A 139004-nucleotide genomic window follows, 5' to 3' on the forward strand; every position below is an offset into this window, starting at 1 on the left:
GTGAGGGTGGTGAGAGCCTGGCCCAGGTTGCCCAGAGAAGCTGTGGCTGCCCCATCCCTGGAGGGGTTCAAGGCCAGGTTGGAGGGGGCTTGGAGCAACCTGGTGTGGTGGGAGGTGTCCCTGCCCAGGGCAGGGGGTGGCACTGGGGGGGCTTTAATGTCCCTTCCAACCCAAACCATTCTGTGATTCTGTGATTCTATGATTCTATGACTCGGCTCATCTCCTGTCACAAGCCCATCAGTATGGAATGGGGCAGTGCCTTCTCTAGGCACAAGGGATTTATTTATAAAGAGTTGGCTGAAAACCTGCTTGCATCTCCAGCCTAAGTGCAAGACAGCTCTTCTCTTGAGATGCAGGGAATATTCCTTGTTTCCTGCCGCTGATGGGGCTCTCCCTCCTGGCAGTGATGCCCTGTGAAGAAGGGTTGAGTACCTGAACATCACCCACCGCAATGGATCCACGTTGGGGAGACAGCCTTAAACAGCCACAGCACCTACCCAGAAAGCGCAGAGCTCCAGTGCTGGCTGCAGAGGCAGGAAGAAAACTCAGCTTTTGATATATTACAGCTTATAAAATCTTGTGGTGCCTTCCCAACACACAACCCTGGCCCCAGGGAAGCCCCTCGCAGCGGGACACCCCCCGAGCAGGCTGGCCTTGGGGCTGGGGGTGCACAGCCAGGCATCGCTGCACTGGGGGGGTCCTCTCCTGCTGGGAGAGCACCCCATCCCCTGCCAGGCACCCCCAGGGTGGGAATTACTGGGCAGGGTCCAGCGACATCCCTGGTCCGAGGGATGGTGATTCATGGCGATGCGGGGAGGAGGTGTCAGGAACGTATTTCATGGCAAGGAAAGAGCAGAGGTTTCTAGCAAACATAATACACATTGCCAAAGTTTGCAAAGGTGGTGTGTGGTTTTTTTTTTTAAGGGAATGGAACAGCTGCTCAGGTCCCACGGCAAGGAAATATCTGTGGGAGGAGAGCAAACCTCTGCACAGACGGCGTGTGTCCTCAGAAACAGCCCTGGGTGGCCTCAGATGGCTCTGTCTCCGTGTCGGGCTCCACGCGAGCCCGTGTACCGGCCACCATCGGACACATCTGTCTTTGCCACAGGGCACCAAGAAGCCAGCGGGTTTCCCCGGGATCCCGTGCCGCTGCCAGAGCAGCACCCAAACCCCTGCCCTGGGTGTAAACCACCAACGCGGGTGCCTGGACGGAGCATTTCCAGTCCAGCCCAGTCCCACCAGTGCTCAGGGGGCACTTCAGCCCCGGTCCAGCACAGCACTCAGCTCTTGTGTGACTCCAAACAGGTCAGGGAGCAAAGCTGCCCTCTGCCCGGGAGGACGAGGAGGAATAAAAAGGGAAATAATTAACAAAACAAAACAAAAAAAAGCCCTAGAGGGAAAAAAATACTCACTGACGTCTTCGATGCTCTCAGAGCAGACGAGTACAGGGAGCCGCTGCCTTCTGCTCGCCCTGGGACCAGCAGAACACATTTATTGTTCTTCCTCTGCTGTTAACAGCAAAAAAAGCCTCGCAGGGGGTGGCCCTGGGCAGAGGGAGTGGTGGCCACATGGGCCATAATGGCAACCGGTGGAGCTCGAAGCGGCGTGGTGCACGTCCAGTGAAAACCTCTGCTACGGAAAGGCAAAGGAAGGCAGCAATACAGTCCCTAATGTTACCCAAAGCGTCGGGTTTACTGGTTCCCATGGAGGAAAGGTGGCTCCCTGCCCTCCCCAGCTCTCCCAGACCTCCCCAGCACATGAAGCTCGCTGCTCCTTTGATCCTTTCTTTCTCCAGTGTGGAATTCCAGAGTATAAAAATGTTAATATGCTTCCTGGGAAACTATCAAAATAATATCCAGCGTTCATGCTCGGGTGCTGCCTCTCAGTCACAAGGATCTGCTCTTCTTACTCACCGTCCTCGAGAAACTGCACCCAAAAGGCATAGTAGGAAAAAGAAAAAAATGAGGTTTCTGCTTTGCATTTCACATTTTAATTGGGCTACTGTGGTATCATAAGTCCAATACCATCCAAGAAATGAAAACGGTCTCGTTTTTGCCTCGTCCCACACAGCAGGGTGAAGGACAGATCCCGCAGGAGATCACCGGGGTGTTCCCACTCCTAATCTCTCTGTATTTTAACTTGCTAATTTAACTGTAATTGATTTTGCACCTTTCACCTCCTTTCAGAACGATTTGTGCATGAACTGTCAGGTTTCCTGAACGGGGAACCTCTGGATAATAAAATGCTGTGAAACAGGACTTCCAGTGGGAACAGACACGGGCCCTTTGGCAGCCGGGGCGCTGGGCAACCTCCTCGGGAACGTGGCAACTGCTCCCACCCCCGGCCTTTTGTAAATGTCTGGTTTATTTTTCCTCATTTGTTTGCCTTTCGTTGAGCTCAGATAGTAAAAAAAATATGGTTTGATGTCACTCCTACCTTGGTCTGCGTGACTTTTTTTACCCAAGCGGTTATCGCAGTCCCTCGCCTTTCCCAAATGTTTACAGAAAGTTGCGCCTGCCAAGGAAACAGTTCACAGAACTTTATTTGAATTTAAAAATATTCTGCTTTGAAACCAATTTTAATGCATTTCTGGCTTATCCTGTTTCCCTGTATTCAAAAAAATCAGCAACCCCATGCTGATGCCACGGGGGCCGCATCCCGCTGTCTCTCTGCAGCAGGAGCGGGGCCGTGGGCAGCGCTTCCTTTATTTTCTCTAATGGAAAACCTCCTTTTAGAAACCACCGAGGCCGAGCAAATAAATGGGGGTTATTTTTGGAGAATAAAAAGATTCTGCTCTCCCCGCGCTCCTGCGGCTCGGCGGCACGGCCACCACCGTGGCTAAAGGCAGAGCTCTCTGCCCTTGGCAGGCAGCTGGTGGCTCTGCCAGGGCACGGGGGTTCCCTGGTGGGGAAGGTGACAGATGCCACCCACCAGGTAAGACAATACCCATGTCCTTAATGGACGAGGTGCAAAATGCTGCCTGTTTAATGGGCCCTGCAGCCCGGGGTCATGGTTTCGACTGGGGTGGAGTTGAATTTCTCGCCGGCAGCTGGTGCAGGGCTGTGTTTCGGGGCTGGGATGGGACCACTGATGACAGGGTGGCTCGGGTGGTTGCTGGGCACTCAGAGCCCTCACACCTGCTCCTCACACCGGCAGCGATGGGCTGGGGGGCACGAAGGGCTGGGAGGGGACACAGCTGGAACCCCAATTACCCAAAGGGGTATCCCGTGCCATAGAATGTCATGCTCAGTATATAAAGCTGGGGGAAGAAGAAGAAGGGGGGGGGACGACATTGGGAGAGATGGTGTTTGTCTTCCCAAGTCACCTTTGCGTGATGGAGCCCGGCTTCCCTGGGGATGCTGAACCCCCACCCGCCAGGGGAGCAGGGAATGAATTCCCTCTTTTGCTTTGCTTGCATGTGCAGCTTTTGCTTTACTTATTAAACTGGCTTTATCTCAACCCATGAGTTTTTTTCTCACTTTTACCCTTCCGATTCTCTCCCCATCCCACCAGGGGGGACGGAGCGAGGGGCTGCACGATCCTGGTTGCTGGCTGGGGTTAAACCCCGACACCGTGGCTCTCTGGGCGTTACCTCCCCAGTGCTTTGTCACCACTGTTTCAGGCCCCTGTATCGGGATGGCATCGTTCCCTCCGAGTGGAAGCACAAGTGATGGGAAAGGAGGTGCTGAGCCGGGCGGGCGAGTGCCCGGCGCTGGGGCTGTGCCCCCGGCAGCGTCTCCTCGGCGGATCCTGGTGGAGACGGCTCCGCTGGCCGTATGCCACGCTCCTGGAGCACGGGAAGGCGTCGAGGGGAAGGGAGGCAACTCCAGGAAACGCACATAAAAATAAAAATAGCAATAGAAAAATTTGGGAAGGAGCAGTTGCGGGGGAAGCCCTGGCCGGCCAGGCTCTGCCCAACCACGAGGACTCTTCTGAAATGAGCAACCCGAACGGATACGCTCCTTTGTGTTTATTTATTCCTTAGCAGGAATAAACGATAGCAGGTTTATTTTCATTAGCAGTTTGCATTCTTTTTCCTCCATCCACTCCAGGCTTTGGAGCATTCCACCAGGCGGGGAGAGGGATGAGCGGGGAAAGTGGCTCCAGGGAGGGCGGGAGGCGAGGGAGAAGCGGGAGGCGAGGGAGAAGCGGGCGGACGGAGCCCTGCGTGAGCACAAATGTTCTCCCAGGGAAAGAAATCAATTAAAACAGGTTGTGGGGGGTGTGTGTGTGTGGTGTCTCATTTAAACTTTTTCAGGCTGTGCTTCCCGCTGCCCCGTCCCCTCCGCACCCCCCAGATGCAACCCCGCGCCGGCACCTGGGAATGGAAGGTGAAACCAGGCACTGGAAATCAGAGCGACAGAGAAACCCGAGGGCAGAAATCACCCCAAAACCCAGGAAGAATTCGCACCGTCCCAGCGTGTTGTGGTTCTCCTTGGCGCCACGACGGGCTTCGGCACGCGCGTACCACATCTGTTTGCTCACGTATCAATCTACACAAAGGGAACGGGCTCTGCCACCATCCCCTTTACGGGAAGTATTTTCCAACTCTCACACACGCTCCTTGTCTCACCAATGGACTCAGAGTTTCTCTGAAAAAAAAAACAACCCCCGCAGACTGTACTTTTGCATCTTTTTTTTTTTTTTTTTCTGCATGCGAATGAACAACTCTGAGAACATCGAGGCACTAATTTAAAATCGAAGGCCCCCAAAACACCAGCTTAATATTTCAAGCTCCAAAAATGCCGGTCTGTGCGGCTTCGTGTTTCGGCTGCAATGCCACAGGAACCGCTCCAGCGGCGTGTTCCCAGCGCCTCTAATTGGGGGGAAACAGCAAAGTTTGGACAAGTCAAAGATTAGTTCTCAAAAAAAAAAAAAAAAAGTTACAACTTAAGACGCCGTTTCAAAAAATGACCCTTTTCTTCCAAACAATTTGAGCTTTGACGAACTGTTATTTTGCAACGAAAGTAAGATTAGTGGAGACTAATCCCGCCTGGATCGTACCGTGCTAAGGATTAGGGAAAAGGGGTTGTGGCGGAGGGAGCCAGGCGAGTCTCTGGATTTTTATTAATAAAAATGAGCAGTGACCCCTTTATAAAGCATTTTATACCTTCGCATAAAAACACCCACCTGCGGCACCGGGCATCTTCCCGCACCGCGTTACACCGTTAATGTTTGCTTCATTCATCCATATTCCCACCTGGAAAGCCCTGGTTTTCGTTACTCTCATTTTGAGAGGGAAAGCTCGTCATTTTACATTAGTTGGCTTTTTTTTTTTCCTTCAACAATATTATTTGCCATTTCCTTCCCAGTCATTTTTCTCCATAATTAATGTTTAATGATTCTCCGGGTATACATTTTGCCAGAAAGCCAAAAGCAAATAACTGTTCTGCGGCTTATCCCACCGTTCTAAGCGCAGCGCCGATAACACGGAGCTAAAAAAGGTAACGAGGAAGAAAACATTCAATATTTCTATAAAGAGACACTTCATTAAGGTAATTAAGGCAATCATTTAAAGCAGTTATGGGGATTATGAACACACAAAAGAAATTACGCAATAGGGTTCTCGCAAGCCAGGCAGACTTTCCACCATTTTACGATGCCTTTAAGAATAACTTTTGGCACTTTAATAAGCTTTTGAAAATAAAGAACTCATTTCTTGGCAAAGGATGGAGCCTTCCCCACACCTGGGAAGAGGGGATTCGGGGCCTTGGAGATTTTCTTCTATTTAATATGCAACAAGGACGGCAAATAACTGAAATAACACATTAAATTGTGCTGGTTGAAAAAATGTATTTACCCCAAAGTGCCCACTGATGATGTCATGTAGATCCACGGGGGGGGAGCACTGTGGCCACCGTCCCACCATTTATTAATTAAGATGTGAAAAATGAAGCAGCCACGACCGACTCCGCCGAAGAGGCATGACACATTTTTTCAAAATCCCTTAATTAATTAAAATGCCTGAAGGGTTTTTCTACATGCTCAGAGGCTACTTTAACCCCCACGTGGCGGTTCCGGGGACAAAAACCTCCCCGGCCCCACGGGGAGTCACTTGTGCCAGCGCGGGAGGTCCCAGGGGAGGGATCAGAGACATCCGGAGCACAAAAGCGCAACAATTTGACATTTTTAGCAGCGTCTCTCCCGCATCCGTTAAATCTTGTGGATCACACAAAATATTCCTGTTTCCAAAGCAATTTGCGCCCTGAACCCCCGGGGTGAGGGGACGAGGGAGCCGGCCTGGCTCAGGGCGAGGTGGGACCCGCGCCTTGGGGAGCCTTTTTTCTACACAAAGTGACATTTAGTGCCTTAACGCATCTTTTAGGGCTTTGTGACAAACTAGACTCCACAGGTGCTTTAAAGTGACTTTATTTAAATTATAACCACATAATCACAACACAGTTGTACGTTATTTTTGTGCTTCTTCCCCAGGGAATCCTTTTCTGCCCTCTTTCATACACATTTCTTGTGTAACTACGTTAAACCTCTGAAAACGTACCATGAAGAACACAGACCTGCAGGAGCAGAGCCTTCAGGACACAGCATTTGCATAAATGCGCCCACTTGAGATGTAACTTTGCATCAGTCTCAAATGTTTAATATTCCTTCCCTTATTACTGACTTATGTAGACACAAAGTCAAATATGTTTTATTCTGTCCAAAGTCATCGTCCTCAGTCTGCAAAGCACATCTGAGTGTCCTTCCAGAGCAGACCACGAGATTAGTTTGATCTAAGAGTCCTGAAAAACCCTGATATAACGCTCAGAAATATAAAAGCTCAATATTAAGAGAAAAAAACAACCCAAACCAACCAACCAAACAAAAAAACCAAACAAAAAAAACAAACCAGAACCCAACAGCCCTAAAAACGTAAGTTTAATGCTCGGCTGAAGGGGACGCGTAAGCAGGATGCTCGCATGACTGAGCGGCGGACACAGGCCTGGATTCAGCTCCCTGTGCCCTCAGGGCAGCCATTTTACCTCAGCGCGGCCGAGCCGGTCCCAGCCCGCCTCCGTCCTCCCCTCGGCCCTCCCGCCTGCCTGGGGAGCGGGCAGAGCCCAGTTTCCCCACGCCACAACGTGATGGGGCCTTGACTGCGGCCACAGCCCTCCCGCCCAGGGCGGAGACCGATTCTCTCCCCCCAACCCCTTCCGCCGCCATCCCGCCTCCCCATAGCGGCTACACACGGCCCGACCGCGGTGCATTGTGGGACACGCCCCGCGCCTTGGCGCCAACCGCCGCCGCGGTGCACTGTGGGATACACCCGCCCCTGCCCCGGCCGGGCCTTCTTGGCGCGGGCGCCGCACCGGACGTGACGCCGTACGGCCCGCCGCCATACCAACCGCGGCTGGGGGTTGCGTTCTTCTCCCGCGGCGGTTCAGCGGCGGCTTTGCGAGGGAGAACAGGCCTCACCGCGCCCCCGCGCTCAGCAGCGGAGCCGCCAGCACGGGCTCGGCTTTTTCGGTGGGGCTGCAACGGGGCGAGAAGGGAGGAACTACTTTTCTCCGGTGCGGCGCATGCGCAGGGTGGAGGAGTGGGGGCGCGGCGGAAGACGTGGGCTCTGCCTTGGTTCCCTGCCAGCGCGGGCGGTGCTGCGTCCCGGGGTGAAATCGCTGCGCGCAGTAGGACCGCGAGGGGAGCCGCCGTCGCCATTTTGAAGCGGTTGTTGGGGGAGGCGGCGTGTGCGCTCCCCTCTGCCCGGCTCGGCCCCGCGCCCTCTCTCCCGCCCGCTCTCTGCGCTCCGGCCCTCCACCGCCGCAGCCATTGCTGACCTTGCCATGTCCGGAGGGGGCGTGATCCGCGGCCCAGCCGGCAACAACGACTGCCGCATCTACGTGGGGAACCTGCCCCCCGACATCCGCACCAAGGACATCGAGGACGTCTTCTACAAGTACGGGGCCATCCGCGACATCGACCTCAAGAACCGCCGCGGGGGCCCGCCTTTCGCCTTCGTCGAGTTTGAGGACCCCAGGTGAGACCCCCTCTCCCCCACTCCTTTGGGGTGCCCGTGTTCGGCCCCCAGCCCCGGGCCTGCGGCGGGGGCAGCCGCCCGGGGGCTGCCTCTCCCCGCCCTACGCTATCGGGCCGCGCTAACGGCCCCCCCCCGCTGCCGCTGGGTTCCCGGGGGGGGGGGGGGGGGGGATGTGGGGGAAGCGGGGCGGGGTGGGGCCGGCGGGAAGCGGGAACAAAGGCGGGGAGAGGGGGGGCGGTGCGTGGGCAGGGCGGCCGCCCTCACCGCCCCGTCCCGTCTCGCAGGGACGCGGAGGACGCCGTCTACGGGCGGGACGGCTACGACTACGATGGGTATCGCCTCCGCGTGGAGTTCCCTCGGAGCGGCCGGGGCACCGGCAGAGGAGGTGGCGGCGGCGGAGGAGGCGGAGCCCCCCGGGGCAGGTACGGCCCCCCGTCCCGGCGCTCGGAGTACAGAGTGATCGTCTCGGGTGAGTCATTTCTCTCTCTCTATCGGTCCAAACGCTCCTCCGGGGTCTTCCAGGCAACCTTCCCGGCCAGGGGGGATGCGGCTCCGGGTCGCTTCTTAAAAAGCGTCGCCTCGCGTAGCCTGGGTGGAATGCTGTCCGTAGGATGCAAACAGCTCCTCCGGGCACCCCATCTGCTTGCTAAATAGTCCCTTTTGTTTGCTGCGAGCTGATGGTGTAACTACGGAAGATGAGAATATAATCCAAGTTTAACGTCTTGCTTTTCATATAGGGCTGCCTCCAAGTGGAAGTTGGCAGGATTTAAAGGATCACATGCGTGAAGCAGGTGATGTATGTTATGCTGATGTTTTCCGAGATGGCACTGGTGTCGTGGAGTTTGTACGGAAGGAAGATATGACCTACGCTGTGCGAAAACTGGATAACACTAAATTTAGATCTCATGAGGTAGGTTTCATACTTACTTTCTTTGGCCAGAAATGGATACAAGGGGCTTAACAGTAGGATTTGAAGGTAAGGAACTGTGGTGTTTGTTGTTTATATACAAAGCAGCTAAATAAGCCTGTGGTCACTTTGTCAGGAGATAGACTTTAAAGCTTTGATGTCTATTTCCATGCTGTAGTAAACAATATCTTCAGTCTGTCAGCATGCCTAGAAAGATGGCCCTAAAGCCTAGACTTTTCAATCGAAAGTTCTGTCTATTCAATAGGGAGAAACTGCCTACATCCGTGTTAAAGTTGATGGCCCAAGAAGCCCAAGCTATGGAAGATCTCGGTCACGCAGCCGTAGTCGTAGCAGAAGCCGTAGTCGAAGCAACAGCAGAAGCCGCAGTTATTCCCCAAGAAGAAGCAGAGGATCTCCACGCTACTCTCCCCGCCACAGCAGATCCCGATCTCGTACATAAACGATCACTAGCTCTGATCTTTTTGTAGAACCCCATGTTGTACACAGTTTTCCTTTACTTAGTACAGTCTTTCATTATTTTTTTTTTTTAATTCAAACTGTTTTATTCGAATTGGCTAAAGTGTTGAATTGCATTCTTGTGTAAAATCCCTAGTGAGTATTTGCTCCTTAACATCAACATTCCCCTCATGTCTTTGGTAAATTGTATTTTAATTGATGTCAGTCAGGATTGTTTCGATTTAGTTCTAGTTAAAAAATACCAACATTCTTCGAACTGTGGTATTGCTGTGTAAATGTCTCAGTGTTCAGCTATGGTTTATACGAGCTGGGGATGTTGGGATGTTTGTGGCTAACTTGTCTCTTCTGGGGGATCTTATATTTTATCTTGCCTTTTCATGTGTCTTTCTGTAGACATATCTGAAGAGATGGATTAAGAATGCTTTGGATTAAAGGATTGTGGAGCACATGTCAATCATTTTAGGATTGTCAAAAGGAGGATTGAGGAGGATCAGATCAATAATGGAGGCAATGGTATGACTCCAAGTGCTATTGTCACAGATGAACTTGGCAGTATTGACCTTATACTGAGAGACAGGCTAATTGAGTACGTGCACCTACGTGTCACTTCAGGCATGTTCTAGTTATTACCGCAGACTACAATTGCTCTTTTCTTTAAAACTTTTTTTTTGGGGGGGCAATTGTGGCTAAGTACTTGCTTTTGTAATTAATCTTACTCCATTCTAGTTTTGTTTTGTTTTTTTTTTTTTTTAAAGGAATAAACTGGGACGGGGGTGGGAGTATTGATTTCCTTTGTCATGCAGCATTTGGTTACAAGTGTTAATGTTAATGTAGTATTCGTACACTTGTAGTAGATCAAGGGTATCTTTAAATCAGAGTATAATATCAATACTGCTAAAATCTGCATGTCCTCTGTGTGACTGATACAGCGTTGCTATTTCATTTTTATAAGTATCAGAATGAAAGGAAAAAAATAGAAAACCTAGTTGGGAATAATTTTCTTAAATCTCAGCCCTGCCCCCTCAGACTAATTCACTGCTATGTTTGAAAAACTCTGGGTAGTTAATTTTGTTGCCTTCCAGCTGGGAGTGCTAGCTCTAGATCAGGCCTGCAGTAGGTGGAGAGCTTTAGCGTTAAGCTTTTCCAGTTTCATAAACATTTTTTGCAACCACAAAACCTGTAGCACCACCACCGTACGAGCAATGAGTATGTTGGCATTTTCCGTTGACATATTGTAAATATTACGATGTTTCCTCCGAATAGTAATTAACATTTCTTTTAAAAAAAAAAAAATTAATCTGAGCATCACCATTCAAAAGTTTGTTTTGGGGAATTGATAGTTATTAATGTACATCTGTATTAATTGATGGCAAACATAACTCATCATTCCCCAGAATCCTATTTTTTCATTACAGTATCTAACTTTTTGCCTCCTCTTTTTTGGTTTTGCTGGTTATAAAGGTTTGGATTGGAGAGGGCTCACTGGATCCCAATCCTTGGAGCTGGATCATTGGATTCAAATCATAATGTGGATAGGATAGGGAGGCTGAATTACAAGGATTCATGGAGCGGGATCAAATTACCAGGAACATAGGAGTGGATTCCTGCCCCAACCAAACCGCATTCGTGTGGATTTTTTTTTTTTTATTCAACTCAATTGGCTATTCCAAAGATACTTTTTTTTTTTTTTTCCTATTTTTGACGATTGGAGCCCTTAAGATGCACGATGGAGTTTTGCATTTTTTTGGTAAAAGGAGCAAAGCGAGGACCTGGAGAGGTACGCTGGAGCAATCTCCTTGGAAGGATTCAGCACGAGTAGATGGTAAACGTTAAAGGGGAAAAAAAGGGGGGTTTGTTTAAAAAAAAAAAAAATTTAAAAAAGTAAATAAGTCATTTCTCTAAATTTAAAGACAAAAATTGGAGTTAAAGATTAAGTAGGTTTTCAATTGGCTATTGCCTTTTTTTTTCTTTGACAAATAAAATTTTTAAAAAAACACGCATGGTTGTCATCATTTGTTGCTCGGGGTCGGAGTCTGCGCTCGCCCCCGTGGCGTTGCTAAATCGCGAGGTTTTCAGACAAAAAGGCTTTTGTGTTGAACAGAGACCGTAGTGTTTCACAGGAAGCGTTGATGGTCGAGCTTCTCCTAAATAAAGGATCAGTTCTCTGGGAAACGGGTGGAATTTATTAGACGAGTAGGCAAAAAGGGGGAAAAGAAAGAATTCTCCCTGCGTAGAGAGGATGGTTTAATACTGATGTGGAGAGAGATCACAGAGGGGAAAATGGGAGATTAATGGGGCTTCATGCTCCCCCGTGTTCCTCTTGGAAATAAGTAAGGGTAGAACCGGTGTGTACAGACCTTCCTGGTGTCGGATGGGAGGCGAGTAATGATGCGGGTTATTAATTAGCAGGTTATTAGTGGGGGATTGGTGAGTGATCACCGAGGTGTAGGTGCAGGGTGATGGCAGCCCGGCACCTGCCCTCGGGGAGCTCTCGTGGTCTAATAGGGAGTGTGTGACTGTTCCTTGGGGTTGTCTGATGAAATTGACGTTGATTGTGTTTGAATATGTTTTAATTGCGATTAAAGGTGTTTCTTTGCGGGGTGTAATTGCCCCTTCCTGGGCCCGGCCCGGGGAGCGCGTGCGGGTTAACGTTTAAATGGGGCAGTGGTGTAACTGGTGGATGGCTGGGGGCTGCTCCCTGGCAGGGAAGCACCGCGTCCCCTGCGGAGCGGGGCAGGGGGGGCTCATTTGTGGGGAGGTGGGAGTGGCGTTTGGGGCAGGATTAGCAGATTTGGGGGTTGAATGTGTCACCCTGTGAAGGGTGCTGCGTGCGGTGACGGAGAGGGTGATTTGTGCCAGAGTGCCGTTTCCCTGCAGAATTGCCAAAGATGCGTGTATGAGATTGTACTTTTTTTTCTTTTCCCCCAAAATTACAAAATTCTGGTAGCAAAGCGCTGTGTTTGGGGGAGGTAGAAGCTGTTGTGGTCGGAACAGACTCTGGTGCTGGAGTGTCCGTGGGCCGATGCCAGAGGGGAAGAGAAGGAGAAGGTCTGAAGGAAGAGTTGGGGGTGACTCTTGTGGTGAAGTTTGTGAGCCAGGGTGTGCGTGGTGGCACGTAGGGTGTGATGCTGAGGAAAAGCAAAAGTTTGACCCCCAAAAAGAAAAACAAACCCAAACCCTTCTGGGGCGTGGATGGGTTCTGCCGCCTGCGCTGGAGAAAGGTGAAACGAGAGCGGTTTAAAGCGAAGGTTACGATTGCGCTCAGGGAGGCAGAATGAATTTCCAAAAAGGCAGAATTTCCAAAAGGAAATCTGAAGAGTTTGGTTTCCCTGGAGTGGTGTTTGGAGAGGATGGATTGAGGATGGATTGAGGATGGATTTCTGGCTGTGTAAGGGCTGGGGAGAAAGAAAACTTCACGGGGGAGGATGAGCGGAGGAGACCAGGACTGGTAGACGAAGGGGTGACAGACCACCCTCTGGAGTCGGAGAGTCTGGGTTCTGACCCGGGGAGCCCAGGCAGGGCCAGTGGTTCTGAACAGGTTCATAAGGAGCTAATTAAAGTGCTGGAGCGCTAATTTGAGGGGTGGTTGAGCCTGATGAGTTCAAGATGGGGGAGCACCCGTGGTGTCGGAGGTGTGGGAGGGCTTGGTGCTGGCAGAGGGAGAGGATGGTGCTTCGGCTGCGGCGGGTGCAGCCGAGCCCTGCGAGTGGGAATTGTTTGTTTGGGGGATTGTCTCAGGGTGGTTCCAGGCTGTAGTAAACATCACCCCCCCGAAAAGCCGGGGGGAGCGCGCGAGGGCACTGAGCTCCGCCGGCCATTCTCTGCCCTGGGATTTGTGGACCTTGTCACCTCCCTGCAAAGCTCCTTTAATGACCTGGTGGGACTCGTACCTCCGGAGCGGAAACGCCACCTTCTCCTTTCACCTGGAAAACGGAAAGGAATGGAGCCGTCCTGAAGTTCTTTCTCTCGTTTTGGCTTCCCACACCCAGGGGCTACCACGGCGGGTGCTCTGCTGGTCCCGGTTCCTGCCTCCTGCATCTGCCGCAGCACCGCGTGCGCTGCCACCGGTCCCTTCCCTTTGTCCCCCCGTCTGTACCCCGTGACGCTTTCAGTGCTGGTGTCTGTAACGCGCTTTGAGATGCTGTAATAAAATTTCACGGTGCGAAGTCTTTGGTACTTTTCATGCCTCTAGATCTTTTTTTTTTTTTTTTTTTTTCCACTGTAAAATCTCTTTTCGTGTCCTGGTGCTGCCGCGGCCAGGTGTGCGGCTGAGGGAGCGGGGAAACCCACTCCGCTGGGTCAGCCCGGGCTTTCCCAAAGCGTCTTGGTTTTTCTTTAATTTCTGGTTCTCACCCGCAGCAGCCCCCGGGGGTCACTGTCTGCGGGGGGGGGGGGGGGGGGTATCGTCTTCTCTGAGCGACTTAACGGGCTTTACAAATAGAGGAGTTCAATTAATACCTGGGAAACGGGCTACAAAGGGGTTTCGGTAGCGCTGGGAGAAGTGAGGTGGAGGAGCCTGTGCCTTCTGACTGAATCGCAGTTTTTAATTGCACCGCGTCTCTAGGAGTTCGTTAAGTTTGTTACTGCGGTGCGTGGGGGTGAGCTGAGCCGGGGGAGCCCTGCGCCCCCTCTTCTGCCCCCCCCCCTCCTGCCCCCTTCGGCTTCTGGGGCTGCGGGTGAGAACAAACCCGAGTCAGCGCCGGCTTAACTCGCCCCCCGGGGAAACGCCGGCTTCCAGGCACGGACCTGGCCCGGCTCCGGCTTTGGGTAAAACTTGCTTCCATTTATTTTCATGTCTTGGATAAATCCGTGGGAAGAGGTTCTGCTGGAAGCAGCAAAACTGTTAGGGAGCTGCTCTGCCGGCGCTCGCTCCGGGAATGCGTTTTCTAGGATTTAAACAGGTCAAAACCAAAGTGTCTCTTTTTATGAACAACTTTGTTCAAAAGTTTATGAACTTTTTGGTTTTTTTCCCCAAACTCATTCAGGAGCCCATTGGCTCCAAAGAAAATAGAAAGGGCTAGTGATTGGAAGATGGGAATGCCCGAAAGCTCTTCGTTAAGGAGGAGGGGGCTCCTGGACTGAACCCCCTCCTAAACTGTGTTTCCCATCGCACAGACAGAGGTTTCCCGGGAATGGCACAGGTGTGGTGTTACCTCCCGGCACCTCCACCATTCCCGCACGGGGAAATCTGCCTTTTCAGGGCATCCCACCTTTCCCACAGCGTGGCTTTGTGGGAGCACTGAGGGCGATTGTGTGTCCCCCCCTGTCCTGCCCGGGGGCACGGAGCTCCACACTGCCCTCATTGTGCCTCAGCCACTCACCCTGCCCGTAGCCCAGCACTTCATAAACCCAACATTAGCGCTGAAACAGAAATGGCTAGAAAACCTGTGGTTTCTCCTCAAAACCGCAGTTTGAGGTTTTTTTTGTTGTTGTTGTTTGTTTGGGTTTTGCTTTTTTTTTTTTTTTTAACAGAAACTTCTGCTTTAGAAGAGCAGACTCATTCATTGATCTGTCCCCGATAGTCGTGGCTCGAGATTTCTTACTCCTGACAAACAGCCGTTAGTTTTTAGCTGTAGAGCAAAATCGCAGTGATTTCTAGATGGGCTAAAAATAGCTGCAGCTTTGGCGAGAGCCCACTACACCCAGTGCAAGATAATCCTCGCTGCACCTGCACGGGGAAGAGCAGTTTATCTTGAGTTGCAGTTGAAGCCATTTCGAGTAGCTGGATTTAAAGAAAAAAAAAAAAAAAACCCAACAGAACAGATTCCAGGAAGTTCCCCGTGTAACAAATATTCCCTAAAATCCCTTTCCCAGGCGAGTGAGTCAGACTGCGGAGCCTGACCTACCCACCTGCACTGCACTGCCTGATCCTTCCCACCGGATGGGCATGGAGCCCGGCGGGTCCCTGGGGTGGGCACGGAGCCCAGCAGAGCTGCGGGATGGGCATGGAGCCCGGTGGGTCCACGGAGCCCAGGCAGTGTTGCGGGACAGTCACAGAGCCTGGCAGGTCCATGGGATGGGCATGGAGCCCAGCAGAGCTGTGGGATGGGCATGGAGCCCAGCAGGTCCATGGGATGGGCACGGAGCCCAGCAGGTCCATGGGATGGGCATGGAGCCCAGCAGGTCCCTAGGACGGACAAGGAGCCCGGCAGGTCCGCAGGATGGGCATGGAGCCTGGCAAGTCCATGGGACGGGCACGGAGCCTGGCAGAGCTGCAGGATGGGCATGGAGCCTGGTAGAGCTGCGGGATGGGCACGGAGCCCACCAGGTCCATGGGATGGGCACGGAGCCCAGCAGATCCATGGGACGGGCATGGAGCCCAGCAGATCTGTGGGATGGGCGCAGAGCCCGGCAGGTCCTCAGGACAGGCCTGGAGCCCGGCAGGTCCCTAGGATGGACAAGGAGCCCGGCAGGTCCATGGGACGGGCACGGAGCCTGGCAGAGCTGCAGGATGGGCATGGAGCCCGACAGGTCCCTGGGACGGGCACGGGTCCGGGCTCAGCCGGCTGCTCATGCCCCCCAAGTGGAGGGCTGTGTGTATGCCCGACAGTTGTGGGGCTATTAACATAATTTTATGCACTAATTTGTGTAATCATTGAAGAGTTGAGAAGGGCATTGTTCACATGAGTAATTACCTCTGTGTTCTAATAGCTCTAATTCATCCCTTAAGTGAGTTTCATATTTCTGTGAGTCAGCTAACGATCCACGCTTCGGGGATACATATATTTTTTTTTTTTTTTTTGGAAAAATACCTGTTTCTTGCATGACGTGATGGATCCTGACGAGCTCGGGCCAGGCAGATGTCTACCTGGGAAGATCTGCCAGCCTGGAGCCAGCGCTGCCGTGGGCAGAGCGTTCCACTGGCCGGGCTGCCGAGAGGCTGCCGAGAGCAGCTGCCTCCATCTCCCCAGCGGAAATTTAAACCTGAAAAACTTGGCGGTTTGCTGAACTCTGGGTATTTTCCTTCTGACAAAGGGCAGGTCTGTATTTTTCTAGTGATTTTTTTTTTTTTTTTGGATGCTGTTTTAAACTTTGGGGGGGGGGGGGGAACTTCCTCCGTGCTCAGCTCCGGCTTGGATTTGGCTCTGCCTCCTGTGGCCGTGGTGCTGGTCCTTCCCCTCACACCTCCGTGTTTTTAAAGCGCGCCCTGGAAAGCTGCAGGATACAGGCAGGAGGGAAGGGGAAGGGAGCATTGCAGGGTGATGGAATCATAGAACGGTTTGGGTTGGAAGGGACCTGCAAGACCATCCAGTTCCACCCATGGACACCTCCCACCAGACCAGGCTGCTCCAAGCCCCCTCCAACCTGGCCTTGAACCCCTCCAGGGATGGGGCAGCCACAGCTTCTCTGGGCAACCTGGGCCAGGCTCTCACCACCCTCACAGCAAAGAAGTTCTTCCCCAGATCTCACCTCAATCTCCCCTCTTTCAGTTTAAAACCATTCCCCCTCCTCCTATGGCTCCCCTCCCTGATCCAGAGTCCCCCCCCAGCTTTCCTGGAGCCCCTTTAGGGACTGGAAGGGGCTCTAAGGTCTCCCCGGAGCCTTCTCTTCTCCAGGCTGAACCCCCCAACTCTCTCAGCCCCCCCTCCCAGCAGAGGGGCTCCAGCCCTCCCAGCATCTCCGTGGCCTCCTCTGGCCCCGCTCCAACAGCTCCGTGTCCTTCCTGTGCTGAGGACTCCGAAGTTGGACACGGTCCTCAAGTGGGTTCTCGCCAGAGAGGATCAGAGGGATAACGATGTGGGATCTTTTCCCGGCGGCACCAAAATCCCTTCCGAGACGGAGATGCCTGGCTCAGCAACGGGTCGGTGGGTATGGCCAAAGATTTTGTTCATCCCTTGGGAATAAGGTGTAGAGTTGGTTCCTCAGCCGGCGGGAGCCTCGGGCAGAGCATCCCCTGCTCCGGTGGGGCGGTGAGAAAGCGGGCGGCCGCCCGCTTTCTCACCGCCCCACCGGAGCAGGGGATGCTCTGCCCGAGGCTCCCGCTGGCCCTGGATGCTCATTCCCATGGGATGCAGACGAATGCACAAACATTGATTTTTTTGGGGGGGAGACAATCCATAGCTGCCAAACGAGATTAAATAACAGGTCCCAGAAAACAAACAAACAAACAAAAAAAACCCAAAACCAAACCACCACCACCACCAAAAAATATGTAATTAATAAAGAAAATGGGGCACTGTCTTGGCAAAGGCACAAGTTGGGTCCTGGGGGGTGTTGGGGGGAGGACCCCCCCAGCCGTTTCGCCGGGGTATTAATCCCCTGCCATCGCCATTCCCTTCCCCCGAAAGGATTTCCGAGCTCTTCGCCGCTCTTAATCGCAGCAGCCCTGCAGGGGAAGGTAATGCAGCATTATCCGTGTTTTCCAGCTGTGGTTGGAGAGGGAGGGAGGGAGGGAAGGAGGGAGGCAGCCGGTTTGCCCGAGCTTTGCCGTGTGTCAGTGAAAGATCAGGGATTAGCGCTAGGATTTCCTCGCCGGCTCGGCTGCTCTAATTCAGTGGCCATGGGGTTTGGGGTTTTTTTTTCTCTCTCTTTCTCCCTCTTCCCCCCCAGCCTTTTTTTTTTTAAATGCACTGACCTTATGTGCCTGCTGCCGTACATCCCGTGCCCAGGAGGAGCCGGGGCAGATGGTGGGAAGGGGAGCGAGGCAGAAGCGGATGTTTCCCTGCAGTCCTCGGCCCCGCAGGAATTATTACTAAAAATGGTCACTGGTGATTAAGCGGAGGAGCGCCGCCGCTAAGTAATCGGTACCCGCTTCTGTCTCGGGAAGTTTTCGAATCAAACCGTGGATGCTTTTCTGGCGAGCAAGCGGCTGCTGGGAGGCAAAGTGCGGAGGGGGGCGCGGGGAGGAGGGCGCAGGCGGTGTCAGCGAGCAGGTCCCTGAGACAGAATCTCACAGAATCTTCATGGTTGGAAGGGATCTTTGAGATCATCGAGTCCAACCACACACCAAAAAAAAAAAACCAACCCAAAAAACCAAAACCCAAACCAAAAAAAAATCCCCACAGACAGACACAACCCAACAATCTCGGGCGCTAGAGCATGCCCTGAAGCCCCATGTCTGCACGTTTCCTAAATCCCTCCAGGGATGGCGACTCCACCACCTCCCTGGGCAGGCTGTGCCAGTGCCTGACCACCCTCTCAGTAAAGTCATTCTTCCTAAAAACATCCCCGTGCGAAACACAAACCCTGTGTACCCGCGTCTCTTCGCATCAATCCTATATAAATCACATATATATCTGCGTAGAAGCAAGAATTTGATGTCAAGAGTGGGCAATCCGCACTGTGTGGCATCCTCCACCCCTCCCCGAGCCGGCTCCCCTGGGCTCTGTGTGTGTGTGTGTGTGTGTGTGTGTGTCCCCTCCCCGTCTACAGCAGCCGAGAGGGGCAGCCCCGCTTTTGGGGCACGGGCGGTCATTTTGCAGGTGCCTGGGGAGGGTGGCAAAGCCGCCCGTCCCCAGGGCCAGCGTGGCGAGCGGCAGGGGGGAGGGCAGCTTTTCCGCTTCTGCCGGCGCGGCAGATGTCAGCGGCTGCTTTGCGGGGAGGAAAAAAAAAAACCAAAAAAAACCCCAAAAAAAACCAAACAAACAAAAAAAAAAAAAAAAAAAAAAAGAAAGAAAAAAAGTTATGACGGAGATCACCAAAATAATAACAAAAAGGACAGCGGGTGCTGGTGGCGCGGGGCAGCTCAAGGTGCCAGGCGGAGATTAGCCCCGGCACAGCTGAGGACAAGGAGGTGGGAAGAGATAACGCCACTTTCCCGGCGCGCTGCCGGCCGGCGGCAGGGCTAAACATAGCCGGGCTCCTCCTCGGCCCTGCTGGCTCGCTGGCCGCCGGCCCGCAGGCCGCGCCGACTGGAAGCACCGAGCATCTCCCGTGTGGCCGTGGCGTGCGGCGGGGCTGGGGGGGATGCGGGGGAGCCGTGGAGGGAGGGAGCCAGCCCCCCCCCCCCCCCCCCCGGGCTGCGTGCGGGGAAAGCGGGGCTCGGGCTGCGGGAAAGTGGGAATCCACCTGCTGCAGGGAGAGGGGATGGTGCCGGATCCATGGGATCCCCTCGGAATCATTACGAACCCCTCCTGGACCAGCAATCGGACAGGGACCTAACACGGAGACATGGGATGGTGCTGGATCCATGAGGACAGTGCCGGATCCATGGGGATGGTGGCAGATCCATGGGGACAGTGCCGGATCCGTGGGGACGGTGCTGGATCCATGGGGACAGCGGCAGATCCATGGGGACAGTGCCAGATCCACGGGGTCGGCGCTGGATCCATAGGGACAGTGGCAGATCCACAGGGACGGCAAAAATTAGGGAGGGTGATGAAATCCCAGGGAAGGCAGGGAGGGTTTCCCACAGCCGGTGCGACAGCGTGGCTGAGGGGGGGACAGTGGGTGCACCAGTGGGGAGAGAAGAGTTCGGGAGAGCTGCAGGGAATGCTGGAAAGCATGGAGCAGATGTAATGATCCCACTTTTCCCACCTGGTGGGGGGCACAGGCATCGCCCGGCTCTCGTGGAGCCCCGGTGGGAGCCGACACCGGCTCCGTAAGGACCGGGATGTCTCCCCGCTGCCAGGACAGCGTGTGGCCCTTGTGGCCCCACGGCCCCACCGCCGTGGGCATCGCGCTGGCTTTCCCCAGTGTCCCTCCCCGCCTCCTTTCACGCCGCCGCCGCAGCGATGCGCGGCGCCAAGTTTGGTGCCGAAAAGATGAAAACAAGAGCGGGGCAGCGTTCGGGGATCCCCGCTGAGCCCTGCTAACGAGGCTCCTTCCCTTTGAGCAGCTCCTTGCTGCTTCCCCATTGATTGTCACGGTGCCTTTCTGCGGTGATTCAGCCGAGCCGGCTGGTAATTTCCTGCATCCTATTTTCCTCTTTTGAAAAGTGGAGCGATCTTTCAGATGCACTAATTACGGGAAGGCGACGGCGCTCTCGGCAGCGGCAGCGCGGCCGCCAAGCCCCGGGGCAGGCGTGCGTGGTGGCCCTGGCGTGGTGCGGGCAGGGGACGGCTGCCACCGCTGCCCGAGGGCATGGGGCGAAGGGTGGGATGGATGGTGGCGGGTGGGATGGATGGCAGGATGGTCGCCCTTTCCCTCTTCCTAAGAGACATATTTTTCCCCTTCCACCCGGGTGTTGGTGCAGGTGAGGGAGACACGTGGCCGGTGGGCGCTGGGCAGAGGGACACGGTGATGGCGAGATGCTCTTCGGGGGACACCAAATCCCCCGCTCGGCTCCAACCTGTGCTTCATTTTACTGCCTCTTTTTAGCTTTTGGGGGGGAAGTCGAGGCTGCAAAGAGAGAGACCAGAGAAGGCATGAAGTCGGGGAGCAGCTGAAGGGAAGCTGCCCACGGGGAGCTCATTCTCCGTAACGCGGCTGCAGCTTATTTACACACTCGAGGGCTCTTCAGCCCCACGGAGCTGTGAAATTCAAAGCACGCCGCGTCGCTCGGGGAGCAGAGCACAAACAGAGAGGGGCTCCTCCAAAGCTGAAATATTTGACAACGTTTTCTATTCTTAGTGATGCAGGCACATGCTCGCCCAACGAAACCGGAGCACGGCGTGTCAGCGGGCAGGCAGGGGCTGGGGGGGAAAGCGCCGCGGCTCTGAAGGTCCTGGGTGAAGGTCCCACGTCCCAGCTCATCCCTGCTGTGACCGTGGGAGATGTGCAGGCAGCAGAAAAACAAATTATGGTTTTATTGCCCGCGTCCCGCTGCAGGTCCTAACGCACAGGGGAGTTCTGCGAGTGTAACGGGATAAAATGGGTAGTTTTGATGGTCCTGCTGGGATTCCCGGGTTCGCGGAGGGGAGCTGCATCCCCATGGCCTCCCCGAGAGTGCACAAACAGGCACTTTATTAACTGTTTGGTGGCTGAGGGCGGTGGAGGACACAGCTCCCCTCTGTAGGAGTCACATCTCAAGGTGGGTTTGACAAATTAACCCTGGCTATCGCTTTTTCCGGAGGCGAACGTCGCCGGGAGCCACGTGCTGGGTGGCAGCAGGACACGCGAGTGGCCGAGGGCTGCGCGGGCGTTTCAGTAGCACCGGCATCGGGCAGAGCACGGCTGCGGCACCGAGGGGCAGCCCCGGTGCTGCCCTGGCCCCCCCAGGAGTATCCCCACAACCATCCTGGGCACGGGCGCTGGAGGTGGGGGACACCCCAGCAGCATTCCCGACATTCCCAACAACGTGGGAAATGCTGAGGAAGAAAGGAGGGAGGATTTTTGTAGGAAAAGGCAGGGAAGAGCCGCCTCGGGAGGGCGGTAAATGGGCCACAGGGATCCCACTGCCCTAGAAATCCCCTTCGCAGGCTCGCCGCGGGTACCGGCGTGGCAGCAGGGTGGCTGCTGATGCTATCGCTGTCCCAGCTCGATGACTAAGGGAGCTGGAAGGTATAAATTAAATAACACAGCACTTCGAGCCACCTGTTCTGTGGGTTTGTCCAAAGCAGCGCTGCTTTAATTAAGATGGAGAGTTTACAAATCTCACCTTTGTTTATTTTGCTTTGGGGCATATATAATGTAAATAGGTGTTTTCAAACACTGTGGCTTTTTATATTTCCAGGTATAATTCTGGGTAAAGGAAAGTTCGTCAGGTTTGGCATGGACTTGCCCTTTATAAAGCAGCTCCTGCGAGTTCTTTCTCCCCTCGGGGATTCTCTGCGGCGCCTCGGCTCCCTTTTTCCTCTTGGCGATGGAGAGGGGCCGGAGGGCTCAGCCCCACGCCAGCGAGAGGAAAGTGGGCTCCAGCTCTGCGTCCCTCTCCTCCGACTCACTAAGAAGGCTTTGGGTCTCCCCCTCGGGTTCGTTCCCGTGTCCCCTCTTAGTTCTTCGGTTGTAAAAAGGAGAAGAACGTGGAGTTCAGCCTCCTACGTGCTCATCAGGATTTCTTCGATGACTCAGTGATACGCTTGGGTAGTTTTCTTAGCCTTTAATTGAAGTGAGTGTGAGCCCTTCACAAAGAGAGCTCTCCCAAGTCTTCATTAATAAGCGTTAACAAAAATAACCGACCGACCGGCAGAAAAATAACCGGGAGAGGCAGCAGCATCCCCCTCTCTGCAAAGGAGGGTTTCCTCTCCCGGCTCTCCTGCAGCCCCTGCTCTGCCGGTGGCACTGCCGGTGGCACTGCCGAGGACGGGACCAAGGGCAGGAGAAGGAAACACACAGGGTGGAGGGGGGCGACGGGAAGAGTATCACGGGCCGGCGCGATGCCGGCCGGGCTGAGAGCGTGTGCCACACGTGTACCATCGAACCCTTTCGACTCCTTTTTTTGGTCTGTTTTTCTTAATTCACAGCTGTTGCAGAGCAAGGGTGATATTTTGCAGGTTTCCAGCACTCCCCGCCGGATGCATCAGCACAGAGGGCAACCGCGGTGCAGGTGTGGATGCCCAAAAATGAACGGGCTCCAAATTCCCCGGTGCCCCCAAGCGGGTCGGAGCCCTCCGAGCCCCCCCGGGCACACACCCACAAATCTCCCCTGGAGTCACAAGGCCAAGAAACAGGTTTTGATTTGTTTGGTTGGTTTTTTTTTTTTTTTCAGTGCAAGCAGATTTTGACATAACCACTTGACTCCGGTGCTGGGGTTTCAAGGAAAAAAGCCAGCAGATCGTCCGGGAGGCACGAAACAACTGCAACCGCGACTCCCAATAGAATAAAACTACTGTTTTGCAACGCTCTTAGAAAGTGAAGAAACGTGCGGGGCAGGAGCCAGGTGACTCGTCCAAGATTGCACAAAGTCATGGCCAAGGCGGTGGGCTGGGACCCCCGGGGAACCCTCTGCCGATGGCCGCTCGGTCCCCGCCGTCTCCTCTCCCTGCCGTTACGCAGAGCCGGGGCTTCGGGACCAGCCTTTGCGTTATCTGTAACGGGAGATGAAAAAGACCAGCCGGCTCTCCCGTAAGGGAGGAAGTAGAGTGGGAAGCTTCGTCGACGTGAGCCGTATTTAGCCCGGCTTACCGGGGTCGAACTGCGCGGAAGCCAGCGGTGACACGGCCGTGTTTCTTCACGTGCCCGACCTGCCGGCTGCCGTCGGTGAAGCGGGCGCCGCGGCGGCTGAGTTCTTGGACGCGCAGCACGGCTCAGCGTGGATCTGGGCCCGGGCAGAGGATTGATGGGAGCCGAGGGGAAAAAAAATATATATATAATGAAATAAAGTCTTGTAAGCCTGTTCCCATCTCCCGCAGTCCTGGGGAGACGGCCCCTGCCTGGGAGCAGAGGTCTGATTTGAAAACATCCATCCTCCCGCAGTTCCACCGGCCACACCGGTGTTTTTCCTGTATTTGGCAAAGAAATGCCATTCGCCCCACAGATGCCACCTGAGGTGGCGGTGCAGGCGCCACCCCTGTCCCCCCCGGAGCAGTGGGGTGACACGGGACGCCCTCCCCTCGTTGGGAGCCCAGGGCCCCCGTCTTGCCGCCTGTGAGGGATGTGCTTGATGTGTGTAAACACGTAATTAACGGTAAGCATAGACTTAATTGCTTGTGGCTTCGATTTGCATTCAGGTGCTGTGCTGAAGATGCCTTAGATACAAGCAAACCGGGTCAAGTTTGCAACTCCCGAGGTGTGTAGGACGCAGCGCCGGGGCGGGGGGGCCGGGGAAGCCCCCGCCACGGCCAGAGGCCGGGCAAGCGGCGGCCGCACCGCCCGGCTGGGAGCAGGTCCCTGCCCGCCGGGGGGGCCGGCGCTTTGCGCCCCGAGAGCCGCGGCCCGGCCGGGTGCGAGGCGCGGGTCAGCCCGCCGGAGGCGGCCGGGGCAGCCCGGGCGGGCACAGGTCGATCCCCGGGTGGGCCGAGGTCGGCGCGGCGCCGGGTGACCCCCGGGTCGGCTCCGCTTCCCCGCCCGGCCCCCCCCCCCCGGCGGGTCCCAGCGCTGCCTCCGCCCGCCCGCACCCGCGGGCGAAGCCGCCCCCCGCCGCCCCCGCGGCTCCCTCCCTGCGCGGCGGGCGGGGGCGGCGGGCGGGCGGGGAGGGGAGAAGGGAAGGGCGGGCGCCGCGGGCCGGGCCGGGCCGCGGTGAGGCGGCGACGGCGGCGGCCCTGGCCACCTCGCCCCGCTCCTCCATCTTCTCTCGCCACAGCTCGCCTCGGCTTCCCTCAGCCCGGGACCGGCCCATTGCCAGCCCCGCGGGGGGGGCGGCCGGCCCGCCGTGCCGCCCCGGCCCCCCCGCCCGTCCCGCCGCCCCGCCGCGCCGCCCCGGCTCCGCCGTCCGCCCCGAGGCGAAGGGAGCGGCGGGGGCGGCGCCGCGGCGGCCCGGGCCCGCGCCGCCCCGCCGGGCCGCCGCGCCGCCGCCTCCCCCCTCTGGGCCGCAGTGGTGCAGCCCGGAGGTTAGCGGAAGCGGCCGCTCGGCGCTGCCATGTTGAGCCGCCGCCGCCGCCGCCGCTTTGTTGTCGGCTCCATGTAGCTGGGGCCCGGGGGAGGGAGAGGGGGACCGCGCCGCCGGAGCCGCCACCACCGCCCGCCGAGGGCCGGGACGCCCCCGCCATGGAGGCCAACTGGACCGCGTTCCTCTTTCAGGTGAGGCCCCGCGGCGGCCGGCGCTGCCCGCGCTCCCCCCCCTCCCCTCAGCGGCCGCGGGCGGGCGGCCGCCCGCCGGGCTCCCCGCTAGGCCGGGGCTGTCAGTCAGCGCCGCCGCCCGGCCTCCCGCCCGCCTCCCCCGGCCCGGCCCGCGGCGGCGGCGGGGCCCGGCCCGGCCCGGCCCGCCCGGGGCAGCGGCTGCCCGGCCCCGCTGCTCCCTGCGCTCCCTCCTGCACTTTCTCCCCGCCCGCCTTGCCCGCCGCCGCCCCGCAGTGTTTTTCCTTTTATTTATTTATTATTATTTAAAAAAAAAAAAAAGGGGGCAGTGTTTATATGTTTATATTTTATTTATTTTTCTTATTTTTTATTTTTTCTCTTTCCACCAAAAAAGCTTTTTTTAATTAATTTATTTATTTATTTTTGCTTGTTTTTCTCTCCGCCCGCCAAGAAGAAAAAAAAACAAAACAAAACAAAAAAACCCCAACCCTGCCGTTCCACCGGGCTCTAACAAAACCCCGATGGAACAAACACCGTGTCTGGGAGAATAAATTAATCCCTCTTTAAACAGCCTGACTCAGGGGCCGGGTGACGAGGGAGCTTGTTTTCTTTTAAAATAGGACGCGAGCGGGCCGGATTTCTGTAAAAACTGGCGAAATGCTAACGGTAACAGGGAGGAATAGGGACGGTAGAGCGTGCAACCCCTCCCTTTGCCAACTGAGTCACAATTTTCCCCCCTTCTGTCTGCGAAAGACTGACTTAAAACCACCGCTGTTTATGTAATTCCGAAGAAAATCCAGTGTACCCAAAAAAAAAAAAAATTTAAAAAAAAATAATTCCTCCCCTGGCTTTTGTGAGCCGAGCCCTTTCACGCCGGGTTGTTTTCTGATGCCTCCTGCTCTTTTTGAGCTTGAAAACATAAAATACGGAATTGCAGCAGCAGCAAAAAAAGAAAAAAAAAAAAAAAAAAGCCCCACACATCACCTTTCTCAAGGTAAAATAATCCTCTCTGCACGTTCCCGGCGGCCGTCACTCGCTTACTCACTGTCCTCCTCGGAATTAAACCCAAACCCAACCCGTGACACGAGTTCAAAAACCTGAGTTGAATGAATAAAATCCACCAGGAGCGAGCCCCGTTCCTTTAGAGAGGAAAAATTATTCCTTTGCGAGTCCCGAGGGATGAGTCAGTCCCTCGCCCGGGTGCTTTTGCCTCCCAAAACACGCCGGGAATGTTCCGGGGTGCCGGTACTGGGAGCCGGGCGCTGGGTTTTTCCGCCTTTTGGTGATGGAGGCGGGTGATGCCATGGAGTTTGGCTGAGGTCTTGTGAATTATTTCTCACTCTAGTGGGCAGTTGTGATTGGCACATAGGAAACTTCACGCTAAGAAGTTAATCTCCTTAGTTTAGGGCCATCTCCCTCCGAGTTGGGGCTGGTTTATCGCTTTCCTGCCTCGCAGATGGGAGTTTTGGAGGGGAAATTATTTGTAGGCTGGCACTATGGTATTGCAGCAACCTCCCTAACAAAACGCCAAGTAATACTTTCAAGTACGTGTCCAGCTTCTTGCTGCTCGCCTCTATTTTTTTGAAGAGTACTGTATTTTGAAATAGCGATGTCACGCTTTGATTTAGGAGTAGGCTTCGCTGCTTTTAATTAAGGAGTCAGCAGTTCACTTTCCTAACGTACTCAGCTATGTGCCACTTGGAAGCATCTTCATAAAGCTGTGACGTGGAAATTTTCCTCTGATTTTTTTTTTCTTCCACCCCGCCCCCCCCCCCCCCCCCCCCAAAATAATAAAACTCTTAAGACCTCATAATAAATGCTGAATATTGTTTCTTGAGTCATTTTGTTAAAACCGAGGATTTAGGGTGCGAGCATCCTAACGCACCCAGCGGAAAGTGCTGTTAAGATACTCCTGGATGTGACTTTTAAGTTTTTCTTCTTCCCATTCTCCCCAACAGCGTGTCAGTCAAGATCCAACCGAATAGTTAACACTAGGAATAAAAAGTGGATTTAAAAGCCCCTCCCGGCCCCCCTCCTAATATTTAATTTTCAGTTAAATCACAAATGCAAGCGACTGAATATACACACTCCTCCTTCGGGGGGGAGGGGGGGAGTTTTGCCAAGCGCGTGTTTTTCAGCTGTGACAGGATTTCTAAGGGACGGCTCAATCCGCGGTGTGTAAAGTTGTCATTTTTAGCAAAACGTTTTTAGAGGAGGTTGCAATGTCTTAATTTTAGTCTCCCGAGCAATGGGATCCGGGACTGTCAATTGCTCTTGCCAAATAAAGTTGTTTGATTGTGTTTAGGTGGCGTTTGGATGAATTGTGTCTTTTTAAAGCAACGCTTGTGAGACTGAATAAGCGGTTCTTGTTTGGATATTATTAGTCCCTGAAATGCATATTTTGAAAACCACTTTTAGTATCTGCTGGGAAAGTGAAAGTTGTATCTGTTAATGTGAGGAGGAATCATCCATCAAATGGAGTGTTCAAGATATGACTCATGCTAATTTGTTGCTCTCACATTAAGGCTGGAGCGCAAAAATATTTTAGCCTCTGGCATTGGAAGTTCACAATGCCGCATCCTACCACTCCGGGTCACCAATTACAGGTTGGGTTTTTTTTTGTTTACTGCCCCCCAGAAGAGGAAAAAAAAAAAATAAGTGCTAGAAGAAGGGTATTTTGCAGGAGAGCCTGTCCCGGATGACGAAAATATCGCAAAAATGTTGACTTGACGTTAATGCTGGGTCAAGTAAAACCCTGCTCTGTGCCGGAATGAAATGACTGGCGAGAGGCGTGCAGCAGGTGCTGCCTCCCCTTCTCCCACAGCCAGTTCAAAAAAAATAAAAAAAAAAATACTGCCTGATCCTTTTTTTTTTTTTTTTTTTTTAAAAAGGCTTTGATGCCGGCAGCCCTCGGAAAGTGAGGAATAGCGCTTGTTGCAGAGGGTGGTTAGAGAGATGGCGCTGCTCATAACACCGGCTCACTGGGAACCCAGATAAGCGGAATTATATAAGCAGCGGCTTCGTAGCCTGTAGCCTTATGAATATACATTGTTTTATGTCCACCGTCCCTTAACGGTTGCGTAGGAATAAGTGCATCGTTACCTCGAAGTGCTGATGATTCTTTTAAGTCTTAAAAATATCCATAAACTGCGTAAGTTTGAACCTGGTCCAAAGGATTTGGGCTCTCTATTATCCGATCTGCTAGCTCTGCCTTTGAAACTGTATCTCTGGAGCTATCCTTAGGTGCTCTTAAGTGTCTTCTCATGCAGTTTAACAACATTGTTTTCTGCTTATTTAAAGTTGGCTGTAAAACATTTTGGAATTTTTTTAATTAAAATTGTATTTAAGCACACAACTTGCTTAATATTGTACTTTCCGCGTGTATTGTACCTACTGCATTCTTCTTATGCGATGTAGATGTCTCCATCGCTTCTTAAAAACATGGGAAATAAATGGTTGAAAATCTGTGGTTGTCACCGAAGTCAGGCAGAAGTTTTAAGGGAGAAGCCGGAGGTGGTGCCGTGCCCTGATTTAGCAGTGTGGCCTCTGGGAGAGTTCTGCCTTTGCCTTTTTGGCCACCGTTTCTGCAGTCCGGCCCCTTGGGCTGTTTGAGGTGGCTGCTGTGGCCGGTGCGGGGTGGGGATCTTCATTTACCTGTTGCATCCTGAGCTCCGGCACGGATGGGACGTAAAATGCAGATAAAACTGGACGGGCTGGTCTGGCTCCTAATGATTCCCACAAGTTTTGTCTCCTGTTATCACCCCGAATCCAGGCTTTCTCTCGTAAAGCGTTTTCCTGTCAGAGAGGCTTGGAGTGTTAGGGAGCACGTATTCATAGCCACGTGGGTTGGTGTTTGTAGCCACCGGTGGCTTTTATCCAAAGATCACCAGTGTCGCGCTCCTGAAAAATGAGTGGCTGAAGCGATACAGGGCTTGTGCGGTGGCAGGAGGTGAGTGGAGCCGGTCTGTGGCCGAGGGACAGTCACACCTAGGTGGCTGTACTTTTGCTGCCAGGCAAAGTGTCCGGAGCTCAGATGCAACTAAGAAGAAGTCCCAAAGTGAGCTTCTAGAAATAGTGACTTCTCCAGAGGATGAGATGAGGCAGATTGATGTAGGAAGAGTGCGTTGCGTGAAGTTGTCCATCCTCCACCAACATAAAATGAGACGAGTTGGGGGTTGCAGGCTGAGCAGAGTGTCTTATTCGGCTCTTGCAGCCTGGAGTTGTGTTATGTAGCGAAGGAGAGCGCAGGGAAGCAGTCCTGGAAGGCCACGGTGCCGATCTAACGGGAACACAAGATTCCCCAAACTCGGCTTCAGCCCTGGGACGCTGCGTTATTAACGAGAGTGATTTAAAACTGGCCTGATGAGACCGAGGCACATCTTGAATACAGATGCGCTTAAACTGGCTTAAGGTGCTGGAGTGATTTATTTTAATGCTCCATTAGGCTGAATTGCTCTGTGTGGTTTCTAAACCACTTCAAAATTGTATCTGCTAGGGGTTTGTCCCAGTCCGACTGGAGGAGTTTTAATAACAGTGTTTTCTGCCTTAGAATAAACAACGCCTAACGCAAGCGGGACGTAGAGCAGCGCGTAGCAGCTCAGCTGAGCGGAGCTTGGCATGTTCTGGGGGGAGTTCCCTTCTCTTTTAACTTTTCCCACCGATTCTGGGTGGTATGGGCTGTTTTGAACCCCCCTCCCCAACTGTGTTCTCCAGCATCTCTAGGTGTCTACCGGTGCTTATCGATTGGCTTCTCTTCCTACCTCAGAGCAGCTGCTGACGAAGAGAAAAAGAACATGCCGCTATTCTTATTAGTTTCCAGACGCAGAGAGCGCAGTGGTCAGTGTATAAATGCGGCGGGAACCTGCTAAATATAGAAATGTGGCTTTAGCCGGCTCTCGATTCAGGTTGCTTTGGTTTCAGTGCTAACACGCTGGTATGAACGCGTTGTTTAAATAAGAAGCCTTATCGCATCCTGGCTCTCTCTGGCTGCAGTTTGATTCTCAACCTGCACTAAGCTGGGCTTAAAGGTGGGGCGTTATTTTGCAACTCCCATTGGTACATTCATACGCTCCAAAGATAGTCCCAAGGTGGCATCTGATACGATCATTAGCAAAACAAGTTATCTGTTATGTAAAGATCAAACGCCGTGTTAGTAAAAGATCTGACAAGCACCTAGTTGTTTTCCATAAAGAAATGTTGCCCTCCGGAAACTTAATAATTATTTGCTTGTTCTGATGCGTGCCTTCCTACACTTCCCACAGCCTCTGCGCAGCGCGAGCGGTTTATCCTGTCCAAAAAACCAAATCATGTAACACTTTCCAGCCGTTGCTTCAATGGCTTTCGGTCTAAGAATGTGCTTTCCTGTCGTTTGTAAATGTTCTCACCGTGTCCGAGCGAGCAGCCCGTCGATAGAATTTAAGTGTGACTGTTTGGTTTTAGGCACACGAAGCCTCCCATCACCAACAGCAGGCAGCACAGAACAGTTTGTTGCCTCTCCTGAGCTCTGCTGTTGAGCCACCCGATCAGAAGCCGATTCTGCCCTTACCAATAACGCAGAAACCTCAGCCTGCACCAGAAACATTAAAGGATGCTATTGTTGGGATTAAAAAGGAAAAACCTAAAACCTCCTTTGTGTGCACTTACTGCAGCAAAGCTTTCAGGGACAGCTACCATTTGAGGCGTCACGAGTCCTGCCACACAGGGATAAAGTTAGTGTCACGGCCAAAGAAAACTCCCACCACAATGGTGCCCCTTATCTCGACCATCGCTGGTGACAACAGCCGAAGTTCATTGGTTTCGACTATCGCGGGCATCCTGTCCACAGTCACTACGTCTTCCTCTGCCACCAACCCCAGCAGTACTGCCGGCGCCACGGCCATGCCAGTGACTCAGACGGTGAAGAAGCCCAGCAAGCCCGTTAAGAAGAACCACGCTTGTGAGATGTGCGGAAAGGCCTTCAGGGACGTCTACCACCTCAACCGGCACAAGCTGTCCCACTCAGATGAAAAACCCTTTGAATGTCCAATTTGCAATCAGCGCTTCAAGAGAAAGGATCGCATGACCTACCATGTGAGGTCCCACGAAGGTGGCATCACGAAACCGTACACCTGTGGTGTTTGTGGAAAAGGCTTCTCGAGGTACCATGTAGAAAATCCCAGGCGAGCTCAAGTGTTGGCTTTTCATAACCAAGAAGGGTTAAGCTATCATAGCCAGGGGCTAGGAGAACCTGACATCTTAGAAGATTGGTGAGGGGATAAAGAGCATTGTTTACCTCTAGGGCGTGGGTCTCGATCCGAGCCACATTGGCGGTGGCCAAAAGCGGTCGCGCTTTTAGCACAATGTTTTGAAATGATGTCGCGACCTCATCCGGGTCCCGTAGGACACGCGTCTGTGTCACTGGTGGTGACCGCGGAGCCCCTTTGCAAAGGTCGATGACCGAACGGGGCACGGCAGGGAAGCGTCTCCGTGTCTCGGAGCAGGGTTGGGGGTACAGACGGAGCATTGCGGGGGAGCTCGCAGTGCTGCTGCCTGTGTTTGTCTCTCTGCTTGCAACAGAGAAAAACTCACCCTTTAGAGCTGTTAATGTCACCTTTACACACTGTACGGCCAAACGTACCGTGTTCAGGTGTGTAAGAAGAACATGGAGAAGTTTTAAAGCGCAGGTTGGGGCTCAGCGTAACTGTGTGTTACTGGAGCTGAAACCACTGCGTGGGGAAGGGGGGTGTCTCTATTCTTGCCGCGCAGGGGGAGGTGGGGTCGTCAGGGCAGTGTTCAGCACCGCCGGCCAAGGTGTCCTTGCTATGGATTTGTAAAAGAATGTGTTTTCTTGTCTGTTCCTCTCTTTTTTCGCAGGCCTGATCATTTAAGCTGTCACGTTAAACATGTTCACTCAACAGAGAGACCCTTCAAATGCCAAGTAAGGGCTAAAATGATTTATTGAGAATAATATGTTGTTGTATCATTAGAATCTCAGGTGAATAATCATTCTAGAAATGTGTTTGCTCCTGGACTTTTCTCTGAAAAGCACGTTTAGGAATAAAGTCACATCCTCCTTACATACCTACAGCACTGTAGTTGTGATGTAAGCGTAGAGGCAGTTTCAAAGGAGGCTGTGGTTACTTCTTTAGGAAGCTTAGAGGCTTTTTGCTTTCTTGGAGAATAACATAGATGCGCTGTTTTATGATATGCTTAACTTAGTAGCAGGATTGTAACAGCGTCCTCAGCTCAATGCTGATTACTGGAGTAACGTGTGCAGTGTGTTTTTCAGCATATTTAAATTAAGTTCAATGTGTTTCTCAGTATATCCATTTAAAATGGATTGGAATAGTTCATTCTGGATCCGTTACTTTGCTGGAAGCTGAAAGCAAATTGTCAAAAGTTGATGACTGAGTATAAGAGAAATAACTCGACTGCCCCCAGACAATCAACTATTTCACTTGGAATATCCATGCCTGTTCCAACCTGTGTTTTAATGACTCATCATATTAAATAAAAGTCTTGTGTAAAAAGAAGAGCGTTAGCGAAAGGGTTTGTTTCCTTGTTCCGATTTGGACGGGAACAGAAGTAATTGAGCAATTTAAGATATCAAGTTCCTATTTGTACAGTAGCATTGTATCAGAGAACAACTTTGCCTGTTCTGGGGTTTTTTTATAAGCCCTCTCTTGCTTTGGTAGGTAAGGCAACCCGCTATTATAAGAAAGTTAAAGAAGTCTCAGAAGCCAGTTTCATTTTCAGTCTCTGTTTAGCAGTCTGATTTTGGATTTTGTATAAATAGAGGTAAAACTTGTCAATATGCTTAGGATGCTGTTTGCATCTGTAAGGTAAAATCGGCTTAGAGTGGGCGTGGAATTTGTACTGTACCAACGCTGTCTGCACTTCAAGTGTAACTGTTGTTCTTCATGTAGACGTGCACTGCTGCCTTTGCCACCAAAGACAGACTGCGGACACACATGGTGCGCCATGAAGGAAAGGTATCGTGTAATATCTGTGGTAAACTTCTGAGTGCAGCATATATCACCAGCCACTTAAAGACACACGGGCAGAGCCAAAGTATCAACTGTAATACCTGTAAACAAGGCATCAATAAAAGTAGGTGAACGTTTTAAAAACATTTCTAATAACAATGTGTTTGCAAAGGGAATTGCCTTTGATTACGTTAGAATGCAGAAACGTACCCATCAGGCTGGGTATTCCCACCTATTAAAAACAGATATTTGATAAGAGGATCTTCTTCAGCTCAAGAATTGGCGTTATGTGGAATGGGTTTGCTGCTAGACTGTGCTCTTATCCCTCAGGAATGCCCTGCAGTTTGTGAGAATTAGTTCCCAAGTCTTCTCAGCTTCTAAGTACAGTGCTACTTCCTGAACGGTACAGGCCTAAAAGTCCAACAGATAATTCTGGAGATTTTAGGATATTTAAGAGCTGCTGAGGTCTGCCAAGTTTCAGGTTTGAAGCCTCATCTAAAGCTCATCAAAATTAGGAGAAAGATTTCTCTGAGCTTTGCCCCTGGGACTCAGGGATTCCTCCCTCTGGCAGGAACTGACAAGAAAAGCATTTAAATCCGGATCTGATACGTTTTGGGCATTAATGGCATTTAATTGGTGTTGTGCAGGAGTTCAGATGAGATGTTTGTAATAGTTCCTTCTAGACTTTAACTCTGTGAAAGTGCTGAAGCCTGAACCTGGGAGTGCCTAGTAGGCAAATGAAGACCTGACTTTCAGATTTTCCCTGTTAAAATACCTATAAGTTAAGTTAACCCTCATGGTTAGTGATAGAAGATGGGTTTTCAGAGGAATGTCTTTAGAAACTTTGTCCTTAAAGCCTTTTAAACAGTATTAATTCACAACATCTTCACAGTTCTTGTTACTTCTGGCTAATTAGAAGGTACTGGGCATGTCTAAAATGCCCGATTGTTGAGCTTAATACGAATTTTGGATGTGAAGTAGTTTTCAAGGTCTAGGGTTACAGCTCTGCCTCCCCAGGCCAGTTGGGTGGTGCTGAGCCGGTTCACGTGGGGCATTTACGGCACTTGTTAGAGGTGGAAGTGATGAGCTGTAACGTGGCCAGAGTAGTAACATGCTGTTCTGGGATGTAAAGGTAAACTGAACATTTTCAGTCATACTTGCAGTAGAAAGTAAAAGCAAGTAAAAAGTAAACAGGCTTTTTTTTTTTTTTTTTTAAAATGGAGTTGAGTTTTAGAAAAAGTGAAATTCTAGAGACCCTCTGTAGTCTTAGATTTCATTCTTCCTAAAACACAAACAAAATAATCAGAAACTAAGTTCATTTTTGGCAGTGAAAGCAGATGTTCCTGACTTATATTTTTGGTCTTTAGATCTTGGAAAAGTAGTTTTATAAAGCGCAGAATTAATTACGTGGTTTTAAACACCTCTGTGACTTTTGCTCTTGGAATCCTGTGCGATTCCACACACTATGGAAGACGCCTTTGTCATCTCAGCAGAAAAACAGTAACTTTTCAAGGTGAATTTGTGTTCTTACTTAATTGGCATAGCATGCATGAGTGAAGAGACCAGCAATCAGAAGCAGCAGCAGCAGCAGCAACAGCAGCAGCAGCAGCAACAACAGCAACAGCAGCAGCAGCAGCAACAGCAGCAGCAACAACAACAGCAGCAGCAGCAACAGCAGCAGCAGCAACACGTTACAAGTTGGCCTGGAAAGCAGGTAGAGACCCTGAGATTATGGGAAGAGGCCGTCAAAGCAAGGAAGAAAGGTAAAGCAAACCACTACTTACGGTCCTGGTTTTATAAGATACTGGAGTTGACAGTTACACAGGGGGTTTAAGATGTCAGGAAAGGATGAGAGTTGCATTCTCGATGTTAGAAGTCGTAGCTAAAAAGTAGCAGGAGGGTAACACGACCGAAATTAGGCTGTTGTAAATGAACTCCTCGTTACTTACTTCCCTTTGGTCTCCGTGCTTGAGTGTGTACGTAGCAGTCATCAATTATAAAGGGATGTTTGTGTCTGCTCCAAGGCAAGAGTGTGCTTTTTGACTTGCATGTGGTTTTTAGCTGTGTTTATGCATATTTACCGGTTGTTAACTTGTGTGCATATATATATCTATGTATATATACACACACACCACCCTCTGTTGCATCATTATCAGTTGGCATGTGGGTGCTTTCTGTGTCCCTTTCACCTTTTCTCTTCCAGTTTACTCCATTTGCCTTATCGTCATGTAACTGGCTTTGCGTAGTTTTCTGGAGCTCTTAGAACTTACTTTTCTATCTCTGGTGTGGTTTTTTTCATTACAAAATTAACTAAGAAGTGGTTGTGTTTTCCATTATTGCTAACGCAGAGCTTACCTATCCCTGTGCTGCTGTAGTTGAAGTAGAATGGCTTCCTGCTCTTGGTCCATGTGTCATTTTCTAAGGAATAGATTGCTTCGATTTAGCATCGCTAGGAGTTATAGTAGTTGAAAGTCTCCCGTTACCGCTAGCTTTTTCTTTTACAACAGTCTGATTTCTAATGCCTGTCGTGTGACTCTCCTGGATTACATGTTTTAGAAGAAATTCTCAGTGACCACTTACTGTTTTTCACCGGCTGCTTTTAGTAATAAATGATTTTGACTCACCTTTTTTTTTTTTTTTTCCCCTTTTCTCCTAAACTTCCTTTCAGTTTCTTCACTCTTTTTTTCTTTTCTAGGTCTTGTTTGGGTATTAGCCTGCTAGCTCCTTTCGCCTTGATTGTTATTCCAATTGAATTGAATTCTCTGATCAGTCAGCATAGAAACAGCTTATTCATGTTAAAATGTAGTGATAAGAGAAACATTGAATATCATCAGGCCACTGAATCGATAAAGCAAACGGGTGTCAGATTTAGAAAATCTCTGAGATTCGCTCCTCCCAGTGTCTTGTTCCCTCTTCCCTCCCTTTGTTATTGAAATCATTGAATATGCTATAACAGAAACGGTGGGTTTGGACAGAACGGTGGGTCAGGGAGGTGGGTGGGTGTTGTCAAATTGATGATATTAGCTTAATTTAATTGGGGCAGGGGTGTGGGGTGGGCTGTGTCTTTGCTTATTGCTGTACTGGAAGGTGAAGCTAGACCAGTCAGTGCCATGCCTCCGGGCTGCTCTTCCACGCTGGTTCTCCTCTGCTAGTGCCACCCCTTGTGTTGCCTTTACAACACCAGATGGAATTTTTTTAGTCTAAGACTATTTGTTTTCACAATTTATTTTTTTTTTTTTTACTCTTTCCCTTCCTTTCCACCCCTCCTAGATATGGACTTTGAAGAACCAACAGTAACCCTTGAATGGGGCTAATGTTGCTTTCAAAGTTAACTCTGTCTTGGTACATTTGTATTGCCCCAGTGGCAAGAGTGGACTCTTTGCTCCTGGCTTACCTCCTGAAACGTGGGTGTAGACTGAGCTTGGTGTCCTACCCTACAAATGTGGAATAAGACATGACTTAGAAGTGCCGTAATGTTGATGGAGAATTTTTTTTATTTTTTTTTTCGTATCGGTTTCTCCAGGAATTTTCCCTTCCCTTTACCCGCCTGTGTTTTCGGAGCCCTCTGGTGCGGGCAGCCGGCAGGTGGTGCTGATGGATGCCCAGCCAACCTCCCGCTCCCCCCAGGCACTGCATTCCTGCTTACTGCTAAACACAGTAAAAATAACCCCAAACCAACCCAAAACCCCGCAAAACAACTTGGTGTGGAGCTGTAGCTTACGTGAAAGCTGAGGAGATGATGGGGATCGATAGATGGGTAGCCTTGAAAATTGCTAAGTAGAAGTATGGTGATCAGTGGAAAGATTTACTAGCAATAATTAAGACTGAAATAAGCAGGTAAATATTGAAACGAGCTTTGCTTATCAGTCCCTAATAATGACTTTTTAAAACCTTCACAGAATGTCAGTTCACCTTTGAGAAGGCTATAGAGTACGTACCATTCGGTATGTACACTCTCTCCTCTATTTATAATGTTCCTCTTGGGAGGATTTTTTTGATTGTACGATACTGTTTTTATGAACATGGAAACCCTCTTTGTAAGACAACCTCGCTTGACTTCTCAGGAAAAAAAAAATATTGAATTGAAATGAACTGCATGAGAGTTTGTATTTCTTATAGGCTATAGAATGTTAACAGTTTTAACTTACTAATAATTCCTAAAGAAAAATATTCCAGAATTTGTACCTGTTCTTGTTTGGTTTTTGTTTCTGGTTGGTTTTTTTTTTATTATTTTTTATTTTAAATCTTGTCCATGGTTTTTTATGTGTTAAAAACTTTTTGTCTTTTTATGTCTCATTTTTAGAAGCTGCTAACTTGTGCCAAACCTCCACTGCTGCTACTACGCCTGTGACTCTTACTACTCCATTCAATATAACGTCCTCTGTGGCTTCTGGGACTATCACAAACCCAGTCACAGTGGCAGCTGCAATGAGCATGAGAAGTCCAGTAAATGTATCAAGTGCAGTTAATATATCCAGTCCGATGAACTTAGGGCATCCTGTAACTATAACAAGTCCATTATCCATGACATCTCCATTAACGCTCACCACACCAGTCAATTTACCCACCCCAGTAACCGCTCCAGTGAATATAGCGCATCCAGTCACTATAACATCTCCCATGAACCTCCCCACCCCGATGACGTTGGCTGGTCCCTTAAATATAGCCATGAGACCGGTAGAGAGCATGCCTTTCCTGCCCCAGGCCTTGCCCACGTCTCCTCCCTGGTAAAGAATTTCTAAACAGTATTAAAAAGGATTAAAATGGAATCCTTACCAGCAGTTCTTTTCTGGGTTTTGTTTGGTTGGGCTTTTTTTTTTTTTTCCTGTTGGTTTTTTTTTTTGTTTTGTTTTTGGTTTTTTTTTTGTTAATAATAAATTCAGACTAAGACACTGGGGCAACATGCACCATCAGAGACCGTAGTAGCATCTTCCCCTGTTGATTTGGCTCATATGGTTCAAACTTGAGTTTCACTGGAGCACTTCATTTAAAGTAAGTTTTACCTTGTAGCTGACTGATGCTGAATTAGAGCAGATACTTATTTGCCAGAGTTTTTTAAAGAAAAAAAAAAAGTTATTAAAAAACAGTTTTATGTTTTATCCCCCAAATTATAACTTAGAAAATTATTTTAATCTAAACACTAGCAAAGACCCCTCTGTATCTTTAACAGGGTGGATGGCTAATTTTAACAGTCATTAAGTCCACTGTTTCTGAGCTAGTGTAGAATCTTTGTCTGTGTTGATGTTTTTTTTTTGTTTTTTTTTTTTTTTATGAGTAAATGCATTACAATGTTGTCATTTAAAAAAAAAAATGCATTTTGGAGAAAATATGCATTTTACCTTTGGGAATATGATAATTTCAGGCAGCATTCCCTATGGGAAAGGTGATACCAGCTCTGATATGCAAAGCATATGATAAATTATCATTCTAACTTCAACATATAATAGGGATTGTGACCTGATATTTGGAGATGTAAATATTACCCAACATATTACCCTAAGGGAATATAGCATTGTAGTCAACATTTTTTTTTAAAAAAAACTGTTATTGTTTGGTGAGAAACAGCCATGGCTGACAGAAGAGGAGTCGAGATGTCTGTAAACATGGTCTCTGAGCAGTCAGACCCCTATGGGACTCTTACCTAGGAGCAAAAGGAGTGCTTTGAAACTTAAGAAATAATTGCTTTAAGCTGGAAGATTCTGGAGGCACCGGGTATGATTTTTATGCCCTCTGCCTCCCAGTCAGAGCCTGCTGGTGTTACAGCAGGGGACAGACGTGTTAGTTGTTCACTAGAAGTTTTGTCTTATATTAAATTGTATACAGTTTTTATTCTAACCACTAACTAGGTAGGATGCCCCTCCAGGACAAGCAGAGCGCGTCTTTTAATTTCTCCCCTATTTCTTAATCAAGTGTTGTGCAAATCTGTTCAACTTTGTAAATATTTGCAAACATCATCATTTTTACGTTATTCTTCTATTGTGTTAACACATTTCTATCAGTTTGTGGGAGTTCTGGGGTGATGGTTCCAACTGCCCAGTCCAGAACTTCTCCACAAATGGTCACACATGTTTAAGCTACATGTGCTTTTTATTTCTTAACCTGTTTATCTGTACATAAAGTAGAAAGCAAAAATCTAGGGAAACAGATATACTTTTTAGACTATCATGTCACATATTCACCTTTTTAAAACTTTGTTTAAAAAAAAAAAAACCACCCTAAACCCAAGACTCTACATTAAAAAGAAAAAAAAATAATAATAAAATAAAATAAAATTGCAGTCGAGGTGTTTTTATCTTAATGAAGTTGACAGCTATGGAGATTAGCGTGTGCGCATTTTCACAGAGTGCTAGCAGGACCGACTAGGCAAAAAGGACCGCTTCCGTTCCCACCCGGCCGTGCCAGCGCGAGCAGCGGCTGCCAGGGCTGCTGGCCCAGGTGACAGGTATCTGTATCATTACATGAAACTGTTCTAGGGGCTTGGACTACATAGTAAAACAAACAAACAAAAAAACAAACAAAAAAAAAATAAAATAAAAATAGAGCTTAGTGTAAAATAATTTTATAAATGATCTTTTGTACTTTAGGACATCAAATTGTACAACTTTTGTATATATAAAAGCTTAGGAACTTTCTGTTTAGCAGAAAGGAAACACATTCCTACACTTTTAATGTATATGTTTGTTATAATGTCCATGTAAACATATGCCCTATGTTTGTGCCTTTTAATTAGTTTGTCTCAATAAACAAAAATGTAGAGAAGAATATGTAGCTATGACTTTGTTACCACTGTTCTTACTCCAGCTGTGTCGAGGTCTTCGTTTTTGCACTGTGTGGAGCGTTGGGTGCAGGGAGCTGCATGGTGGGGGCCGAGCCCCAAAGGAGGCATGTGAGGCCAGTGCCCCCCAGCAAGCCCCCCTCTCCCCCCAGCCCAGAGCCAGCCCCGCATGTGGGACGTGTAGTTTCCAAGCCATCTCTTGTCACCTGTGTCTCTGTCACCCGTGGCGATGCCACCCGTGTCACATCGTAGGTTTAACCCGCTGGATCTGGTGAGTTACAGAGATTACCCTTAGGTGGAGCTTAAAAAAAATCAACCCAAAAGCATTAAAAGCCGCTATGAAAATGTGTACTAGAAGTGGTTATCTATGAATTACTTACAATAAACAGGTGTGAGACTTAATTGTATGTTGTCAATTACTGCAGTATTGACAGCGGGTCCCTCTGTCCGGTTAGCCTGCCCTGCGGATGTTATTTTTCTCCCGGCAGAGTAGCCGTAGAATAAACACATTAAACACCGGCGAGGAAATCTTTCAACGTGACAGAGGCTTCCCAAACCACTAACCATGGTGCTCTTAGCACGGGATTAGGAAAAGGGCTGTTTCCTTTTTTATTTCATGTTGGTTCTGCTCGATTGTACCTGGTTTATGTCCACAAAAGCTACATTAGCTAATTGTCAACCTGTTTCATTTGTACTTGGGTAAACATTTGCTTTGTACTGTGTATAAATGGTTCCGAGGTGTGCTCCTCCGCTGTCTCGATACAGACATTAATTTCGCTTTGTAATGCCATCATATGAAATACATTAAGCTGGTTTTTGGTTTGGTTTATTTTTATTTTTACGAACGAAAAGCTACCTGGTGGAGTAGTTTATCCCACGCGCGGTGCCTTGTTCCTCGGCGGTACAGGGGGGCAAAGCTCGGCAGCGAGGAGGGATTCGCCCGGCGACTCGTGTCCCCGCGGCACGGGCAAGTTAAGACTCTAAGAAAAGGGTGGACGCGAAGAACAGATGCTCCTGTTCCACCCAGTTAGTTTCTATGCAGCTGATGCGCTTAGCCCAGTTTATTTGGTGGAAACTTTTAAGCTGGATCCAGTCCAACATCCAGGGAAGGCTGTTGCTGCCCTCGGTTTGAGGGGGTTTTACATCCAGCCCATTCAGGGCTCCAACTGCAAGTAGTTCAAGAGGGGGTTTATTTTCTTTTTTTTACTCCTTGAGTTTCCATAAAGCATTCAGCATTAGGTTTGTGGCTAAACACTGACTGAAAGTTGTTAAAAGTTGAATTTTTGCCTTGGAAAAGATTTGTACTGGGGGAAAGTCAGGACAGATCAATGGCAGGAAAACTCACCCGGGTCCCGGCGCCGCGGGGAAGCGAGTCCTTCGGCAGAGCCACCCACGCTGCCAGGAAACCAGAGACGCTTCACCTTGGCCAGTTTTAGTTTTTTCCTTTATTTGGAACACCCTGCCACTTCCAGAGGGTGTCTGGGGCGAGGAGAAATTTGGGATTGACCTATATCTTACCATTGGAAAGTTACACCTGAGTGTTACAAATTGGGGAGATTTCTCTTCAGTCAAAATCAGGGATGAGAGAGAAAATCACACGTTATTCTCAGCGTACGGGTTAAATTCTGTTTGCCGTTGTTCACAAATAAAATATCCCCCCTTTTACGATAACTTTTTCTTTAGAGTAGGAAAAGAAAAAAAGTATTGAATGTGTTCGCATTCGTCCACAAGAGGTTTAAAGAAAACCACCCGAACCCCAGTAAGCTGTTTGAGCTGCAGCAATCCCGGGTTACGTAAAGGGGCCGGGGCTGCCGAGGGATTAGTGGGTGGCTTTGCTGGTGGCCATAAGCCCGCCGAGTTCTGCTCACTCTGCCCTCGCTTTTATTTTAGAAACAGTCGCTCGGAGCCGTATTTTCGCAAACTGCCTGGGGTTAATTTTCGAGGCCGTCAGGGTTAGATTCCCACCAAAGAAAGAAGGAAGGAAGGAAAAAATTGGATTTAAAGAAGGCTCGGGCTTTTAAAAGCATCCAGTGCTCTGATTTATTTTTTTATTTTAGGGAGCCGAGTTGTTGAGAAGTTTCTCACTGCTGGGTCCTTCTAAAAACTCCTGCCTCGCTCTATTGGTGGCTCAGTTTATCCATCTCAAAAATAGATTTAACAGTATTTTCAAAAGGCAGCTATTAAAAGCACTTCAAGTTTTTAAATGCCTTTGAGGTCTGCTTCAGTGCTTAAGTGGACCTTTTTAACAGTGCTTTTAGGATAAACAGTGTAAAAATAAATCTCTTCCTCTCCTAATTGTCGGGCAGAATAAAACTTAAAACTTGATCCCCTTCTACCTATTTATTTAATTCAGTGTGTTTATGCTTCTTGCTTGTCTTCGGATCGTTTGCTCGCAGCTTCCAGAGCGGCAACTGAAGGATGACAGAGGAACTACGTGCTGATTTTTATGTCAAAAATAGCTTTCACCTTTAAACGCGCAAGGCTCCATGACTGTTTTCTAATTAGAAAAAGAATGCCCAGGCTCCTCTGGCGAATCCATTCTACAGCTGTGTTCAGATCCGACTCTCGGCCCCTGGTTAAAATTTAGTACTGAGGTCCTGACCTAGAAACAACCCTTTTTTGGTATTGGTTTGGAAAAAGTATTTGAGTGCTAAGAGAAAGCCAGCCGGGCTGCTCCCTCCCCGCGGGCTGGCCAGAGCCTTCACCTCACAGCCCAAGTAACGACCGCTGGGAAAGCCAGGTTTAGGATTTTTTAAAAATAATAATAAGAATTTTTTGGTTCTTTAGGTTTCTGGGCTAATTTGAGGCATTTTTCTAAAGCCCTGGGGTTTTTTTTGGTTTGGTTTTTTTTTTTTTTTCTCTAAGGAAGCATAAACAGTTTGTGAAAATGAGGCATTTGTAAAACATTTCAACGTGGGCACCTGCAATTACTGCTGGTGTCAGGGCACGGACCCCTGCTTTCCCGGCAAAGCCTTCCCAATAGCTACCTCCCAAATCAACCCATTTAGTAAAAAAATAACCAACCAAGGGGCATTTTCAGAATGTACAGCACCTTTCATGTTTCAGAGAAGGCAGAAATACTCCATTCACCTCTTCCCTCAGTCGTACTCACCAGCTGTCAAGGCAAAAGCATTCTGTGTTCTGTGTTTTCTGTGCACGGTTTGTTTTGCAGGGAATTATCAATTTAGCTGGAACTGGCTGAATTAAATTCACTATTTTGAATTCTTCATAGTTGTGTATTTCTATTCCCATTTCTTTTTGCTTCCTAGCCTCGTTAGCAGCTTAGACCCATATCAAAGGACAGTAAAGATATTTGATAAAATCACCCGTTTTCCCCCGAAACAAGCCTGGATTAGGAAAAGCGACTGCAGTCAGCAAAGCTCACGGCGTCACGTCACAGAAGAGACGCTGATCCGCGTTTAACTTTGGGAAAACAAATGTTGTGGCACTTGTACGCACTGAAAGCTGAAGGTTTGCCTCGAATGTTTTCACTCTCACTGACGCCTGTGTTCCTTGTCAAAGCCTTACGGATTGTCACCCAGGCTAAGGATCGTTTACCTGCCAGACACGGAGGAAACCGTTGAGTTGGGGGAAAAACACCTCTGCGCCCAGGGCCGTCCTGCGAGAGCTCTGGACCACCCCAAACGCGTGCTCGGGGTGCGGCACCCACCGACGTGCTCCCCAGGCAAGGCAGGGTGCGGGTGTTCCTCCCGCAGCGTGTCCGGAGAGCTACGAGGGATGCGGGGGCCCTTACGCCGCTGCCGATCGCGGTCTCGCTCCGGTCTCTGCAAAACGGGAAGTGTTTGCCATGTGTAAATTGGCCCCTGTAATTTGTACGAGGAGATCACTTCCCGTCCTGAGCTGTTTTGTGGTATGGCTGCAAGCTGTCAGCCGCCGGAGCGCTGGATACCGGAGACGGCTGCTTTCTATCTGTGGTCAAAGTGATGCTTTGTTATAATCCGTCTCTCATGTTCAGCCCTTGGGGCAGGAGCGGTGCATCCTCTTCCTCACCCCGCGTCTCCGCGGGGTCCGAAATCCAGGAGCCGGGGATGCTCGGGAGCTGCGGAGGAGACAGAACGCCAGCCGTGGGACGCTCTCCTCGGGAGGCTGCTCCAAACCCGGCACCGGGGCTGCCCGGGGCCAGAGGTGCCCGGTCCCGCAGCCGGGGAAGCCTGGGAGCAGGGTGGGGGGACCCTGAGCCCCCCCAGACCCCCCTCAGGGGCTGTCTGGCCCCAGACCCGGGGTGACGATGGCTCAGCCCTCCATGGGGACAGAGGGGACCGGGCGGTGCCGACCCCCCGAGGCCTCCGGCCGGGCCGCCACGCTGCCCCCAGGGGGAAACCCCCCGGCCCGGGGTTGGGGGGGGGGGGGGGACGGACAGGTCGGGATGCGGGGGCGGAGGGGTGTCACCCGGACCCCAAGAGACCCCCGGTCCCCGCTGCATTTCGGCCCGGCCACCGCTAGGCCCCGCTCCCAGCGCCCCCCCCCCAACCCCCCCCCCCCCACCCCCGGGCGGCCCCGGCCCCGGCCCCGGCCGCGCCGCCCCCAGCTGCCGGGCACGGCGGCCGCCCCCGCCCCCGCCCGCCCGCCACGTACGTCTCCCGTCCCGGCTGCTTTCCATGGTTCCCGGCGTGACTGGTGCTTCCCGCCGCCGCCCCCGCAGCGCGGCGCCGACCGCCGGTAAGGGGGAGGCGGGACGGGGCTCTTTGTGCGTCGGGCCGGGCCGGGCCGGGCTGGGCCGGGGCGGGCGGGCGGGCGGCGCCTCCCGGCCTGCGCGGGCCGAGGCCCGGAGCCTGGCGGGCCCCGCCGGGGAGCGGGAGGGCGGCCGGGCCGGGGCTGAGCGGTGCGGTGGGGCCGGCGGTCGTCCCCCAGCCCCGAGCCCCGGGCCGGGCGGGGGGTGCCGGCGGTTCGGCCTCCGCTGGGGCCCGGGCCCGGTGGCCGGTGCGGGGCCGCGCCTGTTGCGGCCGCCCGGCCGACCCCTCCGGAGCCGGGCGGTCAGGGCCGCAGCCCAGCGGCCTGGCCCCGCCGCTTCTCCCGGCTCCTCGCCTCGGCCGGGCGTGGAGCCCCGCTCCTCCGGGCACCGGGAGGGTCCCGCGGGGGCCGCCCCGCCTGGGGACAGCCCGTACGGGGGGTGTGGGTGCGGCTGAGGCCACGGCGCGGGTGGGGGCGCGGGGTGGAGTGTCCCCCATGTCCCCGCACCGGGAGCAGGACGGCAGAGCTCTGCCGTGGGGCAGGACCGAGCCGCATCCCTCTCTGCCCCCGGAGCATCGCCGATCCCCGAGCGGAACCCCTCCGGAGCGCGGGGTGCACGGGCAGGGATTGGGGCTCGGTGACATCCCGCCACAGGACGCCATCGCCTTCCTCCGCGCCCCACTGGGGCAGCGACGCCCTTCACGTCCCTGCCATCGCCGCCGGGGTGGGTCACAGCTCGGCGTGGGAACCCCGGCGTGCCAAGGCGATGGCGGTCACCTCCTGGGCTCCGGGTGGTTTGTGGACCCCCCCGGTCACATCTCCCCGTACGGATGGAGGGCACCGTCCCACCAGGCTGCTCCTCGCCCAGGCTTCCCGGCCAGTGCTGAGATTGCCACCCATGGCTTGTGGGCAAACGGAGAAGGGTCTGACAGTTGCCTCGCCTATGGAAGTCACCATTCAAAACAGCGCTCTCGTGCACCGTCTGTCTCGTCAGGCGGGTTGGAAAGGCTCCTTTTTATTATTTTTTTTAAAAAGCAGCGGAGTCGCACCTCCTCCTCACACCTCCTCCTGCTGCTGCCACCGACAACAAACGTGGGGGACGGCGCGGTGACGAGGATATCCGTGCGGGAGAGCCGCCGTCCTGGGCTGACCCCTGAGGCTGCGACTGGGGCTCTGCTGGTGGGGCTACCCTGCAGCCGGGGAAGCCGTGGCTCTCCTCTCCTCCTCCTCTTCCTCATTCATCTCTAACGACACAGGCTGAAGCAGCATCTGCTCTGCTATGAAGCTTTTTGTGGTTTTCATGAAGGTTTTCCCGTGGAAGCACCTGGCTGGAGCCCGGCCCCGGGACAGCGAGACCCCAGGGGAGCCGTGCGCCTCTGGGAGGGGACATCGGCTGGTGCTGGTGGTGGGACTAGAGAAAAGCTTTCAGCTTGTGACAGAGGACACTCAGCCCATCGTCAACTCGCTGTGCCTTTCTCATCACTCCCTGTCATTGTGCACCCTGCTCCTGTGTCCTTCCCTGCCGTGATGTCCAGCCACCCCGGCAGTGCCCGTCTCCACCCCGGTGAGGATGTGCCTGATGCCGGCAGAGCCCCACACGCTGATCCCCGGGTGCCCGCAGCCCTTTCCCGGTGCTTCTCTGATTGCCAAAAGCATCTCCTTCAAAGACAGGTTGAAGGCACCCATCCTCTTCCCAGCAGCAAAGTGCCCAGGAAAGTTTTGAATTGAAAGTTTAGAATCATGGGATACCAGGTTGGAAGTGACCTCGAGGATCATCTGGTCCAACCTTTCATGGTAAAAGAATGGTGGCCCAGCACTCCATCTGGCTGAATCTTAAAAGCGCCCAATCTTGGGGAAAACTTTTTCAGCATTTTATTAAAAAAGACCTTTAAGATTTAAAAAAAGCCTAACAAAACAGCATCTGACCCGTGCATGGACACCCAGCCTTTTCCCCCACCCGGATCCGCGGTGTGGCTGAGCGGGCTTTGCCGTCGTGGTGGCATGGGTGCTGTGGTCCCCTCCGCCCCGAGCTGATAAGAGCTCGTGGGGAGCCAGCGGGGCTCCCCAGGGCGATAGCGAGCGCTTGGTACTTATCTGCCTGCACCAACCGCCCCCCCTGCGGGGGTGAAGATAACTGGGGGAGCTGCGGACGGTGGCGTTCGGAGGGGAATGCCGGGAGAGGAGCCGGAGGGTCATTCGCATCCAGTGTCCGTGCCGTGAGGGTAAAATCCTGGGGTGGGACCCGTGGGGAGGGGGCTGCTGCCGTAGCCCTCTGGGTGCGCTCGCTGGCCGGCAGTGTAGGATGCTCATGGTGAGAGCTGGGAAGCTTTTGAGTGGTGTGAGTTAATGATGATGATGATGATGATGATAATTGCCCACTATAAAATAAGAAAAATGCCCGTAATAGTAACACGGGGCCCTTGGAAACGTGTGAGGTGGTGATGGGTCCCCCTCTTGTGGCGTGGCCGGGGTGTCAGCGTCTCTGTCACTGTGGCCAGGGTGCAGAGGGATGTTGGCCGGAGCTTTTCCCCTGCTCGGTGGCACTGGGCTTGCAGCAATGGTTCAGGGACCAGGTTTTCCCAGTTTAGGCTGGTCTCCTCGTTCCCTGGGGTGAGCACAGGAGCTGGATGAGCACAGTGGTGTGTGAGGTGAGCCGGGGCAGGGACCCTCGCTGGGAAGACAGTCCCTAAGTGGACCAGGAAATTGGAAGGGGAAAGAAACCCACCCCAGCCGGGTGAAAAGCTACCTGAAAATAACGGGAAGTGAGAAGAGAGGGAACATCTGGGTCCGGCTCTTGCAGCACTTCCGTGGCTGCCACCTCTGGCCGATGGTGGTTGAGACTCGCGTCCCCACCGCTGCTCCGGCACTGCCGAAACCACCGGTGTCCCACAAGTGTCAGCTGCCCACCAGCCTCTTCCCCTGCCTGGGGGGCTCACCGTGTCTGCCCTGGTGCTGGGGGCGGCAGGCTGCGGTGCCCCCGTCCCCGGTGCCCCCGTCCCGCCCTGCCGGCCGCCTTTGATGCGGGTGAGTGGCAGGTCCATTGTGGCCCCTTTGTGCCTCCCTCGGTTCTCGGGGTCCGCACAAAACCTGCCATGGAAACCAAACCCAGCCGCTGCCCCAGGAAACCCGCAGGCGCAATTAGGAAATGCAGATATAAATGCAAATTTCCTGTGCCGCCTTCCAGGGCCTGGAAAGTTGTCCCCGGGCCACCAATGTCCCCGAGCCACTGGTGTCCCCAGTTGCAGGGATGGGGAAGGCATCGGGGCAGGGTTGGGCAGGCAGCAAGAACTGGGGTGAGCCACTTTTGGGGTGTCTCGGGCTCTTCTCTGGCCACCCCGTGCTCGATGGCGGGAGGAAGGGGGCATCTCAGCCCGCCCTGAGCGGTGACTCATAGGTGACAATATGACATTGATATTTTTTTTTTCCATCCTCTCGGTTGCCCAGCGACAAACAAACAAACAAGTGTCTTAAAACCCAAACTAAGAGCCGCGCAGGAACTGTCCCCTCCCGCCACGGGTGTGCGAGGCCGGGCTCCGGCGGGTCCCCGTCGCTGGCGGTTCTGCCTGTATCTTCTGGGGTTTGTTTTGGGGAAATAAATGTCTTTCTCGCATCCTGCAGCCACGGTGGCTGAGCCCGGCCGAGGGAAGGCAGGTTGCCCGCTTGTCGGTCAGTGCCCGCCTCGCCAAAGCTCACCAAGAGGAGATGGAAAAGGAGATAAAATCCACCCACAAGTAACTCCAGGAAGCACAAACGCTTCAGGTCTTCATTTCTGGGTGGTATTTATGAGCAGTGGATGCTCAGGCCCTTCCTCAGGTCCCCGGAGGAGCGTGTGTGGGTGGAGTGGGGATAACGGGGGTGAAGAGGATGGAGCGGAGGTTGAGGAAGGATGCTGATCTGAGCAATTCCCCTCCCTGGGAGGAAGCAATAATGGCTTTTTTTCCCATCTGCTGGAGGAGCCGTAGCGAGGAGCCAGGGAGATGAGGTTGGCACGTGGAGGGCATCGTCCACAGCAGTAATCCCTGTGGGGAAGGGCAGATCCTTTATGTGCCGATCTGAGCTCAGTCCAGGGCTATACTGCTTAAAACCAAGCATTTATTGATGGCTTTTATTTTTCCCAGCTGCAGCCCCTACATCCTTTCCTATCGGTGGCTGAAGTGGTGTGGGATGTGCGTCCCCCATTAGTGGTGCTTTTCCCCCGGCTCTGGTCTGCTTTATTGCTGGGAAATGAGCTCTGACTCCTGGAAGTGGTATTTCTTCCTCCTGCCTGACAGCTTGTCGATCCCTGCCCTCCCTGGCTTCCCCGGGGACGGCGCAGGCAGCCGGGCACGCAGGCACGCTGGCGATGGAGCCCTGCCGCTGCGCTTGGCAAGGAAAACCGAGCTTCAGTGGAGGGGGGTGTGTGGAAATAGGCAGATCGTCTCTGGAAAATGGAGCGTGGCACACTGCTAGGTGGGTTGCAGGGACATTGAGGCTCAAAGCTGATTTTAATATTTGGCTTGGTCACGGAGTCAATTATAGCCAGGCTGGGACGGTGGATGGAGATGTCCATCAGAGCCCTGGCCGATGGAGATGTGTCGCGTGGGAGCACATGCCAGGGCCGTAAGGGGGACAGGGGACAACCTTTGGGGAGGATTCATGGACTCCTGGAGCCTAAACCATTGCTTATAAAATCCTTGTGGCTTTGAACCTCCCTGGCTGGCAATTGCCACGGTCAGGCCGGTGCAAAGCAACCGGGACGGGATGGCGGTGGGGTTGTATGTGAATTAATTACACAAAATTAATGAAAGATAAGTGAGATGAGATTTTGAAGAAGAAGGTGACCCAGTTTGGTGGCCGGGCACGGCAAGGGGGTGAAGGGGGCATCAGGAAGAGCCACTGCTGGGGGGCTCTGGCTTTCCCTCGCTGCCAAGAAATGGGGCTGAGCTGGCACGGAGCAGACGCTGCTGCTGAGCTTGAGCGGAGACCGAGAGCTTATCTGAGCGTTGGCCGGGCTTCAAATCCAGGTTAGCATCCCGTGTAATTTCCATATAGAGCCGTGATGTGCTGCGACGGAGCAGAAGGAATGGAGTAAACTCGATATTTCAGCTTTTGAGGGCTTTTCTCTCCCCCGTGAGCTCTGTTGTGCCAGGGATGGAGGAGCCTGTTCTCAACACTGGAAATGCTTCTGCAGGAGGGGCCTGACGTATTGGCATTAATTAAATATCTGTCCCTGGCGAGGTATAGCGTTTCAAGCAGGTTCTCCTCTGCTGAGCAATGTCACCCGGCGCGAGGGAGGACAAAAGAGTGGTGCAATTACAGTGTGACGCCATGTCCCGGGACAACACGGGCATGGCAGTGCCCGAATTGTTGGCTGGGTGCTTTCGCGGGGTGGCTTGCATCAGCCATATGGCTTAGTGACTCATAAAAAAAAAAAAAAAAAAAAAAAAAAGAGCTGCTCCATTTGCAACTTAATTAGTCCCTTTCTTTCCCCCAGTCTTGGCTCGCAGCGATCCCGACTGTGGGATCGCCGTGGGCTGAGCGGGGCTGCCGGTGCCGGGCTCGTGCTGGATGCCGAGGGATGGGTGACCGTGCCGGGTGGCTGGCGTGGGCATCGGGCAGGGCCTTTTCACTGACCTTATGCCATCCATCCCTGCCGTGCCAACTAGCAAGGGGCTGGGGAGGAGGGAGAAGCGAGGGGTCCTGTTTGGGAGGGCAGACGGGTGTTTTCTGCACCCAAAATACCTGCAGGATGTCCCCGGGGCTCCCTTGTCATCTCCCTGGGGACACCTGAAGCTGCAGACGTGGGGATGGAGGTGCAGGACCTTCCCGGCGGGTTTTACCGCACACGTGGCGTGGAAACCTTGGGACTTTCCTCCTCCTCGGCTGTGGTTCGGTGCCAGGGGAAAGGGTTGCCAGCAGCCCAACTGATCACCTTTAAATCTTTTTACTGGCCCCTAATGGCCAGGGGCCTGTCCTGGTAAATAATTCACCGTGTCCTCACTGAGAGTTTTACTCGACTAATTTTGTTTCCATAGAAACTTGTGGGATCTTGCTGCTCCGCGGAGCCTCGGGCAAATCAATATGGGTTGTTTTTTCTTTCTTTTTTTCCTTTGCACATTAAGCAATGGCCCTTAAACCCCGACGGCAGGAGAGCAGCAGCTGGACATGCTGGTGGCCGGGTGGCACCTTGGTGCTGCCATCACCTACGTTGTCCCTGGTTGTCCCTGCTGGGATGCCCAGCTTCGTGGGATACCCTGGGCTGGATCCTGCAGAGATGCTCTGCACCAGCACAGTCTAATCCCAGTCCATTCCCAGTATGTTTCTGCTATGCAAACAGCTGCAGGGGAAGGAGCTGCCTCTGCTCGGGCTCTTTCACTGGTTTTCCCTTCCTGTCCTTTAATTTCTTTGACCCTTGACCTGAAATGGCAAATTAGCATTTGTGAATCAGCTGCGCTAATTAGCTGGGGAGTGGGGCTGGCCCTGCCCTCAGCCTGTGTTCACTTTCACCCACTCTTCGTTAGGTGCTCGCTGACCAAATCTAACCCAAAAATTGCCTGAACGTGGCTCCTCCGTGTGCCCTGACCAGGACTTGGCCCTGGGGGGAGTTGGGCACCTTTGTCTCTGCAGGAATTTTTATTTTCTTTCGCTCCCCCGTGGCTTCCCAGTGTCTTTGTGCTGAGCCGGGAGCACAAAGGGAGGAGAAGGGGTAAGCGGTTAAAGATGGGTTTGTGTGACCTATGGCGTGAGGGGCTTTGCGTGATGGCTGCGGCCGGCGCCGGGGGGGACGCGAGCGGGCACGGGGGTGCCTGGGCTTCCCTCCTGCCAGGCTTGAGGTGGGTGGGTAAACTGAGGCAGGGAGCTCGGCGGTGGGCACGGGGCTTTCCCGCGGGACGGGGGCAGCGCTGGCACCCCGACCTTGCTGCCGTCATGGGTGCCTTTGCTCGGGGCAGCCCTTGCTCCTCGGAGCCGTTTTAAACAAGCTCTAAGCTGATTTTTCAGCTGTGTGTTTTGATGTCGGCAGTGAAAGTCGGAGGAGGAAAGGTCGTTGATGTTCAGCCACCTCGAGGAATAATCTTATATCAGCCTCTCTGCTTTAGGCAACCTCTTACGTCTAATTTATTACACGTTGATACGAGGTAGAGCTGAACAGAGATGCAGTTACACCACACGAAGGGATGCTGGGTTACTTTAATCACTCACACTTGCTTGACCTATTTAATTTTTTTTTTTTAATCCCTTCCTGGAAACCTTATTTCATGTTTGAATTCCCTCAACTATTTTAGGAATGTCGTCCTACCAAGATCAAGTTACCTTCAATGAAACCAGTGTAAGGCAGGCGACTTTTTGATTAAGATCTAGCGCTACCTCATTAATGGCGACTTAGTTTGGGGTGGGGGGGCTGTAATTCTGGGATGGCAAATGTGTGAAAGCCGGGGATTAGCGCGGCACAGTGCCGAAGGGCAGGGGGGTGGCTCTGTCCTGGCTCAGCCGTGAGGGCTGGGGGCATCCTGGTGGTGCCGGGACCCCCGGGGTGGGCATCACTGCGGATCCTGCTGCATCCCAGCACTGGCAGGGGGAAGGTGGGTGCTTCGGGGGGGTGTGGGGTCCCCGGCAGAGCCTTGCCCAACTTCTCCGTGCAGGCTGAGTGCCCCCCCCCAAGGTTTTAGCGGGGTGCCGTTGGTTTATGAGCCGTCTGGGTGCTGTGGAGGGCCGACATCTGGTGGGCTCACAAAGGGCCCTCATAAATCTGTCCGGGAGGATGGCATGGCCGACCGCGGCCAGGCGAGCAGTGGGTGCCCCGAGGCAGCTGCAGCCGCCGCTTCTTCACTTAAACGTGGTTATGGTGCGTTTCAGCGTGCAGGTCTGGCCGTGGGCTCCCCAGTAAAACCATCAGGAGAGAGCGTTTGAGCGGTAACGCTGACGGTGCCTGGCGTCGGGACCAGGGTGGCTCCATGGCTCTCCCCGGTCCCCTCCCGGCTGCTCCCCGGGCTTTGGTCGCTCCTCTCGGAGCCCAGAGAGGTACGTGCTGCACCGCCTCTCAAACAGGGCTCTCTTCTGCTCTCCTCCCTGATTGCTTTTTGCTTGGAGAAAGGCTTAAACCCAGCCATTTTAATACGTGGTAGAACAAGCATTAAAGGGGATCCTCAGGTTCTTATTTGTTTCCGTGAAAAAGGATTTGCTGGCAGGCAGTTTTCCCAGGCTGTGGCAGGGAGGTGTGTATGTGCATCCCCTGAGGCTGACGGAGAGGTGATGGAGGGGATTTTGGAGAGGCTGGTAAGGCCCCATCCTGCACATCCTCGGCATGTGCTCTGCCTTTCCATTTGCTGGTAGACACTACTGTGATTTTTCTTCCCGATCATCCCAGTTTCAATCCTATTATAGTCACACCTGCAGCCGCCCAGCACTCACATTCCCAGACTTCTCACTCCTGTATGGAGCAAATCTGTATCCTGCTCGGCAAATCTGCTCTGGCTGGAGCTGTTATTTCTGGTTTAACCTCCCCAGTTTTGAGATTTCCTGCAAGAGTCTTCCATCCAGAAGCCGGGGCGCTGGCAGCCCTTGTCTCTAGATAATCCGGTGCCTGGAAATTCCTTCTGCACGTCTGCTCTGTGTCCATCATCCCAGACATCACAGGCCTGGGCTTGCAGCCGCTGAGTGATGCGTACCCTCGGGGAGCGCTGGGCTGGGGGAACAAGCGATCGATGATGGTGTCACCCCCCAAATGGGGGTCGTGGCTCTGGAGCGTTTGTAGGATCTACAAACGCAGCGTGGCAATAGCAGGGGAAAAAGGGCTGGGCTGTTTTCGCGGTGTTTGAGCAATCCCATCTGCTGTCTGAGCTGCAGCAGACACTGGGAAAGGGAATATTCGCGTTTGCTCTCGGTGCCAAGGCTCTTCCGTGAGCTGCGAGGGCTGCGAGCCCACTGCTTTTACAGCTGTTCAGCTCCTCCGTTCGGGCTGCCTGCCTTCCAGAGCCGAGCAACTGCTGTTTCCAGCATGACGTTACCGGTTCGACCGACCCCTGGGATTATCCAGCTGCTGTTCCCGGATGGCTGACGGCCGAGCCGTAGGCAGCCTCCTCCGCACATCGCACCGCGCTTGCTCCCGGCTGGAGCTCACCCGAAGCGCCCGCAGCTTCTCGGGCTGTCCTTCAACATGAAAAGTTCTTTTTTTGCAAGATACCAAGTGCCCCGCGCACAGGGCTGGGTGAAAACCAGCTTTGCAGAGCCGGGATGCCGGCCGTGCAGGAGGACGTGCTCCCCCGGGCTGTGCTCGCCTTATCTGCTCCCCGATGGGTGTAATTAAGGGTTTCTCCGCGGCTGCCGAGGTCTTGTTCTTGGCTCTGGCTCAGGCGAGAGCAGATCCGAGTTGTGCAAGTGGCTCAAGTGGGAGAAAAAACAGGGTGCACCCATGGGCTTGCCAGGGTGAGCCTCCTCCCTGAAGGTCAGCTCTTGTTTGGTCTTATTTTATGGTTTTTAAGTGGTGAGCTAATGGCAGGAGCTGGACCCAAACGTGTGCCGGTGCCTGAGCATGGTGTGCAGTGAGAAAGTGGACGCGGATACCCATGGGAGAGCATCCCGTGCCATCCTGGCTATGTGGTGATGGCAAAACCAGTGCGGGCATCCCCTGTGCTGGTCCCCATCCTGGGGCACGGAGCTGCTCGGGTGGTGCCGGCGTTTGGGTGAATAACAAATAACAGCTTTCAGGGTCTTTTTTGCACGAGAGCAGGGAAGGACTTACCTTAAGGCAGGAAGAAAGTTGATCAGGCACCAGCTAAACGAGTTGTCACAGCCCCATTCTGCAAACAGGAGGGCACAGGGCGAGGAGAAGCCCAGCCCGCACCCCGCAGTGCCCTGAGTGACCCCGGGCTGGCAGTGGGACACCAGATTTCTTCTTTCCTTTGGGGGAAATCCAAAGGATTTTGCTTTTCCTGGTGTCTTCCCAGCCCCTCGCTGGCACCGCAGAAATAAGGGCCAGAAACGCTCAAAGGTCAAACGCTGGGAGACAAAGATTCCGCTCCCCAACCACAGGGGCTTCTTGTTACCTTATAGGTCTCAGGATTTTGAAATAGAGCTGGGATTTCCAAGCACATTTACTGATTTTCTATTTGATTTTTCTATTTCCTCTGTTTCTATTGGAATTTGATTTCCTGATATTACCATTTGAGGTGTATGAGCCAGCGTGGCACTCCTGAGCTAACGGCCCCCTGCAGAAGTTCTCAGCTTCATGTTCCGATCGTTGTGTGTTTGCGGTGTATCCTCCATCAGCAATTTTCCCCTCGTTGTCCCGGCTCTTTCCCTATCCTCTTGGAGCAGCCAAATCTTTTAAGGAGCGTGCGTACCCCGTGAGTGTGTTATAACTCAGTTTAATGTGTGACTAAACCAGCCATGCAATATTGCAATTAAAGTATAATACCAGAGGTGCCAACAATGCCGGCTTTTTTTGCTGTGAATGAGTCACGATCGCAGAGGAGGAACCAAGCAGCAGTATTTTATTAACTGACTCCAGCAGATTTATTTGTCCTCGGTGAATAGAGCCGGGCAGGGCTGTCGGAATTGGTCCTGCTCCCCTCGCGCAATGGCTGCTCCGCTCCTGGTGAGCAGGAGATGGTCCTTGGGACAGAGAGCCACTGCGGGGACGGGGACAATTCTTGGCTGAGTGATCTGTTAAATGCTTTTTGGGAGTGAGCGGGGGGGGTTCCTGATGCTGTTTGGACACAACCCCTGGAGCCTGGCAGTGAATCTCCTGCTGCTTTTCCACGGGTCCCAGGAATCCCCATGGGACGGGACCCCTGCGGGACTCTTGGGGTGTCCCTGAGAGGGCTGTTTGTGGTGGGGCCACCCCGTGTCCCGCAGGAGCATCAGTTGGAGGGACGTGTGGCACCGAGCTCAGCCCAGGGACCACTGCCCTGAACTGGGGCTGCCATTCGGACTCACTCATGGGGCTCAGCGGCACGCTCGGTGAATGGAAATGCATCCAGGATTACAAAAAAGCCATGGAGGAAGATCGGAGCATCATTCCCCCGTCCTCTGGAGGTGTCGGCAACTCCTCCGGGTGCTGAGCCAGAGCAGGGCTGGCCCTTGGGGACGAGACCAGCATCGCAAAATAAACCTTCTGCCAGAGTTTGTGCCGAATTTCCTAGGTTTATAAGTGCGTTTTGCTCTTGGCAGCCTCTGGAAGCCCCTTGCAGCAGCTCGGGGCCAGGTGAGCGCTGGGGACATGGCTGTCACACACGGCCTCGCTACAGGCAGGGGAGAGCCCGGGTGACCTTCAGAGGTGACTGCTCCGCTTAATGGCTTTGAATCTGATTATACCCTGTTTCCCTAAGAAATGTGCTTGGCGTGTTCTTCTGCATTAAATACCATTTTAGGGACAGTTATCTTGAACTCTCCGCCTGCCGCTTAGGAAAAAGCCTTTGAAAATGATATTATGGATCAAAAGTGTTCCTGGGGTAATTCTGTTTCAACAGTGGAGTTAATCCAGCGCTGAATTTGGCCCTGCATTTCCAAATGAGAAGCAGTAGCTGTATAATCTGTTTATGGTTTTAAAGTGAATGTTAATCTTGGATTTGGTGGCTTTTCCCGAGGGTCGATTTGCCGTGCTGCCGAGTATCTCAGCCCCCTGCTCTGAAACTCTCCGAGCAGAGTCCGCCTTTTATTTTAAAGAGAGATTTTACCGTGTTTTATAAATACATGTCAAACCTGGAAACATTAAATCTGGGGAGCCCTCGGCAGTGGAAGTAACGCCATTTTTCTTGCCTTGTGTTTTGTTTGTACAGCACCGGGCACGGTGCATCCGAGCTCGGGGATGGGATGGTCCCGTGAGGACACGGTCAGATGGGTTGAATCGAATCAAGTGTCCCCCGCTGAGACAGGGATCTGGGGGTACCTCTGGGTGCTCTGCCCTGCGGGTGACATTCTCCCCTGTCCCCTCTGCAGGTGGGAGGATGCTGCAGCGCGCCGGGGGCTGACCCGCGGTGCCACCCCGGCTGCGGGGAGCGGGACCCCCCACCGCCCGCCCCATGCTCCCCGCCGGCCGCCGGGGCAGCGCCCCATGACCAGCGGTGGCGGGCGCCCGCCGGGACCCCAGCCACACTGCCATCCACCCCGTGCCATCCGCCCCGCCATGACGAGCCTCTTCCGTCGGAGCAGCAGCAACGGCAGCTCGCGCGGTGGCGGCTCCTCCGCCCAGGAGCTCAACAACAGCCGCCCCGCCAGGCAGGTCCGCCGGCTGGAGTTCAACCAGGCCATGGAGGACTTCAAAACCATGTTCCCCAACATGGACTATGACATCATCGAGTGCGTCTTGAGGGCCAACAACGGGGCTGTGGATGCCACCATCGACCAGCTCCTGCAGATGAACCTGGACGGCAGCGGCTGCGACGACAGCTCGGACTCAGAGGACAGCATCCCCCCCGAGGTAGCCCCCAACGGTGGTCCCCAGCACATGGCTGTGGGTGGGGGGTCCCCTGCTGGGGCTCCTGGCCACCACTGCTGGCTCACGGTGAGCAGGGAGCTCAGTCTCATCCTGCTTCATATCTGCTTGGGCATGGTGCTACTGCAGGTGGGCAGAGATTTGAGGGCCCCATTTGGCCGACCTGGAGCGTGCAGCCTGGATGGTTTGTCTTGGACAGTGCTTGAGGCTCAAGCCAAAGTGCTCCCCTCCCTCCCTCCCACCCCAAACCCAATGGAGACCCTTCTGCTGCTGTCAGAGGCCCCTCCAGGGCTGTGTGCACCAAGGGACAGGCTCACCCGCCCACCCAAAATGCTGTGTCTCGTCCCTTGAGAGCAGCACCTCCAAACCCCGTGGGGGACCGGTGCTGGGAGGTTGTCCCCATCCTCTCCGCAGCAACGTTCAACCAGTCCCGTCCCCGCTTTGCTGCCATGTGTGGGGGCCTGGCCTGGCAAGGAGCGTTTCCCCAGCTTGCCCTCACCCCGTCCTCTTGCCCTGCAGATCTTGGAGCGGACCCTGGAGCCAGACAGCTCGGATGAGGAGCCCCCTCCTGTCTACTCCCCTCCCACCTACGAGAGCCAGGCGTTCGGCAGCCGCTACCCCCGCGTGCCACCCACCCCACCGCCCAGGTGAGCCCCCAGCCCCATGGCTGCATCCCACCTCCTGCTCCTGGCAGCCAGAAAAAGCCACAAGTCTCTTCTTCTGTGAGACCACCCCCCAGTGCTGCCTCCAGTTCTGGGGCCTCCAACATCAGAAGGACATGGAGCTGTTGGAGCGGGGCCGGAGGAGGCCATGGAGATGCTAGGAGGGCTGGAGCCCCTCTGCTGGGAGGACAGGCTGGATGGGGCTGGAGTTAAGGTCAGGCTGGATGGGGCTTTGAGCAACCTGCTCTAGTTGAGGTGTCCCTGCCCATGGCAGGGGGGGTTGGAACTCGATGATCTTTAAGGTCCCTTCCAACTCTAACCATTCTATGACAGGCTGAGAGAGTTGGGGGGGTTCAGCCTGGAGAAGAGAAGGCTCCGGGGAGACCTTAGAGCAGCGTGTCAGTACTTAAAGGGGCTACAAGAGAGACAGGGACAAACTTCTTAGCAGGGCCTGTTGCGACAGAGCAAGGGGTGATGGCTTCAAACTAAAAGAGGGGAGATCTAGACTAGATATAAGGAAGAAATGTTTTATGCTGAGGGTGGTGAGACACTTATGGTTCCCCATAGAGGTGGGAGATGCCCCATCCCTGGAAACATTCCAGGTCGGGTTGGACAGGGCTCTGAGCAACCTGATTGAGTTGAAGATGTCCCTGCTTATGGCAGGGGGTTGGACTAGATGGGCTTTAATGGTCCCTTCCCACCCAAACCATTCTATAATTCTATGAGATCACCCTGTGCCCGTGCCCGGGGGTCTTGCTGTGCATTAGCTGGCCCCAGCAAGGGGCATCTGGCGTCAGTTCATTAGGGCTGGGTGAGAGGAAGCCGAGGGTGATGAGTGAAGCTCGCAGCTGGCTGAGAATTCCCTGCGAGGCCCTAAAAACTGAACAGCTGAAGGGCCTGGAAAGCTGTTCCAGCAGCGCTTGGAATGGCAAAAATCAGCTACCGGGGGCGCGGAGCGCTCGCTCCCGCTCAAAAACACCAGGTGCTGGGCAGCTGGGGCCCCGACCTCGGGTCGGTTTGGCTTGTAGCCACCGGCTTGCTGAGTCTGGGGGGTCTGTGGCCCTGCGGGGTGCAGGCTGTCCCCCAGCAGCACCGCCCCAGCTGTGGGCTCAGGGCTTGCAGGAGGGAAGGGGCCAGTGCTCTGGCCATCTCTGTGCCACCCGCCTTGGGCGAAGGCGCTGCCGGGTGTTCAGGCTGGTGTGACATCTGGGGAGAGACATCCGTCAGCTCCATAAGGACAATCCTGCCCTGCGAGGGTTCCCGCAGGGCTGTTTTATGGGAATCTGAGCAATATGGAGAGGAGAAGGGAAATGCAGCCTACACACTTGCAGGGCAAGGCTTGAAAAGCAGCTCCCAGAGATTTCAAGCTGGCATGGAGAAAAAAGCCTTCCACTCCCCAGAGCTAATACTGTGGATCTGGGAGGTGTGACGTGGTTTCTTGGTTCCCAGCACCACTGGTGGAGCTGGGCACAGGGGCTGCCATGCCGTGGCACACATCGGTGGGTTTCTCCCTCCCCAAAGACGCTGTCTGTGCTTGCCCCGCAGGACGGACGTGCCGGGGCCCGGCAGCACCCCGGCACCCGGGCGTTACAGGAACTGGAACCCGCCGCTCCTGGGCAACCTCCCCGAGGATTTCCTCCGCATCCTGCCCCAGCAGACGGCCAGCACACAGGTGAGGCTCACCACCCCTTCCAGCCCATGTCCCGGCTTCACGGTGCACCATGGAGCACCAAACCCCATCCTTTGCCACCCTGAGCTTGCAGTGTCAGCTCTCTGAAAGCACCTGGGTACCGGGCACAGACTAAACTGATCATCTTGGAGCGCTTCTTGTTGTTCAAGGCGAGACTGGAGCGAGCAAGGTGTGAAAGGGGAATCTTCCAGCCAGGCTTTGATGGTTTTTCTGCCCTTAGCCCAGCAGTTAGTGCCAGAAACGCCACTTGCAATAAGCACCTAATATTTTAAATTATTTGAAAATCTTATCTGCTGCCCTGGTGAGGAGCAGCGGGACCAGCACACGCTCCTGGGGAGAGTGGCTCTGCCAGGGTGCTCGGGGGCTGGTGAGGTGGAACTTGGGTGGAAAATCTAGAGCAAACCAGAGGATTTCCCCCTTGGGAAATCAGAGTCCTCGTGTGCTTCATGGTGGTTTTGGAGTCACAAGGCTTGTGCTTGTGGGTGCCTTTCTGCCCGCAGTGGGCAGCACCCCGTGGGGCACCCAGCTTGGCTCCAGGCGCATCCGTCAGCCCCTTGGCTAACACAGGAGCCAGCCCGCAAATGGGGCTAGCCCGCTCCTGGCATGGCGAGGGGCTGGGAGGGGGCTGCAGGCACCCTGCCTTCCCCCTGCATTGCCTCCTCCCTTCCCTCTTTGGCTCCAAAGGCAGGCTGCCACGTTTTCATAAACGATTGCCCTGCAAGTTGAGCTTCACGGGCAATATTACCTTTCTGGGAATAGGAACGTGCCAATTCATTTGGGCTCAGGGGGAGGAGAGGAACAGCTGCCCTTTTCTTTCCCCGGTAATTGTGTGCTTTTGCTTTTTATGGCTCTCCTAGAGCAGCTACAAATCAGATAAATATTGTAGGCGAGGATGGGGTTGGGGCTGCACGGCATGGCTCTGCTGCTCCCCAGGTGTGAACGCGCCGGGAGCCGGGGGAGAGCGTGAGGTGCCTCGTGCAGGGACGTTTGTCAGCGGAAAATCGCAGTCTCCGCTTTTTAGATTGGAGGAAATAAAAGCAGCGATGCTGGGTGAGGTCCTTCTCCCTCCCCTCTACACCAGGTTCTGCCTTGGCTTAACCCCACGGTTTAAAGTTAAAAATCTTTGCAAAATGCTCTGCAAAGGAGCTCTTCTGGATGCACCGCTTCCTCCTCGTTGCCTCGCTGAACCCAGACCGAGATGTCCCCGTTCCCACGTGGGGTGTCCGTCCCCTCCAGCCTCTGTCCTGTCCCCCCTTCCCACCAGGCAGTGGCGGAGGTGCCCTGTCCCCTTTTGTCCCCCAGCCCAGCACAGTGTAGGAGGGGGGGACCCCTCTGGGGAGCCAGGGGTCGGGGACTGGGGGTGCAGCAGCGTAACGGAGGAGCAAAGGGCCAAGCTCAGCCTGAGGCGTGTGTGCTCCTCACATGTGGGCACCGAGACCACTGACCGAGCTCTGCCATGTTTTCTCCCCACCAGGGCTCCCCCGGCTGCCGGCAGCCCGTGCTGCGGGGACTTGTCCCGCGGGGCCAGGGCTCCCTGGAGCAGGAGCGGCGATGGAAGCAGTACCTGGAGGATGAGCGGATCGCGCTCTTCCTGCAGAACGAAGAGTTCATGAAGGAGCTCCAGCGGAACCGGGATTTCCTCCTGGCCCTGGAGAGAGGTGAGAAGCGCCTTCAGAAACATCTCCCTCTGCTTTTTGGGTGTGTGCCTCCCCCTGTGACGCTGGACACTGTGGCTCGTGCCAAAGCAGAGCCAGCGCAGGATGTGGCCAGGCTGGTGGTCCGTCTGGGCACTGGGCTCCTCCTCTGGTGCCACGAGGCTCTTCTCCCCCTGCCTGCCTCTCTGTGGTGGCTCTGGCAAAGCCCAGAAAAATTTGTAGCAAGGAGCCTCAGAAATGTCCTCTGAGCCCACCCTGGCCGGTACACCCTTCCTGGCAGTGTCCCCTCCCCAGGTGCTGGCAGAGCCTGAACTGGAGAGCAGTTTTGCCATGATTGCTCCTTCCCCATCACCTGGTGAGCCGGTAGCCCTGCGGGGAGGGCTGGAGGGTGTTGGTGGTTTTGCTTAGCAAAGAGCCTCCCTTCCCCTCCCTCGCCAGCTCTGAGCTCCCCGGTTGAGGGGCTGTCACCCTCAGAGCTCTCGCTGGAGGTTTGCAGGGTCACGGCAGCACCCTCGCTGCAGGGCTTGTCCCCGGCTGCCGCGGCTGCAAAACCACCGTCGCGCTTGTGGCGTTCTCGTAGTTCCTCTGTGGCGGCGAGAGGAGCGCTCCCGCTGCTGCTGCGGGCTCCCACCGGAGCGCTTGTGGTCGCTGTGCTGAGGCAAAGGGCTTCCAGTGCCAGGCGAGAGGCTGCCTTCCTCCTGTGCTCATCTCTGGCCCTGCTGCTGCCTTGCCGAGCCCACCCGGGCGCAGAGGACGCTGTCCTCCATCCCCGGCTGTGGCAGGGGAGATGTTTATTGTCCCTGGAGCACGGCAGAGGCCAGAAGCGCGTCCTCGGGGAGGAGCACACCTTTGGAGAGCTTTTATAGCTTTTTGATAGATCATTTCTACCACACTTCTACATCTTGTCCTGATGCAGGATGGACCTGGGCAGGAGGTGCTTCCATGTTACCTTGGTGGGCTGGGTCAGGCTGTTCCTGTGGTGGCCAAGCTGCTGTGGGCCACTGGGAAGCCTGAGCTCCATCCCCTGCCATCAGCCTGGCCCCCCCCAGCCATGGGGCCGTGAGAGAAGGGGGGAGCGGAGCCGCCTCACTGCCTCGGGGGCCTGATCGAGCCGGGTGCCGGGCTTTTTGTTTTTCAGATCGATTGAAATACGAGTCGAAAAAATCCAAGTCGAGCAGCATTGCCGTCAGCAACGACTTTGGTTTCTCCTCCGTAATATCAGGTAACTTTAAAGACGTGTGTGAGCATCACCTCTCAGCAGCTCCTCTGTTCCCAGCTCTCTCCCACCACCTCTGGGCGGGGGGAAACTGGCTGATCCCTCCCTGCTGCCCCCCCAGCGTGGGAGAGGAGCTGGTGGGTGATGGGGCTGGGTGCTGCTGCTCTCCCTGCCCATCCCGTGTGGATGGTGTCTCCATCCATCCCTGCGGGTGGGAGCCGGGATCCAGTTCCCAGGGGAGACAAAGCCCTGCCTTGTCTTGGCTGCAGGAGTGGATGATTGGGCCTGGGAGACATAATGACTCTTCCTGGGTAATCCTGATTAACCTCGGGGAGCGGAGCAGCTGCCTGGGTTCAGAATTAGAGCTGGTGTCTGGATGTCCCCGTGCGGGAGCAGGCGAGGTGCAGGGGCCGAGCCCCAGCTGGTGCTTCCAGGGCACCCAGACCTGGGGAGGGGGCACAAGGACACGGCTGTGGGGGTCTCTGGTCCACCTGACCGAGTCGCTGGGATGCCTGAGCTTCTGCTCCTGATCCGGTGGTCCTGCCATCCCAGGAACCGAGCATGGGCACAATCTAATACCTGGAGTGCTCTCTACAACTGCCTGGAAGGAGGGTGTAGCGAAGGGGGGGGTGTCAGTCTCTTCTCCCAAGGAACAGGTGATAGAACAAGAGGAAACGGCCTCAAGTTGCGCCAGGGGAGGTTTAGGATGGATATTAGGAACAATTTTTACACTGAAAGGGTTGTCAAGCCTTGGAAGAGGCTGCCCAGGGCAGTGGTGGAGTCTCCATCCCTGGAGGTATTTAAAAGCCAGGCAGACATGGTGCTGAGGGACGTGGGTCAGTGGTGGGTTTGTCCATGTTGGGTTGATGGTTGGACTCCATGATCTCAAAGGTCCCTTCCCACCCAGACGATTCTATAATTCTGTGCAATTAGTGCCCAGGGTAATTTGGGGCCTCCCGCTCTGCAGCAGTGCTGGTGGTGGGACTGAGCTGCTGGCTGCCCCATATGCACTTGAGGTGAGCCCCACCATGGGGCTAGGGGTGAGCTGCAAGCCCAGATCTCTGTCCCCACCATCTTGGGGGTTATATCTGCGGGGTGTTCTGGTCCAGAGCCAGTCCCTCTGTGCCCGTGCCCTCGTCCCTCCTGGTCTCACTCGGCTCCGCTCCTGGCAGGGCTGGAATTGGGTCATGGAAGTGATTTGTCTGGAGCCTCGCCACGCACGCACTCCCGGTGACCAGATGTTTGCCTTCCAGGTGACGTAGCCCCCTCTGGAACCAGCGAGGCCGGCGGTGCCGTGTCTGACGATGCCTTATTCAGAGACAAATTGAAACACATGGGAAAATGTGAGTCGGTTCTCAGGCCCCGTGCTGGCAGCCTGCGAGGGCTGGAGGGGAGCTGGGAGCGGGGCAGGCAGGGGGAGAGCCAGCAGCGCGTCCGCTCTTCGTCACCTCTCTGGGCACACGTATGCCCACATTGCCCCACGAGTCACAGAGAGGGCTGGCATGTTGGAGGACAAGGCACTGGCCATTGTGGCACGTTGTGCTCAGCCTCGGCAGTGATGCTTTGGGGTTGAGTTTCCATCTGCAATTTAAAGTCCTGGTGCATCCCTGCCCTGTGGTGCTCTCCTCCTGGCCCTCGCCGGTGGCAGGGGGCTCCTGTGCCACATGCCAGGGCTGGGTGCCAGCCAGGAGACGGAGACCTGAGTCTTGACGCCCCAGCTCCGCGCTGTCCATCTGTCCCTGGTGCACGTGTGGGTTGTGGCGCGAGTCAAGGATGCCGGTGGCGTTGGGGAACAGAGGAATTCCTGAGCAGGGTTTGCGTGAATCCCAGAAAAGCAAGCAGAGGGTTTGCTGTAACTCTGCCTTTTCCCATCCTTTCCTCTGAGCAAGTCACAGCTCGCTTCTCCTGTCGCAAAGCAAGGTCTTTGAGCAGCTTTGAGCCAGCTGAGACGCTGGGGAGATGTGGGTCAGTCGTGGGTGGGGAAGGTCATGAAAATCCCCATGAAAAGGTAGAAATGTCAGCGCCCCCCGCCAGGGACCACCGTGTCCCTGTTGGTCACAGGACCCCTCTCTCCGAGCCTGGCAGCCCTGCACGGCCCCAGTGTTTCCAGGCAAACCCGGGGCATTGCCGTGGGGTGTCGGGGCACGGATGGCTCTCACACCGCTGGCCATGGCCATCTCCTCCCCATCGCCCACGGCAGCTTTGGGAAGGGTTTTGTTTGGGGCGAGACCCTCACTCGGCTGCTTCCCTCCAGCCACGCGCAAGAAGCTGTTTGAACTCGCCAGAGCCTTCTCCGAGAAGACGAAGATGAGGAAATCGAAAAGAAAACACTTGTTGAAGCACCAAGCGTATCCTAAAAGGGGCTGGGGAGCTGGGGGGGGGTGCGGGGCTGCCAAAGCAGCCTTGCTTGGGTGTTCCCGGGGGCTCCCCGAGGCCACAGTCTGTCCGGAGCCTCCGGGCTGCCTCTTGTGGGGGGCTGGGAAGGGCGATGGTGGTACCGCAGCCATGTCCCGGCCCCACAATTGGTTTTCCTTAGTGGTGGGTGCAGGCTGGGGACGGCGGCTTCTACGGCAAACCTTCTCGACGATGTCGAAGGACATTCGTGCGGTAAGAAACGGGGTGCTGTGCCCTGCGTGCTCTGCTCAGCATGGCTACCTGGGGTCCCGTGGTGCCCGGCCCTGTCCTGCCCCACGCCATCCTCCTGCTGGGCTTCCATTGGGACCACCCTGGGGCATGGCCACCCATGCAACACGCTCGCCCCTGGTCCCACCTGTCTCTCCTGCACTTTGACAGGGTGACTGGAGACGGGGATCTCTTTTGGGGACTCTCGGGGGGGCTTGCAGCTGGTCTATGCAGCCCTGTGGGATGTGTAGTTCGGGGCACGGTCCTGGCAAATCTGTCACCAGCCAGGTTTGCACAGAGCTGGATCTTGGCAGTGGGTTTTGTGCCAACCCCGACCACCCCGGGGGCTGGCTCAGGTGTGACCGTATGGCAGAAATGCCCCCATGGGCCAAAACCACCTTCCAGTGTTCTCAGAGTCCCCGTGTCCCAGTCTGCGGGGATTGTCTGGGCAAGGAAATACCTGCCCTGGGGCAAGGGATGGGCATCTTCCCCACTGGGGCTGGCACTGGTGGCCAGTGTCCCGGTGTGGAAGCTGCTGCAGCCCCCGCAACCCCCTCCCTGCCTCTGCCTTTCAGATGAAGACTTCCAAGTGCGGAGGCAGCAGCTCCGGGAGGAGGAGGAGACGCCGAAGGAAGGGCAGTAAATGGTGAGAGGCACCTGGGGACAAATGCTTCCCGGTGAGCGTCTGTCCGTCTGTCCTGGGGGCTCTGGGTCAGGTCCAGAGCATGTCCTGGTGGGGACAAGCCCCGTCAGCGGCTGCGGGTGCCGTGGCTGGTAACAGCTCCGGGTGCCACAACGGGCAAGTGCTGGCCACGGTGTGGCTGAGGCTGAGCACGTGTCGTTCTCCTTCCCTCCCCATCTCCTCCCCTCCAGGTCCCAGCGCTGGGGTTTGTTGCTGGCACAGAATGTGCACGAGGCTTCCTAAGGAGATGGCTGAAAAAGGAAAAAAAAAAAAAAACCACCACCCAACAAATAACCCATTCTTTTGGCTGTTCCCCCTCTGCTGTTGTACTCCTCTGAAGTACAAGTATCAACGTGAGGCACAATGTTTTCTTACCAGCGGTTTGAAAACAACTTCTCCTATCTAGCAAATCAGCCAAAAGGGAAAAAAGAAAAGGAAAAAAAAAAAAAGTGGGCAGCTACTGTGAGCTGCTGAGGAGGAGCCGGTGGAGCTCAGACTGGGGAGGAGCAGCAGCCCGCCTGCTCGCTCGGTCCGAGCCGCGTCGCAGGAGGACTGAAAATCAGTTGTACTAATGAGGATGCATTCACATGTGGGATCTGCTTGGCTGGAGCACTCCTGAACATATCTCTGTAGCGATCTGAGGTAACTTTACTCCACACACACAGGAAAAAAACCCAACAAACCACGTGAGACAGAGAACCTAACAGCCGTTGTCTACTATTGCTAGGAGTAACGAGCAGAGATTCAGATCAGGTAATAGTCAAATAATATAAATTGTTTATAAAAGGAAAGGCCTTCTTTTCCTAGGCGTTTCACTTTGAATTAAACCTTTGCCTTCGGCATTGCTAAAACTGCCTTGAAGTCCGGACGCTCTGTGGGCCATGGCGTGGCTCACTCCCGCCCCGGTGCCGCAGTGGGGCAGGACGCCGGGCAGCACCAAGGGCTGCATTTCCCCTCGGTTTAACCCTCAGTGCCGAAACGGGACGCTCCACGTCCCTCCGACGGGTCTGACCTGGTCCCGGCTGCCGGGCAAGGGCGCTCGGTGGCTCCCGGGATGTCCCCCCGCCGTAGGTAAGATGCAAAGTTCGAGCTGGGGGGTTCGCAGCTGAGGCTGGTGGAGGCGTTTTGGGCAATGGAGAGTTGGCACAAGGGCTTGCGGGTTCTGCCGGGTTTGGTGTGGGGCCAGGGTTGGCCCGGTGGCAGGAGCAGAGCACCCTCTCTCGCGAGGGCTCGGGGGGCCCGGCAGCAGCACTTGAATCAGCTTTCGGAGATGCTGTCAGGCTAAAAATAATTACGTAAACAAATTCCTTCCCTGTGTAAGTAATGAGTGACGAGCGTAAAGTCAGAATTCGCTCCCGCCAGCACATTTTCTTTTCCTTTATCGGCATAATCTGTTTACTGCTAAATGCGGGAGGTGGCTACAGACGTGCCTGTTTCTCTTTCTGGCTCCCGCGAACCAGCCCAAATGTTGCAAGATGGGAGCTGCGAAGGCGGCAGACGCAGGAACCCCAGCCATCAAACACACACGCAAACTGTTTTCCCTGCCTCTCCGCGGGGTTTTGGTAACAAAAGCCCACATTGCAGGCGCTTGGCTCCTGACGGGCTCCTTTTCGCTCCCTCCCGGAGCCCCGCGTGCCTTTGAAGCGGGCGCCAGGATTTCTTTCCGCACCTGCTGAGCGTTGCTGCCGTCACGGGGATCGGTGGGGACCCCGCTGCTTTCCCCCCTCCCCGCTCCCTGGCTGGCACCGGGGCTGCTCCGAGGGCTCTGGGGCTGCAGGCTCTGGGTAGTGTCCCCTTAGAGCCTGGGGTGCCAAGGGCTGGAAGCACCTCAGGACCCCAGCGAGCTTTGTGTTCCTAAAATTGAAGGAGCAGAAGATCCACCCCACCGAGCTGAGCCCAGTTTTGGTGTCTGCTCCTTTTCTTTGGAAGGGAGGAGAGAGGAGCATCCCTTGAGTAGTGGCAGCTCGGCCGATGGGTTAGAGCTTGTCCCAAGCCACGATGGCCTTGTCCTGCCCTGCGTGCCTGGCTGTTGGGTGGAGAGGTGCTGGAGGGGCACGGCGAGCTTTACACCGGGCTGCTCTGCTCCCTGCGGGGTAAAACAGGCATCTGGAGTGGCGTGTGTCCCCGCCTGGCTCAGGGTGTGAGCGTGGCTGCGGGTGCACGGGGCTAAGTGTGAAGCTGGGGCTGGGAACAGAAGGTCCTTCAGTCCCTGGGTGAGAATTTTATCCCCAGACCGGTGGGGAGAGAGAAGGGGCTCCTTTCCTACCCTCCCCTGCCTCCGGGGTCCTCCTCGGCTGCCGTTACTCCCTCCCAGTCCAAAGCCTCTCTCTGCACATTTGGAAGAAGACCAAGCTTGGAACCGGATCAGCTTGTCAGCGTTCCAGCACCTCGTAGCTACCGAAGGCTTAACTTTCAGCGAAGTTTCCATCAGGGCAGGAAGCACCACCAGGCGGTCGGGCAGGAGCTCGGGCTCTCGCGGGAGGGAAATTCTGCTTCTCCCCAGCCCGGGAGGTTGTTACCGGAGGGTCGGTCTGGAGCGCGGGGAGGAGAGGGCAGCGAAGCGCTTGTGCTGGGTGGTGGAGGCATGTCTACCCGCTGCCGAGCCCTCGGAGGGTTTGCTGCGCTCCTCATCCTCGCCGGAGGACGGGCTGCGTCGTGCCGTGGCTGTGGAGGATGGCGCTGAGCTCTCTCTGCCTCTCGGCCCTGGGCAAGCCACGTTTGGCGTCACGTCACAGGTCAGTCCTGCTGGAACCGCCGGCTTTGACCGCAGCAGTGGGAAATGCCGCTCTTCCTGCTCGGTCGCCACCTTCGTTAACACGTCGCCTCCGCGTTGTCTTTGTTAGCCCAGCCGTGGTTTGCAGGCGGAGAGGAGCTGGGGGGGGGGCAGGAGGCTGCCTCCCCTTTCGCATCGGGTTGGGCTGGCCGAGCGCGTCCCCGCGGCATCCCCTCCGCTCCCTGCGATGCTACCGGGGACCCGACGGAGCCCACGCAGGGCTGTGGTCCGGGAGAAAAATGGGAAGTGGGTGCAGACCCCCCCCCCGGCCTCGCTGGCTCCGTCTCCCCTGCCCAGCAAAGGTTTGGCGTTCGGTGGGTTGCCAACACGGTCTGACAGCCTGCCCTTAAGCATCCTCGGGTGGGCAAAGCCCCTCTGAACTATGTCTCTCTGTAGCCGCTGCAAAACACCTCGGAGGCACAAAGCATCATTTTAACGGGGGATGAAGAGTGATTATTTTTATGTCCTTTAAAAAAAAAAAAAAAAAAAAAAATCAGGTCTAATGAGTAGAAAAGGCCACTAAAACCGGCTGGGAAGCCAAAATGCATTTCTTACATGAAACTGTACAATTCTCAGTGACGTTTGTATCACTTCTATACAAAATGGTTTAAAAAGAACAAAACAAAACAATCTGTGACATTTGTGAGTGTTGCTATTTTAGAATTTATTTCCATAAGTGATTTTTTTCTTAAAGATGTTTAATAGTAATTCATATGATAAAGTCCCGTTGTACTCTTAATGCTCAGCTGTATTTTGCTTTTTTTTTTTTTTTTTTCTCCCATTTCTTCACAGGGGGAAAAAGAAAGAAATAGGGGTGGGGAGGGAAAGGTGAGCTCTAGTTTTCCCCCCGCCATGGCTGCAGATGCCCAAAAGCCCCCCTGGCTCCTTGCCCCCCTGCTTCTCTTGGTGGAGAATTCGCACCCGATGATTTTCTCGAGAAAGCGATGTGGGAGATACATCACTGGTGAGCTCTTCTCCATCCGGGAGCAATTCCTCCTTCCACCCGGCAGGACGTTTGGTTCAGGAGCGGGTCCCCTCTGGTGCCTGCGGTGGGAGACCGTGAGAAGAGCCCCGGGAGCCCAGGGCGAGCGAGAGCCCAGGATTTGGGGAAAGCCCTTGGCACAGTTAAGGATGCTCTGGGGATGCCACGTTACGGAATCACACGGGGTTGGCAGGGACCTCTGGAGATCATCTAGTCCAACCCCCTGCCAGAGCAGGGTCACCCAGAACAGGTCCCACAGGAACGTGTCCAGGTGGGGTTTGAATGTCTCCAGAGATGGAGACTCCACCGCCTCTCTGGGCAGCCTCTTCCAGGGCTCTGCCACCCTCAAAGTGAAGAAGTTCCTCCTCATGTTTAGGTGGAACTTCTTATGTACAAGTTTGTGCCTGTTCCTCCCTGCTTCACCTCGGCAGGCAAAGAAATGGCACCCCGAGGCACGGCGGGCACCCACCGCTCCCCTCCGCCATCCCCTCGCCGAACACAGAGGGGTCCACCGGGGTCGGAGGGGGCGAGGGTGGGCTCTGCAGCGGGGAAACCGAGCAGAAAGGCTTGGGGGGGGGGTGTGTGTGTGTGTCTGTGGAAGCCCCCAGCCTGTCAGCGGCCGGCTGCGCCTGTGGGGACCTGCCTTTCAGGAAAGAGCGGAAAAGGAAAAAAATGCTGCGGTGGCTTACCCGCTTCCACCCTGAAAATAACACGCCTCTGGGGGCCGGGGAGTGTGGGTTTTCTCTGAACTCTTTCATTAGCTATCGCCCAGCGACTCCTCCGCGGCTGTCAGGCAGGCGGGCTGGCTCCCGGCGGAATGGAAGCACGTTACTACAATGGATTATTTCTGAAATCTGTGTTGTTCTTCGGCAGCCCTGCACGTTTCCGCACCGCGCCGAGCTGGCGGAGCTGGGGAGCCTGGAGCTGGATGGCGTTGGGTGGAATTGCTCCCAAAGGGGCTGGTCCCAGCGTCGCTCCCGTAGGGAATTCCCTGCTGGGCGCTGGGCTTGGCTTCCCCTGCCTTTCAACAGGCTGGAGGGGGAAAATTTTGGGTGGGTGAGAAGAAACTTCTGGGAGGCTCCAAAAAAGCAGCACAGGGACCCGTGGGTGAAGGGGGGGGGGGGGGGTCTGTGCCAGGCGTGAGGGAAGGTGCCCCTCGCCGTGGGCTCGTGACTCGCAGGAGGGGGGTTATTCCCGGTAGCCAGGAGCCATCGAGGCTGTGGGACATGTCCCTTCATGGGCAGCATCAGGGCCGGGGGGCACAGGGGAGCATCCCCCTCGCTTGTGGGGCCGGGGATAGGCTCTGCTCGCCCTGCGCCAGCCGTCCGGGAGCAGCTTCGGGCTGCTGGCCGGGATTCGAGCTCTCTGGCCTCACGTGCAGCTTGGAAACCTTCCCTGTGAAAAGAAGATGCTGGAAAAAGTCAAGGCATTCTTGCCTTAAATGTCAAAAGCATGGAAATGCCGGAGAAACCCTGGCTGTCGCCTTCCCGCGGCGGCCAAGAGAGCTGCCGGGAGCCCAGGGGGCAGCCAGGGATTTTTCAAAGGGCTGAAAAGACCAGGGTCTGCCCAGTCCTTTGAGCAGCTCAGATGGAGCCCCGGAGCGGTCCTGGCATCTCCCTTTGGAATTCTTTTGCCCTAGAGGGGCAAGGGTTTGGTTTTGGGTTTTTTTTTTTGTTGGTTTGGTTTTTGTTTTGTTTTGTTTTTTCCCCAAAACCATGTTTTAAGAAAAAGAGCAGCTGAGAAAAGCCCAGGACTGGAAACTGTGGGCAGATGAGGGGGTGAATGCTGGAGATGCTTTCTCCTGGCATGGAGTACCTGCTGGCTGTCGGTCTGCCGTGGAAATTTACTGCCCCCTTCCTTCCCAAGGCTGGAAGGTGGGTGGAGGGACGCGTTTCTCTTCCCACCAGCTCATTCCCAAGCTAAGGGCTGCACCTAGTGACCAGGCATCGCTGGGTCTCCCAGGTGGGGTTGGTGGAAACCCTGGATGGGGAGAAAGCTGTTCCCACAGAGCCTGGGAGCAGCGGCTGGATTTTATAAATGGAGGTGAAAAGCAAAAGCACAGTCTGGGCAGCCGGGCACCATCTGCTGCCACCTCCTGGGCCCAGCCAGCAGTGCTGGGGGTGCCCAGCGCAGGATCAGGCCATGGTGGGACCCCAGGTCAAGGGCTGGTGTGAACCGTGGTGGCAAATCCCACTGTTCGCTCTCCCTCCGAGAGCCAACCCCGAAAGGTGACCAGGGCGAGACCGATCCTCCCCACATCGGTTTGCAGCCCAACGTCACCAACAGCCCACAGAATCACAGAATGATGTGGGGTTGGCAGGGACCTCTGGAGATCATCTAGTCCAACCCCCCCTGCCAAAGCAGGTCCACCCAGAGCAGAACAGGTTGCACAGGAATGCGTCCAGGTGGCTTTGGAATGTCTCCAGAGAAGGAGACTCCACCACCTCTCTGGGCAGCCTGTTCCAGGGCTCTGCCCCCTCACAGGAAAGAAGTTCCTCCTCATGTTGAGATGGAACTTCTTATGTTCAAGTTTGTGCCCGTTCCCTCTTGTCCTGTCCCTGGGCACCACTGGAAAAAGACTGGCCCCATCCTCCTGACACCCACCCTTTAAGTATTTATAGGCGTTGATCAGATCCCCCCTCAGTCTTCTCTTCTCCAGACTAAACAGACCCAAGTCCCTCAGCCCTTCCTCATCGGAGAGATGCTCCAGGCCCCTCAGCATCTTTGTATCCCTTTGCTGGACCCTCCCCAGCAGCTCCCCGTCCTTCTGGAACTGAAGAGATCAGAACTTGCCCCAATGCTCCAGACGGGGCCTCCCCCCAAGCTCCTTGGTGACCACGGTGACATGGAGGTGCTCAGCTTTGGGGACAGGGCAGATGTGAAGTGCCACGGGTGGAGAAACTGAGCCCCAGGGGCGGCCGTTCCTGACGTACGGAGAGAAATGGCTTCACTGTAGAGGCGCAGCACACAGTGGGGGTCTCCAAAGTGTCCTCTCCTCGTGGGATGGTCCGGTGCGGCTGACAGCAGCTCCTCTCCTCCCTGGGGACTGTGTCCCTTGTCCGGGGCAGCTGTCCCCACCTCTGTCACCCGCAGCAGGGCAGCCCCGATGGCTCCATCGGAAACCGGCTCCGCACGCGTCCCATGGGGACAACGGGGGCACAGCTGCCACCTGCGCGGCAGGGGCTCACCCGCCATCCCGGTTTCCCAGCTCCCGGGCTCGAGGGGAGCACAACCGGTGCCATCGCATCCCAGGGCCGGTGCCACGGGGGAACCCTGCTGTTCTTGGAGGTGGCTGCTGGCGTTGTCCCCAGACGTGGGTCCTTCTCCCGCCGTGCGAGGGCCGATCAGCACGCTGAGGCGAGGCGGTTGCTTTCATTTCAGTTCTGCCAAACGGGGCGCCGGGCGTTTAACGGGGGCCAGCACGCCCCGCGTTTATACCCATAAAATAGAGCTGATCGGTTAATAACGATTCACTCGCCACTCCTAGCTGTACATACACACCTACGCTCCTGTTTAACACACCTGGGGGGGTCCCCTGATTAGCGTGCTCGTTATTCACACCGGGGGGTGTATTCCAGCGTTCCGGTTGCCCGAGGTCAGCCTGGGACACACTCTTGGCTGGAATTTGGTTCCAGAAGTTATGTTTTCGCTATCTTACGCCTAAATCAGCAGCTGCAAAGGAACACGTAGGCCATATCGCTGGGTTCCACACCCTGATGAAGGTGAGGCACCTCCCGTGGTGTCTCAGCCACGTCCCAACCAACACTTGGAATGGTTTGGGTTGGAAGGAACCTTGATGATCACACAGTTCCCCCCCCTGCCCTGGGCAGGGACACCTCCCGCCAGATCAGGTTGCTCCAAGCCCCCTCCAACCTGGCCTTGAACCCCTCCAGGGACGGGGCGGCCACAGCTTCTCTGGGCAACCTGGGAGGGGGGCGGCGGCGCTGGCCCTTTAAATCGGGGAGGGGGAAACAATCCGGCTGAGTCTCCGCTCGGCCATCGACTGGCGCTGCCTGGGCGCCACCTCCCTTCGGCTGTTGGCTGCGCGCCCTGGCGGCGGCCCTTTCGGTATTTCCGGTTCCGGGTGGGAGGGCAGGCCGTTGCTAGGGGAGGAGGCGTTGCTAGGGGAGGCCCGGCCGCCGCCGCCGCCATGGCGGGGAACCGCGTGCAGAAGATTGGGAGCGTGTTCAGCCGGTGCGGGGGGCGGTCGGTCGGGCGTGGGGTGTCCTGCTGGCGGGGGGCGAAGGGAGGGCGAGGCTGGAGGCCCGGGGTCCCCCGGAGGGAGGCGCAAGGCCCGGGCGTCCCTTGAGCAACCCCCGCCGCTTCTTTCCCCCCGGCAGGACCCGCAACCTGCTCCGCATCGGGGTGATCGAGAAGCCGCTGTGGTTCGACGTCTACGCTGCCTTCCCCCCGCTGAGGGAGCCCGTCTACCGGGTGCCGCGGCCGCGCTACGGCAAGGTGAAGGATGTCGTCCCCCCCATCTTCTACAAGGAGGACGAAGTGCGAGCGTGAGTTGTTGCTTTCTCTCCCCGGGCGGCCGCTGAGGGGTGCCTGAGCCCCGCTATCCACCGGGGACCTTCCCCTGCCCCTGCGGAGGGAGTACTGCTGTCACCGCTCCTCTTCTATTTCTTGAAATAGGAGATTTTACAAAATCTATGGCAGCGGTCCAAGGCCTTTCGACCTGTCGCAGCTGAACTACAAATCTACTTGCCAGAGGTAAGATTTATTTATAACTGAACGGGAAGTACTTCTGAAACTTGTCTCTTTCTCCTCTTCAGTCAGTGAACCGAAATGTTATTTGTGAGAGTAAAAATACAATCTTGGCATCTAGGTTTGTCGAGAAATACAATGAACTGAAAGAAGAAGGAAAAATTGAGGAGGAAAAATTGTTTGAAGAAACAGGAAAAGCCCTTTTAGCCAGTGGGATAATTTTACAGAGAAAAGGAACAGTTAAAGTAAGTATTAAATATTCAGAGTTTCTTTGCCAGTGGATTTAGAAATTAAATTCTCAGCAAGACAGTCATGAGCCTGATGGTTGTAATAAAATGTCTTTAGTGTGCAGAGTAAACTGTCTTCTTAGTCATGAATGTGCTACAGTTAAGGTACTTCTTGTGGGACAGAAAAGAGAAGTGTTTCTTCTGGTGATGAAAGATCTGTCGGGTCTGTATAAACCATTTGGAAATACGTGTATATATTACCATATACCTGTTATCTCTCTGAGGGGGTAAATCAGAACTTCTTCTGGTTCAAAGGTGATTAACACACTTTTCCATCCCTTTTAACAGTTGTCCTAATGCGCTCTCACTCCTGTTCTTTAATCTTCATCCTGAACTGGAAACTTTTGCATAAGTTTTGCAGTTTGGCGTTCGGGGTTTTTTTGTTTGTTTGTATTTTTAAGGTATTGAAATAGAGGATTGTAATCTGGGGGTTGTTTACTTGTATTTTTAGCAAGAAAATAACTGTCCAAAGTGTCCTGCCACTGCTTTCTTTGTTTTCCCTGATGTGTAAGAGGGGACATGGCTCCTGGGCACATGAAGTCTAGTTACTTCAGGCAGTTGTCACATAACTCTTAACATAAAATGGGGTAAAAAACTAAACTGAAGATGCTTCTAGAACAGCACGTCGGGCAGAGCAGAAATCTTTTATCTTGTTTGTGACTAACTGATTACCATTTCTTCTGAGACTGCTGCCTTGTGATCGAACACCCTCAGAAAGAAGGGAGAAGAGTTGCAGTTTTGAACTCCACTAGCTAAATTAATTTCTTATTCTGCTTTTTAATACACTCTCCATTCTCCTCATCGTCCTCTTATCTCTGGACCGAGAACTTTTCCATCTGCTTTTTCTGGACATACAAACTGGGGCTGTTGCTTTCCATTGTTCTCTTCAGTCACGCTTCAACAGAAACTTTTTACACCTGTCTTTTTGTTGTTGATCGTGTGTCTCTAACTGCACAACAGGATCATCAAGGTGTTGAAACCAGAGACTCTGCGTTACACCAGCAGCTCCAGACTGTGTTGGAAGAGATGCAGGAAAAGAAGAAAGATCAGGAGGAGCAGACGCCAGAATCATCAGAAAAACAGAAGGAAAATCCTTTCCCTTCCTAACGGCCGTGTGTTGTCCTGTGAGGGGATGTCCTGTTGTCACCTGCTCAGGAGCCAGCATTTCTGCCTCCACAACCTGGTGGTTATGAGATATTTTCTGCAGGAAATACCTCAGTTATCTGGCTCTGGTGCCTTCCCTCATCCTGAGTGAGTCACACGTTCTTGTTCCCCAAAATTGGAGATAATCCCCTTTTTTGAGGTTCAGGAATGTTATTTCAAGTTGGTGAGTTGGAAAATAAGAGTATAAAAGTGAAAAATTAAACATTTTCTTTAAAAGTTGGAAGTTCTGCCTCTTCAGGTGTCTTATTTGCAGTAGTAAAGATGGCTCTTAACTCCTCGCTCTGGGCGGTGTGGGCCTGGTGAGGGTCCTGCTGTGGACGTGGCAGATCCCACGTGCCCGGCGTGCTCTGGCAGCTCTCTGAAGTGTCACCTTTATATAGCTAATTGAGAAGAGCTGCTATTTATAGAAGTGTAATAATATACTCTTTCTATCGCATCATTTGCTTAACTTCACAATAGGATCAAGTGCAACAATACCAGGTAATTTCAACCTTTGCAGGTTTTTTTAGTGACTTAATGAAATTGGTCACCTGGAGTGTGGAAGATGCGATATTTCAATGGTTTGCTGACGAGACAGTTGAGCGCTGCTACAGAAACTTTGACGTAGAGTAATGTAAGAAAATAACAATTAATCTTACTAGATTTGGAGCTAATTGGCATTTCATTCTTCCCATGCCTGCGAATGCCAGTGCCTAGTGTAGTTTTTATTGAAGATTTTTGGCTTTGGTCTATATAAAAAACAATTACTGTTTGTTTTCTTTTTCTCTCTTTTTTGTTTGTGTGTTTTTTCTCCTCTCTTTTTTGTTTGTGTGTATTTTCTTTTTAAAAAAACAAACCACCACCAAAGCCAAACAGGTGTAAATCATATCAAACAAATCTTTTCTCCCTCTTTCTCTGTCTCCCCTACAAGGGAGAGGAGAGGATTTCCTTTTGGTTTAGTACCTACCTCCCGGGCACATTCTCCGTGACGCAGTTTGGTGACAGCTCTGCTGTATTTGATGCAAAACCCGTCTCTTGTGTGGCAGTGAAAAGGAGGATTTAAAAATGCCCGTGGTTTGTTTTTGTGTGGCCTCATTCACTTCCTGGTGGCGATGTAATTGCAGTAGAATTACTCAGTTATCCTTGGAAGGTCAAACTTCCTTCCCAGATCTGTAATCGTAGAGGAGTGTGAGGTTTTCTTCCGCGGAGCAGAAGCCCCTGGCTCAGCACGGCTGCAGCTGCGGGCTCCGGAGATCTGGTGCCAGAGCTGATCTTGGTGGCACCAACGCCTGCCTCGGTGAGGGTCTTCCACGTGGAGCCAGAATCGCTGCCTGAATCCCTAAATCCAGACCCGGCAGCCCCTTCGAGGGGAGTGTGACAGATGCTCCCATCTCCAGTATCCAGGTTTTGGAACCGCTGGGTAACGATAGGAGGAATTTTAAGGTAAAGAGATGACAAAAATGCATTAAAATGGGGTTCAGTCTGAAGCAGCGCTGGCAGTAGATTGTGGCAAGTGCTCGGCTCCCCGCAGGCAGCCTGTGGCCGGGGGTTTCCCTGGGTGGCAGCAGTCCCTGTCTGGCTGGGGACCAGGGCGAGCTGCTCCCGGCAGGAAATGGCTGGCAGCTGGGATGTGGATTTCCCTCCTGCCCGCTTTTCCTGCCGGGGCCAAGCGATTACCACCAGCCCAAGGGAAGAGACGGACAACTCCGTGTCTCCTGCTCTCCAGCTTTGTGTCTTTGCCTTACGTGGATTTTTACGGAGGTAAAAAATTTTGAGCACTCTGTTTTGCATTTTGAACTGTTGATGATGCTCTTGGCTTGCTAAAATTTGTAGAGGGAAGTACTTCACAGCACTCTTCCTTTTAAAATCAAATGCAGTAACACATGAGAGATTTCTCACTCCCTTCGCACCCTGGTGGTCTCTTGTTTGTTCTCACTTCTCTAAGAAATTGCCAACATGACTGAAAGAGCCTTTTCCTCTGTCATCTGTTGGATCTGGCTTCATCCTCGCTTCTTTACTGAGCTTGGCTGCGTCTTCCCTTAGTCATCTGAAGCACACTGAGCAATAAGATATTAAATTTAGAGCACGGAGTAGAGCAGCAGCCTTGCAGCGTGCCCTGAGCGAGTTCCTGCGCAGAGCAGGCAAGAAGAAAGTTGCAATTAATTTTCCTCTTTTATTCTGTGTTGGAAAAAATCACTGGGGTGGCTCCCCCCGGGGTCGAGCACTCCCAGCTGGGCTGAATTTGGGACGCGGCCAAATTAGCTGGAAAACCTGGTGTACGAGGGAGAAGACCCTTTCAGTGGGGCAGGGAGGGAGGGTGGGAGCCCACACCTGGGGTAAATCAGGGAATTAATTGTTGGGGCAGAGCCAGCCCGGGGGCTCGGGCAGGTCACTCGCCGGCTGCAGCGGTGGGGACACTTCCAGCTGGGTGGCTGTGGACGGAGAAGCTGGTAGAGGTGTTCCTCCGCTCTGCGGGTGTGTTACGGCCGGTGAGTACCGGGGAAAGGGTGCGAGCCCAGGTATTTGGTGCAATTAGGAGAAAACACAATTAAGAGCGGAGTTCTGTGTGTCTTTGATGGATGCGTTTGCTGGGCTGGGATTGAAATGCCAATCACCGTGACCTTAGAGTAACTCAAAGGCTTTAATTAAAAGGTTTGAGCAAGAGCCTGGGGTGGGCGATTTATTATTTATCAAGCGTTTACCCTCCAGCCGCCAGCAAAAGGTCAGGGCTTGGCGGGAGGAGCTGGGAACCACCGGGGACCCGCCAGCCCCCCCCGATTCCCCGCTGGGTCCCCACTAGGTGGGAGCCGTGCTCTACCGCCGGGAGGGTCTGGGGGCTTGGTGTCCCCTCCAGGAAGGGGGAGTGGTGATGGGGACCCCGCGGTGTCGCATCGGGGGGCGTTCGCTCCCACCCTGCGCTGCCTGGAGCTGTGAAAAGCGTGTGTCAGCCTTGCCTTGTGCCCGTGGGGTGATGCTGGGGAGAAATCCGAGCTTTTGCCTAAAATTATTTGAAAAGAAATCTCAGTTTCCCCTGGGAACCAGCGGGATGCGCAGCCGGTGGGGTGGAAGATGCAGGGAGGGAATTGGGGTGTTGGGGGGGAGACCCCCCAGGGTACGGCGAAACCCCTGCCTGTGCTGGGGCTGCTCCTGGGGTCCATGGGCAAGAGCCGTGGACGTGACCTTGTCTTTGCCTTCGCCCGGCATCTCGTGCAGTCGAGTGATTTCCCTATGGCCGGGCAAACCTCTCCTCTGCTGTTGTAATCCTGCCCCCCCCATTTCGGAGCGGCCCCCTGACCTTTTCCTGGGCTAAATCGCTGAGCTCCTTCCCGGGGGAGAGGATCGGTGTGTGCGGCGGTTCCTCTCTCTCCGATTGCCGGGCTATTTTTCAAGTGACAATAAATGCCAAAGTATCGGTTACAAGGTTCCTTTCTCCTCGAGGCATCAAAACCAGACAGGACAATCGCGGGCGATAGAGATAACCCCTCCTACAGCGCTGGAAACCAGTCCGAAGGCTTCCCAAGGTCGATTCCTACAGCTGTGGGCCCCACCTGAAAATTTGAGGGTGGAGAACACTGCCTGCCCTCCAGCAAGTCCCGTTGTAGGAGCTAGAAATCTTGATTGCAAAATCTGCCGTTTTCGTGATCATCCCACCCGTGCGTGGGTTCGCTTGCCCCAGTAGCATCAGCGACGAAACCAGTAAAGCAGCTGGGCTGCAGCCGCGGTGTCTGTGCAAAGAGCTGGGAGAGGAAACCCCTTCCCCTTTGGGAATTCAGGGGGGGTGTCAGGGCTCGGGGCTGGCTCTGACCCTGGGCAGCGGCGTCTCCCATAGCGGTGTGTCGCAAACAGGTCCTGCCCTGATGATGGAGCCCTGAAGAGTCTTGTGAGGAGCGGCTGAAGGAGCTGGGGGGGTTCAGCCTGGAGAAAAGGAGGCTGAGGGGAGACCTTCTCGCTCTCTACAACTCCCTGAAAAGAGGGTGTAGCCGGGGGGGGTCGGTCTCTTCCCCCAAGGAACAGGTGATAGAACAAAAGGAAACGGCCTCAAGTTGTGCCAGGGGAGGCTTAGGATGGATATTAGGAAAAATTTCTTCACCGAAAGGGTTGTCAAGCCTTGGAAGAGGCTGCCCAGGGCAGTGGTGGAGTCTCCATCCCTGGAGGTATTTAAGAGCCGGGCAGACGTGGTGCTGAGGGACATGGGCCAGTGGTGGGTTTGTCAGTGGTGGGTTGATGGTTGGACTCCATGTTCTGAAAGGTCCCTTCCAGCCTAGGTAATTCTCTGATTCTATGACCGGTCTCTGCGCTTGGGCACTGATTTAACCAGAGGGCAGCTCCCCCCGCAGTGATGCCCAACCCCTTCAGCGGGTGGCCCGCACGGCAGAGCCGGGCATGTGTCACTGTGTGGGGACACGTCTCCAGCCACGCTGCCGGTCACGCGCACGGGCAGATTATCCGCGATTACGTGTGTGGAGGGCAGGGGGACTCAGGATTTAATAGGATCAGGTCTTATGTCTGGAGCAGCCAAAGTAATTCATCGGCTTTGCTGGAAAACCAGGTGATCCAGCCTTGGACCAGCCGTGAGAAACCCCCGTCTCCCCATCCCGGCGAGCTCTCGCCCCGGTGCCGGCAGTGGGGCTGCTCCCTCGGGACCACTCGCTCCCCTGCCGGGAAGATTTGAGATCTTCCTGGGACATAGGAGTGGTTTGGGGGTGTCCCCTGCTGCTGTGAAACCCAGAGCGTCGGAGATGCTGGGGAGGGTCCCCCCAGGAGCCCCGCGGCTCAGCTGCCCTTGGCTCTGTCTCCCTGGGCTGCTGCTGCCTGTGTGCATATTGCGAGCTCATTCTGATGTGCGCTAATGCTATTATCCTCCAGAAATTGAAATCAAGTCTGAACCTATAATGTTTCACTGGGAGGGAATTGGGGTTATATATTCCTGTGTACAGCAGCATTCTATTTCAGTCATAGCATTTAATTATGATTGGTGTGTTAGTGCCCACCAGAGCATAACAAATTGTCATTATGTTATTCTGCTGAGTCTAATTTAATTGGCAAGTTGTCACAAAAGCAATTATCCATCATTTATTTTGTTGCCATAACCACATCTTGGAGAGCACCTGCTGTCTGAAGTGGAAAGGCTCTGCAGTCTCTTGGTCCTGGGTTTCTTCCACTCGCCTGACACAAAGACACCATTTCCTCCTCTTATTTAAAAATATGTTCCTCGTTTCCCAGCGTGGGCTGGGGCGCGAGGCTGGAAATGCCGGAGGAGATGTGCTGTGCAGGTAGCGACCCGCTCCAGCATCCCGGGGCTGGGGTGGGTTATGGGGGTTCGTCCCCTCCAGAGACTTTGGACACAACCCCGGGTGGCGACTGTGAGTTGTGTTTGGGTGGATAAATTGTGGATGCCGCTCTCTCCTCATTTCTGGAAAGTTAGGATGATGTAAGGAGAGAAAGGGAAGTTTGAAGATGAGATGTTCTGTGCCTGAAGTAAATAAATCACTTCTTGCAAATAATTTTTGGGCAAAAAGGAGGGGGGGAATAAAAAAAAGGTCCCCAAACCTCCTTAGAGGAGCCAGAGGGATGTGTGGGCTCTGCCCCGGTAGCCTGTGCCCGGCCGGACCCTCTCATCCTGGAGCTGCTCAGCCCGGAGGCAGATGAGATGAGGAACAGACATCTGATGTTTGACGTCTGTGTTGGTCCTCACCGGGCTGCTCCCACGCTGTGGATTTGCCCACCGGTGGGCACGGAGCACCCTGTGGGTGCCAAATCCCACCCGCCGATCCCCGGGTCCAAGAGCCACCACAAACCTTCAGCCAAGCTACTGCCCCACAAGCCAGGGTGCTGCTCAATAAACCAGTTGCAGATAAGGTGTCCCCATAAAGATTAGGAGGCTGGCGAGGGAAGATTAGTGTTTTTTTATAATCCAGCAGCAAAGCAATATCAGACTTCCTGAGACCAACCCAAAATTGCAGATTTTCTCCCTCCTGAGATGGTGCGTGGCTGTGACCTATTAACTTTTTAGATTTTGGAGACAGCATCCCAAAATCCTGCAAGGCTAAAGCAGACTCAAATGAACTCAAAGCCTGTGACTCACTGTGATAAATGAGTAAATAAATGAAAATCTGTTTTGATGTCTGTATTTCTTTCAGTTCCTCCCCTCTCCACCCTGTCTGTAATCTCTTCCCCTCTGGTAGTTCTGATTAGCTGCTAATAAGGAAAGATGACTTGGTAGTTAAAGCACAAAGAGGAGTTTTTTTTCCTGGTTCTGTGTGGTTTTTTTTTTCCCTTCCATGCCTTGATTTCCCCATCTGTAAGCCAGGATACTGTTTATTTAAGATGGATGTTGTGACGTTAAATTAGTCAGTATTTGCAATGCAATTTGCTTCAAAGGTAGGGAACAGTAACTCGAAAAGGAAGGTTAAACCTGAGGAATTCTAACTTTTCCTTCCCGGTGTCCCCGCTGGGGCTGAAGCCGAGCATCGGCCATCTCTCGTTTCCCAGCCATGAGAACCTGCAGTTTGCCGAGCTCCTCACCTCGCCTTCGCCAGGAGAAGGAGCTCTGGAGGTTCGTAAGGCTGTCGCTCGCCTGCATCACTGCCCGTTTACCAGGTTTTTCCTCCGGTGATGGAAATTATAATGAAAATCTGAGGTTTGCTGGAGGGGGGGGATGCGCATCCCACCAGCCGCATCCCTGCTCGCCCCTGCAACCCCCTGCGTTGCGAGGCTGGCTCTCCTCGAGGGCTGGAGCCACCCCAGGGGCTGAGACCATCGCAGGGTGGGCACCAGGGTGGGATGGGGCACAGCTGTTTGGGGGTGTCTGCGGCTACTGCAAAGGGCTGTGCCCATCTGTGGGGCGAGCAGGGACCCCCGGACCCTGGGTCACAGCCCTCTCTGCGGGGATCTGCATAGCGTGGGAAGGCAAGGGCTCAAAGGAAAGGTTTCCAAAGCATTTTGAGCATCTCAGGTGGTAAAATGGCGTGAGAATGTATGATTTGAGTTAAAACCTTGGTTTCTTCTTCTTTGCCCTTTTCTGGGCTGGGGGGAGACGAGAGCAGCTTTTGTCTGATGAAAATCCCTGTGCTGCTGTGGGGGGACAGCCCCCTGCTCCTCCGAGGCTTGGTGGTGAGAGGTTGGGGTGCGCAGGCGGGTGCTGTGGGTTTGCTGGGGCTCTGTGGCAGCAGTTTGCTCGGCTGTGGTGGGGGCAGAGCCCGGTGATTTGTCCTGGCAGGTCAGATCCACCGCTGCTGAGCTGGGAAAATTTGATTATAGAAGATGCACTCTTGCCGTCCCCAAATTGCATTTCCTTTTTATGCCAGAAGAGCTCGTAATAATAATGGGTCAAGCACTGCCAGGCGCTGATGAGACACTCCGCGTGCACAGGGCTGAGCCCTGAACCCTGCTCCGTGCTCGTTACCAGAATGTAAACGGTGTTTTGGTGGCACCTTTTGTCCCATTCCTCAACCGCTGCTGCTGTCGCACCAAGAGCACCAGGAGATCTTGGTGAATAAATAAGTGGAGCCTGTGAGAGTTTTCCCTTTTCCCTGGCTGGGTGCCACTTCGGAGGGGGGATCAGGAGCCACCCGTCTTCTCCCTTCTCTCCTTGCTGCAGTGATGGGTGTGTGGGCACTTCTTCATCCTTTGCTGTGTCCTGAGGGCAGACGGTGCTTTATCGCTTTGCGCTAGAAGGAAGAGTCCTTCTTTCATACAAGTTTGGGGGAAGGAGTAACACTTATTTGAATAAACTGATCTCTTTTTTTCCTGCTGCACGACTCGGGCTGCAATTCCCTAGCTGCCCACCCTGGAAAACTCCCAGCTCTCTGCGTCGTGGATCCCTCTGCAGCTCTTACACAGCCTTCCACAGGAGCTGAGCACCGAGAAGCCATCACGGCGCCATCCTCACCCACCTCCCCGTGTTGCTGTGACAGTTGCTCGGTGGCACCAGCACGCAGGAGGGCAGGAGGCAGTACCTGGCTCCGTAAATGGCCACGTTTGCCTGGCCCAGGGTGGCTCTCGGGGCAGCACGGCAGCGACACCGCTCCAGCCGCTTCTGGCCAGACAGCTCGTTTACAGACGCTTAATTCTCTGGCGTTGGCTCAGCCTCAGCGCCACGTTCCCATTCCCTGCATCACTTTTCTCTCTTCCTGGCTCTCTGTTGGCTCCGCATCCCTCCCTGTCGCATCCGCATCGCTCCGTGTCATGCCAGCCACCTCCTGCACCCCAGCAGCCGGTCCCACGGACGGGCAAGCCTGCTGGTGTGCTAGCTTGGGCGCTGGCACAGCCCTCGTGCTGGCTGGATCCACCGCTGCCTGCTCAAATCCTCCATCCCGGGTTCCCTTCACTTGTTCCCAGGACTCTGGCCAGGTGGTGGTGCAGATTCCAGGAATGAGCGCTCAAGGAGTTAATGGATGTGATTCGATCCACTGGAATGTGGGGCTGGAATGTGGTCCCACCAGCAGAAAGCTTCAGTTTGGATGGGGTATCCTGGCAAAACCAACTCCTCTCCAGGAGCAGCACCAGCAGACGCCAGGTAGATCTGGTGCCACCAGCTCCTGCTGGCCCCGCTGGGAGAGCTGTGCCCACAGGAGCCCGAAGTGCACCCCAAAGTATCCAGATTATTTTTCCCTTGAGGCTTCTCCACCCTGGGAAGTAGGTGCTTTCCTGTTGCTCAGGCTGGAGCTCCTGCAGCTTGGCAATCAAATGAAGAAGAGCGAACCAGCAGCCCCTCTGCTCCTCCCTTTTTAGGAGCATTTAAAGTATTTACATTTTTACAGGTGTCTAGGATTTTTCTCCGTTGGAATGTGCCTGGCAGACGAGTGCCAACGCCTGTGAGCTTTGCAGCCCTACAGCGGAGCGATGAGGTCTCAGCCCATTTATCAGCTGCCTGGCACGACCAGGAACCATTAGGCTTGTGTCCCACTCGCAGCGCTGGCCCCTCTCTCCCCATAGTTGCCATCTGCAAAATGAAGCAAAGAGGGGTGTAAGGAGGGGGTGCGTGTTGGGTCCGATGGCACATGGGGTGAGAAGGTCTCCAATGGGACCGTTCTCTCCAGGTCACCAGTTTGGATGTGGTGCATGTGATGCCTGGAGACCAGCAGAAGTTTGGGCTTGTGCAGAGATGTGCTCAGTGGCCATTCTGTGGTGTGGCCAGCGTGGGCTACTGGCTGGCTAGTGCCGGGGTGGAGGAGCAGCCCCTGCGGCACCTCCCCAATGGCTGATCCATGAAGCCAGGACAGAGGGCAGTTTTCAGGGCATCCTCCAGGTATAAGGTGGTAGAGGTGTTACAGCCTTCAGCCCTTCCCAAGTCACATGAGATGAGCACCCTGACCACCAAGGGCTCAGCCGAGGCTGGTGACTCCTGGCCATCAGCACTGCTGAGGCTGCCCCATCCAGGGCAGCTCCGGACCCTCCCGGCCCCGCTGGGAAAGCTGCATCTTCTGAATCCCCGCTGGTGCTGGGTGATATCCTGGGGCAACCCTGCACTCAAGGGTCAGAAATACCCAGCCTCCCTCCCGGGGTCCCTTCGCATCCTCAGAGCAGTGAATTTTACTCTCATTTGCCTCTTGGTGCCACTTTTGCTTCTCCCACCAACATAGTCCCAACGGGAGTGGGAGCAACGGAGATCCCAGCAAAGCTTCCTCCTCCGCTTTCTTTATCCACTGGGTTTGTGTCTTTTGTGATTTCTATTCCCCGTTTGCCCTCTGGCTGGTGTGCAGAGGAGGACCACAAGGAGAAGAGTCCCAGGGAGAGAGATGGCCATCCTGGGGCAGAGAAATGCTGTTTAATTGGGGCGATGCTCAGCCCTGGAGCTGCTGGGGGTGTAGGGGGCGGGGGGGACAGGCGCTGGGGGCAACGCCAGCGGGTATTTGTGCGACTGATTTATGGGTGAAATTCCTGCAGCTGGAGGGGGGATCACGGAGCTGCCGAGTGTGATAAATAACTCATTGTAATGTATTATTTAGCAAATTATAATGAAAAACAGAAAATATACGGAGGGGAGCAGACAAATACATTCCCCAGTTGGCAAGTTCTGGACTGTTTAGAGCCAGGAAGCGGATATTTAAGAGGGTTTGGGAATTTCCATGGCTTCCCCTGCAGATAAATCACCCCTCTGCAGACGTATTTATTGGGTGCCCCGCTGCTGTGTTTGATCCCAGGGGCCAAAATCACTCCAAGAGCTGGGAAGAGGCGAGGATGCCAGCTCCTTGCCTTGCTGTCAGCAGCAAGGCCAGCTGGCACCACTGGAACCATAACCCACTTCTTCCCCAGGAAGGAAACCACCTAAATCTCCTGGATCCTGGCAGTTGGGATGGGTATGATCCTAAACCAGTGTGTTTTGTGCTCAGAGCTGAGCAGGCAAGATTTGGCTCATCGCTGTCCTCGTTTCAGCTGGGAAAGAGTTAATTTTCTTTCTAGTGATTGCTGTGAAAGGAATGTCAATAATGCACACTGTTTTGGTTGTTGCTAAGCGATGTTTATGCTTTTCAAGGATGCTTTTCACCTTCCCATAGAAGCTGAGAAGGAGCATAGACAGAACAATGGAATGGGCAGTGGAATATTCTGTACCATAGATGTCCTGCCTGGTATAGAAATGGGGGTTGGCCAAGGCGGGGGGAATCCACAGTCACTGCTCGGGATGGTGCCAATTCACTGGATGCTGAGAGTGATTGATTATTATTGTTATTTCCCTTTTCTGATATTGTTCTATTTATCTGTCTTTATCTCAACCCACGAGGTTTTTTCCCATTTCCCCTGCTTTTCTCCCTCTTCTCCCTACCCTTCAGGGGGTAAAAGGGGGGGTGAGCGAGTGGCTGCGTGGTCCTGGTTGCCGGGTGGGTTAAACCACGGCAATCATATTTCATCAGATGGCACCCCTCTGAGGTGTTCTCGTGAGCATACGCTTGTGTGTGAGAAAATAGAAGAATTTAATTCCCCTTACGGTTTTGCCGGGCGATTTGCGGGCTGGCCCCCGCAGTGTGGGGTGCCTGTGGCCTGGGGAGCCCCCCCAGCAGAGCCCCGCATCCGTGGTGGCACCAGGGGGTGCTGCCTGACCGCGGCTCGGCGCTGCTGGCGGGACTGTGGCGGCAACGGCGAGGAAGGTGACTTTATTTCACCTGTTTGTTGGGGTTTTTATTATTATTTTTATTTTTATTTGATCACTCCCAACCGCTGTCCCGAGGATGAGGAAGATGCTGTTAGGAGGGGGTTTCCCACGGCAGTGCAGGGTGCTCTCTCTGCTCCTTGCTGTCGAGATATTTTAACTTCTGTGATCTAGTGGGGGAAAATACATCCTTGTGTTGGTGACCACTGGCTGCCAGGGCCACTGGTGGGCACAGACCCCTCCGCTGGGAGCAGCCACTCCGTTGAGGGCACCCCAGATGTCCCCAGCTGGGCTTTTCCTTGTGGCTGCAGGGATGGAGGTGATGCTGAACCCCTCTGGGCATCAGCAGGGAGGGGAAGGCTCGGCGCGGGGTCCCTGGCACCACGTCCTCCGTGTTTCGTCCCTTTACATGGAGCTGCCCGAGGGACCTTGCAGCCAGGGGAGGGCTGGGCAGAGGGAGCAGAAAGGAGCCGCGTGTCTCGGGATTTTTATATCCTCTCAAGTGTCATCCGTGACGTGAAGGCTTCGGCACAGCTGTCCTTGCCTTGTGATGCTCGGAGCTGGCAGGGCACGGCCGCAGAGCTGCCAGCCATGGGAGAAGCTGCCTTAACCCTCCTCCCCATGCAGACAGCCCCGGTGCTGTGGGGCTGCTATTCCAGGGCATCCTGGGGTTCAGAGCCCAGGGCTTGGGGTCCCCTGAGCAAGTCAAAACCGGACCCTCTTGGTCTGCCCTGCATGCACAGCCGCTGCACTGCTCTGGTTTCTGTACTGGTGGCTGACTGGGATCTCCCGGGGCCCCATCCAGTTCTCCCAAGCCCAGGGGAAGCTCTGGTGTTGTTTCTGGTCATGCAAATAGACAGTAAAATCAGGAGGTGGCTGTGCAGGTTTGTGATACGCTTGAAAAATGAGGCCAGTATTTGCTTTCAGAATAAACGGGACGAGGAATGAGGCGTCTCAGCCGTTCCTGAGCAGCGGTCGGGGAGGTGGCAGGGGCTGGTGAGCAGGAGGAGGAGGAGGAGGAGGATGCTCCTGGGATGGGACTCGCATCTCTCAGATTGCAGCCCCAGGGAGCATCCACCCTTCCTCCCCCCGTCCCTGGGGTCCACAGGCAGCCCCTTCTCCTCTGGCCAAGCAGGAGCCGCCTTTCACCTCGGCAGGAGCCGGTGCGGGGTTTGAGCGATGAACTTCCACCTCACGACGAGTGTGGGGCTCCCAAGGTCTCCTTTTGGCTGGGGTGCCGCCGGATCGGCGCGATCTGTGGATTGGCACAGCGGCGTTATCGGCAGCACAGATAATGTAGGTGCTCTCAGTCGTACAGAGGAGGAGAAGATAAGGGGCTCGGAGGGAACTTGACTGGGTGACTAAGATAAATTTACTGTACTACGGGAAATCGAAATGTGAAATAAAGATCTCAAACAACTGAAATATTTAAAAAGATACAGAAGTTAGGCGTGCGTGAGAGCCATTCTGAGCGAGCCGGCTCCCGCCGGGACCGTCCCTTATCAATCCATCACCCGGCCCGGCTGAATTTTATAAAAGATAATAGGGTGGAGGGAGAGTTGAAATAGAAACTAGCCATTACAGGAGGCTGAATGACAGGTTCTCTCTGCGAAGTAAGATCATAATTAGCAGGAGAGAGATGGAAAGTTTTCCGCTTTCTGCTGCTGTTGGTTGTCCTTTCTGGCCCTGCGGGGCACGGCGGGTGCATGGGGGTCCTGGGGGGCTCAGGGCATGGGGGACCCCCACCATCCACCAGCACCCACCAGTTTTCAGGTGTTAGCAAGTGGTGGTGGAAGTCAACCAAACCTACCTAACATGAATACCTTCATCAACCAGCTGTAATCGCGAAGAAATACCTAAGGAAGAGATATACGAATTCCCTGGGGTGGGCTGGAGAAGGTGGAGGTGGTCCTGCTGCTGCCCAGGGCAGTCTGGATTTCATCCTGGGCTGGCCATCGGATGTTGGCAGACTCTTTTATTCAGCATCTCCTTTTTTTTGCTGCCTCACAGTCCCACTCTGTTCACGTGGCTTCCACAGCCTGTGAAACCCCTGGATGTCTGCTGGAAGGAAATAGAGACTCTCCTCTCTCACCTCCTCGGAGGGAAAGGAAAGTTTTGGTGTCCAGGCTGAGACGCAGTTTGCCTTCCTGAGCCTGTGGTGTCCTTCCCACCATGGCTCCAACGGTGGTCTCGTTCCTTGTTTTGGGAATGGCTCCCTCAGTGCCACAGCTCCTTCTCGAGGTACTTCATGTGTGGCTTCGTGGTGGGGCCCTCCAAAGTAGCAGCTTTTATAAAATGCACGTGCTTTTGCACTTCCTGGGTATAAGCAAGGTTACTTGGTCGCCGTCTTCTGCTGCTGATGGCTCTTTGTTTTCTCAACACAGGACCTCCAGCCAAGACCACCAGCCCGCCCTGCCCCGTGAGCATCTGGGGTGATTGGAAAAGTAAGTAGCATCTTCTTAATGTCGTTTCAAACTTCACCCTCTCTCCCTGCTGCACTCTGACACCCCCTTGTTCTTCCTCATCCAAGTAAACGATGAAATCCTCGTGAACGTCAGCAGGAGCCGGGTTGTGTTCTCTGTCTTTAAAATGCCCTTCAACGTACAAATGCCCAAGTGAAAACGTTTCAGAACGTTTTCCTTCTGGCTCATTTAATGTTGAAGCTGCCTTAGGAGCACTGCTGCTACTATTAGAGCCAGTATTTGGGAATGTGAAATTGCGATGCGAGTAAAGGAGTTGGAGCTGCAATGAGAATAGATTGGGTGGATTTAAACGCTGGGAGCTGGGAAACCGTGCTCATACATGGGAAGCCTGACAGGGAAATCATCTGGAAAGGCTAATGAAACTCCTGAGTGAAAGGGAACAGCAAACCACGGGCTTGCGACACTGGGAAGGAAATTGTCCTAATTTGCTTGTGTTTAGTAACCCGAGACGTATAATTAATAACGAGTGGAGACATTTGGAAAAATATGCGTTATGCCTATGTTGAAACGGTCCATCTCTGCGTGCGCCGCACATAACGGCAACCCTACAGCCAGAGACGGCGGTCGGGCTCCCAGATCTGCTGCTGATTCACTAACCCAGAACAAGCTCAGTGCTCCATCTTCCTGGGGCTCTGTCCCCCCTGCCCCCCTGTTGAAACGCAGGAGTTTGGAGGGATTCAGGCCGATTAGCCTGAGAAGGCTGGGTCAAGCCGTGAATTTAAAATAGAGCAGTCGTTGGGGTACCAGCCTGATTAACGGTGTAAGAGGTATTGGGTGAATACAAACCCCACCATCTGCCTGTCACTGCGGCAGAGTCCAACAGGTCACCACCTAAAACGCTCAAATTGGTTCATTTCTGAGATGAGAGAGCCTAAAAATGCCCGAGGTAGAGGAAATGGATACATCATTATTTCTCGTTATCTTCATCGCCGCTGTCACCCCGTGTGTTGGAACGCGGTTTCGGGCTGAAGGATCAGCACAAATGCAGGGGGGCGACCGGAGCCTTTCGAGCCGTGCTGCTGAGCTGCCCGGCAGCCTCCAGGCTTGGGAAATTAGGCAAACAGAGCTGACGTGCTGATCCAACACATTCCTGGTGTGGTAACCTTTGCGTAACCTTTAGAAAACCTTTGGATGTGTGAATCCCGAGCCCAGAGCGCCCGTACTCCCGGGGCGGGGGGGCACAGCAGCATCACTCGGACCTGGGGAGATCTGGGGGGTCCATCCCAACCCAGGCTTTGAGTTTTGCCTAAATGGGTGCTCCCCCATAGCGGTTCGGTTCACTTCTGCTGCCCACGCAGAGCCAGGGGGTGGGAAGGGTGGCCCCCAGCTCTCCCCCCAGCACCTCACTTGGGTCTGAGCTTTGTAGAGGACTAAGGGGAGTTGGTGAAACTGGGGCTGCCAGCTCTCGTATGCCCCGAAATGCTGGTGGGGCAGGAGCCTTGTGCCTGGACATCACCCCCCCCTCCCCCAGGTCACTGGCACCCTGTGCTGGTGGCTGGCTCCCTTGTCGTGCCCGCCCCCCCCCCCCCCCAGCAGGCATCCTTTCGGAGGGATGGAGCCCTTGGGGGGGCCGCAGCCCACCACCCGCTTCCCTGCCTCGCACCGGGAGCAATCACTGCGCCGTGCTGCCGCCAGATTGCCTTGTCCGTTCCAATGATCTTTAACTCCGTTTTTTTCCCCCAGCAATCACAAGCACTTTCTCTTCGTCCAGGTGGTCTTTTCCCATTTTGCTCTTTGCAGTCCCAGGACCCGGGGCAGTCACATCTCATCACGCCTTTTCTCAAGCCATTTGTAGGTCCTGCTTTTTCTGTTGCCATCAATTCAGCCCCAGCCTCCCCTCCCCCCTGTGTTAACCAGGGCTTATTTGGGAATGAAACTCGGCCTTCAGAGCCCCCGCAGATGCAAATGCAACCCCCCTGCCCCTCAGCCGGGCTTTCCAAGCCTGTTCCCCTCAGCTTTTCACGCAGATGGGAGGGTGGCTCTCCCTATTTTTCTGGGGAGAGAATCAATCCTTTTAAAAACTTTCCCCTAGAGAGGCTGTTGCAAAGCAGATACAAATGCAGACTTTTAGGTGAAATGAAGACTGAAAACATGCAGTAGCACTGCTTTCCCAAAGGCTGAATTATTATTATTATTACTACTATTGTTACTAGGTAGCATCCTTTGTCCATCTGGGCTCTGAACCTTTCCCATTCACTGGGTTCTGCTCCTGCACGCTCCCTCCTGCTCTCCTCTGAGCAAGGTGAGATGTCCCTGGTCACTCTCATGCTCTGAAGGTCTTCTCCACCCTGCAGGGTCCATCCTGGTGCTCCCCAGAGGCACGTCCATCCCCAGAGGAAGGCAGCCCCGAGCCCTCCCTGTGGACTGTCCTGTTCCAAAATGCTGAGGTCTGTGCTAATTAAAACAACAGCCTCTTTTGTCCTTACCTTGCCCAGGCTTCAGCCTGAACTAGAAATCATTCAACAGCAGATTGCAAAACACAGGACCATCGGCAATAAAAAAGAAAAAATATAAGGATATGGAAATAAAAGATCACTTAATAGGAAGTCCATCCTGTCTCCAGCGCACCAAGCATCAACTCAGCAAAACACTTTAACTGTGTGATTAAATAGAAGCTTGCTCTTACGTCCGTTGCTGTTCAGCAAAGCAGTTTAGCGAGTGCTGAAGTACTTTGCTGAACGGGGTTTTTTGCTGTCTCTCTGTTTTTCCTTGGGCAGAAGAATTAAACTCGCGTCGGTATCACCTATTAATAAGGCCGCAAGTAGCCGAGGCAGTCCTTGTGCGGTGCAACAGAGCTCATCATTTTTCTATATATGAGCAATTAAGCTGCACCAGGAGGCCTATGTCTTTATATCATCACCTAATGACAGTGCAAAAGCATTCAGGGGAAGGAGAGGGGGAAAAAAATCACATCCATATTTAATTGGCAAAGTTATCACCTTCACTTCAGAGCCCTAACTTACAGCCCTTCTGGCCGATTTCCAAGTCAGATCTATTTCCCCAGACTGGAAAAGGAGTAAAATGTCCTTATATTGTACTTCTGCAACAAAATACCATTTGAAAGCTTGTGAACATGCTCCCAACTGTAGTAAGTAACAGATAGACTCTTTTCTTTGCAGCAGATTAAGATATCTTTGAGCTGTTAGGTTCCTTTCATTTTTTTTAAAGGAAATTATTTGTGGTGTTATTATTATTATCCAGTCCCGCACTTGCCTGTCAGATGAAATTTTTTATTGCACTAAAACAAAAAGCCATCTGGAGCTCCTCGCATCCTGCTCTCGGTACCGGAGAGTGGCAGCGTGGCCCTTCTCTACGCTGCCGTTTGATTCCTCCCAAGGTCGTTTTGTGTTTTTGTTTAGTAAATTCTCCAGTCCGTTGTTTTCATTCGTGTTTCCCTTAAGTCTCTCTGATTCTTGATTGTGTTCCTTGGGGCTCGGCATCCTTCCGCCCCGTCCCTGGGCCGTGCCTTCCTGGGGGTGCGGCGTAGCTGGGAAGCGAAGAGCAATAGGGACTGTCCGCTTTCATTATGCGGGCGAGGACATCCATCGCTTGCCGGGGGACTCTATCTGTGCAGCCAAATACCTCATTTACCACCTTCTTAATTTTGTTTTGCAAGCCCCGAGGTCCTCCTGTTGGTTTGCAATACTTTGCTTGGGCCCCAGGGTTGAACTGAAGCTATTTGTCTTTTTCTCCCTTTCTCTCTCTTCAGATGGAGGTGATGGAGGTGGCTGGATCCTCAGGTTTCATAACGTGCCTCGGGACTCCCCAGCTGCCTTGAAGTGTCCGTGTGAGCGGTGTCTGATGGCTCCTTCCAAGGGCTGATCCTACAGTGGAGGAGAGCTCTGACACCCACCAGCAGTGACGGTGAGAGACCTGAAACCGCGGTGGGAGAGCATGTCTGGTCCCCGTTGGCTGGCACCGGGAATGACCACAGAAAATCTCAGCAGGAAAGAGCAGTCCTCCTTGGGTTGACCACCCAAGCCCCCTTGGCTTGACCACCTGGCACTTCTTTGGCTTAACTCTTCTTGGCTTTGCAGTGCCCTGTTTCAGGGGATACAGCTTTACCTTGTTCTGAAGAAACAGAGAAAGAAGAAAAAAGGGAAAAAGGAGAGGGGAAATATCGATAACTTCCATCTCCTCAAGCCCAGTAACAAGACTTTGACACTTCTCCGCCACTTCAGCTTCACAAAGCCCCGTCTCTCTGAAGATTAATTGATGTAGGCCACTCAACCTATTTTCAAATCCCTTTCAGTTACTGTTTAAAACCTTCTGATTTATTTTTTTTGATAAAGTCACCGAGGCTTTTTATGGATTCTCAAATGATTGTCCAGCTTGACAAATTGGATTCTTAAAGCTGGTTCTTTAAAGAAAAGGATGTGGTTTGACAAGACAAGAAACAGCTCATCTTTGAGACAGGGGGATAAATAAGGAAAAAAAAAAAAAAAATCCCATTCTTCGAGTCGGGTGTTACTCAATGGGTGTCTCGCTCGTCACTGATAATCTTATCTGCCTGTGATGGGAAGGGACCTGCACAAAGGGGCCCCGACCGGGCTGGAGGGCTGATACGCCTCTGATTAATAGGACTGTCCGGTGTGTGCAGAGCCTCGGGGAAGGTGATTAATGCCATTTGATACGAACTCCGACCCCCTCCCCTTGCCGACACCGCGCCAGGGGCACCTCCTGCCGCCGGTGATGGATTGACTCCTGCCTCCCGCCCTGAACGCGCGGTGCAGCTGGCAAGGTGGTGGCAGCTGGGTTGTCACCCCTGACTTGTGCTGAGGTTTGTAAGGTCATGTCACTCCCTGCTGCTGCAGTTGATGTTTCTGATGGAGTTTTTATTGTCCGTGCTCAAACTTTGCTTTCCACTGGGGTCCAGGTGCCCATCGTGTCACCCTGGGTGACACCAAAACTGCATTCACGTCCAGTGTAGGGATGGGGCAGAGCAGCTATGGACCCTGAGCAACACATTTCTGATCTTTTTGAACCCAAACAGGGATGCGCCTGTAAGTTCTCTTCCATAACTGCTGGCAATCAATGCAAATGTCCTTTTGGATGTGCCTGAATAAAACCCTTGTGTGGAAACGTAGGCGAGGTAGTTGCACCTCCAAGAGCAGTTGGAGTGAGGACCACTGGGAGAGGAGACACCTGAAAGACCTGTCTGCAAGCGCCTGTCTGCCCTCTGAAGACCAGGCCCTCTGAGATGTGCTCAGGTAGAGCCCAGGTGAAGTACCCTGGAACATCAGCCTTACTGGGAGCTCCGTGATGACCTGGGTGATGGGGCTGCCCTGATGTGCTTCTTCAGAGCATCCCTGGGCTGGCATCGCTGCTCCTCTGCCTGAAGGTCAGGCTTGGAACAACCTGAAGCTGCCAGCTCAGGTGGAACCGAGGAGATGCTCGGCTCTGGCCATGCAGAGCAGTCCTGCAGGGTCACCGTGGGCTTTGGTGACAAGGCTGCACGGTGTCACGCTCCAGGGAGAAGGAGAGAGGCGAGGAGAAGGGACCTCTGTGCAGCCTCAGGGCTGCAGCGCAGCCGGCAGCCAGAGCATTGGATCTTCCCAGGCAAGACAAGTTATAATCTCTTTCTGTTTAAGTAATATTTTAATTGCAGGGTTTTGCTTTTCATTTTTTAATTGGCTGCCTTTACTTTGAAAATTTCACACCTAGGAGTGACTCTGAGTAATGGAAATGCATCATAACTCCTACCTGTTCTCTGTATTGAATGACTCCAGGTGATACTTTATATCTTATTATGATTATTTATTATGATGTCCAGTTTAGTTCTGTAGCAGAGGGAGATCATTAACCTCTCCTGCAGTAAAGAGAACTCTCCATGTTGTTTTCAAAGCCATTAAAGCTTTGAAAACTCCTCTGATTTTTTTTTTTTTAAGCTAAAAACCCTACAGGGCTGCAGAATAAAATGCTGACACAGGTCAGCTAATGCAGGAGGAGCGCAAACCCTCCCGCTGTGTCTCACTGAACTGCAAACCCAGCTCCAGAGCAAGGAAGAAGTTATTTGCTTGTTAGAAAACAAACGCGTGGTGCTGGGAGCCCAGACGCTGGTTTCGGTGGGGCTGAGAGAATAGGAGGCAGCTTGGTCTCAGGAAGGGTGGGAGATGCCACCTGGGGTCTCCAAGGAGAAGTGCCTCCGGGCTGAGGTGGGGTGCGGTGCCCCTCTGCAGGGGTCAGCAGCTCTTTGGGCTGGTCCATGTGCATCAAACCAAATTCCTTTGCTCCTCCAAGAAAGCCTTTTAAGAGCCTCCATGGTCTATTGTCATCTCGGGATGCTGCTCCTGGCTGTGCTGGTTTTGGGTGCTTTTCTGCTGTGCCTTGGTGAGAGCCGGGAGCATCTTTTACAGATTACCACTTTCAGCAGCTGCATATGGTCATTTAACATCTATTTATGGCCACCGAATGCCACCTGCAGATGCTGCTTGTGGTTGCTGAGCCTCCATGTAGCGGGAATGGGGAGAACCTCTCGATTTTCTGTGGCTGGCTGAGGTTTCCACTCAGATGTGGCTAATTGCTGGACACATACTTCAGTCCACTGGGAGGTTTAATTAGTCATATGGGGAATTTATCTGGAGAGAGATGGAAGCAGATGTTGTGGTCCAGGTAGCTCCTGGAGATGTGGAGCCACCCTGGAGACTGTGTTTTGCTCAGGAGCGAGAGGTGATCCCGATTAAAATCCCATCTGTGGTAAGAGGGATGCTCGTGTCCCACAAAGTCACCTTGCCTCCCAGTCTGTGTTGTGTTCCTTCACACCCAAAACATCCTGAAATAAGATGTTCCCCATCCCATATAACTACAGGCTACTTTAAATTGATGGCTGATGGTGATAAAGCCTTTGTAGACGTCCCTGCTTTTTTGGAAGCACATCGTGCTGACCATATGGCTGGGGAATATGGAGGCTACGTTCATGATGGGATGCTAATGAATTGGTAACTTTATCTGGCCTGTCTGTGCCTCTCAAAAACAAGAGAATGCTGTTCATTAAGCTCTTGTTAAAGTGCCATCATAAAGAGAAAAGCATCTCTATGGAAAAAAATATGCTGAAGTTCCTTGTTATTCTCTTCCCAGGTCTTCCACATGAAATTTGCTCCATTTGAAAGCCAAGAGGTGATTTTCCTAATGGCTGTAACTACATTGCTCACGTTCTGGCTGCACAAACTTGCTCCTATGGCTGCGATGCATCTCAGGGGAGGTGAGTATTTGCTTTTCTACTCAGCACTGTGACTTGAGGGAATATTGAGAATTAGGTGCTGTTTTCACAAGGCCTCCTGCCCCAGGCAGTTGTGGCTCCACGTGCCTACTTGCAGCACCTCCATCTCTGTGTCCCAGGGAGCTTGCTCCCATGTCAAATGCTGCCTGAGAATGAGTCTTCATCTCACGTGGAAGCATTATTAATGCCATTTAAAAGACTGAGGTGTTGAGGCCCAAAAGAAGTTGAAGGATGTGCCTACCTGGGAACAGAGCCCCAATCTCCAGACACCCAGCTGGGGCTGTAGGCACCAGAGCAGAACATCCATCACCCCAAGGTTAAGTGGGCAGGGACCCCTCGGCAGTCTGAGCCTGGCAATAGCAGGTGAATAATAATAATGGAATATTAATATTATCCAGAGAGCATCTATAACACTTCCAGCAGCTCGTGTGGTGTAACCTTGCTGCCTGACCAGAAATCTCCGCTGGTTCCCGACTCATCACAGGAGCTTTCAGCATCCCGTGTCACTCAGGTGAGCTGGATGGAGACGCCTGGATCTGCGAAACACAAATTGCTGCAAGTGACGATCTGCTGAGCTGCCAGGCGAGCCACTTGTGGTAGGTGCCGTGCCTGGGTTGAACACTGGCATGTAGACTGCGTCTTCTCCTGGACTACGAGGAGGTTTCACCCCGTGTTACCCACCATAACACCAAGGTAGCTTCAGGTGCAGGAGGGTGGCAGGGCTGGTCTGCTCAGACCACTTGTTCTCCACCTCATTGTCAAACTGCTGCTCTCTCTGCTGCCGCAGAGATGGTGAAGCTCACAGGCGGTGGGTCCTCACACCAGCCTCCATCACCCACAGACTATTGCTCGTGGAAGTTGTGCTCCATGTACAGAGAATGGAGTGCATCCCACCATGGGCAACAAAGTACAGAGGACAACGAGCATCCCACCACGGGCAACGATGTACAGAGGGTAGGGACCATCCCACCATGGGCAATGACATATGGACAGCAGAGTGCATCTCACCATGGGCAACAATGTACAGAGGACAATGAGCATCCCACCACAGGCAATGATGTATGAAGGGCAACGAGCATCCCACCATGGGCAATGGCCACTCGGGTGCCCCGGAGGCATCCCGCATCCTTCCATTAAAGTGCAGGAGCGTGTTTGTGGCTGAAGCACTACGTTAATCTGAGTTTCTGGAGAGGTCACGCTGAGCGATGAAGAAACTGAGCCACCCCTTACCATTCCCCAAGAGCTTTTAAGATCTTGGAGGGTGCTGGAGGAGCGTCGGGGTCCGGGGCAGGCTGGGGTGGCGCACACCGGTGTGGGGGGCTCACGGAGGGGAAAGAACAAGAGTTTGGGATCGGAAAGGAAACTAGGCCAGTAAAATGCAGCAGGTAGTTTGCAAAAGGATGATCCAAGCAGCTTTGATATGGATATGTTCCCTCGCAAAGACACAGCGCTGGAGAAGCTCTTTATCAGTGTCAGGCGATGACAAACGACAGCGGGGGAAAGTCACGGGGCTGCGGTGCGTTGTCGCAGCTGCAGCACCTTGGAAATGATACAGGTATCGCTGCTGCTCCCTGCCTCGGGGTCCCGCTCTGGCCTTAATTAATCACGGAGAAAAAAGGATTGTCTTTTCTTCCTGTTCTTTTTATAGCACGATAAATGAGGGAGGGAAGATGAGGTGGAGGAAAAAACTGCGTGTGGGCACATTTTGGGGAAGATTGTGCCCTGTCCCTGGTTGTAGACAAAGCCATCGCTGGCAAAAGGGGTTGGGGGACGCGGGGACCTGCCCCCATGGCAGGGACTGGGGGGAGGAAGAGGAGGGGAGGCAGCAGCAGTCAAACCCGCAGCGAGAGCTGGGGCCTTTCCTGCAGGGTGCTGCTGGAGGCCCAGGATGGCACAAACCAGCAGGGCTGATTAAACAAGAAATCAAAAAAAAAAAAAAAAAAAAGAGGGGGAAAAAATCAAGCCAGAGTTTCTTACCATTACCTCCAGTCCTGCTTTTTTTTTTTTTTTTAAGAGTTCCCTTGAAGCCTTGTCTATATAAATGTTGAATTATATGGTTCTTTGACTCTTTACTAGAAATTGCTCTGAATTACTTTTTTTTTTTTTATATATAATCTGTTTCATTTCCAGTGCTCTGCCGTATCTCGCAGAGGAGTATCTGTAGCTGTCGACTGGCTCATGCTGCCGCTGCCAGGCTGCTGGGCTGTGTCTTCTAATAAAGTTGCCCTCTGTTCCACGGCGGGGCAGTAATCTGTAATGAAAATTTTATGAGTGGTTGGGAAATGGAGTTTGAATCTGGGTTTCAAGTACGATTTTCGTAACACCCCGGGCATGTACACGCGCAATGTTTGGGGGTTCAGAAATAAAAGGCACTGTTTCCCAACAACCCTGTTGTCCTTAAACCCCTTCTCGATGGGGTCGTGGAAATGTTTGTGGCTCAGACCTGTTCCTCGTGAGCCCCCGGGTTATGGGGTGAATTTTGGACCCCGGTGAGACGGAGCATCACCATGATGTGGTGTCACAGCCATCCATCCTCAGGGAGATGGCAACATCCCCGTGTGACCTGCAGGGCAACGGGGCTGTTTGGTGGCACTGCCGTCACTGTGCTTGGGGCTGCAGCGACTCTCGCCAGAACAACCAGCTGGTGGCATTCACAGGTCCTGATGGTGGGCTTGGTGATATCTGGAGAAGTGAAAGGAAAAATGATGCTGTTTCTCTTTCTAGAGACTTCAGACAAGAAGGGGAATTTTGTACAGGCGTCGTCTCTGTCCTGCTGGGATGGGTGGAAGTCTCTTCGTTGCCCTCACTGAATTTGGCTTCTCCTCGGTACGTCCCACTCCTGGACTAGAGAGGCCATGGGTTCAGTCCTGTGCAGCGTTTCTGATGTTCTTGTTGTCCGTGAAGACAACCTCGATGGCTGGGCTCACTCAGGTATTAATGTTTGCACACAGTGTCTCTCTGATATATTAATACCTGTATTTCCATTGCGGTGACATTTTCAGTGGCTTCAGGTGCTGGTTACGAAGAAGGTAAGAAAATCCTCGAAAATGTAGGGGAAATAAAGTCTCTTCAGAGGTGGCTGAAACCTCCCCTGGTCTTCTGGGCTGACCTTAAGGGCTGGGGTCTGGGAGAACAGAGCCAGGGTGCTCCTGGACGTGGGATGGATGTGACACAACCCCAGTGGGGGTTTGGCAGGAGGGGACGCTTGGCGTCCACACTTCAAACACCTTTCCGCTCGCCTGTGATCATCCCTGTCTTTTCCATCTCCCATACGGTATTTTTCTTGTTTTTCTTGTTATTACTGTAATTATTCTGTGAAAACCAGTTAAATGCAGAGGACTGGGGTCCCACCTGCCCTGTGAAGCACCATCAGACCCGTCTCTGTCCCCACTCGCCACCTCCTGTGACGGTTGCCATGGCCTGGGACGGGATGTGGGAAAACGTTCAGGCTCAGCCGCTGCTGTTTGGATTTGGCACGTCTATGCTAAACAGGCGGCATTAGCCCTCTCCGGGATTGATCAATATTTAATGTGGAATTTACAAAGATTGACTTGAGGATGCGTTTAAAATCGGAGCATTAGCCGTAGGTGGCAATTTCCGAGTCGCAGCAGTAGAGTTTGATTATTTAGAGAGAGGGCATTTCGTACATTTAAAATAATCCTTAGGGCTGCGGGTCCTGCTGCAGCCCTCTCTTCTCCTAAAGTGTTGACTTTCCAATTGTTTTGTTTGTTTATATTCAATATTAATCACCCCTTCTGCTTGCTCAGCGCCGGGCTGGGCTGACGGGGCTCACGCAGCCGGTGCTGGCCGTGATGGGGATGCATCTCAGCTCCCTTTGGGAGTTTGCTGTTTTCCTGGGGTCCAAGACCCGAAGATGTTGTGGGAAGGGGAGTCTTACGGTGTTCCCAGTGCGTGCTGGCCATGCCGGGTGCTCCAGGCTGGTGGGATGCCCCCCTCCGCATGTCCCCACGGCACGGGCATCAGTGAATGGCTGTTTAGGGAGGTTAATATCTATCTCCAGGTGAGACTCCACAACCTCCACCAGCCTCCACAGAACCCCCCCGGGGATGTCACCGTCCCAGCCCCTGGGAACCAGGCTGGGTTCTCTCCTCCCACCCCCGAGTCCTCGCTAGGATCTGCTCATCCCCCAACGCAGCGGGGCCGGGGGGGACGTTGTGCATGCCCACAATACGCACGCCCAGAGAGACTAATGAAATTGCTGGTTTATCTTGGTTCGCTTGTGCCGCGAGCTACATTAACAAGAGCTGACAGGTCTGAAATAGCTGATCTGCGTCGATTCAGGTGGCGAAGGCAGCAATTCCCGGGAACGGCGGGGCCACGGGATTGAGCACGGGGACTTTTCGGTGTACGGGCTGGAGCGGTGGAGGATGGCTCCACCAAAACCCAGGGCGTCCAGGGGTTCATACGCAGCCAAAGCTCCCCGTGCAATTGTCTGCCTAAAATCAATTCAGGGCTTAGATGAGAAAAAGAAACTGCACAGCCCGGATTGTTAAGGGCCAGAAGCAGGATGAGGTGATGGCTCCTGCCTTGCTGATGTCTCTCAGGTTTGGTACCGAGTCCCTGTGCCAGCGCTCGTGGGGAGCCAGGAGTCGGTGCTGGCTCCTGCAGCCACGCTGCTTCTTCCCAAATTCCGATTTCACCCGCAATGACGGAGCCAGCTCTGCACCCCTTACCCAGGCGGCTCACGGTTAGAAAGACAAAACAGCAGCTCCTAATTGATCCTTTCTTAGCTCCGCATCGCTAAGAAATCCAGGGATGACTCCATGGACAACTCCAGGCTTTCTCCTGTGCTGGTGGGGGGGTGAGCAGATTTATTCCCTTCCTCTTGAGGTGACCACAGATCCGGCTCCAAATTTAACCCATCTCTGCAGTCCTTGCAAGGAGAAGAAAAGCCTTGCTTATATGATGGGGAGAAATTATTTCCCTTCCTCCCCTTTATCTAACTGTTCTACTAAGACTTTGCTCAATTTTGTGTAATTAAAGAAGCTTGAAAACAGCTTGTTTCATATATGGAAAAGGAGCACAACATATGGTAACGACAGAGCTGTTCATAAATATGAATGTTTTTATACTTAAAAAAAAAAAAAAGAGTGGAAATGTATCGCTGGAACCATCGTTGAGGTGTTGGTGAGGAGAACGGGGGCACCCATGGGTGCAGCCTCATGTGTCCATCCCCAGGCTGTTGGGATCTGGCCGTCGGTGGGGGGCTGGTGGGGTCCATACTGGTGAGATGCTGGGTGGGATTTGCTGCGGCAGGTCCCTGCTTCGTACAAAATAGCATGTGCAAGGAAAAATAAGGACTTATTTCCCTTTCTCCTCCCCCCTCAAATCGAAGCACAAATATGACAAGTGTTATGATTAAGGCTGAGCTGCGGCCCCGCGCATCTCTCCCCTCGCAGATTACTATGGAAATCAGCCACTTAATATTGCTGCTTCCCTCCGCCACCCGGCGTGTGCCAGGCTGGGGAGTGCTGGGACGCGCTGGGTGACAGCCCCGGGCCCGTGGCCGGTCACACGCTGCCGGGATGGGGGACAGGGGACACGTGTGCCGCGATGGAGCAGTTCACATGGCGCGTGTCAGACCCGGCTAATGCCAACCTGGTCAAACAAGTCACGTCATCGGCCCTTTTTAATAGTAACTTGTGTTTTTTTTTCTCAGCACCTCTTGTCTGAGAAGCCAGGGACTGTTTCCAGCGTTGGGTAATGGAAGCTGCATCCTTGGGGACATCAGGGAGAGGAGCTGTGACATCTCAATGAGCTTAACCCCCCTCCCCAAGCACTGAAGAGCTGCTTTCTGCCTGCAATAAGCAGCTCTTCCAACACGTCGCTGCTGCCCTGGAAGAGGAAGCACTTTTCCCGTTTTTCTCACGCTCTAAAACAGAGGTTTCCTCGGTAAGAGGCGGTGGTGACGGTGATGGGTGGCAATGGGGACATGTGCCAGGCTAGGAAAATGCTGGGCTTTGTTCCTGCCCAGCTGATGCCTACGCGTCCCTGTGCACAAACTTGTTCCATCCGTAGCTCTGGAGATGGAAAATGAGGTAGGGTTTGATCTGAAGTGGCCACAAGAAACCTGGGGAGGGACTTTTTACAAGGGCATGTAGTGACAGGACGAGGGGTGATGGCTTCAAACGGAAAGAGGGGAGATTGAGATGAGATCTGGGCAAGAAATTCTTTGCTGTGAGGGTGGTGAGAGCCTGGCCCAGGTTGCCCAGAGAAGCTGTGGCTGCCCCATCCCTGGAGGGGTTCAAGGCCAGGTTGGAGGGGGCTTTGAGCAACCTGGTCTGGTGGGAGGTGTCCCTGCCCATGAGAACTGGATGGTCTTTAAGATCCCTTCCAACCCAAACCATTCTATCATGGCTGAGTGGAGGAAAGCACAGATTCATTACGTGTCTGGTCTTGTTTCCTCTGGAGCCAGGGCTGGGGCTGCAGCAGAAGCTGCTGGGACCGGGGGGGTCAGGTTTGGGGTGCTGCTGGCAGCCCCTTCCTGCGCTCAGTGTGGTCCCATCAGACCGATGAGTCTCCAGCCCCTCCAGTGGGCACCCGTCGCAGGTTGTTCATGTTATTTAAAGTCACATCCCTAGTGACCGCCACACACAAGACCACCGGGAGGGACTGGGGGGCCATCAGTGCCTCTGCTTTGATGCCTTTGAAGGCCATCAATGCCTTCCCACGGCAGCCTGCCAGCATCCCCTCCCGCCTTCCCTCTGCTCGGGGTCTTGGTGTTTAACGTGTGCTTCAGCAGCTCCCTCCCGCTAATAAATTGAAGGCTGTTCATTTCTGTTGGGTTTTAATCTCACTTATTTTGCTGCTTATTCTGTAAAAGGAGATTGAAATAGCAGCAGGACGCGGTGGGCTGTGTTGCGGCGTACATTGCAGAGCTGCGATGATGGGAATGGTTGCACAGTAAAGACATTATTAATGAAGACTCTAAGCAGGGAAGGTACGCCAAGCTCATGTACCTGATCTCGCCCGGGTTGTACCTGACCGGCACATCCATCTATCCGTGGTATTCATCCATTTTTTAAAAAATCCTTCACCGTTGATGTCAGCCTGCCTGGGAGTGTTGTGCCATTTAAAAGAATCAAAACAAATTAAGTCCGAAAAGTTCACGACTGAAGTGCTGCTGCTTCCCAGCTCCCGGGCTGTGAGGGGGGGGGAGTCCCCGGGGGACAGGGACACCCCGAACTTGCTTGTAGGATGGTCACAGACCTCAGTTATCCTTATAGACCTGTTCCTGATGGATTAGCTGCAGCAGGACAGAGCTAAGCTCCCGCTGCCATCCCAGGGTGCAGAGCACCGGAGCGGGATTCAGGCTGGGGACCTCAGCCCCGTGCCCGCCCTGGGGGGCTGGGAATGTGGGGGCTCAGCGGAGCTGCTTGTCCAAGAGAAAAATGCAAATACGGGACAATCAGCCTCCGCGGCAGCAAAGATGTGATGAAACCCAATCAGTTAATAACACTTCAAGGCAGTGGAGGAATTGCAGATGAACGTGCTTTTAAATAACTTTTTTTTTTTTTTTTTTTTTTAAAATCCTCACCAGAGCTATTCCTCTGGATTTTTACTGAAAAATCCCACCCTTATTTTGGGGTGTATCTTGCACAAAGGGCTGCTGGTTTCAACGCCCAGGGCCAGGGAGTCTTGGCAGAGCTCTACCATTGCGTCCTCCTGCACCATTGCGGTTCCTGAAAAGGCACCTCTGTGGCCCTGCTGAGCCTCCAGCTGCTGGAGGAGGGTCCCACGGGAGCACCTTGGGGACCCCCCCGCCTGGGACCCCGGGGTTGGCCCCCCCAGGGGATGCTGCACCGAGCTCCAGCCGCCCGGGGCGGGAATAAACACTGCAGGAACAAAACGGTTCGACAGAGACAGCTGACGAGCATGAGAAAAAGAAGGTTTTTGAGACCCGGATAGTAATCAAGGATAATTTGTTGATTTGCCATCCGGAATCATTTCTTGCGGGTTTTTTTTTTTTTTTTCCCCTACACAATTTGCCGCCTGCCTTTGGGGAGGGCGGGGGGAAGCGCGAGCCCTCCATCCTCCGCCGAGCCTCTGAGCGAGCTCCTTCTGCCTGATTAAGGGCTGTCGGGATGATTGATGTGTTCTTGCCGGAGAAGGTGAGTCCCTTCGCCGTGACAGCTGGGTTTGACAGCCAGGCAGAGACCGGCCCTCGCCGACACCTTCCTCTTCAAATACCTGTATTTTTCCCAGCCTGGACAATACCGGGCTGTGGCTCTGGAGGTGAGGGCTGTGCTCTCCACCGGGCAACAGCATGTGTCCTGTGAAGGTCAAAAGCCCCCAAAACCCTGGTGTCGTCCCCAGCATGGCCCTGTTGGTCCCTCAATAAGGACCAGAGGGGGGGCAAGGAGGCAGCTGGAGGGTGGGCACCTCCTCGGTAAGGTCAGGGATGGCCCCTTGCAGCAGGTCACTGTGGGGTGAGGGCTCTGACCATCCTCTGGCTGGGGATGAAAGGGTTTGGTTCAGACATTGAAGATGTGCAGGTGATGCCAGTTTTTTTGAGGTCAAACAGCAAGTCTGTGTGTCATGGTTTCAGCTGGGATGGAGTTGATTTTCTTGCTGGCAGCTGGTGCAGGGCTGTGTTTGGGGGCTGGGATGGGAACAGTGATCATAGAATCACAGAATGGGTTGGAATTGGGTTGGAAGGGACCTTAAAGATCATGGAGTTCCAACCCCCCTGCCATGGGCAGGGACACCTCCCACCAGACCAGGTTGCTCAAAGCCCCGTCCAACCTGGCCTTGGATACCTCCAGGGATGGGGCAGCCACAGCTTCTCTGGGCGACCTGGGCCAGGGTCTCACCACCCTCACAGTGATGACAGGGCACTGGTGGTTTGGGTTGTTGTTGGGCACTCAAAGCCTTTTCTGCTCCTCATACCACCCCACCAGCAATAGGCTGGGGGGCACGAGGAGCTGGGGGCAGACACAGCTGACCCCAACTGGCCCAAGGGACATCCCATGCCATGGGACATCGTGGTCAGCCCTCGCAGGGGTGGGTGACAACCCAGCCTTCTGCTGCATGAAAGCCGGTGGGGAACATGAAGCAATGGAGAAGGGCAAAAGGCAAGAAGCTCCTCAGGGTGATGCTGGAGACCTTCCCCTGGGTAACATCAATGCTTGGGAGGGAAAGGGGAATTCGGCGCTTCTTGAAACTCATATGGTGTATGGGAATGGGCATCTGTCCTGGAGAATACCATGAACAGATGCTCCAGCGCTTATTATTTTAAAAGCTATGAATTTAAAATGCGTTAATTAGGAGGAGTGAAGAGAAACATCAGCAATTCCAACTGATCAGCCACAGGAGCCTTGTACAGGAAAATAAATGCTAGAGTGCAAAAATACAGCCTGAAATCACTGGGTAGATGTTGGGCTTTGCTCTCTGTGAGACCACCGCCAGCCGACCTGGAGAGGATCTTTTCTAAGCCCTGAAAAGCAGGGAAATCTGCCTGGAATGAGTATTTATTTCAGATTTGAAACAATCTATGAATGTGTGGATGGGGCAGCCGAGGCTTGTTGTGCATGTGGGAACTTCATGTTCTTATTTCATATACACCGTCAGACACCGCTTGTCTGGCTGGAGAACTGAGTAGGAAAGCCAGGACAAGCCCAGTTTGAGCAGCCGCCTCCAAAACCCCAGTATGGCTTACTGGGAGCCCAGTTAGCATCTCCTTGGCATGCAGTGCCCGTGGGTTTGCGCGGAGGTGCTGGCTGCTCTGCTGCCGTGTGAGCCACGGCGCTGCCGGGAGAGAATACCATACACCGGAAAAAAAAAAATATCTTACTTAAGTCTTTGCAAAGCCACAGATAATGCACTGCAAGAGTGAACAACCAGGATGAAAAATAATTGCACTCCTATTTTTCTCCAGCTTTTCTTATCAATGACTTTATCACCTTTGGTTTTATTTTACACCTTATTTAGACTTTACTGTAATCCCAGCTATTTCACCATTGACACCTCCTTAATACCTTGTCTAACACCTCTGACACCTCTGGCTAATGCCCAGGCCCTTCTCCAGCACAGAGCGGCTCCAGCAAAAAGGAAAAGAGAGGAAAATGGAGAAAGAAAAATTATTTACTGCCCAGGCTCTGTGAATAATAACCTTTGAGGAGAAAGGGTGGGGACCAGCCTTCCCCGCGCCGCTGAACTCTGGTATCTCCCCACATTAGTCTACATCTGCCCGTTTCTTATTATTTAAAGATCGTGCAGCAAGTGTTAGGCAGGAAAGAAGCAGCCGGAGGATTTATTGTTTGAGGGAAACGGCAACCTATAAAGGCTCAACTTAGTGAACTGAAGCCAATTAATTCCTCTCACTCAGACACCCTGCGCTAAGTCCAGCCCCACTCACACCATTCCCTGGCGTCAGGGGGTTTGGTGCCAACCCAGCACCCGTGAATCCATCGGGTCTTTGCACAGTGGGTGCTGTGGCCAGGGCTTTGCCCCTGGCTGCCACCCCCAAAGGTGCCTTTTTGGGGGCTAATTTTCCTTTCGTGGCTGGGGAAGGTGCCTGCCCTGTTTGCAGGGGATCCCTCCTTTGCAATATTGAGAGTTGTTATCCAAATATTCCTGGTTTTCTGGTTGGGAGGAGACTAACTGGGATGCTGGGGCACCTGGCTGGGTTTGTTTCTCTGGGGGTCGCTGCGGGGGGGTGTCCAGCAGCTTCTCCCACAGGTGCCCAGGAGCATCCCACCATCCCACCAAAGCCAGGAATTCCCACTAGGAAAACTGTCCCCCCTTGTCCCTGCAGTGGTGTCTAACAAGGGTGACTTTTCCTGGCAGCCTGACCTGGAAGAAATCCTACTGCAGCCCCAGCGCTGGCGATAACACACCAATACACTTCATTTTCTTCCCCCTCCTCTGATCTCTGAGCCTAAAGACTATTGCTACATTACCTGGATTTAACTACCCATTACACAAACTATATCTCTAAAGCGAGGGATATGGCAGCTTTATTATAAGTTTATTACATGCTAATTCAAGCAAATAAATTTGCTCCAGCTGTGGAGCAAAGGAGATTAATAACCTCGAAGATCACTTCTCTGCTTTGATGAGTTTCTTGAACAGAGTAGAGTATATTTAGGAAGAGCAACTAGATTAGTCAAAAAAACCCCTTTAATTATTAGTGACACTGTGCAAACTGCTTCATATGAGTGGAATACCAACTACTTAACTCCCTGACCTTATTATTCAAATAAACACTTCTTATTATAGCAACATGACTCGCTCGTCAACACATCAAATCAGCTGCCTGGGTGGTGGTTTGGGTGTCCCCTGCTGTGTCAGCAGCCGGGCTGCATCAGGGGTAAAACGGCCTTAAAGGTGCAGGGGCTCCAGCTCGGAGGGTTTAAGGACCTTTCTGAGCAGAGAAACGCACTTTGCTGGGACGGTCTCAGTGCCCACCCCTTCTCCTGCCCAGGGTGTTTGATCCTGGTTGTTATTCTGCAGTTAATTTAGAAGTTTCTGGAAGTGCTTCAGGCTGGATGTGTGGAACCGCCTTGGTGTTGCTGATGTTTTAATGCCTTCTCCAAGAAGCGTGTGTGCATTTTGTAGACCAGCCCTGGGTAGGGCATTGCGGGGGTTGTTCTTGTCACTGGACCTCTCCCAGTCCTCTGTTGCCATCCCGTTTGCTGGAACCCAGGGCAATTGTGCACTTGCTGGTTCATCTTTGTCGTAACCGGGATAGGGTGGGATGCTGGAGCAGGACGTGGGGTTTTCTGCCCCTTTTCAGGGACAAAAAGCAGGGGAAGTGGGGGCTCCCAAAGAAGATTTCAGATGTCATGAATATGTATATGCTGTTTGCTGAGCAGGTAATTGTCGGAGATCCTTCCCGGTGCAAAGGGTTCACAGAATCACAGAATCACACGGGGTTGGAAGGGACCTCTGGAGATGATCCAGTCCAACCCCCTGCCAAAGCAGGTCCACCCAGAGCAGGTCCACCCAGAGCAGGTCCCACAGGAACGTGTCCAGGTGGGTTTGAATGTCTCCAGAGAAGGAGACTCCACCACCTCTCTGGGCAGCCTCTTCCAGGGCTCTGCCACCCTCAAAGTGAAGAAGTTCCTCCTCATGTTTAGGTGGAACTTCTTAAATTCAAGTTTGTGCCCAAAGTTTGGTTCCACTGTGAAGGTTGTTCTGGGGAGCGATGAGGGTTGTCTGCACTCCCCAGGGGATGCTGCCGGGTCCCATCCTGTCCCTCCCGGGCAGAGCGGTGCTTTGCAGTTCCTTTGGCCGGGCTGGGGGACGTGTACCGGCTCCTCGGGTGTTAAATGAAGCCTGGTCTGGCCCCGTGTAGGATGTGTCACATTTTCACGGTGCTGGGTGACGGCTGCTGTTTGGGAGAGGGGCAGAAAACGGGCACTGTCACAGTCCTGTGGCACCCAGGGGGCTCCTACCCATTTGGGTAGGAATCATGCATTTTTGCTTGCTGCTGCTCGATTGCAGGAGGAAGGTATTTGTGACCTGCTGTCAGGGCTTCGATGCAGGAGGGAGGGATCAAAAGGCACCTCCTGCCTTCTTGCGTGGGGAAACGTCCCTAGCTCTGCGTCCTGTGCCCTTAAACCGCAGCGGCTGCCCTTGAGCCGGATGCATGGAGGCAGCGGTGGCTCCGGTGAAGCAGAGCGGACACGGAGCACTGATCTGCATCGCTGGGCGCCCCCCCTTCATTTTCTCTGGTTCCATTTTTACCCGCAAGCCCAGCCAGACTCGGCAGATGCCGGTGCCTGGGGGGGATGCTCGGGGGGCTCGGAGCCCGGGGGTGTCACTGCATTGGGAGGGTCCCCAGGGCCCCTCGGCACCCTGCGGGGACAGGGTGGCTCCAGCCCCTCTTCGAAAAGCAGGAAATCGAGAATATTCTCCTGCCCCGTGCTTCCTGCTCTCCCCTGTCTCTCCGCCGCAGAAGGCAGCCCTTCTGCCTTCAAACAGTTTCTATTATATGTAGAGCAAGCAAAAATGATGTGTTAAATACAGCCTGGGCTGAAGCTCTGAATCAAATCAATTCTTTTTTTGATTCCCTGAGCTTTTGAATTTTCAGCCCTGCCGAAGAATTGTTAGCACAAGAATAGGGCTGAAGGAGCAATCCTTTCGTATCACTATTGACTCAATTATTTTGCCTCTTGATTTTCTATGAAGCGGGGCCGCGATGCCGCGCCGATATGCTGATTGCTAATGGCAGAGCATTGTTCAGCGCCGGCTGGAGGGGCTTGGGGGGGGGTGGTGGATGGAATACCTTCCTCTCCCCACACGCTATGGGCTGCATTTTTGGGCCCTAGTTTTATTTTGATTGATGCAAACTGTGATGTACGGGGGGGCTGCGCAGAGTTTTTCACTGCAAGAAGCCAGGAGGACCCTCAGTGGGGCTCCGGGCTGCAGGTTCTCGCCGGGGTGGCTTTGTGGGTGACCTTCCTCCATCTGACCTACTCCCAGCCCCGCTCTCGGGATGTTCCTGGCGCTGCCGTGCACGGATCGATAGGGCCAGCGTGGCAGAAAGCAGAGAGGTTGCATTTACACAGTGTCACGACTATCAATATTGACAGGTCGGGACGCGTGTCCTTCGGACCGGCGTGTGCTGTCAGCGCCGGGTTATTAATGCCCCAGTGGCCACCCATGCCCCGAGTGCTGCGGGGGGGGTCACCAGTGGCTCCATCCCGGTGCCCAGGCAGGGATGCTGAGCCCAGCCCTGGGTGCTGCATCCCTCTGGGGTCCTCACCTCCCGTTAGCATCTCGGCTTGGGCATCCTTTGCATGGATGCTGTGTTATCCAGCTGCTTTGGGACAGGGATAGGGATGTGGCTCTGGCTCCACCGCAGGCAGTTTGGGAGCGTTTGGAGCCCGCAGCCCCTGTCAGGCTCTCTCTTTCAAGAGAAGAGAGAGGAATTCCCCACCCATCAAAAGGTAAAGGGAAAGAACGGTAGGAAGCGCTTTGGATCTTTGGATGAAAGGGGCCGAGGAGGAGCAAAAGACCGCCTTGCTTTGAAGAGGCAAAGCCCTGTACAAACCCTTGGCGGTTTTACCAGTGGTTCAACTGCACCCCAGGCTTTAAAAAGGCCAAAGTATGGACTTTCTTGTGCTTATTATTCTTGCTGATGTTTATGCTGCATCACCCACAATGGCCAAGTGCTCTTTAGACGCAGCAGGTGACACAGCCGGGCTGGGGGGGGGGGCTTTAGGGCTGGGGAGGGGGCGCTGGTGCCCCATCTGGGGCAGGGGACAGCCCATGCCACACTGGAGGGACAGGGACGAGGGGCAGCTGCGGAGGAGGCAGTGAGGACGGGAGCCATAGCTTGGCCGTGCACCCCCCCGGGTTTATTTACGACATTCTTGCCGTGGGAGAGCTCTTTAGGGCTGGGTCACTGCTGTGCTTCAAATTAGTGAGAAATAAAAGACTCAACACTGGTGGGAAGAACCCCGAGGTGCCACAACGCAGCTGCAGGGGCGGGGGGGGCATCGCCCCGAACCAGGCGGCGGTACCCAGCCCCTGCTCCTGATTGATGCCGCTCACCGTGCCCTTCCCTCCCCAGACAACAACGAAGCGCCGGGTTTAATGGCAGCGGGTGACAGCCGAGGGGCTCCCCAGTTCTGACCACCATGCCCCGGCACAGCGGGGTGCAAGCAGCATAAATCCTGGGGAAACTCAAGCTGCCGTTAAGGTTGGGAGGCGCTGCAAGTGACGATGCCGTCATCGCTCCCGTCGCTCCGCGGCTGGCTCGAGACGGGGTCGTTTGGTTAATGCACGTTTCAGTCTTCATTGCCTTTTTAACTAGTTCTTAATCAGTAATTATTAGCGAGCGGGAGCGGGTGCACAGGCTCCTCTCACCCGCTCCCTGGGCGAGTGCCACTCAATATGTCACGGCAATTAGCACCCAGCAGTGGCGATGGACCATGGGCTGGACACCGTCACTGCCACTGCCACCGGCCCCACACTGGGTCCTCGGCGGGTCCCCGGGCTCCGTGGCCGCACCGGCTGCTTCTGCGGAAACCACAGCAGTGGATGGGAATGTGCCCGAGCATCGCCAGCCCCGGTGTGTTTTTTAATTACTAGTGTCGGTAAAGTCAACCTGGTTGTGGGGTTTGGTGACCTGGGCTCGCTGCCACCTTGGGGTTAAAAAAAAAAAAAAAAAAAAGGCTTTGAGGACCAGGCTTTTTCACTGGTACCAAAAAGAAACTTTAATTTTCTTTGTTCGCCCTTGCAGACAAGAAATTAGCGAGCGGCGGATGCGAGCGGCAGACGCCAGCCCGGCCCGTGGGAGCCTGCGCTGCTGCTAATTACGGCCGCTGCCATGGAGGTAAATAGCAGGGAAATCAGCCTTCCACTGATTCAGAAATGAAGTCAAGTATCGGTGCCCTTTGCAAATAGCTAATGAATTACAAGTATCTCTCTATACACAGGCGCTGACATCACCTTAGGACCAACTGAAAAACCGCAGCCGGGCATCCTCAAAATGAAGAGCCCACTGCCATTGTTCGTGTCATGATATTTAAAATAATTGCCCGCAGAGTGGTATGAAGGGGTTTTTGGGGTGGGATTGTCATTACAGTCAGGGTTTCAGTGCTCGGTGCTCTTGGCCCACGCACTGGGTGGCATCTGGGTTCGTGCCTGCCGTGGGACTCAGTACCCTGCGGAACAAATGAGCTTTAAAACCCCCTCTATTTTATTACTCTTTATTAATAACAAGGAGGCCCGTGTAAATAGCCATGAAAGGAAGTGCTTAAGCTCATAATTAATAAATGCTGGCTTGGGTTCTGCTGCCGAACTGCAGCCTCCAGATGCCTGATGGGGGGATAGAGAGCTCTGCCGGAGCAGCAGAGGATGCGTCTGCACCGCGGGGTCATAAACCCGGGGAACGTCAGGACATCCTCTGCAGGGGGGATACTGCACAGCCCTGCCCCTGTCGGGGGGGGCACAGGATGGGGAGGGAGGTGCAGGGATACGGGGTCTCGCCTGCCCCCATGGGTACCACACTGTGGTCCCTCCCTCTCTCCCCCTCCGCGAAAGCCCAAAGAGCCCCGGCTGCCTCCTGAAACCCATCGTTACTGCCTGGTCATAAATGTTTATGACAGGAGGGAAAGGAAGTAAATCACATTTATATCCCTTGTTTTCTTTATCGGGGCACTAATTTGACAGGGAAGGGAAATTTTTGCTTATTTTACAACTCTGATTTTGGCTGCAATTTGATTTCAGTAGCTGGGAGGCGAACGCAAAATCTTATTTTTATTCCGGCGTCGGTATAAAAATTTACATTTTGACACAGACCCCCACTAACATTTTAGTGCAGATATAGCGGGCCTCCGGGCTTTGCACAAAACACATAACCCAACACATAATACACTCATAATTCACTAATGTTTGCTGAATGACAGGGTTAAGTGGCTGCTATTCCCGGCCTCCCACCACACTAATGTACTCCAGACCTGCGCTCCTTTTCTTCTGGATTGCAGTCAAATCGTTTCCTGCAGCCCTCGCAGTGGCAGCTCCTTCCACCCCCAATAAACACGACTTCCGAAATTATTTTCATTTGTTTTTCTAATCTAATTTTCCCCTCGGTGCTCCACTAATCATCAATCCCATTAAGGGCTTGATGTGTTGACTGCTTTCCAGAGAGGAGCCCGTCCCGCGTCCCGCCGAGCATTGACCTTCACTGGCACGATCCCGGCCGAGCCCCGGCGCTGTCTCCCCCCCTGTCCCCGGGACCCCACGATGGGGATGGACCCGGGGGTGATCCCCGAGGTGGGGGCTGCTGGGGTGGAGAGGTTTGTGGGTGCTGGAGGGGCTGGACCATTCCCTCCATCCCAACCCGCATCCTGACCTCCCAGCCGTGCGAGAACTTGTGCTGTCCTGGGTGAAATAATGTGAATATTTAAGACATAAATAAGGAGGAGCTGATTTTCCTTCTCTCCCCATGTGCTCTGGAAGGCACATGGGTGGGTTTGCTGCTGTTTATGGGAAATGTGATGAGTTTTTTTTCCCTCCATGTCCCCCCTGCCTGCACCCCCATCCCCCCTGAGGCAAAGTAAGGTCCCCAGAGGGGGAACAAGGACAAAGCAGGCATGATTTTTACCCCCCCCCCAGAAATAAACATTTCACCCCCCTCGAATGAAAGGGACTCCACGGATCTGTTCAAAACAGTTTATTGTATTTTTTTCGTCAGACAAACACATTGATTTCTGGACCACAGTAGAGGATGGAAACCTTTCACAAACTTATTTATTTGAAAATACAAATATAAAATTATACTTTCCACATCTGTGATGTGAGAGACCCCCATCCACATAGTATTTTACAACAGGGCTTTAGAAAGCCATACACAGAGACCTGAAAGATGCTTGATATATATAGATACATATATATATGTATATATATAAAAAAAAAAAAAAGTCACTACCAAAGTTCTCATCAGTTCATACTAAAGTATAAAAGGAAGGGCTAGGCCTGCCACTGTGCCATAGTTTATTTAGGTACATTTATGACCACCTGAAATGCTTAGACTTGCATCCTAGTACTGATGGAGTTCAGACCTCGTACAACAGAGAATGATGGGGGGCGGGGGGATTCGCTACCTACGACGGTCGACGCGACACGGGAGCCCACGCGCGGCGTTGGGAGGACGTACAGACCCGCGGGGCGGGGGACACGGGCCGGTCCTGCTCCCCCCCGGGGGCTGCACCCTGCTGGGACACGGAGCTCTCTCGAGACAACACAGTCGGACTGTTTGGGAACCGAGAACCGATCACGAGGATTTACTTTCTCAGACTACTATTTTTTTTTTTCCTTTTTTTTTTTTTTTTTTGGTAATTTTTATTACAGTATTAAAGTATTGCTTAGCTTACAGAATCTCCTCACGTAGTGTTCGCACGCGGCAATGGGTTTTTTGACTTGGATTCTGTACGTATGAAACTCTACAGTGTCTGTGCGCAGACCGGGATCTGCCGGTGTGTCTTCGATGCATCCTGTCTCTTCACCTTAACACTAACTGCAGTTTTTTTTTTTTTTTTTTCTGTTTTCGAACTATTTCGGCTTAAAAAAAACCAAACCAAACCACTAAAAAAAAAAAGAAAGAATTCAAAAAATTCCACCCAAGAGACATTTCCATAGCATAAAAGACAGCTATGAGTTAGTGTTGTTTGTTTGTTTTTTTTGTGTATTTTGTAAACAGTTTCATATGCAATATCATACATAACCATGGCTGGCCTTCAGTAAAAATGTAGTAAACTATATTGCTTTATTATTGATTATGTTGCATTGAGTGAATGGCAGAAACGAAACAGGAAGGTAAGTGTGGCTGGAGTCGCTAGCCCTCATTCACACTACAGATGAAAACAGCATCCTAGGCTTCAGAGCAGGGAAGAAAAAGAAATCCGAACACCTTTCAGGTCGTTATTACCAACAATTACCCAATGGTTGAACTAGCCTAGCAAGATGTGTCACATTCACCAGCGGTACGCTGCTGTACAATGGAAAAAAAAATGAAATAATAAACTTACAGCAAAGAGAGCCATGCTACCTTAAAGTCCAAGCTACAAATTCAACTTAAAATGAACATTTATGAAGAAAAAATAAAAATAAAAATAAAGGACAGATCAGGCTTCATTTTAATCAAGCCAATCACAAAGGAGTTTTGTGGTTTGTTTTTTTTTTTTCTTTAATTTTGAAGGGGAGAGGGTACCCGAGCTTTGTGGCTTGTTACAGCTCCCCTCCAAAGGTCCCTGGGGTGCAGGACCCGTTCCCCCCGCGCGGTGCCCGGGCTGGGGGGGGAGGAGGTGCTTTGGGTGCCCATTTTGCACAACTGCATCAAAATCTCTCTCTTTTTTTTTATGGTCACTCTGGGGGTAGCGGGTCTGTACGAGATATTTGGGAAGAAAAGGGCAATGTCCCTCGGCAGGATCCTTCCCTGGCTGTGCTTGACTAAAACAAAGGTGGAGCTGAACCTTTGTGCTGAAAAATTTACAAAAAACCCCCAAACAAACGAACAAAGGAAAAAAAAAAAAAAGAACCACCTTTTGAAATGGACTTCTAGATGAGTGGGGGACTAACGTGAACCGTAGTCTAGGTAGCCACATCAAAACATATCGGATTCCACGACATTTGTGCTATGGGCCACTGGGACTTCTCAAAAGGTATATAAACATCTAAAACATATTCACACAGATTAGCAATTTCTTCTGAGCATTCTTAAAAAAATATTATTTTTTTTTTCTCTTAGTAAAATCGTTTTTAATATACCGTGCCTCCCTCTTTTAAAAAATAAATTAAAAAAATCCAGTTTTGCATATCTAGCATTAGCATTTAAGGTAGTATGGCACATCCCCTTTTCAAAGTCAAGGGTGGGGATCTAGAAATGCCTTAGGAGTTTGCCAGCATTTTTAACATTGTGAGACCTTTGGTTAGTTGAAACCGCATCAGATCAGCAAAAGAAAAAAAAAACAAGAGAAAAAAACCAAAGGAACGAGGAAAGAAAAAAAAAGAAAACCTTCCCAAAATTATTAGCATTTTTTTTTTCTTAAATAAGAGAAAGTTCTATCCTTACTGGTCCTAAATCTGAATAACTACATCTAAATTTTTAACCTTAATTACGATACACCTACCAATATGTACTAGAAGAGGAAGAGAGAAAGAGGGGGGGAAAAATTCACTACACTAGCATCAGGACAGCACTCTTACAAGATAGCCATTTTATACACTATTAACATACAACAATGATCAACAAAGAATAGTCTATGAGGTGACAGGGAATGGAGAGGAAAACCAACTGGTAGTACAGTACATCATCAACATCGACAAAATAGCAATAAAAAATTCCCTGACGGTACATTGAATTGCAGGGAATTTGCTTTGTTGTTTTTTTTTTTTTTCGTTTTTATTTTTTAAAGAATTGTTTTATTTATTTTATTACTTGATCAAGTCTCAATATTTAAAAAGCGTCCAGCATTTTGCTTAAACCTGGTTGTTCTGAAATAAGAAAAAAACCTAAAATATTACATAAAAAGCATGATTCTTTTTTTAAAAACAAGAAAAACAAGGTTTTCTCCTTTTGGTTAGCAGTATGGTGCCTTGTTTTTGTTAAAGATGCCTTGCTCTACCTTGTCTATTGAATGTCTACATTAGTCTACTCGTTAGTAAAATTTACAAAAATAGGAGTGCAGCAGCTCTTTTTAACAAATGTCGCATTCAGTGTCTTATACTGGCTGTACCTAAAGTACCAAATTTATAAACGTAACAATTTAAAAAAATATTAATAAAACTTGTCAATATTACGTTAAAAAAAGAAGAAATATATCCACACTACAGTATGTTCTTAATGCCACCTACCATGTTGTACTTCTAGTTTGCTGTTGCAGGCCTATTTACCAATATTAAAAAACTTAAATTAAAAAATATCCTTCATAAGTTTCCTCCCCCAACAGAGGACCATATATATAACAGCCAAATATTAAACATGTGCAAATAGGAAACTGTCAGTTTTTCCCCTACCAGTCACAGTGCAATGATGTTTTATACTTTATTTTTATTTTTTTTTTAAATTCTGTTTACAACTACAATAAATTAAAAAATCTTCCGTTGCTTCTAGGGTGAAACTTGTAGCACTGAGGTATTCCCAAAAAAAAAAAAAAAAAGAAAAAAAAAGAAAATAAGAACAAACCAAAACCAAAGTTGCTTTCCTAATTTGTAAATACAGAAAGTGATGGATAAAAAAGGTAACCACACGAGCTGTAGAGCTGCTCTGTGAGCAGGGACCCAGCCCCAGAGCAGCTGAAATGACTGGACAGCAAGTTGATCTAGTTTTAAAACAACAACTTAAAAAAAAAAAAACAAAAAAAACAACCATAAAGGTGTGCTTTGAACCGTAAATGCATTAAATAGGAAAAAAAAAAAAAAAATCGTAGCTTCTTTTTCAGTCTTGGGAAAAGCAGGTTTTTTTTTAAATTAAAAAAACAACAACACAAAAAATCAAATAAAAATACCACGAGACTGTTCCTTTGTAAGCTGTGCACGTCTGAGAGCGCAGATGCTGGTATGACGCTGGGAGAGCTGGAAGGGCCACCACGGCCATGGAGCGAGCTGGCCAGCGTGTGCGTCACCCACCTCCCGCGGGCCAGCGCCGGCAGTCCGTCCAAAAGTCTACAACTTCCTCTCTTTTTATTTTTTTTTTTTGTTTTTCTTCCATTTTTTTTTTTCATAGAGAAACTGCCTTAGGCTGACTCCATCACAAAAATAGGTTTGTATTTCTCTTTCTTAATAGTTTTATATGTAGTTAATGGAATTGTATTTACAGTATTTTTCTTTTTTTTTTTTTTTTCAGAATTCACAATTTCAAAAAACCTTATATCACCTCTTTCAACAAAAAAAAGCACTTATAGAAAAAGGACGCACAAAAAGTTTGTAGTCCTTGCCTTATTGCCGAAAATAGATAGAATTAGGTTAAACGAAGACGCCACAAACGTAAAGAAGAAGGGCTAGAGAACCTGCTGCTCACCTGCGCCCCCCCACCCCCCCTTCCCCGTGCCCTTGCAAGGCCACCCCAAAACTGTGCCCGCCGCCCCGGCTCTGCTCCCCCCGCCACTCTCGGCGGCCACAGAGCCGGTACCGGTGGCTGAGACTCCTGTCACCATCTCAGCATCCTTTAAGCAACAACGACTACGTAAAACAGAAGGGAGAAGGAGGGCGGAGGGGGTAAGGAGGGTGGGGGGGAAGAAAAAAAAAAAAAACCCGAAAGAAACTCCTTAATATAACAGTTACACTATGGTTAGGCTCTTGCTAGATACACAAAGAATTAGAACTACGTGGCTACGAGACTATGTCAAAACGCTACGAAAAAATGTGGTTTGGAGAGGTTTAAAAAGAGAGGCGGGGGGGGAACCCATCAAGAAAATAAAACGAACAAGAAATGGATTTTATATACATACTTTTAAAAGCTGTTGTTTTTATAGTACAGCAGATTCATGAGATGATGAGAGAGATTTTTTTTTTTTTTTTTTTTAAACAACCTAAGTCCGTCGAGTGCCACCTCCCGTTCGTTTGCGTTATCGGTGATGATGTCGTGCTCAAAGCCTGATGAGATCACCCAAAGGTGGGCCCGCTCAGAAACTTCTCCCCGTCTTGCCCGGACATCCAGAGAGACTCTGCGGGGAGAAGGGACAGGGAGGAGAGGGCGAGTTAAGGTGGGGGGGGTCAATCCGGATATTTTTAAAAAAAAAAACAAAAACAAACCCTGAGTGTTTGCAAACGAAGCGGCTCTGATCCACACCCAGGGTGAGCGCAGAGCCCCCCGGCTGAAATGCAGAGCCCGTCCCGCATTGGTGGCCCGTCCCGGCCACCGCGGGCAAGTGGATTTACGTGGGGGCAGCCTGAGCTGCCCCCGCTGCCCCGCTCCATCCCCGGGCGCTCGGCCGGGATTAGCTCTGCTTGAAGGAGAAAAACTGCTCCTCGGGCATCCCTTAACGCCAGGGATTTACAAGGCTTCGGTAAAACGAGGTTTATTTTTTTTTATAAAGGCACGGCCAAAGTACTTGAAAGGGAACAACTTTCACACTGCAGTGGCCATGATTTATTTCGTAACGGAGGCTCCAGCTTCTAGCGCCCTGCTCCTGCCGCTGCTTAACGCCGAGATGGAAATAAATATGAGGGGACCGGTTCTGCGGGGGGCTGCCTGCGGCGAGGAACGCGCCCGTTTTTGGGGGTGACCTCCAAAACCTGTCCCCAACCAAAGGAGGTGCCGCCAGCAGGTCTGTGGGACTGGCTGGTCCCTTTCCCAGGGACCTGCAGCTCATCCCAGTGCCTCCTGCCCCGGGATTGGGAGCACTGGGATGCGCTGCCACAATGAAAACTTCCAACTCAGCGGCCCTTGAGGAATTAATAATAAGGCTCATTTCCTCCTCTCAAAATCTATTTTAATTAGTAATGAGCAACATTAAAAGCACTTTCTGTTTTTAAGTCATTAAGGGTTGGAGTCTTAATACTGGCCAGTAAATGGTGGTTAGTTTGATGTGCTGTGGTAGGTGTGAGATGATGACAAGGCATTAATCTGACGAAGGCTGCCTTCATCCCAGTGTTATCAGCCTGAGCGATGATGTTCCGCTCAGGGCTCAGCCGGCGCCGGGTTCCACCTGGGTATTACACAGCCCGACGGCCCCGGGAACGCTGGGGATCCGGACAAATTCATCTGTGAACGGACACTGATACGGCCAAATAATAACTGGGATTAAAGCCAGAGTGTTTATGCCACTTTTTTTTTTTTCTTTCCCATAAAAAATACTACTCTGTGGAGCAAATCAATTGAGGGAACAATTTCGGGTAATCTCGGGTGTACAGGAGTAGATGAAGAGTAAATAGAAAACCCCTTTATCCACCAGAATTTAGGTATAAACCTATTTTTATATAATTTAAAGCCTCCAAATGTTTTCCACAGTTCCCGGCCCCTTGACTAACTGTAATTCTAATTTCATACACTGATTTTTGAAGACGAAACACGTGCCATGGATCGGGCAGCGCTGGGCAAAAGGCAGAGGAATAAAATCTGTCACATCCATTACATTTGTCCGTCTGGACTAAGAGCTCTAGAGGCAAACCCGTGCCATTTAATGGGGGCAACTTCTGTTTTTCATTGACTGACTTTTCTAATCTACTCTGTTCTCAGTGCAGGAATATTTGTTTGCAAAGATGAATATGCCAAAGGCCAAAAAAAAAAAAATAATAAAAAATTTAAAAACATTTAATTAACTTGAGCTTAGTTCAAAGGGTAGGAAACTGGCAGCGATCCAAGGGTGCCTTACTCAGGTAATGTCTTTAATTTAATTTGCTTAGGTTTAATTTTTTTTTAATCTTGATAATTGCTCTATGGTTACGAGTTACAATGTTATCTTTTAGCTGTAATATTTGGTATAGCACTTAATTAAGAATGATGGTTTCTCTGTAAGAAAGCAGGGGGGGCTGGTCTATTTTTAGACCATCGGTAGTGGATCTCTAATCCCCATCCGGACGCTCTCAGCTGGCACTCGGTCATTTCCCCCCAGGTTTCTGGGATGGCTGTTTTTCCTGGGGTTTTTTAGTTCTCCGAATTATTGTGCTAAAGTGTTGTGAATACGAAAACATGACTTTTTGGGTGTTTAGCTCCCGATCTGTCTTCCAGTTTCCGACCCATGAGATTGATTGGAATAACGTAAATCACAGAAAGGAATGATTAAAGGCCAAGGAAAGACGAAATGAAGATAAAAAATTGTTCACTTAAAGTAAATATAGGGGAGATGGTAGTTTAGCACAAAGTACAAATGGTATATACTGTAATACCTCCAAGAGAGATGGCAACCAACCATGTGTAACGTTTCAATGGTATCCATTTGTAAAAGCCGTTGCAATCAAAGGTCCCTAAAATTGTACAATTGTTAAGTTCATCAGTGCTCTATACATGGGAACAGAGGATTATTAATTTTGGCAAGAAATTATCAAAGGACTTGAAAGACTGTGTTGCCAGCATGAATAGGTATTTCCGAGAGCTGTTCTGGTCACCGGTGACCTGCTGTGCCGGACCCTGCCGTCACCTTTCCAAGACCATAATCTTCTCATTCCCCCAGTTGCAAAAATAAGCTTGGGGTTGTCCCTTTTCTTTATTTTTAAACCAGGGTTAGTAACTGGAGAGTGTTAAGTAAATATATACATAAAAGAAAAAAAAAAGCTACGGGATTCTTTGCAGTTATTGGGGGAAATTAAGGGGCTGCCAATCTGCAAGTCAAATATAAAATTGCTCTTTGGAGAAGTGTTAGTGCAGACAAGTCCGGAGCCCCAGGCCTGGACCTTATGCCCTGTTACTTGAAAAAATCGGGATATCGCCGAGGCCAAAGGGCCCAGGTTTTCAAGAACAAACAGGTCTTTTTCTTTAGGTGAAAAATGGAAAATAAGAGGTGTTGTAAGTGGTGAGAGATGGCGGTTTAAATTGATGTAGCTCTTAGCAGAGCAATAATATTCCACGTTTGGTACTAGAATTGATCCGAAGGGATTGTCAAGTCCCTGGTGAGACCACGGGAGGGACAGGACCGGGATGGGAATTGAGCACAAGGGCACAAACAGAAGCAGTGGGGCTTTTTGGGGACTGGTTGCGAATGCAGTAAAAATAACACAATTCCAGGAACTTTGTCTGCACTATGCTCCCGCTCCCCCCACTCATCCCATCCGGTCAAAGAGTGAAATTCTCCGCCGGGTTTGAGGGATCTCAGGGGAGCCCTCTGTACTTTGCCACGTTTATCGTACGAGAGGGGAAAAAAAAAATAATAATCTCATTGTTTTACTACAAAAAGGGAAACGACTTCAGTTGCGGTTTTTCTGCTTGGGAGACTGACAGCCACCAAGGAGGCCCAACCACATTCATGCTAACACACACAGGGAAAGCAGCGCCATCCCAAAACCAGCATGCAGCTTCGTTAAGCAAATCTCCATCGCCCCTCATTAGTGAGACTGCAGACCCGCGCCACGTTAACGAGGTGCGTTTCCAATGACTTGACAACGGAACGGAAGTGACTCACTGATAACCTGCGGATTTTAAGGAGTTTTAGCGATGTCGTGACTGGCTGGAAGGGACCCCGGAGGTCAGTAAATGCCAGCATCCACCCCGGTTTTCAGGGATGCTGCAGCTGGAGGGATGGGAGGTGGGGAGTGGGACAGCCCCGCGGTGGGATGGCTGTCACCTCCATGGGGTGGCTGTGGACAGCCCTGGGGACCCGGTGGCCAAATTAACGAGCTGCTTTTTGCTCATTTAGGTGGGAGTAGGGACTGGTGCGTTGTCTGCAAATGGGCGCATCAGCCGGGATGGGTGGTTGGGCTGATACAAAGCCCGTATAGGTGAGCAGGAAATTTAAAGCCCATAATTATGAAATATTTCCTTTTGGAAATGTGTCAAGTCTGGACGGCAGAAGGCGTCAGATGAGCATTTCCAGCCGAGTTGGGAAGCGGAGCCCACGGGCAGCTCCAGCGGGTTGGGCACAGCTCTAGCAGGTTGGCAGCAAGGCGCCGCGCTCGCCGTCAGGTCATAATTAACCAAAAACACCCAACGCACCCCTCCCCTCCCCATGTCATTAAACAATGAAAACCATTCCCCCCCTCCTCCAACCCCATCCTTGACCGAGACGCGGGGGCGGCGGCTGTGGCCAGTACTTACGGCGATGCCGTGGCCGAAGCCGGAGCCCGGCTGCGGGCTGGCGGCGCTTATGTAGTTACCCACGCCGGAGTCCTGGCTGGCCGTGCCGTAGAGATCCGCGACGGGCCCTGGGCTGTTGGCCCCGGGGAAGCCTCCGGGTCGGGCTGGGTTGGAGCCTGCCGGGGAAGCGGGTGCGCCAAAATTCGGTTGAGCACTGTAGCTATTCAAGACTGGTGTGCAGAGAATAAAGCTGGGTATGAGGCCAGACGCCGGGCATGCACCGTTATTTACAAAGCCAAACACCAGAATAAACAGCCTAGGCCCAACTTCTAACACTTAACCAAGGCCATGCGATAGGAGAGCAAGTACTGGATAAGAGTCAGCCCGTACTACTACGAAGCTTAGAGCTCCAAAAATATATATATGGATATATATAAAAAAAAAAGAACAATCATTCAACACACTACTGCAACCAGAGACTGGAGGTGCTCATTTTCACCAAATTATCACAAAATATAATAGATATTTTTCAACATCTGACTTGATGCTCATGCAGTAGTAACAAGTTCTCTAGGTCTGGGCACGCCGAGACAGCATTCACATCCCATGCAAACTACAAAGGAACTAGTTTGAGACTACACATTGTGGTAATATTGATATTAAAATGTTGACAGCAAATAACTTCAATCGCGTCTAGGAAAATCGTTTTTGGATCCATTCGATACTTTTGAAAAAAAACCCGCCCTTTTAAATCAGTAAGCTGTAGAAATAGTTCAATAGTTTTTTTTTTTTTTTTCTTTAAATGGTATGGAATGGAACAGTTTGGATTTTTTTTTTTTAATATGACCAAGGAGAGTGTTGTTTTATTTAATTTTTTTCTTTTTGATTTGGAGAGCGAAGACCTACCTTCGTCTCCAAAACCATGCTTGGGATATCAACCAAAATTAAACAAATAAATAAAGATCAAAAGCAAAAAGGAATTCCAGAGGGTGTATAACAACTCACCTCCTAATGTGGAAGTAAAAGAAAATTTTATTTTTTTCCTCCCTTCATTTTTTTTTTTGAAACAGAAAAACAATGTAAATAAGAATGATACTAAAGAATAAATTTAGATATTAAAGCATGTTAGATGATCAGGCTTCTGGCATTTCTCGCGGTTGCTCTTGGATGTAAAATTTATGAGTAAGAAGTTTCAATGCAAAAGAAAAGTTAGCGGACTAAGGAGGAGCTGGATGGAAATGGCTTGCGGGAAGCTGGAGCTACACCTGAGTGGAAGTGGCAGGTCCTTCGGGAGCAGAGGAAGACTCTCCCGCCTGCACCCACTAGAGCCTCACCGCGTCCCCGCCGCATGCAGGCACCAGACACACACAGCAAACGGCTAACGGCTAACGGCCGGCCTCCCGGTCACCGGGGCTGCTGCACAGGCACCCGGGGAGGGGACAGGTCCAGCGGCGGTGACAAACACCACAGCCACCCTGGGAGCCCCAGGTACCACCAGGCACCCGAGGGGCGGCAGAGCCCATCACCTCCACCTTCGAGGCTGCGCCAAGATTTCTTCAGCCTTTTCCTCTGGCTGCCACTTCCCGCGTTATCCTCATTAAGCACTAAAAAAGGGTTTATAAAGTTTGATAGCCTGCAGTAGCCCTCGGCCACCAGCCATGCTGACTGACCTCAGGGATGGAGACCAGCCCTGGAGAAAGCCCTCGCCGAGGGCAGCTCAGGGAAGGCTTTGGCAGCACCTTACGTGGGCTGTGGTGGTCTCAGCCTGGGCTTGCTGCTGGGCCACCACCTCTCCTGCCCTGGCCCCTTCCCCCTGCACCGACAGGTCCCCCCTCATTTTTCAAATGAATGAATGAACTGGTCAAATAAAAGTCAACCCCGGCAGCTGTCGGCTCTGCAATGACAGGAAAGTAAATTTTACAAAATAAACGATTTAATGCAGCTCTGAACTGGTAGCAGGGGAAAGTAAGTAGGACATCTAAGCTAGCAAGTTAAAAGAAATAAGGCATGAGAGAGTAAACAGATTTTGGAATTCACTGGCAAACAAAGCGCCTTTTTTATTATTAAAGATTAAATGTCAAGATAACATTTGGCCTTCTCACTCATGAAGAAAAATATCCAGCTGAGATGTTCAAAAGCCCTTTATTACTATAAGCTAGCACTATTTTTTTTCCCTTTTCTTCCTTCTGGTTCAATAAAATGGATGCGAGTTTTACTGCCAAGTCACACAGAAAGCCCAGTTGGCCACTCTGAGCAAAGGCAAAGCGATGGGGCAAGGCAAGGGGGGAGCCTGGTAGTAAAATACTCCTGTAACCCCTGGCGGTGGGACCAGGGGGGGCTAGGAGGACTGGCCTTGGCCCCAGGCAACTGCCCAGCGATGCCCAGAGCCACCCGTGGCCATGGCCACCGCCGGGAGGAGCAGCACATGCCATGTGCTGATGGGCCGTGGCTAAAAGGACAGACATCCACCGTGGCATCCAGACAGACAGTTCTGCGTCACTAACCTGCAACCACAGAAGTGGGCATGGGTGACAAGGGGACATGCTTTGCCATGTCCTGAAACCTCAAAAAGGGAACAGCAAAAGAAGACTGAGGAGAGAGGCTCTGTCCCCCTAGACATCCCACTCTGGCCACTGTCACATCTCCAAGACTGGAAACACCACCTTTCACACATGCAGAAAGAGCTGGCAACTGGTTATTCAAAATTCCTTCTGATTGTGGGTACAGAATGTAAGAAAAAGGTAATTTTCTATGCACTGAGCATCAGTTGAACACCCCACACTGCTCACAGGGGTGAGGAACCCACCACTGCCCCCCAAAGCCCACCTGCCACTGTCACCCAGCCTGTGGAACGGGGCAGAGAGGTCTGGGAGCTCTCACAGAACTGACACTTTGCTCCAGACCCAATAAATGAAACAAAAAAGCTCTCGCAGTGAGTAGGAGGCTGAGCACTCCTCAGAAAGCCGTATTTTAACGATTCGCTCAGCTATGGTGAGTTGCTAAATATTTGTCTTCCTACAATAGCTGCACATAAGCTCACCTGGAGCCAGAGGCATCGCTTTGAAACAGCAGCAAAGGGACCTTGAACGACTTTCCCAACATGCAAAATGTGATGCCTTCTGGTAAGAAATACCTGGAAAAAAATTTGTTTTACACAAACCTGGAATAATCTGTGACTAAAATGAAGAAGAAACCCACCCCCACAAAATCCTGCAGGGTCTAGATATTGTTTCAGTCCTCCAAGAAATTTTAAGATTCTTTGGGAGACGTATCTTTATGACAAAGTTCCTGATGTCGGCTCAGTCTCCAGAGGCAGAAGCTGCCCAAGAGCCACAGTTGCTGTGAGCTGCGGGAATTGCAGAGCATTAAGATCGATGCCCTGCAGGCTGGAAGGAATCTGAGACTCTCCCCTGGCCACCGGCATGCTGCCATCAGAACAGGAAATAATTAAGGGCTGAAATTTGGAAGAACATTGCTGAAAAACCGTCAGGGGACTGCACTGTCTCAGGAGAGGGAAGGGAACCACTGACCATATCTTGATGCTGGTCACTGGCAACCAGGAGCAAAGCCCAACCTGTTGCCTGGTCCCACCAGAGGTACTGGCCGAGCTGACCAAGGATCTCCTGACTTTGGTTTGCTGGGAGGACCCATCAGACTGATTGAACATTGCCTGGGGGTCGGCAGGACCATCTCCTCCATCTCTCCTTCCAAAGACTGCCAGCAACCAGGAAGTCCTAGTAGTCAAACTGCCTATTTCCAACATGCTCTGAAAGGTTCAGGTCCAAGCTACCAACCAACTGTACAGGAAACCATCCTGCACCAGATGTTCTCACAGCTCTGAGGCTGCGCCCAAGTGCCTCCAACGTAAGGGTTTCCGCTGCACATAATTTGCAATCCCAAATGTCACCAGGAAGCCCTGTGATAGTTCAAGGTCAGGAGAGGTAAGGAAAAGATTAGATGTGTCTACAAGAGTCACAACTAAGTAACTTTTTTCTTCTTCAGTCCCACAACAACCCTCTGGGTTACAGAAGCTCCTTCCTATGCCTATGGAGATCAGGAGATGGGAGCCAAGAGATGTTGGAAGGAAGTTTAATGTCTTGCTTGCTTCACTTCACTTGAATGTGCTGTGTTTTTTCTTATGGAAAAGGCTCTGAGTCAGTGAATTTTGATCAGTAAGTGAACGTTTGCCAGCAGCCCAGAGGGACAGTCTTTGGGGAGCCTGAGGCTCTACCCTGCTCAGTGCTGGGATGGCTTGGGGAGCACTGAAAAGCAGTAAGGGAAAGTGAGACGGGGCAGGAGATGTTGAACCAAATGTGGGTTCATAAAGCAGCCCCAGAACAGGCTTTTTTAAAATGCAAATTGTTGGCGATGGTGGAGCTGGGATCTGCTGTGTAACGGCTGGGACAGCAAAAGATGGACCTTGTGGGTGACTGGGAGAACCACGACAAACACCAGTACTGTCTCCATCTTCCAGAGGCGATGGGAAGAGACAGAGAAAGGCCCTTGCTGACAGGGCTGGGAACAGATAAAAGGACCTTAGACCCGGTGCCTTGCCACAAACTACTGCCAGGGTTTAGTATTTACAGCAGCCAGGTTTTGCTGCGGCAAAAGCCTGGGTTTGCTGTGTTTGGTGCAACCATGCACGGTCACTGCACCCTCCCCTCTGCCCAAGCTGCACCTCCTCGACAGAGAATCTACTGAAAGCCTTTCTGCTAAAAGAAATATGAATTTGGAGAGGATTTAAAAATGCATCCCTAACCTCAAGACAGTGCTTCAACGAGCCAGGCTATTTTATTACCAGCTCATCTCGGTGTCCTTTAGCAGAGCCGTCTTTATCCACATTTAACATGCGTGTAAGATGCTTCTCAACACAACGTTCAGACAACAAGTGATTTCTGTCAAGGAGCTGAGAGCTGGAGCCTGAAACAGAGTCGACAGCCCAGGTCCATGCAGAGGCAGGAGGCTCGGTGCTCCGGAATGCTCTGCGGGGACCGAGCTCGCTTATCGAGTGCCTTCTCCTGCAATGGCCATGTTAACACAGACCCCGCTCATACATTAATCCGTGTTCAACAAGAAAGGTCACCATTGAAAGATAAACTCTCTTTCGATGAACTCTTGAGAAATTTCTAAGTCAGGATTCGTTATGACATTTGCCTTAGTGAGCAGCGTATTACGCTAACGAGGATCCAAACGCCCCGCTGCGGGGGCGGAGAGGGCAGCTGGGTGAAGCACAACAAGTCGGATGCTGGAATCCCACCCAAACAAACTCAACTCAGCCACAAACGATGAAGGGAAAGAGGGAAAGGGAGAAGAAACGTAAGGATTTTGACATTACTGTCCTTCACGGAGAACTTGCACGGCAGTCCCTTAGGGTCTGGTAAATTAGATGTGATGACAAAACAACACTTCTAAGCCTCACTAAAGTACAGTGTATTTCAATGGAAAGAAACCAGGTGAAATACGTTCAGAACTGTAAGACCGGCCCTGCTCGGGGACCGCTGTCCCCCACACACGGAGCCTTTGGTGACAAGGCTTTTCCCTCTCCTACAGCACCAAACCCAAAGACTTAAACACCATTGTGGGGGGAGGACGGGTTCCTACAGCAGCCTCTTCAACTACTGTGGTTGCACTTTTTTTTATTAACACATAGCAAAAATTAATATATATAAAAAAGAAAGCTAAAGAATGGTGCAAAATGTGGTTAGAGAAACTCATGGCTGCTCTCCCAGCCATGGTGCACATGCAAGAAAAACCTCATGTTTGAAAGAAACCACCACGATTTACTGGATTTCCTCTCTGAGAAGAGGCAGGGTGCTTCAGGATGAAATATAGTGCCCTCTTATCACAGCCAGAAATATGTTTTGCACTTGAGAGAGCAGTCCAGAGCAGAACAGAGCCGGCTGGAGTCACCCCAGCTTCTTCCCATCAGCAGGAGAGCAGGTCCCCTGCCTGAACGCCATGGAGATGTGTCTGTGGGTAGCACTGGGACCCCACAGCTCCATGGGTGTGTTGACTAGTACTAAACCAACGCTCCCAGAGACCCGTCTAATGGCATTCAATGGCCACCTCCACGTCCCGGAGAGGGCTCCTCATCCTCAGTGCTCTGCCTGGGCAGGGACTGCCCTCCCTTTGTACTCCTCACCTTCTTCTAAAGCAGCTCCTTCTCATGAGAAATTCACTTTTAATCTCAAGAATTTTCTACACCCAGTGCTGCTGATGTCCAGCACTTCTTCCCTCCAAGGCCCTCCTTGCTCCTGCCTTGTCGCACCGGCGCTGGGGTGGCTTTCTGTACAACCAGGCTTCTTGACAACTTGTTGATCCCTCGCTCTAATTTCTGGATGACTCTCTCATCTACCATAAACAGCCATGCACAATTTGGCAGGCATTTCTACCATCAATGTTTATGATAATAACTACACGTGCTTGAAAGCAGCAGGAAATTTTCAATATAACTATCATTAAGACAAAACGCTTTAAATCAAAGCCATTACCCACTACCAAGACTCAAAGCTCACAAGATTAGGCTGGTTTTCTGTCTTTATGAAAAATTCATACAACACGCTGCAAACATCATCTTCCAGCTCGAAGGAGTAAGTGATACAACAACACTGAATGCTGCTGACGGGGATGGAAAGGGGCAAGGGATGGGGACACAGGGCAGGGAGGTGACATTTGGGAGCAGCCCAGCAGGATGACCCGATGGGGAGCAGGCACCCCAGTCCCGTTGGCAGCAAGAGGATGGTATTTATTCTCATGTGCTGCTGCCTGTCCCTCTGCCCACCATGGGTTCAGCAGAGGGGCAAAGAAGAGTCCCAAGCTGGGACAGGGAACTCCACCACAGTCTGGAGGCATTTAACTCGCATCACTTGGGATTTTCTGCTGGATTTTAATAGGAGATTTTTCACGGCAGGAATATCACTCGTTACCCAACCATTCAAGCCTGCTGTGCTGCCTTTGCAACAACCCAAGAGCATCTGCTGCGGAGGACGCTGCAGTAAAACCACGGCGACTGGAGCAGGGAAGATCGTGCCCTTCCTTGGGGAGCCCCTGTGTCCTGGAGCGTGAGCACTAACGGCCACAGTGTCGTGTGTGTGACCAACAGCCCGGCAGTCACAGTGTGATGCTGACACTTCAAACAACCAGCCCCGGTATGGACTGCAGGAAAACCTCAGCACCGCATGCAAATCTCACATCATTAGTGCTTAGAGCCTTATAAATATCATTAGCTAGCACTGCACCCACGGTATAGATAGCCTAGCCAAAGCCAAGTCTCTGTGCATTCACGGCTGAAGTTAATGGGAGCTTGTACCTTGCTTTTCAGAGATGCTAACGACCAAGCTGTGATTCACCCGAGACTGGATGTATAAATTAACACCACTCTGAAGTAAGACGTCCGTGCTCCTTGTTCTCAGCTGCCTATTCAGGCTGCAGGAGTGCACAGACACAGCACTCAGAATTAAATGCTCACATCCAGGCTCTTTTTTTTTTTTCTGTACCAATCACTGCATACAGCTCCAGCTCGAGGCACAAACACGTTTGTTTGTGGTCAGGTTGAACTATGGGAAGCCACGACACATCACTTTGTCTCTGCGCTTTTACATACAACATTGTTTTATGTCTGAGGCAGCACACAGCACACCTCGAATTCAGATCAATGCTCAAGCTCAAAAATGTCTCAGAAATAATGAGCTGGAAACGCACAGATATTCTGGAGAGCAACAAGGAACAAACAGCTCCCAACTAGCTGAAACGGAGAGTGGGAGACAAACCAGAAAAACAAATAACCCTGGCATTACAATTAGAGGTGCCATTTAGTACAACTCTCGCGGGGACCCTCAAGGCACAGCACTTTGCTCCCGCTCTTCCCAGGCAGACTTGAAAAAGCAAACACCTCTCTGTGAGAAGCCTGTGGCAGACACAGCTCCTCTGCAAGTATTAAGACCCGCAGATATTTTGCTTACGACAGACGGTTCAGTCCTGACTCTGGAAAAATCAAACCAGGAGCTTTGTGCCTTCCCTGCCGTGGCTCTGTAACGGGGAGCAGCCAGGGAACCCCGGGTCAGTGGCCACAGTTGTCCCTCCCCTGCAGCTATATTAGCCCTGCAGGGAAAAAAATAAAATAAAACAACTGTCGGGCTCATCAGTAAAATAAGTGGTGATGAGGCCAAGAGACACCGAGAGCAGCTATCTGCCATAACAAGGTACTATTTGTGCGTTATTTTCTATCTGCAGCCACACTTTAAAAGGTTGTTCTGCCTCTGCAGCCCCTTTGGAAACGGCTTCACACATCAAACTATCGCAGGGCTAACGACAGAAAGCAGTGGGTGGTGAGCATGTTCCCGGCTCAGCAATTACCGCTGGAAGTGAGCAGAGCCCGGGGAGGGAGCGCTGCTGCTGGCACCCACGGCAATAATTCACACCCTCCACCCCGCAGCAGCTGGACACGGCGGCGTGATAATGGCCATCGGGATCTTGTGGCAACTGTTCCTGACACGGTCCCAGCACGGGGACTTCTCCTCCGGCACCATGCTGAGCCACGGACACAAAAAGCAAGGGCTAAGATGAGCAGGGAGCCAGAGTTGGGCGGTTTCCACACGCTTGGGCAAGCTACAAATTCAACTGGTGCAGGTGTTTTGAAAATCCACCATCGTCCCTCTCGTGCAAGATGCCGGCGCCTGAGCAGCACCTGCTTCTGCTAAACCCTGCCGTGAACGCACCCGAAGCCTCAGCCACCTCTGGAAGCTGTTGATGTGCACCAATTTGGGGAAGAAGAGACACAAAATTCAAAGTGTTCAAGCCCAGCTTTTCTGCAGTTACGGAGCAGGACAGATAAAGGCGCTTTTTCCAGCTTGGCTGCAATTTTTTGCCAACGATCAATATTTATTGCCTAATCACATTTTCCGTATTGCAAGTTAGCGGTGTCACTCTTGCGCCGGGCCGAGTGCTACACGGAGGCCACACAAAGCTTTGCTTGTAGAAGCTGCAATCAGGGAGCCAGCTCTTGTCACAGCCTTACAAAAGGATTTCCTCTTGAGTGGCTCATCTTTAATCATTATAAAAGCACAGAAGTTTAATCCATTTTTGATGTAAGCGCTAATAGCTTTGTGTCCTTGAAGTTCAAAGTGGTCTTCGTGCATGTCGCTAATTAGCCGAGCAAGCAGCCATTCAGCTCCCTCTCATGTTTCTAATTAGATCCTTAACAACAAACAAATGTCGACCTTACAAAGGCTGTGCTACGTTTCCCTCCATTAGTTAAACAGTTTGGGAGGGATGTGGTTCCCCTTCGTCTGCAACCCACCCCCCGGCAGAGCCGTGGAGAGTTTCGGGCCGGGGACACCCGGGTGCCTCTGCTGCCCGTTGGAGAGGTTCCACCTTATCGATGGCGTTTTCCAGGGGTGCTGAGCACCCCAGGGCTGTGGGGAGGGGGTTGATGACCCCATGGCACCTGTCCCGCAAGGCTGGCCATGGACTAGCTCTGCTGTCCCTTCCCCCCAACAAGGGATGCTCACCAGCTGTGTTGAGACAAGCAAATAAAACAGTAAACTCTGTCCCCTTAGTCATCTTCCTAACAGTTTTCTCTGTCAATTTAACTGGTTTTACAGTTAATTTAAAATCTGGTGTGCTTTCATGTTTACATACTTCGCATCGAATGCTTGGGACTGTTTTCTTCCACTCTTTTTTTGGCGCTCCATGTTTGTAACGTGCTGCACCGGAGCCATTTCAGCAGGACCACAAACCTCGGGTTTTTGCGCAAGCTCTTTGCTCCAGCCCTGGCTCTGCTGGGGCATCCTGCATCTTGCCCACTGGCACCAGTACAGCCCTGCACCTCCCTCAGGCAACGCCGGCCAGGGGGGGATAAATGAGGAGATTTCTGCATCGGGGAACTGCTGCCACCGCGTTTCTCTCGTGCACACCTCTGAGGGCTGTGGCTGCTGGCTGCTTCCCAGGATCTGACCCCGGCACTGTACCTGCTGTCTGTGTCTGTGCATTAAGCTTTAACACTTATTACCATCCACCCAACTGGCAAATAAGGGCTAAAGCTGGTGATGCTGTGCTAATGCAGACCTCTCTCTAATAATTTTTCTATTTAAAATGAAGGAAGAGCTGAGGTGATGCTGGTGCTTTCACCTCGCGCTGGGTAACACGAAAAGCTGTTGCTACTTTTACCATAGGCAACCATATCTGCATTAATTGTTTACCACAGCCTGGACAGGTCTTTTATTAATATTAATGAGTAACAGGGAACAAAAGGCCCCTTTATTTTTAGCCCACTCTAATTGCGTAGTAATTACTCATCTACAAAACAAATGAGCCGAACTCCATTGCCATAGCAACAGAAACTCCGGCCTCCCACTGTACCACATTAACTGGCTATCACTCCTGTTAATTTTAAATTGAAGCCTTTTGTACAATAACAGACAATACAGGAGGAAAATGAAAACAAAAATGGGTCTTTTTTGTTTTGCTGCATATTTTAAGTCACCGTAGCAGGAGGGCATTGCTCGAGGGTACCTTCCCTCTGCTGATGGATGCCCATGGGATGGATGGATGCTTGGGGGACAGGGGTTTATCCAGGTTAAGGGAAGAGAAATCCAACCCACAGACTCCGTGCTTTCTGCACAGTGTTCCTCTCCTGTGGGAGAGCCTGCACCCGGCGCCTGCACGGAAAACCTGAGCTCATCGAGGAGGAAACACCGCGAGAAGGTGCTGCCCCCCACACCGTGTCTCGGGAAGAGCTGGTGGCACCAGCTCTGCTGTCGGCAGCTGATACCCCAGCCCCTTGGCAGGGGAGGACTTGGGCACAGACACCTGAGAGTCCTCATGGCACAAAGCTCTGGGCTCTTGCCTTAACTAGCAGGAAATAGCCTTCAAACAACCCAGCTGTGTGAATTTATTGTTTTTAAATAGCTCAAGTTTATATACCTGCAGACCAATTTTGCATTCTCTGGCAATTAGTAATCCACCACGCTCCTCAAGCTAATCCAGAGCCAGATGCAAGCTAACATCTGCTGCAAGGAAAAACTCCACTGCTTCTTTCTCAGCTTTCTATTTCAGAAAGGAGAGAGAGAGAGAGAAAAAAAAATAACTGTAATTATGTATTTACTTTTAAAGCATTTGGGGAAGAGAATCAGCATGAAAATACTCACAATAGTATGTCAGTGAAATGTGAATGTGTGCTGCGTCACATTTAGTAGTTGTTCCACTAATGGGTAACAGCCTGCGACTGCTGCCAGACAGGCGAGGTACCCCTCAGCCCAGGGAGTACTTTACACGTTTAGTGATTAAAATGCATGAGACGTGCTCATGTGCTCAAGTATCTCATTGCACTGAAGAGCTCCTGCTGAAGGCCCCCGTTTCAAACTTCACAATTGACTCCTCCGCATCTTGCATGGAACAAAGTCTAATTACCACGGCCAAGAGCTCCGTCCCTCCGCTTCCGCCGGGAGAAAGGAAACCAAACACGGATAATTGGCTGGTTTGGGGCTTTTGGGGCTGGAGCGGGGCTGTCTGGTGTGGCTGGCCAGGTCCTGTGCACTGGCGAGCCGGTCCCTGCCCGTGGCACAAGGCAGCGGCAGCATCACCGCTGTGCCGTATGTCAAGAGCAGCAGCTGGGACGGCGGGATGAGCTCTGCCAAGGAGCGTTTTCCCATTGAAAATAATTCTCCTGATTGAAAAGACTATTAAAAGTTAGCCGCTAAATTCGTTAAAGATTAACTTCCACTGTACTTAAGTCTGCACTTCAGAGGTGGTCACTAATTGCACTGGAGATGATTTATCAAGTGCACAAGATTTTCTATTACAAAATTATTGATTAAAGCTGATGTATTTTTACCACAATAGACTTCAGCCAGGAGCCCTGTAAAACGACCGCCGCTGTGGTCAAGGCCTAACAGCAGCAGCACCAAATTGTTTTAGATCTATTGAATTTTCTACTCAGCCCCGTAGGAATCATGGAAAGGTTAGAGTTGGAAGGGACCTTAAAGATCATCTAGTTCTCATGGGCAGGGACACCTCCCACCAGACCAGGTTGCTCCAAGCCCCATCCAACCTGGCCTTGAACCCCTCCAGGAATGGGGCAGCCACAGCTTCTCTGGGCAACCTGGGCCAGGGTCTCATCACCCTCAGAGTGAAAAATTCCTTCCTAATATCTAAATCTCCCCTCTTTCAGTTCAAAACCATTACTGCCCGACCCATCACTACACTCCCTCAGTCCCTTGCAGACCAAAACAATCAAAAAGTGGCATCCTACAGCAAAACAAGACAAACGATTTTTGTCTGTGTTCTGGAAAGGACCTGCACAATTCCCACCCTGGACCAGCACAACAATTCTGAACCGAAACAGAAATTATTCCCCTTTCATCATTTTTTTTTTCAGTTTGGGGTAGTAGTCAGAAAAGTAACCATAGTGCTCACGGAAGAATAAGAAGGTAAGTAACGAGGCCAAAACCACCCACAGAAATGCTGAGTGGCCTCCTCCAGAGCCGTGCTGCGCTCGCTGGAGGCACCTGCGGTGCTTGCCCTCGGGCAGGGGCTCGGTGCAGACCTGACTGCTGCTGTTTCTGCTCAAAACACCACATTTGTCCTTGTGTCCGCCCCCCAGCAAAGCCCCAGGTGCTGCGGGGTCCCTGCGCCTCACCCTCCCCGCTGGGCCACCCGCGATGCTCTCCGGCGCAGAGACTGCCTCTGCCGTGAAGATAAGCAAAAGATAAAATCTGATGCAGCCATTAATTTTGCGAAGCATCAGCCGCCAGGCTCTGTCACATAATTACCGGCGGTTCCAGCGGAGTGAGAAATTTCAGCCCGCTTGCTGCTCCCAAGTGGTCCACTCGTTTGGTTCTGGCTTTTGAGATTACATAGCTGGGATTAAACTTTATGTACTTTTATATAGCAGAATAAAAGAGGGAGAGCAGTTCCATCAGAGCCGCTGTGCCACGAGGGAGTCCTCTCAATGGGCCCTATAAATCCCAAATTGGTTCATCGCTGGATCTCTGAAAGGCTCCTCCTTATACAACATTTCTGTGAGCTGGTGGTGGCTTCTCTCCCTCCGCACACACAGACCAACCATTGTCCCACTTTTTTATGGCCGTAATTTGCTAACACTATGGGTGCCTAATGACAAGATTAAATTTTTAGAGCACCTTCTTTAAGTGTAAGACAAGGCTTCCTAAACCCCATGCAATTTGTCGCTCTGCTGACTTTTAGATACACTCCTCACTTCATCATACGCCTGGCATGTTAAAACAGTGGGTCCTCCCGTCTCCCTGGCAGATTGAGATCTAAGGGGGAAATTATTCTCCCTCTTGATGCACAAGCGTTTTAGCTCCTCAGTAGCAATAAGGAAAGTAATAGGGGTGGCTCAGATTGCCTCGCGCAGGCTTGCATTGCGTCAGCCCCATCCAAGCAGTTGTTTGGTTGATTTACTTTATGTTCTATTAGAGGTAAGGAGCAGATACAAATCCTTAATTACATTTTGAAAGCCCATTCTGGATATTTTATCTCCTTTGAAAGCGCTCGCTGGAATAAGTGCACTAACGGCTGCCTCGACTATCCCCAGCGGAGCAGGAAGATGCTCCAGCTCAGCACATTGCGGGGCCGGGGGGCACGGGGAGGAGGGAAGGTGTGACCACACCGTACAGTAGCTTTTCCACGTCCCAGCAGGATGTTTTCTGACAAGCAACAAACTAAACAAATAAACAAATGCCTAGTTCGGGATCTCAATTACCATCTGTTAAATTTACTGACTGCAGCTTCAACCGTGACAGAATTTTAGAAGTTTAGCAGAGAAACCCGGGCACAAGAAGCAAAGACACTGGCTGGCTCAACGGCAAAGACGATGAACTTGCCTTGAACTCCTCACGCTGGTAGTTATGAAATGTTAAATCTTCATTTAAAAACGTTCCCTTAAGCTGGGTGACAAGGCAATGAGTACGACCCACCACTGGCTCTGAGTCTCCGTTGCATAACAAGATTTAAGGTTTATGACCTAAAAACAATCGCGTCGTGTCTCAGGACAGTCTGTGGGAAGCTGCTTCACACACACCGTTATTGCTTAGCTACCCCAAATGGAGTGATTTGCGTTCGGCACATCTGGTCTACGACTGCCAACGAATGATTCTATGGGCTAATATGGACGAGTAACAGGCTGATGAAGAAACCATGATTGTAAAATGATTTTTAAAATATCTTAAGTTCTTTTTAATACAAAATAAAAATAAGAGAATATAGTTATAGTCAGCGGTTTAGTTCCTAGGGGGTTTAATTTGAATTAAAAATTATGGCAAATTTACTATCAACGTAACAGCATGTGCGGGTTCTTGTACAGAGGGTGTAGGTTGCCTACAGCCGGGTTCAATTTTAAACTTCCAGATAATGGGATTTAACAAATCCGGTACTATGGATCCAAGCCGTTAGCAGCTCTCTGCTGTATCGATAGCCCTACGCTTTCAATCAGACCAAGGCTATGCTTTTAACTGCCACGCTAGTTCACGTTGATGATACCTATAATATCAACTCAACAATGCATGTTCTACAACTACATCTACTGCTACCAGTACGACTACTACAGTGCATGCATTTAGTTCAGTCCCACAGATACATACACTCTAAGAACAGGCAAGGGGAGATGTGAAATGTTTTACGGGACGACAGGTGTTTTGTTTTTTAAGTAAGGGAAATTAATAAAAAACATCAAAAGAAAGAAAGTGTACAAAAAAATAGAGACATTTCTCAAGAGTTGATATGAGTTGTTTCTTGAACCGTTTCGTCCGAACAAGCAAAAAACATGCAACCAGCTGCTACTAACAAGAAGCTGGACACTGAGAGAGGATTAATAGTTGTGGACAAACCTTCCCGCTGAGAGCGCTCAGAAGAGTGTTTGAGAGGAGGTGTGCACGTCCGAGTGTAAGAGAGGCCGGAAAGTATGCCTCAGAGACACCCTCTCTCACAGCAGCCCCAACCAAGCAAGAGAGAAAACAACAAAACATAACTGCTCACACTCACCATCAAGGTCAGTAGCTCACGTTACGAGATTTGTTATAGCTGGCAAGTATAAAGTACAGTAAGGGGTTGTCGGGGCGCAGGGCTCAAAGGCAGCACTGGCAAGCGGGGACTGGTGCCCAAAATCCAGATGTGCCGGGGGTTTGGGGTGGAAAGTGGGGGTGGGAGCAGCTCCTGGTGCCGCGGCACCGCGCTGTCCCGCCGCGCTGCGTGCCACCGGCCATCTCGGCGGGCAAAGCGTGGCCGTGGCAGCCCGTGCCACTCACCCGGGACAGGCACGCTGGGTTATGGATGGCCTTAGTGGTTTTGTCTCCAGTCCCCAGGGAGGAACAGTCAGTGGCAACAGGTTGGGAACTGGGAAGATCTCAGACTTGTCAATGAACCAAAAGAGGAAGAAGCGAAAACACTCTCCTCCCAAATTTTCCTTGCCTCGCTCTCCTGCCAAATGAATCCCTCCCATGTCGAATGCAAGAGAAAAATGTGTGTGTGTCCCCCATGATTGTATTTTAAAAAAAAGCATTTACACGACAAAAATGTTTTACACGTGGATATGTCAGGTGGATTCAAAAGAAACGTGACATTGATAGTGAAGTTGTCTAGGAGGAGTCTGCAGCATTCAGACTTTTTAAGTTTGCTTGTTTTCCGTGGCTCAGGTCCCAATTCATTAAAAAAAAATACAAGAATGGATGAGGTTGTCCAAACCAGCTGAGGGATCTGGCAGCACAGTGAACGGATGTGGCCAAACCTCCCCGTCTCCTTCAGGGACCTCAGCTATCGCCTCATCGCTGGGATGTCGATCGGGCACGTGATTTATGAAGAGAAGCATTGCTGAATTCACCCTAAGCTAGACGTGAATTTCTGAGTGGCACTGAGCACAAGCCGGGGGAAATGTCCCTTTCTGCCGTGACAGAGAAGAGGAGAACTTGTTTATCTGGCAAGGTAAACTGGTGACCGCATCTTCACACACTGCCATAAAAAAAGAAGGGGCGAGGGCAGGGAAGACCAGGCAGCACAGAACCGGGGCCGGGCTCCTTTTGCAGGTTTACTAAGAGGAGGAACATCACCCTGGGGAGAAACTGAGGTGGTCAGTGCCCACGCAGCCCAGGGGGCTGGAACCAAAGGGCTGCAGCCTCCTTGGAAGACCAAGACACACGCTGGCGGGCACCGGTGCCCGGGCCGAGCTGTGCAGTGATGCCAGGACAGTGGGGAAGAACCGGCAGGATGGGGCTGGAGAGCAGAGGAGGTCAATTTGGAGTGAGGTGGTGGGGCCGGAGCGCTGCAGAAGGGGCAGTAGCCATGGGGATGTCTCCATCAGCCTCGGGGAAAAGCCCTTCCCAGCGGAGGGGCGGTGGGATGTGCTTTCCTGGGGTGTTTTTCAGCTTTTTTCCATTTACTGGCAGAAAGGGGCCAGTAAGGGCCAAACTGTGCTGCGCTCTGTGCTTTTGGATGAGGCACGCGTGAAGGGGGGCTGTGCAAATTTGTGAAGGAAAAAGAAAAACCCAACCAAAGAGTAAGGAAAAACCAAAAACGAAAAACCCCAACCATTTTTCTTGTAATGAATCGGGCCCGTACGCTGTAGCGCAAGATCGGTCGTACTCCACTGCTCCTGAATACAATTCACTACCATTGCTGGATGGAAGTGGCGAACTCAGGATGTCCCTGCCGAAAACCGTCTTTGGATGGAAATGACTCTACGTAAAACACCACCGTTCCCAGAGCATGTTTTGCCGCAAATGTGAGCGGCCGCGGGGCCAGGGCGGTGACAAACCCATCTTCCTCCTTGAGATCTCGGGGCTGGGGAAAGGGGGGGAGGGGTGTCTTTTGATTCAGTTTTGGGGTTTTTGCCAGTTTTGTGCACACAGGCAATTTTGAGGCTTGAAAGACATTTCCAAACACCATACTGCTCTTTAAACTTGCCAGAAAGGGTGTTGTTAATTTAGGGTTAGATTTAGTTTTG

The 139004-nt window shown here is 52.4% G+C and overlaps 5 protein-coding genes across 11 annotated transcripts in view; 4 read left to right on the forward strand and 1 right to left on the reverse strand.

Moving 5' to 3' along the window:
• The first annotated feature begins 7632 nt into the window (after window positions 1-7632).
• SRSF1 (serine and arginine rich splicing factor 1) lies at window positions 7633-11208 on the forward strand. The gene is made up of 5 exons (XM_074160463.1): window positions 7633-7972; window positions 8257-8441; window positions 8710-8882; window positions 9145-9331; window positions 9750-11208. The coding sequence occupies exons 1-5, from the start codon at window positions 7779-7781 to the stop codon at window positions 9770-9772; spliced, it is 762 nt and encodes a 253-aa protein (XP_074016564.1). The 5' UTR covers window positions 7633-7778; the 3' UTR covers window positions 9773-11208.
• Window positions 11209-24686: 13478 nt separating this feature from the next.
• VEZF1 (vascular endothelial zinc finger 1) lies at window positions 24687-39572 on the forward strand. 3 transcript variants are annotated; one of them, XM_074160591.1, is made up of 7 exons: window positions 24687-24854; window positions 30291-30988; window positions 31704-31767; window positions 32756-32939; window positions 34360-34578; window positions 36715-36759; window positions 37119-39572. In XM_074160591.1, the coding sequence occupies exons 1-7, from the start codon at window positions 24822-24824 to the stop codon at window positions 37544-37546; spliced, it is 1671 nt and encodes a 556-aa protein (XP_074016692.1). In that variant the 5' UTR covers window positions 24687-24821; the 3' UTR covers window positions 37547-39572. The 3 variants fall into 3 exon arrangements, with proteins under 3 accessions (XP_074016692.1, XP_074016693.1, XP_074016691.1); XM_074160590.1 differs by having other exon boundaries at window positions 24822-24854; window positions 30291-31096; XM_074160592.1 differs by lacking the exon at window positions 36715-36759 and having other exon boundaries at window positions 24809-24854; window positions 37119-39042.
• Window positions 39573-46400: 6828 nt separating this feature from the next.
• Window positions 46401-68458, forward strand: CUEDC1 (CUE domain containing 1). Its single transcript, XM_074160511.1, has 11 exons — window positions 46401-46504; window positions 56199-56679; window positions 57214-57341; window positions 58902-59028; window positions 60521-60704; window positions 61840-61923; window positions 63171-63260; window positions 64172-64265; window positions 64466-64524; window positions 65115-65185; window positions 65413-68458. The coding sequence occupies exons 2-10, from the start codon at window positions 56314-56316 to the stop codon at window positions 65180-65182; spliced, it is 1200 nt and encodes a 399-aa protein (XP_074016612.1). The 5' UTR covers window positions 46401-46504; window positions 56199-56313; the 3' UTR covers window positions 65183-65185; window positions 65413-68458.
• Window positions 68459-73126: 4668 nt separating this feature from the next.
• Window positions 73127-75080, forward strand: MRPS23 (mitochondrial ribosomal protein S23). Its single transcript, XM_074160762.1, has 5 exons — window positions 73127-73170; window positions 73317-73484; window positions 73615-73692; window positions 73808-73925; window positions 74934-75080. The coding sequence occupies exons 1-5, from the start codon at window positions 73127-73129 to the stop codon at window positions 75078-75080; spliced, it is 555 nt and encodes a 184-aa protein (XP_074016863.1).
• Window positions 75081-113722: 38642 nt separating this feature from the next.
• The window catches only part of MSI2 (musashi RNA binding protein 2), a 245916-nt gene continuing 220634 nt past the window's right edge, over window positions 113723-139004 (reverse strand). For 2 of the 5 annotated variants that reach the window (XM_074160785.1, XM_074160787.1), the window contains 2 exons: window positions 122072-122280; window positions 113723-118046 (listed from right to left, as the gene is read on the reverse strand). In XM_074160785.1, the coding sequence (XP_074016886.1) occupies window positions 118005-118046; window positions 122072-122280 (251 nt within the window). In that variant the 3' untranslated portion in view covers window positions 113723-118004. Of the gene's footprint in view, window positions 118047-120210; window positions 120289-122071; window positions 122281-139004 lie in introns of all 5 variants that reach the window. The other 3 variants (XM_074160786.1, XM_074160788.1, XM_074160789.1) reach the window with 3 other exon arrangements.

This window comes from Numenius arquata, chromosome 18, assembly GCF_964106895.1.
Source record: "Numenius arquata chromosome 18, bNumArq3.hap1.1, whole genome shotgun sequence".
Taxonomy (NCBI): domain Eukaryota; kingdom Metazoa; phylum Chordata; class Aves; order Charadriiformes; family Scolopacidae; genus Numenius; species Numenius arquata.

Coding starts and splice junctions, on each gene's coding strand:
- MRPS23 (XM_074160762.1), top strand. CDS start 73,127: ATGGCGGGGAACCGCGTGCAGAAGATTGGGAGCGTGTTCAGCCG. Junction 73,693..73,807: donor TACAAATCTACTTGCCAGAG/GTAAGATTTATT, acceptor CTTGGCATCTAG/GTTTGTCGAGAAATACAATG. Junction 73,926..74,933: donor TTTTACAGAGAAAAGGAACA/GTTAAAGTAAGT, acceptor ACTGCACAACAG/GATCATCAAGGTGTTGAAAC.
- VEZF1 (XM_074160590.1), top strand. CDS start 24,822: ATGGAGGCCAACTGGACCGCGTTCCTCTTTCAG. Junction 31,097..31,703: donor CCTGACATCTTAGAAGATTG/GTGAGGGGATAA, acceptor CTTTTTTCGCAG/GCCTGATCATTTAAGCTGTC. Junction 31,768..32,755: donor AGAGACCCTTCAAATGCCAA/GTAAGGGCTAAA, acceptor TTCTTCATGTAG/ACGTGCACTGCTGCCTTTGC.
- CUEDC1 (XM_074160511.1), top strand. CDS start 56,314: ATGACCAGCGGTGGCGGGCGCCCGCCGGGACCCCAGCCACACTGCCAT. Junction 56,680..57,213: donor AGGACAGCATCCCCCCCGAG/GTAGCCCCCAAC, acceptor CTTGCCCTGCAG/ATCTTGGAGCGGACCCTGGA. Junction 63,261..64,171: donor ATTGAAACACATGGGAAAAT/GTGAGTCGGTTC, acceptor GCTTCCCTCCAG/CCACGCGCAAGAAGCTGTTT.
- SRSF1 (XM_074160463.1), top strand. CDS start 7,779: ATGTCCGGAGGGGGCGTGATCCGCGGCCCAGCCGGCAACAACGACTGC. Junction 7,973..8,256: donor GTCGAGTTTGAGGACCCCAG/GTGAGACCCCCT, acceptor CCCGTCTCGCAG/GGACGCGGAGGACGCCGTCT. Junction 8,883..9,144: donor CTAAATTTAGATCTCATGAG/GTAGGTTTCATA, acceptor TCTATTCAATAG/GGAGAAACTGCCTACATCCG.